Raw genomic sequence first — 144,179 nt, 5'->3', positions numbered from 1 at the left:
ATCTTGGATTGAGAAAAAGAAATTAGAAAACTAGGTACTTATTTTACCAGTTTTTTAAGATTACAAAAATGGAAGTAGGTACTTAGTTTAAAAGTCGACCCGAGCCTTAAAATTGGGCGTAGGTTAGGTACACTTTAGAAGTACCTACCTACGACTATGGATTGCGCATTTGACTTCCCTATTATAAAATTACTTATAAAGCTATGGACAACCAACTCTGGTTTGTTGCAAATAAACTCTTATTACCATTGCATCAAGTAACAAGTTTTCATTTTATCTTAATATAATACTCAGAGTTGTTGACCGTAGACAGTTTAGTAATTAATTAGGTATTAATTAACTATTTGCCCATGGTTACTAGTTCCTATCCTTAAAGATTTTTGGAATTGGTGTTATTCAGTGTTATTGTTGTTGGAACATGTTAGTTGGAATATAATAGATAAGTATATTATAGTTAGAACGCTAAAGTAATAAAAAGAAAAACCTAACCTAAAAACTCAAACAAAATAATCATTTATTTCTCCATTATCCCGGTTCCAAATTAAAAATGAATAATGTTAGTAGATGCCGGGATTTTTTTTTTTATGGAATAGGAGGACAAACGAGCGTACGGGTCACCTGGTGTTAAGTGATTACCGCCGCCCACATTCTCTTGCAACACCAGAGGAATCACAAGAGCGTTGCCGGCCTTTAAGGAAGGTGTACACGCTTTTTTTTAAGGTACCCATGTCGTATCGTCCCGGAAACACCGTACAAGGAAGCTCATTCCACAGCTTTGTAGTAAATAAATAATAATATATAATAAATTATAGATAATTAATTAGTACACGTCAGTTTTTGAGACGCTAACCATTCAATTTCAAATATTTTGTAGTATATGAAACTTCGCCATTGTTCTTTGTTTTTCCTTTGATGTGTCCATACATAATTTCTATGAGAGAATTTATTGACGCACGGTTTGACAGTTCTGCTTGAAACAATTTCATTACGACAGCAGGGTGCATATTTTACGAAGTAATTTTTGATGTTATGATATATTATTGACAAATTCATATACAAAAATATTTTATTTATTATAATATACAGAACAACGTCTGTCGGGTCAGCTAGTACTTAATACTTATATATAACTTTCATAGGGGAATGTATAGAAGCGAAAAAATTGCAAGTAGAAGTGTGCCAAATAAGAAAAGTAATACAACTACATGAGACTATGATCGTGCGATGGGGGGTGATGCTCGTCGGGCCCACTGGTGGGGGGAAAACTTCAGTTCTTCATGTAAGTCTGTTGATAGTTATGTAAGATGGTTTTAGTCACAATGTAGATTTTGGAAGTATAAGAAGCACCTACACATATTTGTTAGTCTTTTATAATTGAGTCGTCGTCACACATGGCGTCTTAATACGTTATCAATGTACGCAACAAGTGTATTGTTGTCACTGTCTTCATACCTGTGATTGAAAGAGACAACAATACTTGAATATGAATTATGCATTGAGATGAAATCTTGAATACGGACCTTATAGCATCAAAATACGGAGCTGATACTGGCAACCGATATTACCACCTGACATCACATTAAAATGCGAATCAATACGGCCGATTACTATAATCACATGCGATCCTAAATTGGCGTTTCCGATAAGGTATTTTGATTCACTTTCTTCTGTAGGCATAATCAATAACCTATTTCTAGAATTTTTTATTTTCATGAATGCGATACTTCTTTTTATTGTATTTCCTATCAAATTGGAAATTCATATTATAATATTGATAAGGAGAATCAGGATCCATTTAAGGACTATATATCCCCACCATCTGGATGTGTGGCGGTCCTCCACAGTGCGGTTTTCAAGGAGCTTTCTTCCTAGTACTACAAAGCTGTGGAATGAGCTCTTCTCTTCTTGTGCGGTGGTTCCGGGACGATACGACAGGGGTACCTTCAAAAAAAGCGCGTACACCTTCCTTAAAGGCCGACAACGCTCTTGTGATTCCTCTGGTGTTGCAAGAGAATGTGCTCGGCGGTGATCACTTAACACCAGGTGAACCGTAAGCTCGTTTGTCCTCCTATTCCATAAAAAAAATATAATATGTTGATTCTAAATGTGTCGAAGTTTAACTGTCATATAACATAATAGATACTGCCCATTACGTCGTCCGCATGGACGCTATAAAGGAGCAAAAGTATATTGTACTCCTGCATCTAAGCATGACAATATTATGTAGCCTACAAGTGGTCAGGATCTCTTGTTAAATTTGAAATAAATCTATTTGATAAAATTTGATAGTTCACCCTAACAAGTAAATGTTGTAGTGTGAAACACGAGAGCTATCTACTTTAAATACCAGACACGACATAAGTATTTTTTAGCGATCATTCTGTTACTACCAAATGTGCATTAAAAATAAATAATCATTTTTTTATATATTTATGGTTCAATATTTCGACGATAATGGCTTACTCTTAAAAGATAGATTTGTGCTATTGCGGGCTTTTTGGTAGGGCTTTTTAAGATAAACATTTCCGTTAAATATTAAATACGTGTTAATCCAGCGGTATTTGCGGCGGACGCCATAATGGCTCGGAGGTGACAGAATATTTTCCTACTTACTTGACACTTATGGTTATATTTTGGACAATTCACATAATATCTTTTTAAATTAAGGCCCATACATCCATTCATAAAAAAATTGCGTTACAATTTTAGTGTGGATAGTAAGGTTATTACAAATCGATGATTTAAAGGCAGTCCTAGCAGCTAGTAAGGGACCTTCATGTCAAACCATATGCTCACATTAAAGGCCGGTTTGATGTAATCTTATAAAGAAGGCAATCGTTTGTATTTGAATGGTCTGTTCAGGTTCTCGGCGATACATACAGCCGGCTGCACGAGAAAGGCGTCCCGGGACAACAGTACCAGATTGTACACAAATATATTATGAACCCGAAGAGTTTGACTATTGGGGAGCTCTACGGCGAGGTGAATCTGCAGACGCTGGAGTGGCACGACGGTATACTGCCGCTGTCGCTGCGGACTGCTGTTCAGGTGATCACCGACAGCACACACATACTACACCACAATATTACACCTTATTAAAAACCAGATATTTTTATCTTAATACATCTCTATGTTACTTCTCAAAGGTGTATTTAACGGATTTACTTACTTGCTTACCATTACTATTTTTGTTGTTATTTTATTGAAAGATATTGAAATGATTTGTAATGTTATATTAGTATTACGTGTAAACACAATTAATGATGCGCAAACAGTTAATTTCGTGCAGATATTCGCAGGCGTTTCCTAGTACAATATAATTCATATTATTTCATACAGGTAGTAGTAGCATTCATATTATTCTACCAAATTCATTCTATTTTCTTTGGCTAGGTCATCACTCTGTCATATAGTTCTCTATCTGATTGGTGGCACCAAATATTGGAACGAACTTCCTAACGTAATGATCCTTGTCTGGTCTATAGAATATAACTCACAACAAGGGCCAGACGTTCTGGTTTATAAAAGACATAAAAGGCATTTATTTTCTCAAAATTGATTCCTTTAGAATTCTTTTTGATGTCATATCTAATAATATACTAGACACTACTACCGCTTCAACAACAAATGGCGCTCTGAGAGAGAACAAGAGGCGCAAGAAACTCTCCCACTATTTTTTATGCGCTCTTTTTAATCAAATATACAATATTGTACTGCCAGTGCTATTGTTATAAAATGATCATAATCTAATCCCAGGCTGTCGGATAATATAGATATTCAGCTGTGGAGTAAAAGGACTTACGACAGAGCCATTTTTAAATAAAATATAGGTGGCGGTGATCTTAATGTCTGGTCACCTACAAGCTCATATTCTGTTGCATTTATTTCATATAATACAACTAATAAAATGCAATGTTAGTGCGAAGATGAAGACCATCAGTGGCTGATCTGTGACGGGCCGGTGGACGCTGTGTGGATTGAAAATATGAACACAGTTCTGGATGACAACAAGATGCTGTGCTTGTCCAACTCTGAGAGGATCAAGCTCACTCCCTACGTGCATATGCTGTTCGAGGTAACGCGTACTCAGGAATCAATAATGCATAGTATAGAGCGATTTCAATATCTGCCCACCGGCGGCATTGATGACGTCATATCACCGCTCGGGTACGATGTAGAAATATCAATAGAAACGTACATGTACTAAAATCATACATGTACTAGATTAAGGGTCTTTAACAATAGCAAAAGAAATACGAGCACAAACAAACATGTGGCCCTGCCCTATTTATGTATAGTATGGTCGAACACAGAACGGGCAAACGTGCTATCGTTCCTTGTAATATAATACCATCACACTTCTAGAAAGCAAAAGAGGACACAGTCTCCACTTATCGTAACGATTATGTTTCATTAGTTATCGTTTGGTTTATGATATTAATATAATAATATTGACACACTTTTTACACAAATTATTTTGCCCCAAATTAGGCTGTTCGACGGGTCGTAAGACGACGATGTATTTAATACACTAAAATTAATTAAACATACATAAATACATATAAACATCCATGACTCGGAAACAAACATCCATATTCATCATATAAATGCTTGCACCTACCGGGATTAGAACCCGGTTTATATAATAACAATTTCGATGTGAATGACAAATATGAATTAAACCTGTAGCTATATCATGCTATACTCTCCGGATTGCGGCAAATATAAATACGTATTCACATCAAAATTAGTTTTGGCGGAAATTGAAGGAGGTTAAAGACTTTATGTTTGTAACATGATATGAAACAGGATATTATATACCCTAGGACGTCTAATAAATGCTCGTTTGAAGCTCTAATGGTTTAACGTCATTTACATGCAGCCAAAGCTAATATATAATTGCATTTATACTTTAATAAAAGCGACGCAAGTTGCTCCTAACTAAAGATCTATAGCAAAATTGAATTATATCGTGTAGTATAAACTGGTACAAAAAGTAAGAGTTCTAAAAGTAAACGATAACAAAAATTGAATTCTCCTTAGCTTTTGTAATATTATATGCTTCTATACATCACCCGAAGAAACTATTTTTTATTAATAGAGAGCAATATACCATATTAATATTCGAATTGCTTCATTTTTATCGGAATAGGAGAACATACGTTAGAATCACAGAATGATTGTATGAATACTTCTGACTGTGCCGCAGGATCGTTGCCGGACTTCCTTGTCGTTATATGAGTATACTTCACAAAGTTTTGGTTTGAATCAACATGAATTTGAGAAAGTGGATGGGGCATCGTATTTTGAGGTGCACAGATAATGTTTATATATTTATTTGGCAAGACAAAAGGTTTAAGCAGAAATGTGAAAATATCAACAAGGAGCGCCAAGACACAATATAGCAAAAACATCAATTACTGGCATGTACAAGACTTAGAGACATAAAGATTATTTTGACAATAATAATTATAGTAATTTCTACAATTAATTAGCTCCCTTACGTAGGGAGTTAATGCAATTACGACGAAAGCAGGTTGACGTGGAATTAAATAAATTGAGTTGCTGATTATTTTGAGTATTTGTGTAATGTAACTGCGTAGTAATTTAATTAAAATAATAATTAAATTTGAGCTTGATATAGGCAAACAGGTCTTAGCACTATTATAGATATTATGTTCATCGATATTTTTTCACATTTTCGCTACTTCAATGTTATTCGAACAACGGAACAGAAAAAAACTAGTGGAAGTGGCATGTGGGCGTTACCCTGTCGCCACTATTGTGTACAAATGTACCTACTCGAGCCTCAAGTGAGACCAGTCGTTTGATGTCAAGTGAAGCATAATTATCTCTTAAAAAAATACAATTATTATTTATTAAAAATATGTACAACTGTATTTTTCAACTGTGAATTTCCTGTCATCGTCATTAATCATAATTTTTCCGATTTCAAATACAATTAATATTTTTTATGTGTTGTGCAAAATATACAGTTAAAAATGAACCATAATATTACGACATATGGTTCATTTACCTTTACGTTTAATTAATGTAACTTATGTTTGAATAATTAATGTAAACAATAAAAATATCTTGCTACTCAAAAAGTGCATGCATGTACATATCGATATAATTTTATCTTTTTACTTAAAATAAATTTTATCTTTTAACTAATTAATTTTTTAAAGTGAAACTTTTATTACATCGTCTCAAACTTATTCGTCTGTGTGTTGCAAGTTGCGTGATGGTCGGGCGTCGCCTATAGTTCGCAGCAGCTGAGCGGGTGTATAGTCTATTACTCATTTGTGCCAGCGCTCCACGCTACTTTGTTTGTTTTTTTCAGTGTTTAATGTAAATTTTATTATTAATAATATGTGTATATAACCTAAATAATTGTTAACTATTATGTATGTCGCACTCTTCCTGATTAAAAATATTGATTGAAAAGTTTTGGGAATCTAATCTAATCTGGTAAACTGTATATCTATATATACATGAAAAAGAATTGAAAGTATTCAATTATTCATCATTCTTAATCCTTGTCAATCAATATTTTTAACCAGGGCTAAGACACAGAGTTCAATTAAAAATATTAGTTGGAGACTTAGTCTACTTTTATTATTTCGCATTATCATTCCAATTTTCCAAGTATAAAATTAAGATTGATAAAGCGATTTTTATACCCTTAATGGAATATTATTCCAAAAATTTTTAGCTTAATGAAAAATTAATTTAAAAAAAAGCAAACGGGAAGTGAGTAAAATTTTACCTGCGAGATTTGATTACAGACAGACAACGGGACAGGTGAAACTAAATAATAATGCTTCTCAAAATAATAAAAATCAAAAAAAAGGATAAAAAAATAAAGAAATTAAAAAAAATCAAGACGTACCCTAGGCTCGAACCTGGGACCATCTGCACAAAAAGCATACGTGACAACCGCCGTTCCACGGCAACTGTAATGACCGTGGCGAAATATCTATATAGATCTAGTAAGTGTTAGGTTATTTTTGTTACGGAATTTCTGGATTCGGTCTCCACGCTCAAGGCCCGCGATAGAAGATATGCAATAGCTTAAAAAATATTTTTTAAGGGTGATTTTGGGTGTATTGCTTCCCAGGTTTATAATATTGGTATTGTAACTTTCCAAGACGTGCCTACTACGAATATAATTAGACTATTCGTGCACGCTGTCTTGATTTTATCTTGAATTGAGCTAGATATTGTCCATCCTTTTAAATAAAAGTGAACCTAATATAAAATATTGGCCTATTATTATTTTCGCTTATGACGTACTTTATCGGTAATATACTTTATCAACCCTGATTACATAATTTCTAGTTTTCACTAACTTATCGAAATTATATTTATTCATTTTCGTACAACACTAGGTATTTTGACAGAAGTCAAATCTATGGTTTTTATATGTTATTTTTAGCAGTTTTTCAGAAAAAGTTCTGAGGTTGTCATAATCAATTTAAGAATATGAGATTAGCGTATTGTATTAATTGATGTAAAAAAAATATTGTACTTATGTCTTTTCGTGATTCTGCATTTAGGCCTATCATAAAGCCGGAATTGAGTGAGTGTATTACATATTTAATAGATAAATGTGTGACTTTGGCGACAGCGGTTTCCATAGTAAAATGACATGATGCCACATCTTCTAGTTTTTTCTGTTCTGTGGTTCGAAACTTCATAATGTCGGTAGTCCTTGGTAGTTAAACTAAATTTTCATTGAAAATTCGACAAAGACAGACTTACAAACAAGCATCACCTTAAGGGGTTTATGGGGGTAAATGAAAAGTGCCTAGTGTGCCATTAATATGATTGGTGTTTTATAATGAGAGTAATATACTTCTATAAATAAAATATCGCTGCGTTGCCTGTTCGGCTTCGTTCCCACTATCACATGGATACTATACCTAAAACAGGACTCATCTGTGTCTGTGTCAAGGTGGCGGACTTGGCGCAAGCGTCTCCAGCCACTGTCTCCCGCTGCGGTATGGTGTACATCGACCCCAAAGAGCTCGGCTACCTGCCCTACGTCAGATCCTGGCTCATAGACGGTGTTGACAAAAATCTCTTCTCGCAGGAGAACTCCGAGTTTCTCTATGAACTCTTTAAGATGCTGGAAGTTGGTTTAAGTCATGTAAATACGAAATGCAGTGTTGGGATAGGGCAGGTTAGTGTTTTCATACTAAAATAATTATTATTTTGTGTGTTATTGTATATTTCGCGTGTAAGTCAAGTTCAAGTCAAGTCTTTCGTAGCCGACCTTAGCACCGCGGGCTTGCGTAATTGTTTTGCGCATTGCTGTCTACGCAGTTCTCTTACTTCCTGACAATAATAAAAAATATACACACATGCGGCTGCCCGCACTTTCACGTTTATTTTAATTTTCATGTCATCGAATAGAATTTAGGATTATTCATTTCAAGATGAAAAAAAAAGGAACTATAATAAATGCTTTGGAATACGAATTTATTGCTTATATAATGCTATTATAAGCTGTTATTTTTATAAAACTAACGATCAAAAACAACACAATTATTAAATTTATTCATATGTTTCTATAAACAAATCATTGAATTAAATCCATGATCACCAGGTGGATATCAGTAAAGTATCAGCAACGTGCTATCTTTTGGGCGCTTTGCTGGCAGAGCCCGGCGACCGATTCCCAGAGAAAGCAGCTGTTAAGCTTTATATTGCGCACTGCTTTATCTTCTGTTACGTGTGGGCCATCGGTGGAAACATTCTTGAAACCAACAGGAAAGGCTTCGAAGAGATTGTCAAGAGGCAGTTCGAGGTTTTCGAAGAAGCCGAATAGTTAGTACACATTCAATTTTTATAATGGTAATTACGAAGCGATAAAACAGACACTATCTTCAATTAATTGGTCAGATATTTTAGGTACATGTCAAGATGTCGATGACATGGTTTTCGAATACTACACAATTTTAAAAGACCTGATTAAACAACATATTCCTAAAAAATACAAACGAAATAATAATTACCCTCCTTGGTTTAATAATAAACTTATACAAGTATTGAATGAAAAAGAAAAATATCGAATACGTTATAAAAAATATAATAATGAAATGGACAAAATACAATACAATATTTTAAAAGAAAGAACACGTAAAATTATAGATAAATCTTATTCGGGCTATATTGAAAAAATACAAGAAAACATTAAAAGCAACCCTAAATCTTTCTGGACATATATCAAATCTAAACGTAACAACACTAGTACCATTCCATCCACGATGCAGTTACATCATAATTCAGCCAATGGAGGTTTCGAAATTAATAATCTATTTGCGGATTATTTCTCTTCGGTTTATAATAAGCCACTTCATACAAATAACACGGAGTCAGTAAATCATCAAAAACAAATCAAAACACGCAATTTTTTACGGTAAAGGACGTTGAACTGAAGTTAAATTCACTCAATAAAAATAAAGGTGCAGGATGCGATGAAATTCCTCCAATATTTTATAAGTACTGTGCTAAAGAATTGTCATATCCACTAAGTTACATCTATAACGCCTCAATAAGTAACGGGTTATTTCCGAGGGAATGGAAAAAAGGCATAATAGTGCCTATTTTTAAAAAAGGTAATAAATGTGATGTTGTTAATTATAGACCGATAACTATTTTATCAACTCCTGCAAAGATCTTTGAACCAATTTTATATCCTCACTTGTTTTGGCAAACTAAGCACCTTTTATCTGACAAACAACATGGCTTTATAAAAAAAAGATCTACGACGTCAAACTTGTTAAACTTCACTAATAGAATTATAAATGAAATGAGTAATAATCATGAAGTTGACGTCATTTATACCGACTTCAGTAAAGCATTCGATAAAGTGGACCATTTCCTACTAATAAAGAAACTTAGGGACATCTATGGCATATCGGATGAATTACTGACATGGTTAACATCTTATTTGGCTTCTCGACCACTTATGGTTAAGGTTAATGGTTATCATTCTCGGGATTTTTATCAGCTATCCGGGGTACCACAAGGCTCACACTTAGGCCCCTTATTATTTACCTTATACATAAATGATATCACTAAATTAATAAAATCAGAATATGAACTATACGCAGATGACCTAAAATTATACAGGACGGTAAAATGTTTTGAGGACCAAAAAATGCTTCAAGATGATATCGACTGTATCTACTTATGGTGTCAAAATAATAGTATGGAACTGAACGAAGGCAAATGCAACTTTTTAAAATTTTCCAGAAAACATATTAAACTTAAAACTAGTTACAAGGTAAATGACGTGTTCATTGCTGAAAAAAAATATTTTAAAGATTTAGGCATTATATTAGAAAGTGAACTAAGATTTAACAAACATATAGATCACATTGTTCGTAAGAGTTTTAAAATGCTAGGTTTTATTTTCCGTAATACGAAAGATTTTAGAAGTATTTTACCACTCAAGATACTTTTCAACTCTGTTGTCAGATCTAATCTAGAATATAACTCAGCTGTTTGGTGCCCATATCACAAAATATATATATCACGAATAGAATCTGTACAAAAAAAGTTTCTTTCAAAGTTAAGTTTTTTTGCAAATAAATATATCCGTAATGATAGCTATGAGAATAGATTAAATACATTTCAAATGAGGTCTCTGCGAATACGTAGAAATACTTCACAATTGCTGTGTTTACATAAACTTTTAAGCTATGATATGGACTGTCCTTCGCTTTTATCACAAATCGGTTTGCATGTGCCTGCCTTTAATTGTCGGCTTAGTACTTTTTCCCCATTGCACATTAAATTCCACCACAGTAATTATGGCTTAAACTCTCCTCTACAGCTAATGTTACAATTATATAATTGTATTTTTAATATAGATGAAAACACTGATATCTTCTTTTCAAACTTTCTTAATTTTAAAAAACAAATTTATATTGCTCTCCAAAATTTATAGATTTTAAATTTTAAAATATCACATGTATTTCTTATAGTAATGTTGCGCCTACCTATAATTTAAGTACATTTTAACTATTTTATTATATTTGTTTAATTCTTAGTGCATAAGTTAATAAATTGTATTTAGTTGGTAAGCCTTTATAAATAAATAAATAAATTCATTTACATTTCAATTAAGTTCCTGTATCCCCTAGGTGGGGTAGAGGGCATCCACAGTGCATCTCCATCGCGATCGTTCCTGAGCATCTCTCTTGTTTTCACTTCAGGCCTTTCTGATGTCTTCACTTCGTCGAAGGCAGTTCGCCGCTAGGTTTGCTTTGGAAGGCCACGTTTGCGTTTTTCTAAAAGGTTCCAGTCTAGGGCTTGCCTCAGTATATAGTTGGGATCCCCCCGGAGAGTGTGACCTATGCAGCTCCATTTGCGGCGTTTTATCTGTTCGTCGATTGAGACTTTACGACAGCATTGCCAAATATGATCGTTGGAAATTTTGTCGAGCAAGTGAATACCGAGGATATTGCGAAGGCATCGGTTAAGGTAAACCTGGACTTGATGAGAGATGGACTTGGTGACCTTTCACGTCTCACACACATACAGCAATACGGTCTTCAAGTTGCACCGGAATAGAAAGAAATGTAGTGCTACAATTTTAAGTTTAATTTGCCAAGATGATACATACTATATTCCGTTATTTTTACATTTACTGTATGGGTGTACCTTTGCCATTCCTTGTAGTAAAAATAATACCACTCACCAGAGATGAGTATGTATAAACTACATTTCCTGCCACGTTTAGTGGCAACACGAAAACCTTAATTTAAAATTAGCTAGTCGTAGACAAATTATTGTATGCGCCGTTGTATAACTAGATAAAAAAGCGCTCGGGGCGTCGTTCATTAAGATGTTCGCCTGCGGCTCAGATCGCAACCCACACCACTCGCGTTTTTTTACCCTTCTTTGGAAAATGTTGCAGAAAATACTATTTTACATCGCCATTTTGTAAATAATTGGATGTCCAACATTGACTGAGACTTTGTAAGAAGATCGGAGTGAACCTATACTATAATTGTAGAGTTGGCATTAAACAATTAATTATTAAAATATAATGTCATCAACAATTGCGACAGGAGAATCCAGATACAGAGGAATGCTCAGTTTAGAAATTACAACAAATTTAAAACTTTTAATGAACTGGAGAGTAATAGATAACTTGATTACAGTTTTCCGCAAGGATTCAATTTCTTCGACATGTATATGGACACAAAACATCGCAAGCTGAAAGTTTGGGCGGAAATTATCCCGGAATTTTTGTATGACTGCAACAAGCCATTCTTCGAGACTCTGGTGCCGACCATTGACACCGTGCGCTATGGCTATCTGTTCCAGAAGCTGCTGGGCGCTGGGAAACCTGTCATGTTCACCGGGAATACAGGTTACCAATGAGCGATTTTCATTTTGTTTTTATTTTATGTTCCTCGTAAATGCATTTACCTTTTCCTGTAATATTTGGCTTTTATTTCATGCCAATTAATTTAAAATAAAAAGTTACTATACTTGAAATAATACGCTGATAACGCTCGCTCCTTTACAATAATATTAATGAGCGCTTAAGTTTTGACATCGTTATGGCATGATAAGTTGGTCAGTTTTATTTATTTAGAGCAGTGATGAAAAGAACACCAGCTCAAACTATAATACAATACTGGAAGAATATTTAAATCATTTTCAACCTTTTATCATTTATACGTCTAGATAGACTATGTGGCTACAGCTGTGAAAACATTGAAAAAAAATAGACTTTAGAACTAACCTCTATTTTGAGCAATTTACGCACACTAAACTAATATTTCTGGCCTGTTTTCATTGGCTGTACTAGACTATCTAGATGTATGAATGAATTATCTAAGTTTTCAATATACTCGATTACAAGGAAATTTATGACCCATTTTATGACTCTTATAATTATGGTATGATAAAAAATTTACATCAATATCATATTTCAGTCGAGCAGACGCGATAATATGATATGAATATTTTCAGCCACGGTATGATATTTAATATATAATTTTTTATGTTCTTCATTCAACGGAACATTCTGGGGCTCTGGGTCGAGCCCGCATCCCTATTTGCTCGGTAGTTAGACAGTACGAACTGGACTCGTGTGTAATTAATTGTTACCAGTTGATGTCGTTTGAACAGGTGTGGGCAAGACCGTCATTGCAGCGGAGATTCTCAACAGAATGGCAGTGGACGGAATCTACATCCCAGTCATTCTCAACTTCTCGGCGCAGACGAGCAGCATGCGAACCCAGGTGAGATGTTCAACGAAACGTGTGTACTCCCTTTTCACGCCTTATATCGTGCATTGAAAAGGTGGCCGAAATACTCTGTCATACGCTTCTTCATAGTAAGTATCATTTTTCTGGCCATATATCATGCTGAAGTATGGTTTTGTCCTGACTTTTGTGTGTAATTAATGCTCAATATTCGTCCGTTATACAAAATTTGACTTCAGGCGTTCTTCTTCAAATAGCACACTTCACAGCCGTGAGGTACGACAGGCCAGATGTTGCATAGAAGTAACTTGTAGGGAATACTCTCTCATTTTATTGAAATAACATTTACCATTACTCATCTCGGTGGTGTTGACAGGAGGTCATAGAACTCCGGTTAGAGAAGCGTCCTCGGAGAGCCATCGGCGCGCCACTCGGCAAGAAAGTCATCATCTTCATAGATGATGTTAACATGCCCAGGCTGGACGTGTATGGAGCGCAACCAACTATAGAACTGCTGCGGTAATAATGAGCTACCACATGCACTAAAAGTGACTTATATAATAAGGACAATCCAAATAATGTTATTAAGTTAGCTAACCATGTTAAACGGATATTTCGTTGTATTCCTACGTTTACGGGTGTCACCTGGTCACCTGGTGTTAGGTGATTACCGCCGCCCACATTCTCTTGCAACACCAGAGGAATCACAGGAGCATTACCGACCTTTAAAGAAGGTATTCGCGCTTTTTTTTAAAGTACCCATCGTCCCGGAAACACCGCACAAGGAAGCTCATTCCAAAGCTTTGTAGTACTTGAAAGAAGGCTTGAAAACCGCACTGTGGAGGACCGCTTGCTTACTTACTGCACTAGTACCTCTAATTATGGCGCGTTTAGTACAGTAAAAGCTCTTTATTCGCGGGATATATGTTCCGTAAATATGCCGCGAATACAGAAACCGTGAATACGGAATGGTAATTTATATGGGATTATAAGGGATACGTTTTTAGGTGACAAAATAAAACACAAACTTAAAAAAAATCAATTTCATTGAAGTTTTTGACTATACTTATCAATCACTATTTTCAGGCTTAGGTTGCCTAAGGATTAAAGAATTTTTTAATTTTTTCTTGCATAACAGTTTTTAAAAGCTCCTTTAGTTCAAACTGATATTCAGCAGTGGCATTAGCAATTTGCCTCTTAAAAATAAGACTTCGTTCCATAGACGGGTCAATTTTCATAAAGAAATCACAAAGCTCATTTGCCATTCTTAAACCTTCACTAAGATTTGTCAAATTATATGTCACATTTCCAGTGCTTGTTGAAGCCTCTTCTTCAATGGTCTGTGAATTTAACATTTCCTCCAAGTCGATTTCAGTCAAATCGTCATCTTGCAATTCAAGCAACTCCTGAATGTCACTTGATTCTATTTGTTCGAACCCATTTCGTCCTATTCCATTCGCAATTATGCAACTATGTAGGAATTCTTTTTATTAATATGCATGTACTATGTACCGATTACATCTGCGAATAAAGGAATCTTTAGCCGCGAATATAGGAATTGGGTCACAATTTTTTAATCCGCGAATAGTGAAAACGCGAATGATGGAAGCGCGAATAAGGAGCTTTTACTGTATGCAATGTGAGCGTGATTTTTTACGATACCACACTCTCAATCTAGTATAGTATGGAGATGTCTCTATATTCTGCCAAGATATTTATTTAGCAAGGACACTGTTGCTATGTAGCAATAGGTAGATATTGTAACTAAGATGGCACAGTACTACAGAGTTTTGTATTCAAAATAGTTTTAACTTGTAAGAGGCTGCAACGACATGATCACGATGATTTGTGTCGTCGAAATACGTCTGGAAAGTACATTATATTATTCATATCTATATAAAGGTTATAGATATTGTTTCGTTTGCTACAGTCAATTCCTGGACTTTGGCGGCGTGTATGACCGTGATAAGCTGTATTGGAAAGAGATCCTGGATGTAGTGCTGTCGTGCGCATGCGCCCCTCCCGGCGGCGGACGGAACCCGCTCACTGCTCGCTTCACGCGCCACTTCGCCATGTTCTACATATCGGCGCCCAACTCTGAAGCTATGAAGACTATTTTTAAGGTTACTATTTACATTAATATTTTCAGCTTTTAGATCTGTCTCTTGAAAAAATCATCTTCGCACTTTGCATGTGTGTCGTAGAGCAACCAACCAAACAGAACAAGCTTTCTTGTGCGTTGAATCCAGGAGGATACGATATGGGTCCCTTCAAAAAACGTATACTCACCACAAAGGCTGGCAAACCTCATATAGTTCCTCTAGTGTGGAATTTGAGGTGGTGATCAGTTAATATCAGATGATCATACCCTCGTTTGTCTTGTTCTTACAGTAATGTTAGTTATTTTTGAAGTTATACTTCTTTAGGCACGTATGAAAAAATTATGAGAGTGAAATTTTTAGATGCGCGCGCATCACTGTAACACAAAAGTAACAGGTTGAAGTTGGTTAGCTTAGCTAACTTATAAATTATTGACATTTGACACATGACACATTACAGTGATTGTTTTTTGTTTTATTTATTTAGAGTATTGGTAACAAGACCAAACCAAACCAAAATACAATAAAAGAATATTTAAATCATATTTAAATAGGTTTGTTTATAACTGGAAAATTACATTGGCATAAAAGCAAAACAAAATGACGTTTGTACCTTTTTGATGTTATTGAACAATGATATTACAGTATTATGAAGTTAGACTTGTTTGACTATTACGTTGCGAGCGCAAAACGAAATAGTTGTCAGAAATTTTCTGACGTTTGCCACCTTAATATTTTTTTTTTGGTTTCTGCGTCCATTATTAGGACAGGCAAAGGGTTGAAGCGAATACAGCCGTATTCGTTAATACTCAATAATTTATTTCACGATTTTTACAATATTGTTATTTCTACAAACGTAGAATAGCGCGACGAATAAATAATTTTAAGGATTTGTTTTGTTACGCCAAAGAAGTATAACTTCTTGCGTGCATACATAAGTATAAACACACTTTTTTTAGACTATAACACTACAATTGACTATTTATGTTCTCTGCTAGGCAATTCTGAAAGGTCACATGGAGGACTTCGTGACTGAGGTGTCGGTTCTTGGCGAACCCATAGTGAACGCAGCTGTGGAAGTCTACCAGAAGATTTGCAACGAGCTGCTGCCGACGCCGGCCAAGTCGCACTACGTGTTCAACTTGAGGGATCTCTCCAAGTGCATGCAAGGCGTGCTTCAGGTGTCGGCGGCGTACATGAGATTGCCGCAAGCCATGTTGAGGTTTGATTTGCTTAGCTTTATATATGATTACGTTTTTTTATGGAATAGGAGGACAGACGAGTGTACGGTCACCTGGTGTTAAGTGATCACCGCCGCCCACATTCTCTTGCAACACCAGAGGAATCACAGGAGCTTTTGCTCACAGCTTCCGCTTAATATGATGTTGCGTTATGTGTGATAGTTAAATGATACGTAATGGCATTAACATATAATTGTATTAATAATAGGCACCAGTGGGAGTGGGAGGCTCCTCTGCACAGGATGCCGGCTAGATTATGGGTACAACAACGGCGCCTATTTCTGCCGTGAAGCAGTAATGTGTACTGTGTTTCACTCTGAAGGGCGCCGTAGCTAGTAAAATTACTGGGAAAATGAGACGTATCATCTTATGTCTCACGGTGACGAGCGCAGTTGTAGTGCCACTCAGAATGTTTGGGTTTTTCAATCATTCTGAGCGGCACTGCATTGTAATGGGCAGGGCGTATCAATTACCATCAGCTGAACGTCCTGCTCGTCTCGTCCCTTATTTACATAAAAACAAAATTTTCTTAATAATACAAAAACTTAAGCCATTAAATTTAAATAATTAAGATGATTATCAATAGTCCACTTGCATGATTGTTGTACGTTGGAACCCCTAAAACTAAAAACAAATATAAACCATAATATATAATATATAAAAATAAGAAAATGCCGTGGCTCAAAAACATCATTTTTATAATTTCAAATTCTATCTTCTTTATTATCTAGAAGAACCTTAGAAAAGATATCCGTATTCCATACTATGTATTTTAAGAATTACCTCAAATTCGTTTTCTTTCACCCCAGGATCGTTGGAAATTATATCCATCTTTAACATTTAATTTCGTTCACTTCGACCATAGAACCTTTGAAACGATATCCATATTCTTACAATAGTAATTATAATATTATTTAGGATTTGGTACGGTGGTTATCTTGGATTTCACAAATAAGAATAATATTCGCACACTTTTACACAAATTATCTTGCCCCAAACTAGGCATAGCCTATACTATTGGCACAAGACAACGATATATTTAATACAATATAATACATATAAACATCCATGACTCGGAAACAAACATCCATATTCATCATGTAAATGTTTGCACCTACCGGAATTCGAACCCGGGTCGTCTAGCTCAAATAATTCTATATGCGTTCCCTAACATTCTGAGAACCAAGAAATTATCTTTCTCTTTGTTATGTGAACACGACCTAAACCTCGTATCACGCACCCGCGGAAACGCTTAAAATATTTCGAGATTACATATGACATTTTCTATACCCCACACGTGTGTGCAAAATTTAATGCTGATCGGTGGAATTGCTATGGCGTGAAAGTGTTACAAAACAAACTCTCATTCGCGTTAATTATAATATTAGTAAGGATTCTAGAAGCCTAACCTTTACGCAATTTAACATCTCACACTCTCCCCACCGCCACACAGTCATTATTTTATTCAGTGTTATGTTCAGTCCATTCCAAGCCTCTAAATAATCGAATGTGCTTACCTTTATCTTAGGTGTTTCGAGAATGCTGAACTGTACTACATTTTAATGGGTTCATCACTTACAACTACTAGACTAACGTAAGACACGAGTTTCAATATAATTGCAAATACAAATTTATATATTTCTCATGTAATTCGACATTATAGCCGGAAATCTAAGAAAATTCTGCAATAATTTTGGGGTTTTCTCTAGCAGATAACTCATTAACATGTCGTCACGTAGTATGCCTTTATTTAAGATTTAGTTTAAAGCACCGTGCAAAAAATAAGATGGCTAAAAATTAAGTTTGTTTTATTGTTATTTAGGCGGTTGTAATATGAATTAAAAATTTTATTTAAAATTAGTTTTTATTTCTTATATCAATAAGACTGAATTCCTCGTAATCGAAATCTAAGCTGTTTGGCTTGTTGCGTATGGACATAAAATTCTGAATATAATAAAATTATAACAATATTAAAGACATAAACTTAAAAAAAAAACCAGCTTATGAATGAAAATTATCTATACTTCGTCGATTTCCTATATCTTTTTGGCAGTTCAAGTATAAAGTAAGTAATACTTAGGAAATAGACAGTATTTAGTTACAATATTAATAAGCATTTAAGATCAACAATTATCAATTGTCAATGTTTAAAACACATATTTTAATAATCAACTTCAACCTGTTACTTTTGTGTTACAGTGATGTGCGCGCATCATAAAATTTCACTCTCATCATTTTTTCATAACGCGCCTACGGAAGTATAACTTTAATAAAAGTTTACAGAAATTTTCTGACGTTTGTGACATTAATAATATTTTTTGATTTCTTCGTCCATTATTAGAATAGGCAAAGGGTTGAAGCGAATACAGCCGTATTTGTTAATATTCAATAATTTATTTAAAGATTTTTACAACATTGTTCTGTCTACAAACGTAGAATCACGACGAATAAATAATTTTAAGGATTTGTTTTGTTCGCCAAAGTTTTAACTTCTTGCGTGCATACATAAGTATACTTTTCTTATTTTTTTATTATTTCGGTTTTATTAAGTTCTTACGATTTTCGATCTTCCTTGTCATTGAACATTACGTTGAGTACGTTAGCTAACATTTTTGCTTTATTTTGCTTTCTTTGGCCTTTTTTTGGTCAAGCTTAGCAAATTTTTTTTATTTTATTTATTAAATAGCAAAATATTTTTTTTTCATTCAATGTACTTACAATTTTAGTGTAAGCATGTGATAAATATGTGTTCCGAATACATTATGCTTACAATTTATAAGAGTCATAATGGTTCCTGATCGTACGAACGGACTCGAATGTAATTAGACTGCATGTTTCGTTAATTCACATGCCTTATTATTAGTTAGTAGGGTTTATTTATAAAACGACCATATTATGAAAATGCCTTAATAGGCTTTAAATACTGATATTTTCAAATAGAACTACAAATTACAACTTACAAATTGCCTATTTTTGGTGCTGTTTTAAGCCGGGTCCGCACCGCCGTGTTTTCGTGTTAGTTAACACAAAAATATGTTTTATTAACCGTTTAGGATAGGATCCGATTAGGGGGTTTTAATTCATAAATATTAAACGTATGTGAATGCAGGTATGGTTGGACACGGAATTTATTCCTGTTTCTGTTTTTGACAACTAAATCTACTATTTCTAGAGCAGCAGCCATAGTTCATTTTTGAAATGAAACAAAAACCTAAATATAAACAGATGCAGCGGATGGACTGTTTTGCTAACATGTTTCGGTTTAGTGTTTTGTTACAAAATTGGCGCAGCGTATCCGGCTTTATTGCCTTGTTGAAAGCGCTACAAGTCGAGTATTTAGCTCTGGAATTAAGCCTCTCTTAGTTTGAGGTAGGCTTTGGGAGGCAATATGGCAACCACGACGTAAGTCTGTGCTAAAGCACAAGATGTATTATAAAAATACATTCACCAATAATATTATTGTCTGCAAGCAATCTGCATAGTATTCATCAAACAACTCTATTTTGCAGTTTATTCAGTTCTATTGTGAAGAGGGCCCTTGAAGTGATTCAGTTGGCTGCGTTAGCTTGCAATATTGAATTTGTTATGCTGCTTTCAAGTGAGGAAATATTATGTCTGTGAGCAGAAAGTTTAAAGCTTCAAAGAATCGCGATATGTATTTACATAATATTTAATATCATTGTATGCAAATATGTAGTTAAAACATATAAAGTTAAGTAAACTATGTATTTATTCATGACACATAACACATGACATATAATATACGTATTACATAGTAAAATTTATAAAATAAAAAAATATATGATGCGATGAAAAGGACATCTACTCAGCATTAAGATTGGCATAACTGCAATTCCAACGTTCTCAATTCTCAGTGGGCATCTATTAAGCCAACCTGTTGACGTTTAAGTGACCGTATTTAATTTTTTTTTTTTAGAATATATTTTGAGATTTTTTGCCTCTGAACCATTTTGTTTTTCAAGTAGAAAAACTTCTAGCCTTATATAATATACTAGTGGACCCAACAGACGTTGTCCTGTACACACGTCTTATTTGAAAAATCGGTCCAGCCGTTATGAGGAGTTCACTAACATACACATGAACAGGAGAATTATATTATATGGATGGAATTGAAAATCTACAGCAATCTCAAATTTACTGAAACAAACAAAAAAATCATCAAATTCTGTCAAGCCGTTTAGGAGGTAGTTTAATTGTGAATCTAAACCATTCTCGAATCCATTTGAAGACACACACCAATCTCAAATTCAATGGAACACACAAAAATATCATCAAAATCGGTCCAGCCGTTTAGGAGGTAGTACAATTGTGAATCTAAACCATCCTCGAATCCCCTTGAACTCACACATAAAATTTCATCAAAATCGGTCTAGCCGTCTAGGAGGAGTTCAGTGACATACACACTCTCTCACACAAGAAATATATATATATATATAAAGATTATTTTAGTTAAATATTATTATTTATAAGAACATTTACCAGTTGGAAGTTGATTCTTTCTGCTTCATGCAACAATACTCTTTGAATTTACAAAGTTTTGTCCATTCTATTTTCAAGAGGAACACCATATGTGGGTTATAGGAATAGTTAATTTTATAGACGTAAGGCTTAAGACACAAAGCCGTGTCTATCAAATCTTCTGAATACCTAGCTATCTACCTAACCTAAAAAGATTCCAAAAACGCGAATCCCAGAAAACGTGTTCCGTTACATCGCCCAAGACTATTTTCTTAAATACTTTCGTATTGGTTATTTTTTTTTTATTTAACATTTATTCTGTAACATTGTAAACTACACTATCTCTCTTATTATAATAATGCTAACTGTCTTATTATTAACGGTCCGCTTGATACAGCCCCCTGACAGACAGACGAACCGTCTTACAACGTAGTCTTAATAATAGGGAGTCCTCCGCGCCATACTAATAGTATGTCTTATAAGAATATCTTACGATAAAAATTTATACGCAGATTGCTAACAATATTTTTACGAAAATAAATTTTGAATTTCCTCTCAGGTTGTTCTATCACGAATGTCTTCGAGTCTTCCATGACCGTCTCATCAACATTCAAGACAAGAGCTACTTCTATCATCTGATGGCTTCAGTGTGTACCAAATACTTCCAGCAGCCTATCCTGGAAATTCCTGAAGACGCAATAATTGAACAACCACCATTTCTACTTCTTGGCGATTTTCTCAATTCAGCCTTGCCAAAGGAGAATCGTACCTACGAGGAGATTCCAAATCTTGAAAAACTTATGTCCGTTCTGAAGGTATGTCTAACAAATTAACTTTGTAATGTGACGCAAGTGACGCAAACAACGTAAACTTGAAAATACTTCCTCTAGTTGCTGGATCTACAAAGGAGGTCCGATTTATATTAACTCGGATGTTTGTTTTTTAAAAAAATACATTGACTTAATTCTGTATTACGAAAGTTCTTACAGTTATATATTTAACTTTGTATCTTGTGTAAATTATTTACCTACATAATCTTTTCGAATGAATCAAAATCATTTTTAATTAAAATTGGTGGCAGCAATTAACTTATTATAATAAACATACAATCACGGCAGATGTTTCGCATTTTCTTCAACCACAGTGCTAATATAAGCAACTTGGTCAATTGCCTAGACTTTTCCACTTATATCAAACCTTTTAAGATACTTTTATGTTTTTAAACAAAATTTATTAATTATTTACTAGCCGTGAGTTTGTTACATACTTGATGGTAATCCTCAGATTTGTGAAGTTAGCTAGTGTTGCTATTAACATTGTAGGAACGAGAACGTCTAACATTGAGTAGTGCAGGGTGCGTTCGGTGATAATCGCATTATGGTTAAAACCTACAGTGCGAGGTATAAAGCTTTTAACAGGAATTCAGTTCGCTAGGAGATTTTAATAACATACGAAAATAGATTATTGCGAATATGGGGAATATGAATAATGCTGTGAAGATGTACGATTTATAATTCAATATAATTCTTTTAAAGTGAAACCTTCTATAGGCATGCAGAGCAATAAGAAAGGATATTTATAAATCAATAGGCACTATAGGCATAAGCTAAATTTTTTCGATTTGCTGATAAAATGCTCTTCATAGTACCTTTATTAATTTACAGTTTAAGTGAATTGATGCATCTACTGTACTCAATTACTATTGTGGTTTTAATAATGAATCTAATTATTTTAACTTTTTGTTACTTTTCGATAGATATATTGTCTGCATTTTATTTTAGTGACAATAAGGGACGAGACGAACGGGACGTTCAACTGACGGTAATTGATACGCCCTGCCCATTACAATGCAGTGTTGCTCAGGATTCTTGGAAAACCCAATAATTCTGAACGGCACTACAGTTGCGCTCATCACCTTGAGACAGGATGTTAAGTCTCATTTGCCTAGTAAACATGGATACACTTTAAACGATGTTGGTTGTGTAGTAAAGGCGTGAAATGGTAATATAAGATAATATAGACATATAGTATTTATGAAATGATGCCCATTATCAAATCCAGTCTACAATGTGTCTCATTAATAAATATCAAAACAATGGTTTAAATAAAAGTCATGTCGCGTTTATATGTATTTTATTATATTATGAATTTACGAGGTAGATTTAATACTATGATGATGTAGTAGTTAGTGGGTACGGTTAGTAATGTTATAAAATTTGACATTTGTATGTTTGTAAGTCATAATGACCTAATTTAATAAATCCAATGTTTATTTTTTTTTTCTCCGTGATAAATGTTAGTATGCCCGCTTCATAAATTTTGAATGAAAGCTCTTTCATTCAAAAATGATGACGGTTTAGTTCTGAAATTATATTTATTTAAAATTATGCGTAAATTATTGTATAATAATTAGATTTTATGTGTGACAGGTATCGAAAAAAATTATTTGAATGCCTGGAATTGTTGCCCGGTGGTGGAAATATAGGCTTGTACTTTTGCTGCAACGAAAATATCATTAACTGCGTAGTAATGATATATCTGCCGTCTAGGTGTTATGATCACAATACTTCTAAGGGACCGCGATCTCTGGCAGTAAATTTTACCAGTAATTTATGCAGGATTATCATTAATTATATATTATATCGTTTGCTTATAACATAACAAGAAATAGTTTTATTTCGTATTATTTTACGCGCCTTGACAAACTTTCGAGTGATCTTAAAGCGCGCAACGTTTTTTTTTTAATGTAACATTATTTGGCTTGGCATACAAAACTTTTGCTTTCCTTCATTAAGAAACAAATAAAACAATAGCTCGCTATGCTATATAATGTACTAGACCGCTAGGGACTATTCAACCAAAAAAATTTCGGGAGGCTATGTATGTTGTGAACCCTCACGTGGCCTAATCAAAGCAGAGCCTTGGCCCAATAACTCACAGCACACCCGCGTGACATGCAAACAGTAGGTACAGTACTTCTGATTGATGATGTATGAAGTGTACCCGGCCGTCACTATGACGTTATTGAGATGGAAGTCATCTATGCGTCTAGCGACCGTTTTCAATAACGATTCTCTAGTTACCGTTTAATGACATTTAGTTAAACTAAGGATAGATAGGTTATTGAAAACGGCCGTGGGTAGACTACAGTAGCTGTGAAAACGTCAAAAAAAGGGTTTAGAACTAACCTATATTTTGAGTAATTCACGCAGCTAACACAAAGTCTCATACAAATCGCGAGTGTAAGACGTAGCTTGTCACGCACACTGAACTAACATTCCTGGCCTGTTTTTATCGGTTGTCTAACACCCAGAGATTCTATGTAGACGAAAATTATTGAAGTAGGCGTGACTTTGCGGAAATCCATAACTATCCAAATGTTTTGAGTTTTCTTAAGTGTTAATTCCGCCAATATTTCTCTTTAAACAATTAAACACGTAAACTGTGTCGTGCCAGAGTTTGATGAGTCAACGTGTCCTGAGGATGCCTCGTGTAGGTGCGAAACACGTGTCGAATTGTTTAAAGACAAATATTGGCAGAATTAACACTAAAGAAAACTCAAAACAATTGGATATCTATGTAGACGTATAAATTTTCTAAGTTAGTACCCCTGATGTTGTGTGGGTGTTCTACAGGAATATCTAGACGAGTACAACGCGACTGCGCGCGCCGAGATGAACCTGGTGCTGTTCCGGGATGCCGTGGAACACGTGACGCGTGTGGCCCGCGTGCTGCGTGCCGAGCGAGGCCACTCGCTGATGGTGGGCCCCGGGGGCTCCGGCCGCCGCTCTGTCGCCACCTTGGCTGCCCACGTCAACGAGTGCAAGTCAGTAGACTACCATGCCATTTTAACCGACCTCAAAAAAGGAGGAGGTTCTCAATTCGTCCGTTTTTTTATGCTTGTTACCTCAAAACTTTCGACTGGGTGAAGTGATTTTGATAATTCTTTTTTTTTATTTAAAAGCTGGTTATTCCCGTGTAGAAAACTATAAAAGTCGGTGTCAGCCAAGATAGGTTTTTAACAACATACATAGTTAGAGGTGAGATGTGCTTGAGGCGAGAGGCGAGAGCGGTGTCCGCTGCGACACCGATTCCAAAAATTACAATAATTGTAACTAGAATTAGACTGTCTAAAAATACGCAATTATTTGTATACTTTTTAGTGTATATGATATTATTGTTATGGAATTGTGTTTTTGAAGTCTGTTGTTTTTTTGATAAAGTTTTTTTTTATTATATAACCGCTCGGGAGCTCTAACCCCCTCCCGTGTCACGAACAACAGCCGAGCGCTGAAATTCGCCACCGCGTGGCGGACCGCTGCATGTTTATGACTCATACTCTAAGAATATACTGCTCAAGTGATGTTCTTATGAAGGTTATGGATGTATCTAGCCGTCTTACTTAGATTTTTTATGTTTTAGTGTTCTAGGTTTTGTATACTAAACGCTAAGCATAGCCTTATATATTTTGTTTCAAAACCCTATCGATATTTCACAATTTACTGGACAACTACATCAGGTTTATTTTTTTCACTTACCTACCGGGGAATAAATAAAAACATACCTAAAAAGCCCTACCGGTAATTATTAGCCAAATAGGGCTACATTGATTGGTTAATAAAAAAAATTAAGTGTTTTAGAAGTTAGGTACTGTAGTACACAGGCGAAATCTACTGTCGATTGCTCATGGGTACTTATGTACCCACTTGCACGTGAGTGAATAAGAGGGGGCATCTTGGCAAAAGGCTTATGGGATGGGGAGTGGTCAGGCAACCGTCCATGGACATCCGCAACAACAGGTGTCAAAAGATGCGTTGCAGGCCTTTAAGGTGGGAGTATGCTCTTTTCTGGGAGGTCCCTAAGTTGTATCGGTTCGGGAAAACAGCAGCCGGTAATTGATTCCACAAATGTTTTTAAATTACTCACTTTATGCCACACCTTCTAGGAAATTGTATTTTTATTGCTAAGACAATTGGGCCAAAACTTCGTCAACCGATTAGGTTGTAATTTAATATGCAGGTTTCTTTACGCTGACAATTTTTTTTATAAAAATAAGGGTCGCCCTGCCCATTACAATACAGTACCGCTCAGGATTCTTGAAATACCCAAAAATTCTGAGCGGCACTACAACTGCGCTCGTCACCTTGAGACATAGGATGTCCAGTCTCATTTGCCCAGTAATTTCACTAACTACGGCGCCCTTAGGACCGAAACACAGTAGTGCTTAAACATTACTGCTTCACGGCAGAAATAGGCGCCGTTGTGGTACCCATAATCTAGCCGGCATCCTGTGCAAAGAAGCCTCCCACTGCTGGAATATCATCATGTTATAATCATATTCCAATTCAACGTCCTGACTTGCTCACATTAAGCAACTCTTTATCGGTGAAATGATACTAAGTATTGTGTATGCATTTAATTATGGCTAGCTCCTAACGTAATAATTCTACGGTTTTCAGCACAGCCATTTTAAATTAGCCTCCATGATGCATGAATCAAATGAAAGGGTTTACTGAAAGCACCAGTTAGCAATACCAGAAAAATATTTCTCATTTATGGACTATTTAAAAGTATGCCTTACTTCATGATATGAATTTGAAATTTCGAAGTTTCGAACATGATGGACCCCACAAGATGGACCGACGATCTGGTCAAGATTTCCCGAATACGTGGATGAGAGCAGCGCATAACCAATCGCCGTGGAAATCTTTGGGGGAAGCCTTTATCTAGCAGTGGACGTCTTCCGGCTGATGATGATGAACATTTGTTTAGCCTTCGTTATACTTCTGCAGGTGTATGGGCATGGAGTTGAAGCGTAACTACGATACGCCAGAGTTTCACGACGACCTCCGCAAGATGTATATGAAGGCGGGCGCAAACTCCGAAGACACTGTGTTCCTATTCACAGACACCCAGATTACCAAGGAGGAGTTCCTGGAAGATATCAACAATATGCTCAACTCAGGTGCGGCTGAGTTACTAGTCCAATTATCCATTTAGAACCAATTGGACACTTCGTGAATTGAACTTCGTTCTAGAATGTAAACTTAAGTTTTTTTCAAAGTTATAATTGCATTGATTCTTAACTTTGTTCAGTTAAAATACGTATTTAATGTAATAATACCAAAAAAAAGCAGTTTAATGGTTTACTTTTACTTATAAACCACTAATTATAAACAATTAAAAAACAAGTACCTACGAGAGGATAACGTGTAATATTCCAAATTAAATTTAAACGACCAGTATTGCATACCAATCAGGCTTAGTATGTTCAATAGCATGATCTCGTTTAGTGTATTAAAATCAAACCTCAATTAATCTCCAGCTACAAAGGGATTAATTTCATCACAGTGGAAATGTATGGCGGAGTGCAATTCACGAACGTAAACAATTAAGTATGAAATCGATAGGACAGGTCAGACGGGGAATTCACAGCTCACGTGGACGAGCGAATGTAAATAATTCAAAACTGAACGCTGAATAGCATGAAAAAGTTCAAAGTGAAAAATCTTTCAAATATTTTATTATTTCTTTCCCTGTGTATATTTAGCCAGTGGTATCAACTTTATATCATAACTAGCTGACCCGACAGTTGTTCTGATATAATAAATAAAATAATAGTTTTGATGAATTTGTCAATAATATATCATAACATCTAGAATTACTTCGTAAAACTTGTGGGTCCACCGGCACGTGTTTTGTCAGCTCGAATGACAATATTATGGCTGTTTGATGTGCTCGAACTTGTAGCATTCTAAGCCTATGTACTTCATTGTTACTCACTAAAGAACGCAATGCTGACATAGCAATACGACTATTTTCTTGATCTGTCTCTTTCTGGTCATCATTGCGGTTAGCAAGTGAGGTAGCTCTTCGCACATTTGGCTGACTGTGACGACCAAAGTCGTCTTCTCCTTGGCATGGTTAATTATAATTAATAAGTGGTGGCTGGATGATCTTGTTACCGGCAGGTCAGCTTGATGTGTTTTTTATTATTATTATTTCCTTCAAAGTTAAAGTTATTATATATTTTATTTTAAGAAATGCTCACATAATGCCTCTATTTATTTACGGTATGTGTGGATTGATGCATCTACTATACTCAATAACTCTTGTGTTTATAAGTATTAATTTTCTTTTTTTTGACTTACGTTTGTAAGCCTTTCAGTTTTTGACATTTGAGTATTTTTGTTGCGTCACTTTGCATATATTGTAATTGAAATGATTTGTAAAACAATTAAAATGTAAATCTTGACTTAAAAGAGTGGTAATGAGTTTCTTGCTGCTTCTTCTCATTAGCTCAATACTTTACGAAGAAGCGGTTAATTCAATAAGAAACAATATTTTTATTTATTTTTTGACATTCATAAGTGTCATTTCCGTCACCTACATGAATAAAGTGTTTTTGAATTTGAATTTGAAAATTTGAATTTAATCAAAGTGAGAAAATTTCTCACGCACTTAGCAGTAAAGTAGCACTATCACAAAAGATCAACAAAATAAATAGTAGTTAAAAAAAACTAAAAAACACCCTTTTTAGTTTTCTTTATTAATAATAGCATTTTTTGTAGTTTTTCTAACTCATTATTTGCATTGCTGAATTAAAAATTATCTTTGGTATTCGAAAATTGCCTAATATTAGATAAGTCGGTTAAAGATGATGGTTGAAATTTAAACATCAATTCCTGTCTCATAGACGATAGATGAAAATTATATAAATTGACAAAGATCTTATATTGCAAGTTGAAAAATGGAATAATTTTATCAAGTTAATGTATTGTCATCGGTCATCGATAAATCTACAAATTTTGAACGAAATCTGGCTGTTTGAAGTGGGTTTAAATTCCTCCCAAATGAGTCGGTTACAAACAAACATACATATACAGGTGAAGCTAATAAAAAGCACGTAATAAAAAAAGCACATCACAGAAATTTAATTTGTGACAAAACTTAAGATTTATTAATCTACATAAAATAATCTGATAGATAGTAATACTGTAGTTAATCTATCAACTATAGTTAGCTAAAATTAAGTTTATTTTTAACCTCCTGAGAAAGTTAGAAAGATATAAAATTCTAATTAGTTATCCATTTTAAACTATTCTTTCAATTTGATTTTTGAACGACACACATCAAAGGAAAAACAAAATAATTGTTTTTATTTCATTCCGAACTTTTTCATATTTATTCACCTTTTAAACCTTTTAAAATTAGCCAAATCGGTCGTGCCGTTCTCGAGTTTTAGCGAGACTAACGAACAGCAATTCATTTTTATATAATTATATAGATAGATGTAGATTAGTAAATATCCGGACGACCGAACCTTGCTCGGATTTGTGTTTGGAATGTACAAAACTTGAACAAAAAAAAACTAATAGGACATCTGAATTCAAACCGGGTTCTTCTGCTTTCCGGATCACCCAATGTCCTATCAGAGCTATTAGTATTGTATATAGTGGCGAAATTTTCCTTTGTATTCTAATCTTACTGTAGCTGTTTCTCGTTAAAACACGGATAAAACTACATTTTTTTAAATTGAAACCTAGCTAGATCGATTTTTTATGTAATCGAAATTTAATGTAAATCGTTGCAGCCGTTTTCGAGATACAGATTATATATATACAAGAATTGCTCGTTTAAAGATATCAGATTTATCACTAATATATTGCTTTTTGAACTGAAAACTTGGTTAGGCACGCTCATCACATTATTTTGTAATAGTATTGAATGACACTGTTCTGTTACGCTCGGCTATATAACGCTAGTTCGGGTGAACTAGGCTCGAGTCGACTTAAGGAAATTCGATCAGTCGAAGAACAATTTTCTTAAGTAATAAATACAAAGCAATAGTTAGTAAGTCTAGTATCACAATAATTGAATAGGGAACGCTAACAAAACAGAATTACTATTGATAGATATACCATTATATTTTCTGTCGCAGAAGTTCGGAATGGCCGCGTGCTTTTAAAATTAAAGTTTCTGTTTTACAGCGAGAAATGAAAATTCCCGGTAGGACTCTATCGCGTGTTTTATTTCGTTTTATTTAACAATTTTAGGAAAGCTGGGTTAAATTATTAAGTTACATACATAATTAAAGAAGGACAATTAAAAGTTTGCACAGATATGTAATTAAACCCAGAAGTGAGGGTTTCACTTTAAAAACGTAACAAATTATTTAGATTTGCAAGCGCGACATCTCAATTCAATTTCTTAATATGCAAATATTGGGGTTGAGCAGGTTATCAACTGTAAAGTAGATCCTTTAGATGAAGCCACAGCCTGAGAGTTGAACAAAGCATACAATATTTTATAAACATAACGTCACTCGAACGGTTGGCACAGTTGGAAGTGCGTTCGCACGGAACGCGAAAGGATGCAGATGCGAATCCCGCATCGTTCATAAAATTTTGTTTTCGGTTTTATTTGTGTAATGAATCCAAGAAGTAAGGATTATCACTTTAAAAACATAACAAATTGTTTATATTATGTATATTCAATTTTATTAAATTTATGAAAAATTTATGTATAATGTATGAGTTCACAAAAATCGTCACCTTTTCTCGATCTAGTATTTGTCAGAGCTATAACATGAGTAACTAGTACTAGTATGTGTTACTTAATCTAATATTCTTCACAAGATTATTAATACTTTAAAAGTAAATGTTTTTTACTATGATGTTTAAATCTTATCTTTATATAAATTTGAAACTAAGGGAGGGAAACTAAGGCAGGATTGCGATCACTCGTTGCATTATTGTTTGAATGAAAAGTCTAATTTAGGAAGCAGTGCATAGAAATACGAATACACGACGATAATATCTGTCAGTTGTGGAAGTGGAGCCTTACGATGCTTTGAGGCCGGCGCATTGCTCGGATACATCTTCGCGGAGTATTGTAGCAGTTCTGAAAAATAACTTTATTTCGCAGGTGAAGTGCCCAATCTGTTCGAAGGAGACACATACGAACAGGTGCAGACTGCGTGCCGGCCTGATGCGGCGAAGGCTGGCATTAACCCCGCTGACCGCGATGCTGTCTACTACTTTTTTATAAACCGAGTGCGCGCCAAACTACATCTATGTATTTGCATGAGTCCGGTGGGCGAAGCGTTTAGGTTTGTGTGAACTAGTAAGATCTTATATGTACGGAAAATCGTAGCTGAGTCTTAATATATTCTATGTAAGAGCAATACGGATTTGTGTTTTTGCTCTTAATAGTGATTTTCATTATTATAATACTAGAAATAAGGGATTGCTTGTAACTAATTCTATTAGGCTTCTATAGATACATAATAGCTTTAAGGGTAAATGTATACAGTTTAAAAAGTCCCAGCCACTGTACAGGCATTCTCTATAAATACATTTAAATGTTTTACTAAAAAATGGCTCTGTCGTAAATCCTCCTACTCCACAGCTGAATATCTAAGTGATCGGATAGCCTGGGACTAGATTATGATCATTTTATAGCAATAGCAATGACAGTTCAATATTGTATATTTTTATTAAAAAGAGCGCAAAAAAAATGCTGGGAGAGTTTCTTGTGCCGCTTTTTCTCTCTCAGAGCGCCATTTGTTTCCGAAGCGGTAGTAGTACCTAGTATATTAGAAATGACATCAAAAAGAAATCTTAAGGAATCGATTTTGAGAAAATAAATTCCTTTTATGCCTTTATTGATTATAGCTTAGGGAAATATCTGAAGGTGCGAGTAGAAGACCGACCTTCACTTAATGTCTCGTCTAATACACCCAGTATTATTTTTATTTATTTTATTTAATTAGAGCATCGGTAACAAGGCCAAACCAAACCAAAATACAATAAACGAATATTTAAATCATATTTAAATAGGTTTATAACTGCAAAATTACATTGACATAAAAGCAAAACATGTACATTATGTATACCTTTTTGATGTTATTGAAGATAAATTTCTATGACTATTACGTATCGCGCGCACAACGACATCTAAAAATAAAAGTTTTCAGAAATTTTCTGAAGTTTGCGACATTAATTATTTTTTTTGGTTTCTTCGACCATTATTAGGACAGACAAAGGGTTCAAGCCAATACAGCCGTATTCGTTTATATTCAATAATTTATTTTACGATTTTTACAATATTGTTCTTTCTACAAACGTGGAAAAACACGACGAATAAATAATTTTAAGGTTTTGTGAAGTTTATTATTATTATAGTCAGTGGAGTTCAGTGGAAACTGCCCATTTTCTGCTGCTGGTTTAATGAAATGAAACCGATTAGGTAGACTGAATCGGACCAAGATAAATATAACAATAAACAACACTAAAATTTATTCACTACATTTTCAGGGGACCACGAATCCGATATACATCAAACCTGCCACACATACTCTACCATTGTTTTTACTCATTATCTGAGCTGTTTATAATACCTACATGATCGCGGAATTAGCGTCCAAGTCGACACTTACCTTAACTTCCCTCAAAATAATCAATTGGTACATTCAACTTCCCTCAAAATAATCAATTGGTACATTCAATCTTATTTAATCTATCCTGTCTGCATGATCAAACCATACTTATCATTACTTATGAATGCTACATATCAAAAATTGTAGCTACCCCTCATATTGCCTACCACGTCTCTTTAATATCATTGTTTCTTAATTTGTTACTCAAGATAACTCGACATTTATTATGATAATTTTTATTTCACTGTATTCATATTACATACACATACACACCACTCTACAAATAAATAGCCAAGTATAACTTCTTGGATATTTCATATTTCGCAAAGCAAACACAATATTTTTCAACTTAGCTATTAAAGACTAATAAATCGCAAAATACTTTTGAATTAAAGTTATTAAATCAGATTAATCAACTATTAGATTTAAAGCATCTTATTATAGGACAGAGAAATAAAACAATTTACGTTTATTAATTAGGCGTTTATTTTTCAAATGAACATAACAGATATTTAAATTGCGCTGCTGCGGGTACACTCAATACACAACTGGGAATGATGGGGGCTGGTTGAAGAATTAACTGGATCTTCAAGCGAGGGGAGCACCTTCGTTGTTTTCATATGCCACCATAATGTACTGTTTTCCACAATGCGAGCAGGCGAATATGTAGTTTTCTAGTATTCTGACAAGAACGATAGCTGCAAGGACTTCTTTCGGCCCCGTCTGGATCATCTTGATATCGAGTACATGCCATCCTTTGAAGTATCCGGCGATTTCATTTGCAAAATTATTGAAGTCATTATCGGTGAACGTTCTTTCGCCCGTGTGGAATGTAAGATTTACATTCTCACACAATATTAGGTCGACGCTCGTAACCATTTTGAATTTCGCGGGCGGATAATCAGAGGCGTGATGTGGCTCCAACTACTGTCAACCAACAGGTGGCGATGTAATCACGTGTATGATGTTTGTTGGTCTACTTCGTGGAGACTACAAGGATTTCCCCCCTTAGTACTGCACACTGCGCAGAATCGAAACTTATATTCTTTGATACAGCTTTATCCAATCGTCTCCCAGGTGTATTCTGTTTGTTTCATGTCAATGTTATTAATGTTACATTGACATTGTCAACTTCATAATATTGGCACTATAGAGGTTTGATTCTCTTTGGCGATTCTTTAATTTATTGCCATTAATGTCTTGTCACAGTATTTTGCAATGAGTTTGTAATGACAATTGCTTAGCGATGTCATGTGCACGTCGCGGCTAATATTTTTATGGAAATGTACTGAAGTGCTATTTACACTAGTGCCGGGCATTTAAATAAAACACTTGAAGAATTAAAACGCGTGATAAATATGATAAATTAATTTTAAAATCAACTATGTTGTTTTTAAACAAAGCAGATAATCGTTTTTTTAATGCTACCATGAGAAAGATTACTATTTGGAACGCATTTTAAGGGTACCTAAGTAAACCTTGCTTACAGGAAGTTGGCAGAGACAAGCATAAGTCTATATAATCTATTAAGTGTTTATACTCTTAAAGTGTTATCAGTCATGCCAAACTTAATTACATCATTACGATATGTCACTGTGCGAAACAGTTTATTCGTAATTCGGTTGCTGTGTGAGTATATTACAGTGTATATAATCTAATATATAAAATTCTCGTGTCATGGTGTTAAACTTTGAACTCCTCCGAAACGGTTTGACCGATTCTCATGAAATTTTGAGTGCATATTGGGTAGGTCTGAGACTCGGACAATATCTATTTTACATCCCCCTAAATGTTAAGGGTGCTCCACACGATTTTTTTTTTAAATTTGATTATGAGTCAGCATTAAAAAATACATTCAACTTCAAATTTTCACCCATCTACGATCAACAGTTACTTTTGTATCGCGATTTTAATATCGGCAATACAACGTTTGCTGGGTCAGCTAATACTCCATATAATGTAATCATTAATATACACTGATTGTTTGTTAAAATCATACTATACCCAGGATTGCCATAAATACTGAAAAAAAGAAAAAAATTCCATTGCAAATAACATTTATTACTTTTACAGTGTATTCGTTTAATACATAAATATAAAAAAGCTGGTTCGAACTATTTTCCATTGGCTGCAATACAGTTACGAAACTTGCATTTCCAACCAAGACTATGTAGACTGAGCTTTATGACCCGACGCCCAGTCATGCTGTGAGGGGTTTCACTATCTTCTCAAAAATGGTATCTTGATACACTTGTGCTGATGTTTTGATACCTTTTTCACAAAAGTATGGCTCAGTCACTCCTTCATAGCCAAAACCTCACCAAACCATCACTGAAGTAGTGCCCACGTTGCACTCTGTCGACTAATTGGGAAGCTTCCTTAGAGCTTTGAGCATAAATTCGGTCATTTGTTAAAATGTTGCTCAATTGTAAATAATTTCAGAAAATACTATTTTGAAGTTGTATTTAAAAACTCTTTGTAATCATCAAACTATTTTTTACCGTTACGACCCAATTTTAAGCCTGCATATATTGATCACTATTGGCAAGAAACTCTAGCACTAGCACTATTTTAACAAAATATATTAACAATAGCATTTACAACAAATAATTCGTTCGTCTATGTATGTTTTATATTACACAAAGTTTAATTCCAAATTATTCAAATCAAACAACTAATAATAATCCGGAAGGGTAGGCAGAGATTACGGAAGGCCTGACAATGTCCTGACATACTTGCCTGGTTCCTTAACCACTTACTTACCTGGCGCCCTTTCAGTTTATCGTCGATCTGATCGTGAAATTCTCGTCAACATTTTCCAACACTTTCGTACAATATGCCTCAATTTATTCGTTTAGTCAATCTATTTTCATCATTCTTCACACGACCAAATCACTCCGATATTTATATTAGATCAGGGTTTACTTTATCTTATTTTACTCCACTTTTAGAAGGCTTTTCATATTCAATATTCAGATATCTATTTGTTAGGGAAAATCACGACAGTACATATCTTTCAAACCATTCATTAATTCGTGTATTATTTGTTTCAGGCGCCGATGTCGCATGTTTCCATCTCTAGTGAACTGCTGCACCATAGATTGGTTCACAAAGTGGCCACCAGAGGCACTGCTCTCAGTTGCAGAGCAGTGCCTGCAGCCTATGGGCGATGCCGCCATTATTGAGAAGATTTCCAAATTATGCGTTACTATGCACGAGGTAAGCAGTCTTTATTAATTTACGAGGAAAAGAGATCAGACGGGCTCGTCGTCCGCCTGGCGCATTACGACGTAGAACCGCAAATGATATTTGATTGAAAAAATAAGAATATGAGAGCTTTGTTGATTATGATATCATATTGAGCGTTATACAATACAATAAGAATGGGCTACTCTTAGATTAAGGACCAACTTCTCACAAACCTTACTTCTTAAAAAATTGTAGTATGTGTGTGGTATGAACCATCGTGATAGACTTGTTTGCGATTTTCAAACTATAAATTTCCACAAAAGACATTTTTCCAGTGGTAGGCTCTTTTGCACAGGATGCCGGCTAGATTATGGTACCACAACGGCGCCTATTTCTGTCGTGAAGCAGTTATGTGTAAATATTATTGTGTTTCGGTCTGAAGGGCGCCGTAGCTAGTGAAATTACTGGGCAAATGAGACTTAACATCTTATGTCTCATGGTGGCGAGCGCAATCGTAGTGCCGCTCAGAATTTTTGGGTTTTGCAAGAATCCTGGGCGGCACTACATTATTGTGGGCAAGGCATATCAATTACCATCAACTGAACGTCTTGAACGTCTCGTCCCGTATTATCAAAAAAAAAATTCAACTAGTGTTTCTAAGTCAGTCTTAAAGTCCTTTGGCAATAGTACTTATGCATTGAGAGTAAACCATCAAATCCTTCCATTTACAAATACACTAAAGATCTTCAATAATCTTCAATTGGTCAAACGTCAAACTGAATGGTGCTGAGATAATCCCTCTTCAAAAACATGTTACAGGACGTTGACAAAATGACGGACCGGCTTTATGACGAGATGCGTCGTTATTTCTACACGACGCCCAGCAGTTACCTGGACTTGCTCAAATTGTACCTAGTGCTGTTGGACAAGAAGCAACAGGAGATAATTCGAGGCCGGGATCGCATATCGTGCGGACTTCAAGTTGGTTATTTCATGATTAATGTTACAATAAACTTAATATAATTCGCGCCCCGTAAAAAGAGTAATTTGCCGAACAAATTGGCGTTATATTAAAGGTCGAGAAGGGGGAAGAAGCGTTGTATGTCAGTTGCACTGCGCTATTGGTAAAGATGTTGTGAAAATACAGTCGCGGATAAAAAGGTTGATATTATAGTTATGTATTATATGTTAGCACAACTTCTATTCAACTGTCGTGATTGTTAGTGGATTACTAGACATATATAATATTGACACACTTTTTTACACAAATTATCTTGCTCCAAGTTAAGCATATATAGCCTGTGTTATGGGTTACAAGACAATGATATATTTAATACAATATACTTACTTAAACATACATAAATTCATATAAACATACATATACACATACATAAATACATTTAAACATCCATGACTCGGAAACATACATCCATATTCATCATATAAATGCTTGCACCTACCGGGATTCGAACCCGGCACCTCTAGCTTAGTAGGTAGGATCGCTAACCACTCGGCTATACAGGTCGTCACATATGTACAACCCGGGGATCTCTTCAGTGCTACTTTACGAGGCGTAAAGGGATACTAGGTATAAAGTGAGGTATACGATGGAGAGATTACTACGATTACACAAATTATCGGCCGTTTTCAAAACGTATCTCTAGTTAAGGATAGATTGCTATCACCGTTTAATGACAAAATTTTATCTATCCATAGCTTGCGTTTCACAATCATGGATAAGTGCTATCTATCTGTTAAGAACAACAGATATCTTCTTGAAACGTTTAGTTCTTCGCTGCACAAATGTTTAATGCGAAAACATTTTTTTTTATTTCAATAATAATACTTGTATATTTTTTCCTGATTTTTATGATAATGTTCCTTTTTCATTTCTGAACTCATCTCCTATGTGTGATTCTGTAAAAGAAGTAATTAATGTATGAAAATATATTACAAAAATTATAAATTTCCTAGTGTAAATAGTTAGAAGTATAAATAAGTAATAGAGACCTAGATTTTGAGTATGGATGCGGATGATATGATATACTTAGTGCCACTATTAATATATGAATATCTTGTTGAGTGTAATTTGGTAGCTCAACAAAATTATAGAACAATGTTGCTGTAGCTCTAGACATATCAGAGACAATACAACAAGCGGATGCTATAGACACTCCGATAAAATCTTCAAGAGGCTCTAGCATAGTACCCAATGCATAGAAACCTCGAGCCAAAAGTATTCTGATGAAGGGTTGTGACGCCATGATTTCTGAAAAAATAAGAACTTTAATAAATGCTGATATTATTGTCGCAGTAGGTACAAGCCTGTATGTTATAGTTCGGTTCTAGAATAAGAACTATACCTTACCTCTGGATGTTACAAAAATATGGCTGTAACAAATAAATTCACAATTATCAAAATCATCAAAAACAATCAGATTCATATAATTCACTCATGGTTTATATTCCGATGTTGACAGATAAACAAATGACGTTAGGGTTGGCTACGTCTATCGGACAGTAACTTCAAACTTGAAAATGCTAGTAATCAGTAGTGTCTCGAGCTTTTTGAAAAGTGAGTAAGCGTAAAAGGATAGATTTGTTAGTAAAACTAAGAATAGGTTATTGAAAACGGCCTTACGACTTTTACTACGGTAGATAGATAAATTTTTTGAATATTTTGAAAATCACAAAATTTTGTTAGTCTTGTAGTAAGTGATCAACGCCTCGTGTGGTGCACCTAAATAGCTATAGAGAGCTTTCCCGATTTTAAGCAAAGTAGAAGTATGCACTTTTAGTAAAATGACATCCCATTTTAATATTGCAGACCTCAATTGATACAAATATGTTTTTGCAGAAACTGTACGAGACGTACGACGTTGTCGGCGTGATGGAGCAACAAGTCCGTGAAATGGAACCTATACTGGCCAAGAAGGCTGAGGAGGTAATGTTATGGTTTGTTTTCTGGGTAGTGCAGTGACCAGATATGAGACCTAACTAGTTAATTTTTTGCCCCGAAAATCCCAGTCAGTATATTATTCAATCTAAATCATTATCGCCAATTCCGAGATGCAAAATATAAATAGAACAATATATTTTTATTGAAGATCAGGACAAACGAGTGTTCGGGTCACCCGATGCTAAGTGCCAACCACCCACATTCTCTTGCAACACCATAAGCATTGGCGGCCTTTTAGAAAAGTGTACGCACTTTTTTTGAAGGTTTATATGTCGTAGCGTCCAGGAAACACCGCACTAGGAAGTTTATTGCACAGCTTGGTAGTAAGTGGAAGAAAGTTCCTTAAAATCCGCTCCGTGGAAGAACGCCACACATCCAGATGGTGGGGATGATATCCTAATTTGTGGCGTGTCGGGCGAAGGTAGAAGACGAGAACTACCCAAAATTAACTGGAAGTTAACGATGCGGACTGTATTAAAAAGAATGTCCCTCTTTTAGTCTACGAGTTCGGATACCCCTTTGTACAACAAATTATGGTCTGTTTTAGAAGACGCACATAGAGTTGCTAAGAAATTTCTAGAAATAACAGTGAATAAATTCCCATGAAAACAGTGTGATTCCGTAGATTCGTTGTCAAATAGATTAATTATATGTATATGAATAGACCTGCATTAAAGCCCATTTCGTATACAATTCTTTTTTAATACAAACAAATAATATTATATATAATATAATAGCTACGATATTGTTTTATTTTTATATTTTGCAGCTGTTCGTATTAAATTTGTACATTTTTATTGTTAAAGTTTAGAATAATTAATTGATAATTAGTGTAAGATTAATAATGTATCTAATATTACTGACTTGAATAAATTATTATTATTATTATACCATTAATATATTCATTTTAAAATATAAACCATGTAAAGGATTAATAAATAATTGAATACATTTCTTTATTTAAAAGAATCTCCGAATAATCCGAAATTAGTCAGTACCAACATCGATGAATTGTGAGTGAAGCAGTTTTAAATAAGTAAAATAAAAATGTTTCTCGAAAGTTTAAATTATTTAAGTAAATATGATATCCAGGGTATGGCGCTCGTCGCTAAATTGAAGGTAGAGCAACAGGCTGCGGATGAAGTAAAGACAGCGGTCATGAAAGACGAAGCGGAAGCTAAGGTAATTATATTTTATCAGTAACCATAGAACAAAGTGTAGGCATCGTTATTAAGCTGAACTAAGAACTGAATTGTCCAATATTGTTATAGATAAAAGCCGAAGAGGTGAAGGCGATAGCTGACGAGGCAAAGGCAGATTTGGCTTTGGCCATGCCGGCAATGGAGGCCGCCCAGAATGCCTTGAAGGCGTTGAACAAAGCTGACATCAATGAGTTGAAAGCCTTCCAGAAACCGCCTACGCTAGTGCGATTTGTTATGGAGCCTGTCTGCATTTTACTTGGCGCTAAGTTAGTTATTTAGTTTTCTATATTTAACATGCCAATGATGTTTATGTTAATTCCTCTATTGCAACTTTAGAGCCATGACGCCGAAATGGCAAAAATTTCCTCCTTGTCCGTAGAAAAATTCTTTAATGGCTATGCTGTATGTCGGTGTATCTTTAAGCAATTGACAACCTAGAAACTCTACCACAGCTTTCCTATTCTTAATTTAGCTATCCAAAAGAACCGTATCATGTGTATGCCACGTATCGTTTAAGTGAGGCATAACTATAACTACATTGTTACAAAACAGACCCGATTGGGATTCGACGAAGAAACTCCTGGCTGATGTCAACTTTATTGGAAAATTAGAGGAATACGACAAGGATCATATCCCAGAGGCAACACTCAAGAAGATCAAAGTCTACCTAGTTCATAAAGACTTCAACCCTGATACAGTCGTCAAAGTATCTAAGGTACGTAAAAACTACACCGGTTTTAACAATTTCCTTTGGATTATATATTAACAAATCGCCCACAAAAGTAAAAACTCGGAATTGCAAATCGCATGATTCAGCTCAATTTGTGAATCTTATGTGCTCGAGGTAAAAAATAAACTTCACCTATGGTTATCCGTATGATAGGCGACCGTAATTGGCTTCCAGTTATTGATATGTACTCATGCTGTCAAGAACATATACAAATATATTTTTATGGCTGATAACGCATTAATCGGAACATTATGCTTTCCTTGTCACTATTAACTCCACGATTCATTTGCTTACGAGTATACTATATGAACAAAAATTGTCACTCTCTTTGATGGGAAAAGCAAAAAGAAAAGGTAGAATGACAAGTCACGATATTTACATACCCGTTCCTTGTATATTATGATCGTAACGCAAATTAAAGCGTAAGTTCTTAAATATTATTCTTGTGATACAGGTGTGTCGTTCAATGGTGCTATGGGTTCAAGCTATCGACATGTACGCTAAAGTATTCCGTGTCGTCGAACCAAAGATTATCAAGTGAGTTTGTATCTTAGTTTATTCGAAGAAGTTCTTAGAAATATAGTTATTAGGATTTTGCAATTAGAAGTTGAACGGCCCAGTTAAATGTAGTATATTAATACTACAATTATTATAGAGGTGAGGAGTGAGCATTATTCGCATTTTAGTGAGCAGAAGCAACAAGAAGATACATTATATTTCACTGTTCTCGCCATGCTTTCCGACTATGATTTATGTCATTTATATTCTTTGGGTTTATTAAAAAGATTCTATATCGTGCAGGCATAAAGAGGCTGCGGGAATATTAAAGAGTGTAATGGCAGTGCTACGAGCGAAGCAGAAAGAGGTGGAAGCAATTGAAGCCCAGCTTGCAAAAATGATGAATGAATTACAGGTGAACATAATGAGCTACATGTTGTTATTAAAAGAAAATGAAAGAACAAACAGGTAGCGGTAAAATAAAAGTATATCCATCATTCAATAGGTTTTATTCGTAATTTAAATTTTTGAGCTAGTAATTATAAATTTATTAACCGTTTTTAAAATACATTTCGTTTTGATCTTCTGATATAAAAGTAAGTGGTGTTGATATGTTAGTCCTAGAATCTTTTTTTACATAACGAATTTTGTTTGTAGGTTGTCGAAGAGGAACGTTTAAAACTCCAGGCAGATGTAGACTTGGCGGGCGCAAGGTTGTCACGAGCTGGTAAGCTCACGCAGGCGCTCGCTGATGAGCAGACGAGGTGGGAGGATAGCGTGAAGGTATGGAGCACTGAGACTCCTTTTTTATAATAATTAGGGACAAGACGAGCAAGGCGTTCAGCTGACGGTAATTGATACGCCCTGCCCATTAAAATGCAGTGCCGCACAGGATTCTTGAAAAGCCCTTGTTAAGTCTAATTTGCCCACTAATTTCAGTAGCTACGGCGCCCTTCAGACCGAAAAACAGTAATGCTTCGCTGCAGAAATAGACGACGTTGTGGTACCCATAATCTAGACGGCATCTTGTGCAAAGGAGACTCCAACTTCTTGGTTGATTCGATCACCAAGTTTTCATCACGTTGTAGGTCTACTACTACGTGAAGTATTAAAAGTGCCTCACGATATATTGTTAATTAGGATTACTTACGCTTAGATTACTTGCTAGGCCTATAAGAAAAAAATATAACTTAGATCTATTATATGTGACGAAACATAAAATCTGAAATTATAAAATGCACAGAATGCAATAAACACTCACACACACACAATGTTTTAGATTATTATTGTATTAGATTGACCGACAACTGTCACCCTCGATTAATATTATTTTTCGATAAAAAAAGAAATTTAATGTAATTAATTAATTTTGTTATAAATTTGCAATCAATAAAAGTATGTAAATTGGAACTTGGAAGCAGTTTAGAAATTTTTCTTAACTATCGATTATACTTCATTCAGAATAATACTATCGGCAGAAGTGGCAGATTCTGACATTTATGCTGGCACAGGAACCAATCGAGAATATTATTAAATTTAAAAATTATGGACACATTTGACTTTCAGGCAGCGACGCAACTGTTGCATTGCACGATTGGAGACATAATCATAGCGTCTGGTTGCATCGCGTACTTTGGAGCCTTCCCTTCGCACTACAGAAGAGAACTCGAGACTAAATGGGTTGAGCATTGCAACGCACTCGAAATACCCTCTTCCGATAATTTTGAGTATGAATATTTCTGCTAATATAGCTCTCAATAAATATACCATTCACCCCGCTTTTTAAGGATGTTCTAAAGCATTTAGTTTTGATTTCATAGCCTCAGATAGTTGATGCATGGCTTATTAGCTCTGTAATATGTACCAGGGATGTTACGGATATTCGCATCCGCATCAATTGATACGGATCTATTACGGATGCGGATCTGCAACAAGCAAACACCTTCAATGACAGTGGGCGGTGCTGGAGTGTAATACTGTCCTAGACTAAACTACCCGTCCGAGAAATGGGATGGGCATCTGTTCTTATGTATCGGCTTCAAAACCAAGGATTGACGGTTGAAGTTTCTTCTACCCTACTGGATGTATACAGCTAGTTCTATCCATAGATCATGTTATGCTTTAGTGAAAATGAAGTAGTATTCCTGAAACGTTTTTTAAGATGGAACTCTCACTTCTATTTTGGTGTTCGTGTTTGGTGGGTTCTTTCGTTTGTATATGTAGTTGGATGAGTTACTTTACTTTTTCGAAATATGTTCATATGAGGTTCTGCAATGTCAGCGGTAAAGAAATTTCTTATTATTTAATACATTTCAAAGTACTGCAGCTACTTATTAAATTAATTAGTTATGCAACAAAATGTATAGTTTATAAAAAAAGCTATGGAATGTGGATTGAAAAATAATTTTAATTTTTTATTATATTCTGGAATGAAGTGTTATCTGTACAAGCGAACTTCGGTAAAAAATAAATTTATATTGTATATTTTAAATGCTATATTTTTTAATAATACTTCGATTTGGTTCCAGTTTAATAAGTGTAATGGCGGACTCGTACACCGTTCGCACGTGGAACGCACAGGGTTTGCCCCGTGATGCCGTGTCTACGGAAAACGGCATCCTGGTAACAAGGGCTGGTAGATGGCCCTTGACCATAGACCCCCAGGAACAGGTGACTGAATTTGGAACTAATTAAGTGTCAAATTATTCAAGCTGTTATGGTTTTAGGCTCCGTATTTCTTCTCAAAGAAACCTTATAGATTATGTGGCTGGTCTGTCTGTCTGTCTACCTCTCAGTAAAGACTCTTCGTCTCAATAATGCAAGAATGCGTGGAGGTATCAAAGTCAACATATGTGCGGAAAAACTATAACTTGTGATAGAAACACAAACAACGTCCACTCCTTCAACCAATGACTGTAATATACACACACTAGCTCTACTTTTGCGAACATATGGTAGATTCAGTAAATTAAAGAAATATTTATTGTGACGACAAAAGCGCTTCGTCTGAGCATAATTTAATAAAGTTTATTTGGCTTTGAATCTGCAACTGAACTTTGAGTCCGTTTTTCTCAATTGCTCGAGCTAATGAAGTCGAAATCGCTTGAGATGACAGGATCTGGATAAACATCAGAGAGCTCCAGCTTCTTCCTGGCTGGGCTACCAACGTTCTCATGATTCCTGTCGCGTTGCAAGGGATCGTGGGCGGTCATAATCACCAAACATCAAACAAATTGATAATCTCAACATATTCTCTATATTTATAATACATTACTGTTGTAGCAATATATATATATATATATATATATATATAATAAATTACAGTTGGATAAACATCTGGTAATAATAACCTGCAAATGATAATAACCTGCTCAACCCCAATATTTGCATATTCGGAAATTGACTTGAGATAGGTTGGTTCAGTGGAAAAGCGCTCGGACATAACTTGAGAGGTCGCGTGGTTCCAGTCCCGCATCGTTCAAAAAATTTGATTACAAATTTAATTTGTAATGAATATTATTTATAAATTTCCAGGCGAATAGATGGATAAAGATGATGGAACGTAATAACGGACTCCAAATCACCAAGTTGAACGATCCAGCATACCTTCGTATCTTGGAGAACTGCATCCGACTAGGCTGGCCCATGATGATAGAGGATCTAGGGGAGGCTCTTGACGCAACCCTCTCACCTGTATTACTTAAACAGACTTTCTTGCAGGTAATTTAAAAATACATTTAACACACAAATTATATACATACACTAGCTTACCCAGATAACGTTGTATTGGCATATAAAGTAATTAATAAAATCAATAATTAAAATTTGAGGGGTTTAAAAAATAGATGCAACCGATTCTCAGACCTACCAAATATATTGTACAACAATTATTGTATTCGATTGCCAGCAACCCTATAGCGGATTTGCGGATAGAACAGAAATATATAAAAATCGCGATAAAAAATAGAAGGGTGAAAAGATTTGAATTTGTGTGTATTTTACAATGCTGAATCATAATAAAATAAAAATAAAAGAAATTGTCAAATAAATAAAAATAATATATTTAGGGGTTTACCCTCAACTTTCAGGGGTATGAAAAATAGATGTTGGCCGATTCTCAGAAAAAGAAATTTCATACAAATCCGTTTCGGAGGAGTTTTCTAACTCCGGGACACGAGAATTTTGTATATTAGATTGATTCACTTTATAGATCAAAAACAATGTGCTTAAAGAAATTTGTGTTATTGCCTCGCTGATCGCGGTTAAAAGATCAAGTGTTATGAGTACGTGCATGTATGGTGCATCAACATCTCTGTACTATTATATAAATCTGTAGGCTCTGTCTGTATACACATTTCTTTGTGTACTTTTTTAAACATATGTTTACGTTTTGCGACCGATACCAATGTTCAGATTATAGAAAATTTTGACTGCCTGCATGTCCGTAATGTTTACCGCCTTCATTCATACTAACACGCTTATGGAAAGTATAAACTTATATTAATAATTAAAAATATACGTGATTTTATTCATGACCACAGTTGACAAACAATTAAATTGTCATAAATATAAACAACTATCAACCATCTGTCATTTACCCGAGAAACATCGATTGTGTATATAGAACAATCTCCAGATACTTTTTGTGGTCTGTAAAATCACTACCAGAATATAGAACAAACCATTCAATCTCAAATATACGCAGTCAATTCTGTCCAATCTCTCTGCCCGCGCCTCACTCTCCGTTCAGTACTACCAACGTTCCATACATTACCGCTTTAGGGCTTATTTAATGCGGGGACCACATTGGTATTTTATCATTTATCACCGATGTTTTAAACACGTTATGAGGTTGTATTAGTTCGTTTCACGTGGTTCCGTTTCAGCTAAATTGGAAACAGAAGGTTTGAAGTAGATTGACGGCCGTTTTCAATAACCTTTCTATCCTTAGTTTAACGCTTACTTACATTTCATTAAACTATCGACATAAAGATTTGAATTATAACTATATTGGACATAACTATGGATAGATAAGATCTTATCATTAAACGGTGACAGCACGGTATCCGTAACTAGAGATACGTTATTGAAAACAGCCGTAATACAGATTTATTAAATTTCAATAACCAATTCTTATCGCTTTGAAAAAGAGAAGAATAATTTGTTAAAATCATGGTCATGTAGTGTGTGGTCAAAGTCTGAAGTCAGTGCAGATCTCCTTTAAACTTAATTTGTTTCAAGGCCGGCCGTCTGCTAATACACTTGGGCGACAGTGATATAGAATACGACACAAACTTCCGTTTGTACATGACAACAAAGCTCGCAAACCCGCACTACTTACCCGAGATATGCATCCAAGTAACTCTGGTCAACTTTACAGTCACCCTGTTCGGATTGGAAGAACAATTGCTAGCGTATGTGTTTTTAATGTTAAAAGTTACTGATAAGTATTCTTACATGTACGGGTCACGAGTTCTTGGATATAAGATTGACTGATTACTTACAATATTATTCTCACCTTTTTAATAAACATCACCCAAAAGTACCAACTCAAGTTTTCCCTGTAAAAATAGTATTGCCGAGTCGTATAGCCATCCACTTGGACCCACAGTGCTATGGATGCTGGTCAAGGCGCATGAATTTCCTTCTTTATTGACTTGTATCACCAAAACTTAACCTTATTTTTATATTATATGTGTTTACTAAAATAACGAATAACTAAGGGGAAGTTAATTAATATAACGCATTAAACTATCCTTGTTCTAAAAATAATCGCATTACAAGTACATTTCCCATAGGAGTTCATGTTTCATATGCCATTAAAGTCAATTTGTGTTTCAGTGACGTAGTCCGATTGGAGCGGCCTGATCTAGAGGTTCTTCGAACTGAGCTAATAGTTCGAATCAATGCTGATAAGGCAACGCTCTTGGAGATTGAAGACAAGATTTTGAGACTATTGTACGCGTCCTCGGGGAACATTCTAGATGACGAGGAATTAATTGAGACGCTCAATGAGAGTAAGGTATGAGTAATTTACGAATGTATTGGTCTTCACAGAATATTCCGCAGTTATTTCACCTATACTGTTTTTCTTTGGCCTCTTACAGGAAAGTACAAGGGGAGTATTCAATAATTCTTGCATAGTAACTGTTGCAAGTGAATAATCAGGTATATAATCTTGTAACATTACGGTTACTGTCCTTACCCATGTAGGTAGGTATTTTGTGTGACAGTATCTTCAGTACTAAAAAAAATAAACCAACAAAGAAATTGAAAATGCTAACTTGCGTTTTCCTTGAGGGTTCCAGTCTAGGGCTTGCCTCGGTATATGGTTGGGATCCCTCCGGAGTGTGTAGCTCCATTTGCGGCGTTTTATCTGTTGGTCGATTGGGACTTCATGACAACGTTGCCAAAGATGATCGTTAGAAGTTTCGTCGGGCTAGTGAAAATCGAGGTTAATTTGAAGGCATCGGTAAACGAAAACCTAAAGATGATGCTTGGTGACCTTCCACGTCTCACAACCATACTAACTACCTCTACCAACTTAATATTCTTGAAATTGAATAGGAAACATCAGAAATAATCAATGCACGCCTGGCAGAAACGGAAGCAACTGAAGTGAACATATCGGCCGCGCGGGAGAAGTACCGCACCGTCGCCACTAGAGGCGCTGTGCTCTACTTTGCAGTTGCCATGCTCGCCGACATCGACCCTATGTACCAATTCTCACTTAAGTATTTCACTCAGGTAATCCATCATCTTATCCCGTTTTGTTCTTTAGTGGTCAAGCACTATTATATTCTTTCTCAGGAATAATGTAAATAGCTCACCAGCTTCATCCGTCCGTTCATATATTATCCGTTGAGCGTCACTGGATGCCGGTATTGCGAAAGGCAGCGTATATATACCAATCATATCACTCCATAAGATAGGCAACCTGAATGTTTCCCAGTTGTTTGGATTAAGAGATCTTTAATCTATGTGTCTTTAAAAATGAGCAACAGTTATAAACCACCTTCTTAATAGCATCCATTCACTATTCACAAAATATGCAAGAGCCAATAGCTGTGGAAATCTCGTTTCGGTTATATTTGTGAATCTTACTACGTCGTAGTTCGAATAAAAATTGTATCCGGCGATTCTTTTATACAATCACAGATATTGTAGAATGGACGCTAGACAACGATATAAAACGACTAAAACGACTAACGACTAGAAAATAACGGACGAGATGAGCAATACGTTAAACTGATGGTGATTGATAGGCCCTGCCCATTACAATGCAGTGCCGCTCAGGATTCTTGAAAAACCCCAAAAAATCTGAGCGGCACTACAACTGCTCTCGTTACCTTGAGACATAAGATGTTAAGTGTCATTTGCACAGTAATTTCAATAGCTACGGCGCCCTTCAGACCGAAATACAGTAATGCTTACACATAACTGCTTCATGGCAGAAATAGGCGCTGTTGTGGTACCCATAATCTAGGCGGCTTCCTGTGCAAAGGAGCCTCCCACTGGTGGTGTGATGGGTGAGAGTGGTTATATACTATAATTTTATCTATCATCCGTCAATGACTGACATAATAAAGAGGTATGTAAATGGGGTTGATTCTAGATCTTCAGCTTAGTGATTGAGAAGAGCGAGAAGTCCGACGTACTCGAAACAAGACTCCAGATCCTTCACGCGGAGATCACGTTGTCGGTGTACCGTAACGTGTCGCGGGGACTATTCGAACGGCACAAGTTGGTGTTCAGCTTCCTATTGAACATGGCCATCTACCTCCACTGCGGTCATGTCACGCAGAATCAGTTCAACTTCATACTGCGCGGACCGGCAGGCACTAAAGTGGTGAGTGTCTATTGCCACGAGAATTGTCCACGTAAAGAACCATTGCGAAAAAAAAATGTTAATTTAATCATCATTGAACATTCGATTAAAAACTACTTTTAAATTAAGTTATATGGAATACTAGAACGCTTCATAATCATATTGATAAGGCAGAGCTATAACATTTTGTTATTTCGCTGTTAAGATATTGTAAAACTCGGCCCTAATAAGAACAAAGGAGACATTATTTGACGAGACTTCGTAGCTTTCACGACTATAATAATATTCCAAGGAATTTCGAGTATTTAATACTGATTGAACGATTTTTAATTTTAAATTATTAGAATATAATTTAATATATTTTAGTTTTGCGAATGTAGGCGACAGACGAAATTAGGCAGGCTAAGCTGAATTGGAATCTATGTCTCCATAGTAAGTTTTGGCATAATTTAAATGTACATAGCATACGATTTGCTATGCATATACCCCCAAGGCACGCGATGTTTTAATTATACATCAGCGAATACAAAAGTCTGTAAGCATTTGCAAAAATATTCAGATTTCTACAAAGTGGCTGTTTTTGTGTCAGAATACTGTTAAACGGAGTTGTTTTAAATATATTCATAGGTGCCACCGAAGAAACCGTTAGTAGAAGCAATGACAGATCAAATGTGGCTGGCAGTCCATCACTTGAATGAGACCGATGACACATTTAAAGGCCTCGTAGACGATTGTATGAAGAAGATCACCATCACAATAGGAACTTTCAATGTCGTAAGTATATTTAAAATGAGATTTAGACTTGTTACCTCACACCTCCCACCTCCACGGCTAATAACAAATTTAGAGTTTGACAGGGTCTATGACGATGCAATCTTCATAGAGTTCAAAAATTTCGACATAGTTATATTGTTACATTTTTACCGGTGGGAGGCTCCTTTGCACAGGATGCCGGCTAGATTATGGGAACCACAACGGCGCCCATTTCTGTCGACGGGACGAGACGAGCAGGACTCAGCTGATGGTATTTGATACGCCCTGCCCATTACAATTCAGTGCCGCTGAGGGTTCTTGAAAAACCCAAAAATTCTTAGCGGCACTACAATCTAGCCGGTATCCTGTGCAAAGGAGCCTCCCACTGGTATAATTGCTATTAGCCATTGATGACTTAATTTAATACAAAATTTTGTGTAGGACATTCACGTGAACAAGACGGATAAAGGCGTTGCTAATACTGTGTGGGATGAAAGGCTGAGCGCATTCGAGAAGCTGATGATCATCAAGTGCTTGAAGGAGGAAAAGCTGGTATTTGCAATAGCACAGTACGTGAGCATTAGCCTGGGGTCCGTCTTCATCGAGAGCCCGACAGTCCAGCTAAGTACTCTGTAATTATATTCTTATTTTTATATAAAACTGGGAAACCTTAAAACCATCGGTCAAGTTAATTTTCAAACAAGATGTATAGTCCTTTTACGGGTAAAAAAACAAACAGGGATCAAATAGAATCAGATTAGGTATGCATCTCGATTTAGAAGAACTTGAGATGCTTGTTGAACGTGCTTAACATTCGGAAGCGGTACTATTACTCTAACCCTTCACCACAAACTTGGAAATGGACACATTGCTTCTGAATGCCTATAATAATTTGATTTAATTTAGAAATTAATGTTATGACATATTATAACAATGCTATTTACGAAACATTCGCATGATCCACAAGATTATACAGAATTTTATTTCATTAACGTTTGAAAAAAAAAATCCACTTGGGAAAAGGTTGAGCTGTAATGAGAAGAAGTAGTAAGACTTTCATTGCCCCTGTTTTACACAATATTTACATGTGTTGACAGCTACGCCGATACTACATCTTCCATCCCATTGGTATTCGTTCTGAGCACTGGGTCGGATCCATTTGGCGCTTTTCAAAAGTTTGCCACCGAGATGGGAGTGCGCGACAAAGTCCATTCTATATCTCTGGGCCAGGGCCAAGGACCAGTTGCAGAGAAAATGATAAACGCGGCGAAGCCAAAAGGAGATTGGGTGTTTTTGCAGGTACGTTATACATATAAAAAGGGTTTTTAGATTTTTCAAGTTCAGATGTTTATCAAAGAAGGATTATAAATTTATTTATAATTATTAAAAAACCGGGTAGGGTAGTTGTATGGTATGTTTGTTGTTACTTTTACTTTTAAAACTAGAATAAGTTAAATTTAAATTATTTATTAGTCTAAGGCTACAATTTTGGTATTTATCATAAAAGAAAAACACATATATATATATACATATTCCTTTTACAGAACTGCCACTTGGCAGCGTCCTGGATGTTGAGCTTGGAAGTCATAGTAGCACAAATGAGCGGTGGCGAAGCGACGGGACTAAGTCCAGACTTTCGACTATTTTTGAGCTCCATGCCTACTCCGAAGTTTCCCGTGTCAGTCCTGCAAAATTCTGTGAAAGTAACAAACGAACCGCCAAAAGGATTGAAAGCAAATGTTAAGCGAGCTCTGATAGAAATGGATGAAGACTTTTTTGAAAATCATGGTAAATGAAGTTTTGCAAAAAAAAAAACTGAAGAATTGGGAAACAGCAGTATATTCTTTGTATATAAAAATTTCATGTCACGTTGCTTTTCTGCGATGAACTCCTAAACTACTGAACGGATATTAATAAAATTTTGCACACTATGTGCAATTTGATCCAACTTGAAAGATGGGATAGTTTTATTTTGATTAGTGACCATTTATATCTTTTTCAATTTCCAATTTTATTTCTGTATGAATTATTATATTTATATTTAAATTATATCATTAAAACTACAGGGCAAACGAAGTGGTTAGTTTAATTATTGAATTTCTACAAATTACATAATTAACAAAAACAATTGTTTGTAATGCAATTTTGTATATATGCATTTGTTTAGGTTGTAAGCGCATCGGTCGTCAGAAAGTTAAATTACATAAAATGAATTGAATTATTAAACATATTAGACATACATTAATATCTTCGTAGTGGATATATAGCATGATAATCACTGAACTCTACTGTATACCACTGGACTGGCGGCTGTCAAAGTGCTTTTGTGGCTGTTTGATATTCGCCATTTTGGCGCTGTTGGCCATGTAGCGGGAGTCTGGTACTAATATCAATAAATTGTGGGAAACTATTCACAAAAAAGGAATTGTGTACTTTATTACGTTGATTCTTGAAGTATAAATAACACGGAAAACGTTGTTGAAAAAATTGTACGCTCCTTCGCAGCCATTTGTATTATAAGTCAAAAATAATTCTCTGGACGCTCGCGAGTGACGCTTCAAATAGGCACAAGAAATTTGCTGTCAAAGATATGGAACAGCCTGTCCAGTGGTATATAATGATGTCAGTGATGTTAATTAATACAAAAATGTCGATGTTATGATGCTCTGAAGTTCCATGATGGTGATAACTATATATAAATAGTTTTTTTTTAAACTACGTTTTAGCTCATGTGACGCGATCAATAATCGTAAAGTTTTGCTCAAAATTTAGACCATTTTACAATTTTGATATTACCTAATCCCTAAAAACTATTATTTTCAGTTCTTGGACAAGATTGGCGGACAATGCTCTTCGGTATTTGTATGTTCCATGCCATTATCCAAGAGCGGAAGAAGTTTGGACCCCTCGGGTGGAATATCACATACGAGTTTAACAATAGCGATCGGGAATGTGCCATGTTGAACTTGCAGATGTTTTGTGAAGACGGACATATCCCTTGGGATGCTCTGGAGTATATTACCAGTAAGGATCTAATGAAGTAGATAAGTGAACTAGATAAATTTGTATGCTTGAGAGAGCGGGCTTTGTTGGGTATCAAATATGGATTAAAGCGTTTTATCAGAGATGAAACAAATACAACCCATATGTAAAATTATCCAAATGGTAAAGAATTACGTAAAGTAAATAATTAATATAAGCTCGAAACTGTAATTTGCTAGGTTAAGCAATTTTATCTATTAAAGTAGTGGCGCGGAGCGAAATCTTTTGCGGATAATAAATTATATACATTTTAAATATACATATAATTTTGTATAGATCATAACAATATCATATTATCTTTTATAGTAAAGGCACGCCTTGAACCTACGCTGTAATTGAACTAATATTTATGTAACGAATAAAGATATTTAAAATCCTTCGTTGGCAATAGTTGGTTTATATTTTCAGCTATGTATATCATATATCACCAATGTAGTATGATATACACGCCACTACACCAGGTAAGAGGCTGGACTGGCTTTCAAACCTACCTGTTCTTCAGGTATACATCACCAAAGTAATATTACATATTATTAATTATATAATCATTATATTACATTTTACATATTATTATATAATATTACATATAACAATGGTGATGTATACCTGAAGAACAGGTAGGCTTGAAAGCCAGTCCAGCCTCTTACCTGGTATAGTGGCGATGATAAGTTCAACATCAGCAAGTCCTTACCCAAAAAATTTTTCAAAGCAACTTTTCTGTAAACAGGTCAAATAACGTATGGCGGTCGCGTAACAGACATGTGGGATCAACGTTGTTTGACCACCATACTGACGTTATTCTTCTCAGCCCCAACCTTAGAAGAAGACTACACGTATTCATCTTCCGGCATCTATTATTGCCCTAGAAGTGACAAACTAGAACAATTTAGAGATTACATTGAAACTTTACCAGGCATTGAACAGCCAGATGTGTTTGGGATGCATGAGAACGCTAATATTGCTTTTGAGGTAAGTGTAGGACCTAAGCAGCTAAGAGATAAGTAACTAATTAATAAAGGTTTGCTTATTCTAAAATCGGTAACGTATGTGTATGGGCCTCAGCGGGCCACACTTTTCGATTTTTTAGTTATACTTTTTTCGACGGTTTTACGAGGAAGGCAACTTAATAATAACGTCGTAGAGAAACCTATACACACTTGACATGAAATTCAAAGACTATCTGTGCAATCGATCAAATAACACGAGTACTGAACCCAGGTCCATTTTTTATGTTTGTTTTCACGTTGTCCACGTTTTTTATGCGCATAGTAGACATCGAATTGCGGCAAAAACGCCGTAAATACCTATAGACTACAGGCCCATGTCCAAAAATGGATGGATCATTTGAACCACCAGGTGACGTATGTAGGACGATATAAGAGCATAAAATAATAAGATTCAGCACTATGCCGTCACTTGTAAGCTAACCTGGTGGTTCCTATGACCCATGAATTTTTTGGACATGGGCCTGTAGTGTACTAAAGGAATCGATTTTCCCTTCCCGGTGAGTCATTTGCCCGTTCGTCTTTTTAATATAAGAAATGATATTGGTACCTACTGTATCACTTTAATTTATGTTCGTAAAATGGGTCATCAAGGGATGGAATGGGAATGGATATTACTCTCTTAGGAAATAATAATATTGAGATTTATTAATAACAATCATACAATAAACCAGTGAACTTAATATTCCTGATCTAAGCGGACAAAAAAAGTAAACCACGAATAACCTCATGTATAGGGACCATGTAAATAATTTTCTATAAGCTCTAGCATGAGAATAACTATAAATCAGCAAAATCAGGGGTTCTTTTTCTATTTAAAAATGTTTTTGTCTAACATTTTATGTACATTCACATGCACATTCCGCAGAACAAAGAGTCTTCAACACTCATTCAAACGATTGTCGACGTGCAACCACGGTCCGGAGGGTCAGGTGGTGGCGACACTCCCGAGCAAATAGTCTGGAGAATCTGCGACCAAACGCGCACCACTGTGCCCAACAAGATAGACAAGAGTCTCATTAACCCCGACATGATGGAGTTAGACGACATGGGACAGTTACACTCGCTGACCACGGTGCTGCTGCATGAGACCGATCGTTTTAATAAGCTCTTAGCGCTGATACATGTTTCTCTCAACGAACTTCAGAAGGCCATCAAGGTAAGTTGTTTGTATTAAGTACCTATAAGTACCACTAATATGCCACTTTGATCTAAAATTGTTAGTCTCCAAGGAAAACAAGAGTTCGTCGAACACTTTTCTGTCCGAACTGTAGGTCAGGTCGCCCTGATAAAGAAGCATCCCAAGTCTCAGTCAATCTGTTTCCATGGTCGTCAAAAGTTGAATTTGTGGTAGAGTGACCAGATATCAGCCCTCATCTTTGCCAAAGTTCTATCATTACCTGTCAACATGAGTTATTTGAACATCTATCTTATCTTTATTTTTAGAAGGATAGCGACTATTGCTAACCCGTCCATTCGTATGTCTGCATAATAGTTAGACATCTGAAATTGTGACAGATCTTGTGAAATGTTGTTTCTTGTCTTTGTATGGACAATCAATAAATTCCGAATTGACTTATTCCAAACTAAGTTTTACATGTTTTTATTGCAACTCTGAGTGTAACACATCACTTCGTGTGCGGATCTGAGTCAAACTTTAACGGTTTATGTCGTTTGCTTTTATCATATTCTCATTTCCAGGGTGTTGTGGTCATGTCAGAAGCATACGAAGAGGTGTTCAACTCCTTTCTAAACAACAAAGTACCAGGAATGTGGCACAAACAGGGTTACAACTCGCTCAAGTCCCTAGGTAGTTGGATTCACGATCTAACATTGAGGGTCGACTTCATCGAGGTAACAAAATATATCTAAATATCAAATACTAAAACGATGTTCATCATTGCTTCTTTGATAAATCAAATTAATTTATGATCGCTTATTTTATTCCAACTGAAGGCCCTAATCTAAATCGTACAGTGATAATAAAATATTAAGCGCACTAAAATATTAAAGCCCAGTCTTATCCAACTCCCACTGAGCGTAATTATTGAAGTGAAATTATTGATACGTGGTTAGTTTTACACCTATCGCTACAATAGGCAACGAAGTTCTAATTCTACCATAATATAGTGTTTTTGAAAAAGAGAAGTTGGAGATCTAGTAAGCCCTTTCAACCAAAAATAGTCTTTCTTTGAAATGCTTGCATTTAACAAAACTAAATGAAAAGTAGATTATACTCCAACGATATTGTGGATTGACCTAGCACAAAAATTAAATAATGAACTAAAATTTTTAACCAAATATTGCAAATATGAAAAGTATCGAGTACTCTGTTTTTAGCACTTTAATTAATTAATTTATAACAATTGATTTGGCTACTGGCCTCGCGCTAACTTAATCCGGTACTGTCGCTATGTATTGTGGCACCTTAACATTTAGAGGTAGTTTAATTCCAGTCTTACATTCTCAATTCACAACTTTTATTTGTGTATTAATCCTAGAAGTGAGGGTTATCACTTTAAAAACATAACATATTATTTAGATTTACAAGAGCGACATCTCAAGTCAATTTCCCAATATGCAAATATTGGGGTTGAGCAGGTTATCAACTGTAAAGTAGATCCTGTAGATGAAGCTACAACCTGAGAGTTGAACAAAGCAAACAGAATTTTATAACGAGGCGGTACTCGAACGGTTAGCTCAGTTGATTAGAGTACCGGCACGGAACGCCGGAGGTCGTGGGTTCCAATCCCGCATCGTCCATAAAATTTTGTTTTTAAAATTTTATTTGTCACAACTATGTTCTAAATACATTCTATAATCAACATTAAAAATCGATTAATATTTTGTGCTGAAAGTGTAAAATATCATAATTATAAATATTATATTATATTATAATATTATTATATCATAATAATAAATTCCATTACTGATCATTGAAAATGAATCTTATCTTTTTATGATATTTTATTTATTCTATCTCGTAGAGTTTATTTGAATCTTGCCAAACAAAATCTTATAACAAAATCCTTGTGTGCATGTAGTTCTATACACGATAAGGGAATTTATATCACATGTCGTATATTATCAAAATGTTAATTCCAGAAATGGTTGGTCGAGGGAGCCCAGCCCAGCAGCTGGGTATCGGGGTTGTTCTTCCCACAGGGACTACTGACAGGATCTCTACAAGCGTTTGCTAGGAGATATAGGGTGCCAATTGATGCTCTTATGTTTGACTTTGATCCAGTGCCCTTTTTCTTGTCTCAAGAGGATGTTTATAAGCACAGCAAAAAGAAGGTCAAGGTGAGTGAGTGGCAGACAGTGCTTTATATATTTGAAAGGTTGTATGTTGCGGACCGTACCTACGTATTACGTTCGCACATACGGCCAGCAATCATACTCGTGTGGTTTTTCCGGTATTGCAATTTCTAGTTACCCGCACGCACATTTGTCCTATGCCATTAAATACCCTTACTAAAGTTGATCGCTTAGAATATCAACATGAAGCAACAAACCTTTATACTATTGATACTGCATGGGAATAAATCAGGGTTGCTACCTTTATTTTCTAAGATTTCTTGTAAACTTATGTACCTACTAAAATGAAATAACAACCTTATAAGTAAATTAGAGACGACCAACTCGTCAAGCTAATGGTAAGTGTCGCCCTTTACAATGTGTTGCGGCTCACGATTATTGGATAACTTTAGTCTGACATCATGAAAAAGCTCCAGTCTCCACATAGTTACGAATTCAAATAAATAACACTAAAATTATCGTCAGGATGAATCTGTAAATGTGTTTGGTCCAATCGAACGCCCTGAAGACGGAGTGAACATTCACGGCCTGTTCATAGACGCGGGAAGGTGGGACTCCCAAAAGAATCTTCTTGTTGACGCACTGCCAGGTATTCTATCAACTCTTGACATTTGACAGCTTTTTGACAAGCACCTAACTACTCTTAGGGCTATATCTCACCGATACACCACGGTGGTGCAACCAGTCGTCACTAGGTGGTGTCCATAAGCTACCAAATGAGACACCAGAGTCAGGACGCGTCCGAGCTGGTCGCTCCATCAAATTGGTTTCACAACGAAACGGACACCAGGTGAGTAATTCCCAATAGAGCTGTATATATTTTATTGGTAGCGGTGACTGGTTGTATCACCGTGGTGTTCCTGTAAATAAATATAGCCCTTAGAGAGGCTTCGTAACAGTAGTAATCTGGAATGTAAATTTTCTATAGTACTTACACACGACATGCGAAGCGCACGTCAAACACATGAGTAAAAATACCTTTATATTCACTCATGTGCTTCAAAGCACGTTTAATTACAAGAGTATTTACATCGTCAGCTGAAATAAAGAACCAGTACTACGGTTTGTTTTTCTAGTATATTATAATGATTATAATATTTATCGCCATACTTCAATTAGAAGTTTACATTAGTATGACAAAATGATGTTTGAACCCTCAAATTATCCATATCTTGCCATATTAAAATTCTCGCCGGTCTTCTATCTTTATTGTGAACTGATATTTAATCTATTACAATATTTACTATTTATATAATCTCTTATTATCTCTTATTTTATCTAGGTCCCACTTTTGACGTAAGATTCCCACTACTTATACATGACAGGTTAAAATCCCACTTACCTAACTGTAAAAAATCTGGCAATACTGACGTGTGCTTTTTCTCGTAAAAACGGGGAAACTATAAATCTAGTGTTTCAAATACTGTGGATATATAATGTTAAATCTATTTAAGGTCAAATGAACCCTGCGTTGCCTGTGATATGGTTCAAGCCCGTGCTGTCTCTTCCAAAACCTGACCCACGCTACGAAGCACCGCTGTACAAAACATCCGAACGAGCAGGCGTACTGTCTACGACTGGACATAGTACGAACTTTGTTCTGCCCGTGCTGTTGCCATCTAACAAACCTTCCAACTTCTGGATCATTCGAGGCACAGCACTATTGACACAAATCACGGACTAAGATTCGGGTAAATTTTACATTATGTTATAATAGATATATAGATAGATCTTAAAAGTGTTAACTATAGGTACATTATATTATTTATCTAGTTTAGTTTAGTCAAACTTTTTTAAATTCTTGATCATAATGTAAAGAGGCATTAAAGGCATTTATTTTCTCAAAATTGATTCCTTTAGAATGCTTTTTGATGACATTTCTAATATACTAGATACTACTACCGCTTCGGAAACAAATGGCGCTCTGAGAGAGAAAAAGCGGCGCAAGAAACTCTCCCAGCATTCTATATAAAGCCTACTAGAATTAGTTACAAGCAATCCCTTATTTATAGTGATATAATAATGAAAATCACTATTAAGAGCAAAAGGTGACGAATTTTGTGAAGTATTTTAAATATTCATAAATGTACTGACAATGTAGAAGTGATTGCCACACAGTCAAAACAATGGATGGATATAAGTTACCATGTCTACGTTCGAGGCAAAACTTATCTAGTTTATTATTATTGACCTATGTTAATATCTCATATAAGGGTAAATCGCTGGTGAGACTAAAGCTCTTTTAATTAGAGGCACACGAGAAATTCTATAAAGACCGTATTCCATAAAGCGTCTTAGTTCATATATCACGATTAAGTCTTTTAATGAAAATCGTAACTATATTATCTTATTATGATCGTGGTGTACATATTAATGTCCTACACGTTCGGCCTTTTGTTCCCATAAAACATCTGTGTTTCTGTTTGGATGGCGATGTAGTCAGTTAAATAATATGCAGCTGTAACATCAACGAGAATATATCGAATAGAAATGTGCACCTCACCAGTTATAGTTTCAATATCTGTCTATGTGTATTATTAGAACGTTCCTCTTTCTTATTAACATAAATGATTTACCTTACCTACAAAAAAACAAGGTAGTATCTTTTGCGGATGTTCTTCACTCATATTCAAAGTGAAAAGAAGCCTAGTTTTATATGACGAAGTAAGCAATGTTCTATCTGACATCGTGTATTGATTTAGCACCAATAACCTATTATTTTAGTTATTTTCATAGTTTTATAACTGTGATAATAATAATGTTAACACCATGGTCTAAGAGCCCGTGGACCCCAGACCTACGTCATTTTTTAAAAGCTGAAAGTTTGTCAGCGCATGCTGAAGAAAGGTAAGAACAATGGTCCATTATGGAGTTTGGGTTGCAGTGGCTTTGGAAAAATATAAACTTGTTATGCCTACTGTGCCGGGTTAGCAAGTCTTTTGTTGGGCAATGTACGACATGATGCCTGAAAATGTAAAAAATGTGTTATGAAATTCAAAATAATTGAAATAGAACTTATATAAAGTTTACTAGAACATATATGACTTTTTAATGATACCACAGATTGGGAATGGAGAGACCACCCTTAGGTTATTTTCTCATAAATTTTGTTGTGTTAAATTATATTCTGACGAAATTTTATTTAAAAAAAACAGCCCGCTGAATGTTTGCGCCCGTTCTTCTCAAATTGGTGGTAGTTTTTAGACGTTCAAAAGTCATTATTAAATCCCATTTTGAATAAAAATATTAAAATTTTAATCAAATCAAACGAGTAGTTTTAAAGTTACAATAATTTTTGTAATGAGTGAATGTAGTGCAGTGACGTTACACCGTTCACTTGTGCGCAGCAGCTAGTTGCGTAATCTAGCAACGTAATATTTCGGAATATGTACGATGTACTAAAAATATTATTAATGAATTATTTTGTCTTTAGTAGAGCATACTGTAAATGAAAAATCTAAATGATATTCCTCGTGCAAGGGTACCTTTGCTGCGAGCTACTCAGTTTTGTGATAATTCTGAGCTGCACTGCTATTGGCCATATCATTTTGAATTTGGCTAACGTCTTGCATCACTTGTCACTTTTTATCATTAAAACTGATACCTTATGTGCTGTGGTTTTTCCAGGTACTCATGAAAATGTGCATCGGCTGGGGCATCATTGGTCAGTGTTAGAGTAGCTATAAGTACCTAATTTATAATTCACCATATTGTTTTTGTTATCCTACTTGATAATGTGATGTAATATATTTTAATAAACTTTTTATTAATTTTATATGGCTTTTTTTAATGCTTGTAATGCTAAATAGCTAATATTCACACAATGTATCGTTGGTATAAGTACGAGGCATACCAAAGATGAACGATAAGCTATTTTCTTTGTATTAAAAATCTTGAAGTACAACGTGCAAGAGAACAACACTATGCAGATTCGCGAACTGTGTGATTTGGTTACAAAATAGGAAGATTTTTTAAACTCATAACAATATTAACTTTATATACTTATTAATCTATTGACGTTAGGAAAATTGTGTTTTTATATCATATTGATTGATAAGATGTTTATTAGATACTAGCTGACCCGAAAGACGTTGTTCTGTTCATAATAAAAAAAACTCTTGCGGATGGAATTTTGGAAAATCCGTTTTTAGCTGACCTCTACTCGGTGAAAAGAATATTCCCACCAAATTTCAAGTCTTTAGCTCTACTGGTTCCAGAGATATCGTGATGAGTGACTATATACGTGGAAATCTCTTATTGTATAATGTATATATAGATTGAACTTCGGAAATGTCTTGATTCATACCACAAACTTTCAAGAATTGGTCTTAAGATTTGAATGATCAGGGCGAATGCGAGACGGATCGGAAATTAAAGATTTGCGGGCTAACTCGTCATGCAAAATGTTCATTAAGTAGTTGCTGAAGATGTGAAAAATTGCTATTATCATTGCTGCATTGATCTCTTGACATCGATCAAGTTATTTGTCCATGTTGCCCATGAAGTATAATTGTAAAAATTTAAGCTGTGCATCTTCGAGAGGTTGCAGTGATCCAATACGATGGTGAATCTGTCCTTATATCTACAATATCAAAATCAAAACCCGTATTACTGATTTATAAACACTTTTTTTAGAATTAGCATACACAATACATAGGAATAAGTATAGTACGTATGTTATTCTTTTACTGTACTTACACGCAGTAAGTATGTAAATAAATAAATACCTTGAATGTCCGATTAAATCCTCGTTCTTAGATGTCTGCCCCAAATGAGGTCATTTGGAAACAAACATTGTATTTTTGAGTGTTTTCTAGAACATGGCAGCACAATTCTTGCGTTTCTCCGCAGAATACTCGCAAACAACGTACATCGGCCCAATGCGAAAGCTAGTATGCAAGGAGTACTACAGTATAAGTACTGCAATCGTATCGAAACGCTGCTCGATTCAAATCAGTACTTCATATACTTTTTCTTGTGCGTCGAAAATTATCTATAAGTTGTTGATCTCTGAGGTTTTACTGGACGATTTCGTATTGCCAGCCGATCCGTTTTACGAGCTGCTACGCATTGCTCTTGTGATTCATAGCACGAAGACGATCCATACTAACGCGGTTCTTTTCACCTGCAATTTCTTGTTCTTCTTCAGTCCTTTCATTCGCAATATTTCGAATCCTAGTTGCATTACGTCTTTGTCGGGAATAATTTGATCGTCGTGGTCGTGACATTTTAATGATAATATCGGCACAATAAGCTAATAGAAACTCGAAACAAACACACCAACCGGTCAACTTAAACAACATGACGTGCACTATCAGTTCTATTTTATAACTCATGTAGCGTGAAACTAACAAAAATCTTTATTGAATTCTTTCTATTCTCGAGATGTCATCAAAATGTCAATCCATACAAAATGTATCAGAAAATATTTTTTTTATGACAATATTTTTTCGTAATTTTTTTGATATTTTATGACTTATTATATCCAATGTCCGTCTCCTGGCTCTAAGCTACCTCCTCACCAATTTTTAGCCATATCGGTAAAGCCGTTCTTGAGTTATAAATAGTGTAACTAACACGACTTTCTTTTACCAGTAGGATCCGTTTCTACAAAGTAACCGGCTTGTGGGATAGTCGTTAATAATATTCCAACATACGGGTTAATGTTGTGAAGAGGGGGCCACATTGCAATAATCCGTATTAATTGACGAATCCTCAATGAGAGTTTGATAAACATTTAGTATTGTATCCAATAAATTCCGATACTACATTTGGGGGCTATATAGATTAATGATGAAGTCTGCAACAAGTCTAACTACTGACTTCTCTAACTACCAACAGCCTGCATTGGCATAATCGGCGTCGATATATCGAGCGACGTTCAGTTACGTGATCGTTTGGAAGAGAAGGCTCGACCGCAAAAAGTTAGGTATTTGTTATTGTTAATTTAATACCTAAGAGGACGTGTGCAAGTCTAGCTCGCGTCGAGGTTCTGTTCACAGTCGTAAAAGGCACAGAAGTGATTTGTTTTTCTCAGTGAATGATTCCTTTGGAATTCTTTTTGATGTAATTTCTAATGCTACTACGTACGTACGTATGTAGCTATTTAAGTGATTCCTACTTTTTGAAGGAAAATTGAAAATATGTTGAATATTTCAAGGTCTTACAACACATACATTACTATCCTCAACTAATGTTTGACAACGAACGAATATTCATTTAAAATTACGATTACACACCTATTCATTGTATAGAAATAACTAAGCTATTTTTATAATGTGACCTTATATAGGTAGGTATCTACCCTTTTAGGTAAATAAAAATGTTTTAAGCACAGTAATGAAGAAACAGTAATTGAACTTTATTTTGATACTTTGTATTTTTTCTTATCTAAAAGAACCAATGTACTTTCACTGCAAAAAAAACGTGCGACTCAAGCACACCTCTATAACTATGTATGCAGTTATAAACTTACCTAGGCTCACACCGACCACACGGGAAGCAACAGCTTTCAAATAAAAAAGAATTATCAGAATTGGTTGACCCAGTCAATAGTTCTGAGCTAACAAAAATAAAAAACCGTTGAATTGAGAACCTCCTCCGTTTTTGAAGGCAGCAACCCTAGTCACAACCAAATCTTTGGCATCTGTTGTCAAATGTCAATATCCGACATAATTATACAACAATATAAACATTCCTTTCGAACAAGTTTAAATGCATAAAAATATATTAGTTACGATTTATAAATAAAAATTGATTGATTAATAATGAGAATTATTAAATACAAATTATAATTAAATATGCGAAAGGATTTTTAGGAACATAACGTGAAATAGGTTCAAAGAGATCTGTCGGTACCTAAACATACTACGGACACCTTGAGGCAGTAGGACAGACAAAAATGTTGGGAAACGCCGGTAGCTAAAAATGTTTGGTGGCCTACCAATATTGGTTATATTTAATAATGAGGAATATACTGATTTACTCATTATCTACTGCTAACGCTCTGTTCCTATTATTCTTTATCTTATCTATAAAAAAAGAACAGTATAAACAAAATCCACGTTTTTTCGCTTTAACAGTGCTTTTAATCATACACGCAATGATCACCAGACTGTTGATTAAAATGAAATGGCTTCAAGTTATTGTTTTGCATTTCAAGACAGTCAAGGTGAGATATGTCTGTCTCTTTTCAGTGCGTTGCGTTTTGCGAAAGTTAGAAAAGTCAAGCATTATAAGTGTGTGGCTCAACTTATTATTACTTCTCTAGGCTTGTTAATTCCTCTGGTTCTCTACTCTGCGACTGTGTTGAATAGCTAATATAAGAGTTTAAAATTTAAATACTTTCTCTGTAGTCTGTAGTCTGTGGAGTGTGGACTGTGTTACTGATAAACATGGAGGCTAATGAATTTGTTCAATAAAATTTAAAAACAATAATCCAAATTCAGTATTCTAAAATTATTAATAGCATAACTTAAGTAGTATAATATACGTACAGTGTTGTGCAATTGTGCTTCGCGAGGACGCAAACAATGAAGTAGGTATTTACGCTTAAATAGTTGTTTGTTGAAACGTAATGTTTCAGTCGATATTTGAGTGCTGCAGATAAGTGTATGCAGAATTTCACATATCACTATGTTGTTATAAACATATAATTTTTATATAATTATTATAAATGAAACGGGGAAAATGTTAATCCTATACTTTGTTCCATACCTTGTTCTGAACAAAAAGAGTATCATTTTAGAGCTGGCTATCGAATAATATAACTTAGAAATAATGAATGAATAATGTTAAATAATGAATAAAACGCCCTGTTTAGTTAAACTATGTCTATATTTAATTAATTATTGAGACTCAGTGTGAGAAAGTCAATTATATTGGTAAGTGTTTTATACTATTTTAATTATGGTAGGTTCCCAATCAAAAAAACCAACTTATTATACCTTTGGCATTATTGAATAAATTTATTGAATTATATGCCTTATATATAATATACAGGAATATGCTTCATCATAGGGTAGTGAAAAACATTAAAGGGACATTATCTAATCATATTACAGTCTTAGATATAAACAATTTTATATTTTTGTTAGGTAATTAGTTTAATATGGAGAAAAACTACAAATTTTATAAATCTATTTATAAATAAAAGAAAAACAAGGTAAAAATAACATCAAAAAATATAAACTGTAAAATGAATGTATGTTTACTCTTTTTAGACCATGTATAGTAAAGGATTATCTGCAGCAATTAACTTATAAATGATTTCCTTACTGATGATCACCCTAATTCTAGGATTTAGGAGAATTTTACCAACAGTATAAATAGGTCATTATTTAATACTACTACCCTAACATGTTTTAATAATTCATAATTTATGTTTTTTACTGTAATGAAGTGTGTATTTGGTGTGTCATCACAAAATCTCTTTTTCCACATATCTTTTATATCCAGTGTTTCTTATTTTTTAGAATATCAAAGTTCTAAAAAATATTTCTCCATGGACAACTTAATTACTAAACACAACCATCAAAGCTGACAACATTGTATTGACTGTGACAGTGTTGATCATGCAGCATCCGTCAATTGCAAGCCTGTCCACCCTATTTTATAGAAAAACTTAAACATGAACAATTCAATATTCGTCTTGAGTTAACAAACACCAACAGATCCAATTCACATAATTATATTTTTGCACACAGCTATATATGAGCTCATAACTGTGCCCTGTGGATTCAAAGAGAGATAATATATTTATTCACTTAGGTCAACATACATGAATATCCAAAATTGTATGTTGGAAAAGTTGAGCTTTTATAAGAAGTAGTGGTAAGAAACTCATTGCATCTCTTTTCAATCTATATTTATAGTTTCAGCATTTTACATATATTTTATTTTGACTTACTTCATATAATTAATAAAAATATTAAATAAAGATATTATATGATATGGTATATCTATATATACCATATTCTTGTTTCACAGTGTTTGTTATTATTCTTCTCTGGAACGGCTTGATTAATATTTATGAGGTAGGTTTGTAGGTCTGAGAACAAACAGTGTCTGTTCACGAACATGGCACATGGATCAGCCATCACTTGGGAAAGGTAACAACCTGTCCCCCCAATAAATCCCATTTAAGCGAGCATGACAAGCCTTGTCCCGGGAACTCAAGTAAAAAAAAGTAATATATATGCATGTGATATTATATTTGATGACAAATCATGTCCAATTAAGTATCAAAAAAAATTTTTTTCTTAATTTAATACCACTAGGTATATGTATATATATATATATATATATTTTATGAAAATAAGGGATGAGATGAGCAGGACATTCAGCTGATGGTAATTGATATGCCTTGCCTATTACAATGCAGTGCCACTCAGGATTATTGAAAAACCCCAAAAAATCTCAGCGGCACTACAACTGCGCTCGTCACCTTCACAGGCCTTGGCTAGTAATTTCACTAACTACGGCGCCCTTCAGCTCGAAACTTACACATTGATGTTTCACGGCAAAAATAGGCATTGTTTATAGCTATAATAATTTATTTTTATAAGTAATAGACATATTATGTTATTCACACTTTTTTTACACATGTACTTAAGTTATGTAGAATATAAGCAGTTTTATTACATAATTTTCAAAAATTTATAATAAAACTTATAAAATTGGGAAGCTGAGCCTAAACTTATCCGTGAACTATGTAACCTGCAAATAAACACGAAATACTAAGAGCATTTAATAACTTATGTATACTGATTAAAACACAGAACCCCTTGTAATCTAACACCATGTTCAGTAGACTGTTTAGAAATTGTTAGCACGCGCGTATTCGTCAGCAACTTAAAGTGTCATTAGGCTCAAGCTGCTACATAATATTATGTTACAGCTGCAGCTATAAAGAGATTATATATGACTGAAGTCTTGAATTATGCATTGATCGCCTCTGCACTCCAACCGGATACGTCAGTGTATACGCGTATTTGCAAAGTTCGCAAATAATACTACTCCCAAGTGTGCATACTCGAGCCAGTCGCGAACAATGTGTGACGTTGATGTGCCACATGTTCTGTTAATCTTTGCTAATAATTAAAACTAAAATTTGTTGCTTAGTAAAACTGTGCAAAAATAACAGTACAAGAAATAAAGACACTGGGATCACATATCATCGGTAAGTATTTTATTTATTTTAAGGGAAAATAAAACAAACTGTATTCTACAAAATTTTAAAGATGCCATTGAGTGTCAAGAAGCCACATACACAATAGTTGCCGTAATAAAAAGGCGTAATTCTTAAGTAGTATGGTACCTAGTTAGAGTGCAGCAGAGACCAAACCTTAATCTAAGATGTTAAGTATTATTTAAGTTCCCGACCATTTCATTTCATTTCATTCCATTCACCAATTTAGGCAATTAAGCGTTTTTTTTTATTTGTTTATTTAATAGAATAATTTTGTATTTTATACAAACATTTATCACATTCTATCAAATTATATTTGATGGTATTACTGCTATGTGTCTGTCAGAGAGCTGTATCTCATAAAAGGCACTTATTTTCTCCCTCCTTTTTATTACTCTAGTCGACATAATCAGTGTCAGAAAGAGAGATCTCTCAGAATTTGTTTATGCACTCTTTAAAATTTACGCAATGAGAGTGTATCACTACTATCGGTACTAAAAGAATAAAAACTAAGCCTAATATACAATATCTTTTTTATCATATTGTAATAGCAGTCATTGGTTGTATGATGGTATGAAACTGTTCATATATAAATTAGTCTCACATTTACTTTAGTAGCGAATTTTGTAACATACTATACACTCTACAGCATGCTCTAGCCTCTTTTAGTTTAATTTTTAATTTAAATATGTTGAATTGGGATTATACCTTAGACCATTATTATTATCTTTAAAGTCTCCCTACTCCTCTATCATTAATTAATCTTCCTGTTTTATAAGTGACAAATTATTTTTATAATACTCTACAGTACATAATAACCTACTTTAATAATATTTTATATATTGGCTTGCGCTCAGTGATTTATTTTGTAGATAGACTAGTTGATATATTTCAGTGATTTGTTTATTAATAGCGAATTTGACTAAGTGACTAAGTAATAATATACCAATATTCAAAATTAATTAAAGACTTACTAGAATACCTTATCAGGGTGTATTTTTTATTCATTCATTTATTATAGTTTTTTGCCCTAGAAGTAAACTAAATAGGGTTGCGCCCGATGCCGTATAATAGGCACTATATCAATTCCAAAAAACATCATCACAGAAAAACACCATTATGACTAAGCCCAATCCAGGAATCGAACCCAAAATTTCAACCATAGTTATTACCGCTACGTCAGAGGTAGGCAAACATTCCTAATAACCCGGAATATGCCTCCTACAATACTATAAAAAATTCTCTATCACCAGATATATTTTTCCTTAATGGGCATAGAATCCATGACCCTTCAGCGGTTGCTTCGCATGAAAACACTCCTAGGAGCTTCTAACAAGCTCGACATATATAGTGACAAACTCCTTGACCCGTTTTATGTTCTTTGTACTCGTTATCTTTACTATCAGTCTTTATGACCTAAAGTTGACCGCGAACTATTTTCAGAACTCCCGTCTTTAAATAATTTTTATATTATTTAATCATTCCAGTGACCTAATTCCATCTAATGTCTCGCGTAAAAGAGTGAGGTGGCCTAGTTTTATGGAAGAGGGAAACAAACGATTTGCGCTGCGCTTTTAAATAAGATTTTTTACGAGATGAATTACAAATTTATAAAATACGCAATGCGAATTTGGCAAGCATGTTTTAAAGTTTTGGTGAAAACTGTACATTGAAGTACAGGAGTTATTTGATATGCTTTGTATTAGTTTTATATATATGTGTATAAGTGTCACGGAATATTGTAATGTTTTCATCACTTTCGAGACAGCAATTGCATCAAACATGTAGTACCTATCCATCGATATAGTATAGGACAGAGGTACCTATAACAAATATCAAGTATGTTAATAAAAAGTACATTAGTAAGGAAATTTTTCATTCTATTTTACCTCAAACAGTTTAAAAATTCTCGTAGGCATGTTATATACAGTGTATTTTCTAAGTCAGCGTCACATTAATACGTGTTTCTTTTAAATTTCTTAAACTACAATTTACTTCAAGTTCAGCAAATGTATGGGTTTCATTTGATGTTAAGTGATCATAGTTTGTTTAAATGAGATTAGTTTATTTACTTACGAATAAATACTGGGAGGCTCTAAAATAAGGCTGATAGTGAGCGGTACGCGGCCTTCTGGATTAAGCAAAGATCGTAAGTTAGTTCTATTTGAGCGTTTAAAATATTCATGTGAATTGATACATAATAATAATAATAATAACTTTTATTTCTCACCAACAACCAAAATTACAATATAGCGAAAACTTAAAAATACAGGGGATACATAAGTTTTGGTTGTGGATCGCTGGTGCCTGTGGTAGGTAAAAAAATATCTGTATTACTGGTCACCAGGATTCAACTTTTACACAGTGACTAAAAAGCTTGAAATTCCAAAGGATAGAGGTAAATGTGTGTGTGTGTGTGTGTGTGTATGTGTGAGTGTGTGTGTGTGTCATAATGCGTTATTCATGTGCACGGTAAATGTCATCTTCTATCACATATTTAACGGGGAGTGTTTGGATGGATTGTTCTGGTACCAGAACATAAATTCTACCACCAAACAACACAACACAATGTGATATTTTAGTCATTTCACGTCTAGTTCTAATTTTGCACAAACGTTCATAAGATATGTTTTGGCCTGGAAAGTTACATCGTGGAATCATCTAGCGGCAGCTGTATTACCGAACCGATACGACTTATGATTGATTTTAATATCCGATCTGTAGTTTAAGATTATTATGAAACCAAATTTTATATCATCACTCTATCATGAACCTGCATTTCTGTATGTCTATATATCCAAATCCATACATACTAAAAAACACTTATGAATCACATTCATAAAAATAGGTAGCTAAAAATATACCGTCATCCCATAGATGGATTAAAGAAAGAGTCGACCAAAACATTCCATAGATCGGTTATTGCATATTAAAATTTAGGAGCCTTCAAACTTAGAGTCTTCATTTTGACCTCTGATACTGCGAATGTCGATGTGATCGTCAATGATCCGAGTCGCTCTTCGTTGTATGCGCTCAAATTGAATAAGCTGTTACTGGGGAGCGCCCGCCCAGAGGTGAGAACAGTACTCCATGTGAGGCCGAATTTGCACCTTATATAGTTGCAGCCGCTGGCTTATACTGAAGTACTGTCTTGCCCTACCAAGCTTTTTAGAGACCAGTTTGGACTTCTCTTCCAAGTGACCACGGAACTGAACGTCGCTCGATATATTTACGCGAAGTATGTTGATACAGGTTGCGGCAGTTAGAGTAGTGCTCTCGAATCGGTATTCGACAAAGGGGGACTCTTAGCTTTCTTGGGTTCCTCTACCATTATATAAACTGACATTATTTTGTTTACCTAGTACCCGGCAGATAAGTATGATAATTGCTACCAGATCCATCCTATAATTTAAATGGCGCTTATCTGCAAGATAACACTACATTGTGAGACGCAAATTCTTTATTCGATAAATAAGTAAGAAGTAGCCTATTCGTAACTTTACTTGTCTATTGTGAAACAAGGCCTTAATATTAAACTAAATATTATAGTCAGTCAAACGGTCCTCAGAAGTGTAGTGATTGTCGTAGTTGTTTCACAAATGTTCTCTTTTTCAGCATTGGCACGGATGGCACGATTTAAAACCCTCTGAGGACACAGGCTTTAGCTCACTGGATGGCTATGTATTATTACGCGAGCAAATTAAATGAGGCGTCGTGTAGCGGGTGCAACGTTAAGGTAAATATAACATATGGTGCTTCTAAATGGACTATACCCACTTTAACAACAATACTACCGGCAACATTGTTATTTCATCGTAAGTTTTCTCTCTGCTTTCTCTCTGTTATTCACCTGTCTTAACACAGGACTAGCTCACAAATTTGAAGTTGAAATTTGAAAACAAACAGAGTTGAACAAAGCATACAAGATTTTGTGACGATACTCGAACGGTTAGCTTGGTTTTTTTTTTATAAATTTATTTAATCATAAATATATGCACAGTTGGTACTTAAATTTTACATCTCGCCAAACTGTTGCAACAGTTTGTTGGCGAGTTTACGCTCTTAGACAATATTATACTATTGTGCATCTATAATAAATTATACCTAATTTGTTCGTTATATTATACACTATTACTAATACACATATAACATTACACACATATCATTACTTAGTTATCAATTCATAATATTCCTAAAAACATATTAAAATCTTACCTGTATACATATAACTAAACTATACTACTTTAAATATTAAGGCTTATGTGGAGACGTTAAGAAAGTGCTCTTTAATTTTTTCTTAAGTACTACTCTACAGTCTTTTTTATCCTCTTTTAACCATTCTATACTATTAAAAATTTATATCACTTTCAATTCAATTCATATCACAACATATTCCCTTAATCTTTCCCCATAGTAGTTACATATTTTTGGTATTATATATATATTCCTGATATTCTTTCTCAAATTTTCCCTCAGATTAACAGGGTTTTTAAATCTATTTGAGTAATAATTTTCTTTTGTTATTAAATAGTTTACTTTGTTAGTTACTGGCAGTATTTTTAAGTCTTTAAATATATTGTCATAATTTTTTCCGTATTTTTCCTTTTCCTTGCTTCCAATTATTAGTTTTAATAGTCTAATTTGAATTTTTTCAATCTCGTTTAAGTAAGTCTTAAACGTTTTACCGTAAATATTTAGACCATAGCTTAAGACTGAATCAGCTAGTGCATAATATACTACCAGTTTTGTATGTTTGTTCAGCACGGGCTCGAGATGATAGAACTGCCCTAGAACCGATCGTAGTTTATTGCATACCGCTGTCACATGTGTTTTTAAATTGAAGTTACAATCGATATGCAATCCCAAATACTTATAATTTTCTACATATTGAATATAGCTACATGCGCACGCATATTTATCTCTGTGTAGGCAGTCGTAGCTATGCCCCACTATACCTATATCCTTGTATTGGACTGTCTTAGCGCGTCTGTTATATGGCGAGTAAATATGCATGCATTTTGTTTTGTCCATATTAATAATAATGCCGTTATCGTGTGCCCATTTAGTTAGGCTTTCAAAATCTATTTGGATCACGCGCCTCTTCCACGTCGTTAGACGCGTATAGCAAGCACATGTCATCTGCATACATAAATACTCGACATGTCTTAATCACATTAACTGCACTATTAACAAGCATTAAATATCCCACTGGTCCATATATCGAGCCAGTCGGTACTCCTAAGGTTACCTGACACTCGTCACCCACAGTCCCGTCAATACATGTGCGTATTGTTCGTTCTGACAGGTAATTACGGAACCAGTTATTAGTCGGGCCCTCAATGCCACACTCTTTCATTGCCATTAATAAGTTGGAAGAGCACTCGCACGGAACGCGAGATGCTCATGGGTTCGAGTCCCGCATCGTACATAAAATTTTGTTTTCAGTTTTATTTGTGTATTAATCCTAGAAGTGGGGGTTATCACTTAAAAAAAAATAACGAACAGGACTAACTATTACGAATACAGATTTGTCACACTAAGCAAATGTATTGATATAGACATTTGACTCTTAAACATTAAATACTGACTTTCAACTGACGCAATAGTTTTATAGCGTTAGTTTATAGTTAGGCTTGTTACAATTAATAGTAAAATGAAAAGTAGTGTCAATTCTTAGAAAATAATTAACCGTTTAGTTTATATTATTATTACGTGTGTGCAAATTTTGATTACACAACACACAATTGGACTGTTTATTATATTTGCAGTCATAATTTTTTGAGCATAACGCCTTAAATATAACCCAATGGATATTTTAGGATCGTAAAATTTGCAAGTTTAAAAAAAAGGTGTGGGTGAAATTTTATCAATGACTTTTATATATCATCCTCGAAACGTTATGTAGATTAGTACTAAGAAAAATAAGACAGCAATTATACAGCTCACACTTCGGTAAAAGTAACATTATTGTTGATAAATTCTATAATTTATTACTATTTCCAATAAAACATAATTTTTATTAATAATTATTATGTAAATAAAAGCATAAACTTCACATACTAATATTTTTTTGGTACTTCTCTCAGAAAATTTATTCTTATAGCTTGTACTTTTTTCTATAGGTTCATTTATTCAGATCAGTAGTGAATAACGTGGATTGTAAGCATATAAACTGTTTTCCACCCAAGAATTTTGAAAATATTGGCTTTGTTACATAGATGGCGGGCCGGCAGCCGTGAACTCATATCGCTCAAGGTCGCTGGCATTTAGTGTAGTTTCCTTAAGATGCTGAAACAATCTAATTTAAAGTGATTATTATTATAAATAAAATTACCATTCATGATAGCTATTTATTTCCTATATACTAAGTAGGTTTGACTATGTTGTGGTGTTCCAATGCATACCTACATTACTATGTGCCTCTGTAATATAGGTTTGACAACAAAATAATATTGATTTAACATTACGATTACATACCTACATGTTATATTATAGATAAAACTGAGCTATTTTTATAAGATGACCTTATACTAGGTAGGTACAGTTTTAGCTAAAGAAGTCAACCCTAATGTAGTCAAAAGAGGTAATAGTCATGCGATAGAAAGAGAGGCAACTTCTAGATGAATAAAAATGTAGGTCGGCAGCACTGCAATCTGACTTACACCTTATTGTATGATCGCAAGAGTCCCTATTTCTTGAATTGATATTGCCGAGTGAGGCTTGCGTACTTGTACTATTATATATTCTTTGGTATTACTCCACTTCATTCTGTGACGCAGGCAAAATAGTTTTTTCTGGATTTTATACAAAAAATTAACTACTTTTAGTTTTTATAATTCGAGGTATTTGCACAATCTATTCAGAGATGTGCAAAGATGTCTTTATTTATTAATCTACATTCTACAGAATAGATTTTCAATCGTTATCTCAAATAACGCCGTCACTTATAGCTTTACGTGAGAGAACGTGAAAAGTATAACGATACCAGCGGTGTTCGGGCGTGCGTTATAATATACATCTTATTATTATTATAATTCACGTGCAATATCAGAAGATTTATTAGTACTACTGGTCTCCTAGAGGTCGAGTTTCGACTATAATTGTATTAATTTTTTAAGTTTGAACTTTATAAATGTTTATTTCTCATATACCTCTATAATGCATTTGTGTGTGTATGTTGTGTGTCATTCAAGCAGTAGTGTGTGTAATATTTATTGTAATTAATTTAATGTATGTTTAAGACGAAGACGTAGAAGAAGATTACGTTACGTAATTTTAGATACACTATTTGTATTACGTAGAAAGTTTTTACGATTCAGTGGTTCGAAAGGTTTGATAATTCAAGGTGAGTGGGAGGGGGGGGGGGGAGGGGGGGGGGGAGGCTCCTTTGCACAGGATGCCGACTAGATTACGGGTACCACAACGGTGCCTATTTCTGCCGTGAAGCAGTAGTGTAAGCATTATTGAGTTTCGGTCTGAAGGACGCCGTAGCTGAAATTACTGGGCAAATGAGACCTAACATCATATGTCTCAAGGTGACGAGCGCAATTGTAGTGCCGCTCAGAATTTTTAGGTTTTTCAAGAGTCCTGAGCGACACTGCATTGAAATGGGCAGGGCGTATCAATTACCATCAGCTGATCGTTCTGCTCGTCTCGTCCCTTATTTTCATTTCAAAAAATCTTGTCATTGAATAGATTATACACGTTAATGTTACCTTGCTAAAATTTATTATAAATAGACATATTATTATGTATAGACATTTCGAGCAATAGTAAAGATTACCCTAATTTTTATTTTATTATAATAGTTGGGAACTGCGCATCGAACTTCGGTCATTGTGAAAACTTGATAAAGCGCGTTTTCTTTGAGATGGGTCCCAAAACTTTACAGCTGAATCTGAGATACTAAAAATACAAAATTGCTCGTGTAAATAAAAAAAAATACATTAAGTGCAGACCGTGTTACTCAGTGATAATATAACATACTGTCGCGTAGCAATGCTTCGACGTACATGACGGGAGTTGTCAAACTTCAAGGCATTGATAATTTCGACAGCTCCGTCAACAATACTCGTAGCTCAGCGGAAAAGTATTTACTCTGACGCTGGAAACCTGGGTTCGATACCTACCAGTGTAAGTAATTAAGTAAAATTAACGGAAATTTCTAGTGAGTTCAGGATCAAATCGAACAGAAAAAAAAGGATGGAAAATGTGTAAGCAGGTTAAAAATAGTTGAAAGAAATTTCTAGTTCAATTTAAATTTAATGATGGTAGAGAATAATTTTGAAAATAGAACAGACCCATATAAGCCTTACTAAGCGTGGTCTATGGCAATTCTAGTTCAGACTCGAAAGTGAAAAGGAAAAGAAGAGAGAAGAAGAAGTAGTGAAAAGTATTAAAAGTGGAAAGTGACTCAGTGAGAAGAAGATAGAAGAGAACCATTGTTCGGTGCGGTGTGATCTGCTGAAGGCACTGCCATCTGAGGAGGAACAGCGGCAGACCGGCGAAGTGCAAGTACGTGGAAGTGAACGCAAATAAAGTTCCTTTAAGCTGTGTATAACTTTCCACCTTTCCCTTACCCACTCTCATGATAATACTTCTCGTCGAATAAGCCTTAAATCAGTCACGTACTTCTTTTGAGTTTATTCATACACACATAAAAATGGATGAACAGGTCAGGTGTAGGTACCAATAATAAGCGAGCATGTATGAAAAAGGTTGACAGGCAGAGAATCCAGAGAAGAATCTTACATTCATCAGGTCATAGCAGACTTGATTATATTGTATTCATGATTTTTTCATCAGTAAACATATCACTTGGTGAAAGACACTGTACCTTACTAGATCAGCCTGTGTCTTGAACAAAAAACTGTGATTACTTAAGTACATACGACAGAAGCGAAAACGTCATCCAGGCAAGTTTAATAATACGAAATTCAAAATAATTTATCATATATATAAATATACTCTTATAATATTATTCTGTATATTAAATAGTTAATAGCCGACGGTGACAACACAATCTCATTAAATATCAACAGAATTAAGTGCTCAGCTCGCTTAACGAATTTGCACTTCAATGTATTGAGAAAATTTGATTAAATAACTACAATATTATTTTGACACTTGGCCGATTGTCAACCGGCACTGGGACGTCACCAAGAAAGAGATTATTTCTGGCCGAGATCAAGTTGACGTGGCGGCGATCGCTTGTCCACCGCAACGATCTCGCTCGGTTCTAGTTGTCGTCCATGGTAGTGCGTAGAAATAAAGCAATCCAGGCAATGGCTGCGTTCAACGTATCGGAGTTTTTAATTTAATTTTCCAATAACCTATCTATCCTTAGTTTAACTCACTAAAGGTAAACAAATCTATCCTTTTACGCTTACATACGCATATTGGACATAACTGTGGATAGATAAGATCTTGTCATTAAACGATGACAGCAATGTATCCATAACTAGAGATGCGTTATTGATAAAGGCCGTAAATCGGCACCGTGATCTCGTTCTCGGTGACGTCCCGGTGACGCTAACGGTGAAGAAACGTCCTAAGTGTACAGTATTACGTATAATGTATGGCAAACTTGATCAAAACTTAAGAGAAAGGAGAGCTTTCGCTGGTCTTCTTTATATTTTGATAAGGCCTCAATGTTTGTATTGGATTTTTGTGCAGGTGAGTCCACCAGCCGCTGACGCCGAGTGCCCGTCGCCCGAACCTGTTTCGCTGTCCGATTCTGCGCTGATCGGCACCGGGCTCACGTTCTATGGTGTAAGCATTCATGTATTACTGGCAAACAAGAATTTGCTAGTTACTCATTCTAGTGAGCTGTAAGACCCATATAATACACAATAGATTTAATAATATCTCAAATCTTATACCTTTAAACCAGCAATTCATCTATTCATATATATATAATCTGAATCTCGGAAACAGCTCCAACGATTTTCATAAAATTTAGTATACAGGGGATTTCACAACGCAGGGTTCACGATTCTTGATTGAACCCAAATCTCTGAGAGGGTTCTTAATTGCGCTCGTCACTTTGAGACATAAGATCTTATAGTTATAGTAGTGGCGTATAAAATACCAACATTTTATGTGACAGAAATTTATTTAATAATTTGAGACGCAATTTCTTGGAAACTCAAGAAGTACCTGACCTTCTAATTGACTAAGAAGGCTAACTGTATATTATGATTACTTTCGATCAAAAGATTTAATTGTTATACAAAAAATATCTCCTATATTAGAGCGATTCTATAAATATCGAACCAAGCATGCGCAAAAGAGGAAAAACAAATATTTTTCTTTCAGAATGACGATTATTATTCGATGGTAAGAGGCAGTACCTTCTTAGCAGAGAGTGGAGTGACGCATTTAATGATGAACGGTGGCTTGAACCTCGTCGCCGCGCAGAAAATAGACCCAACTCAGGTATTTAAATTTAACAGAAATTAAGAATACCGATAATATCAGGCATTCTCACACTTATTCAACGCCCTACGTACAATTACACGTTATCTTACATTGGATTAGGAATAAGTTTTTTTATCAACAATCGAAGGTGATAGTAATTAATGAGAACTCAAGTAATTCCCGAACATTATTTTTTTCGGGAAGCTCCGTAAAATCTTTTCATCCCAAATACCACAGTGTCTGAATTTTAAGGTTTGTAACCAGTGTGTGTTGTCAGTGATGACTTACGGTACGCTGACGTGGTTGCTAATTGTGGGCCCGATGAGAAAGCTCATGGTCGCTCAGAGTGCAATAAAGAGGGCTATGCTCCCTAGTTTCCCTGCGAGATTGAATCAGAAATGAGAAGATCCGTAAGAGTACCAAAGTCACTGAGATAGCCCAAATGATTGGGAAACTGAAGTGGAAGTGGGCAGGGTATTTCACTCGATGAACAGATGGCCGGAAAGACCTCGGATGGAGACCACGTACTGGAACACGCTGCGTTGGAAGGCCCCCCCACAAGCCAGCATCACACCATCCAGCGCCGGTCCGATCGTCGAGAAGATCTTTGGGGGTGGCCTTTGTCCTTGTCGTTTGTCCGGACAAAGGCCTCCTCATCATCAGCTGGAAGACGTCGATGTCGATGATGATGATGATTAAGTAATTAAACAACAATAATTTGATACGTATTTAAGTGCTCATGAAACAGTTTTTCAACGTTACTGATTCTAGAAGCATTGCTCGAACCTGACATCATTAATATTCAATCATGTAGCGTGCGTAAGCTACACTAAACGTAGTACTTTTTAAATTACTTCGTACGGTGATAATATACTATTTCAATTTTTAATTTTCCAGCTGCCAACGGTATTACAGGGCAAGAGTATTACACTGCCGTTTATGGGATCAGACAAACCGGAAGTAGAATACAAAGACGGACAGATCGTGTCGGCCACTATTGATGGATTGGTCGACCTTTTGAGACCGGGTACTATTATTATTTGTATTAACATGAAAAATATTTCAGCAGCCAATTATCCCTGCCAATAAGTAAAAAATGTGTGTTTTATTATGTTTATATTCATTCCGGAAACAATATAAATACAAACTTGTTAATAATTCCATATTACTTTACTTGCCTGGTGTTTCCCGAGATTGTACACTCGTTGGTTCGTCTCCGTGCGTTGCTTGCAGAACGTTACGATATACCTTCAAAAAAGCTTATACTTCGACAATTACTGAAAAAAGCGCCAATGTCGTCTACTTCGAACAGGTTTCCATTGCGAGTTTGGTGCTGATCAAATTGAGTCTGGGTGTCGTAGGAGGACAGCTTTATTCACCCACATTGCAACGTGAATTAATATATTTACAATTCAACATATTATTTAAAAGACGAAAATTATTAATTAAGTTCTTAAATCTTATATATAAAATTCTCGTGTCGTGGTGTTTGCTAGCAAACCTCTCCGAAACGGCTGATTTGTATGAAATTTTTATGTGCATTCCGTGCCGATTCTCAGACCTACCCGAGGTCTGTGAATCGGCTAACACATGTTCTATATACCCCAAAAAAATATTTTAAATAATTTGTATGACAATACAAAGTTGGCTGGATCAGCATAGCAGCAATGTCATTATATAATAATTCCAGGTGCAACAAAAAGCTTCACATTCACGTTCCTCCTGTGCTCGAGACTGTTCGTGAGACAACATGAGCTGCTCAACAAGCTCTGCAAGCGATATTTCAAGAACTATGAGAAAGTTGTGAGTACTTACTGTCTTCTTTGTATGTGGTATTTCGATCTGAGTAATATTTCAATGTGCTATTAATAGTTTAGTGTTTACGGATTTCTTATCTAAAATCAATTTAAAGCTTAAGTCTGAAACATATTTTTACCCGAATATTTTGCTTGCTCTCTTTTACTAGTATTTCTTAAACCAAACTAGCTACATTAGTTTACAAATAAACTAGCTACACTTAGGGTTATTTTAAGTACAGATGCGGCTGTTGAACTAGTTAATAATCACAGAATGCACTCGGTTGGCATCTCTCTGATATCTACGTTTTTGAAGTGATTTATTTTTATTTTATAACACAAGATCAATCACAAGATTTAAAAGCGATGAAACAAAAAAGCAACAGGAAAAAGAGACAGACACATAAATTCATAAGATTTAACGTAGGAGAAAATGAGATAAGAAGCATTTATACAGTGTTTTGATACCATGCGATCATAGTTGATGAAGAGACTGTCTTTTGTATGACGCAACTATACCTTAATATTTACTGACATCATGCGCACAACGTATTACTACATAGACACCAGGAGAACATAAATATAGTAGCGGTGATATTAAATTTCATCGCGGTTGGTGCAATTCGGAAGGGCTTGACCAAACATGAATACAATTCGAACCGATTTTAAGAAATCTCAAAAAAACTACGAAATTTGTTTTTCATATGTGGATTTTTTGGAATAACTTTTAAACGGCATCACCGATCGATTCTAAAAACTAATCAGCTCGTAACATCAATAAACCATATCAAACGCCACGAAGCCGGTTAAAATTAGTTGCTTCGTTCGTGAGTGATCTTTGACGAAAATTTATTATGTTTCTCCATTTTTAAATGTTCGGTCGGACCGGTGAAGTAGGTGACGAACAAAGCTTGCGAGTGCGTCACTACTCGCTCGTGAGGCCTTGCTGGATAGCGTCTCTGTAGAGGTCGCCGCGCGTACTTACGATTTTGATACCTACACGGGAAGTGAGACAGGCCTGACCATTGATACAAGATTTAAGTTCTTATCACAAAATATATTCGACACAATCCACACTTGTTTCAATTTCTTAAACTAAAAGTGTACCTACATGAACTACATAATATGGTCGCAATCGAGCCTGATTTATTTTTAAATTACCTGCGGTTCTTATAAGTCGACTCAACTATTGTTAACAATAGCGGTTCATTAGCTAACTACTTTGTTTACGCAATCAATCTTCAATATTCCCTATAATTTAACAACTGTCGCTCGTTAGAGTTTGTTTTCTTTTATATTTTTGTTTGTATTACTGATAAATAGTGGAATGGCTACAAAAAATTCCATCACAAATTAATTTTTCTTTATTCGCTACTTACTTGAAACATTTACGGCCATACAAATAAACTTGGTATAAAGTAATACCTAAGAATAAACCAAGAATATGGAAAATGTTGACTATATTGCTGACAACAAGTCAAAAAGCTTTGCAAATAAATGCGGAAACGATATACGTCCGAATAAAACAATCATAAGCAAAATGTCTATTTGTAAACTTTTTCGCATATTCTTGGTTCATTCTTAGGTATAACTTTATACCAAGTTGGTCTGTAAGGCCGTTATATTTTTTTTTTCAAATCGTGTTGTGCATTAATTTTTAAGATCTTCGTAGAAATTTACCCCTTGCGAGCTTCGTATGTTGTTATTTAGGTACATGAATGTGATAATCGATGGTGGTATTTTTTAATTCGGGCTATTGTAAATTGAGAACCGCATTTCTGTCTGATATTCCTTGGAAACTGCCCTTTTATATGCAAACGCATTCCATCTATACCACGCCATAAAAGTACAAAATATAGTCCTTGTATTCTCGAATCGCTTCACGTTTTCTTTCTATCTCATTTTATATGGCTAATGATTCTTTCAATTCTACTGATTTGGTGTCGCTCATAAGTGTTAACAATTGCTAGATATATTTTGATTCCTCTTTTGTAACTCGAGGATCATTGTTCAGGAAGTGTTGGTCTCTCAACCTCGCGGCGACCAGTCGAGTTTCTGTTATTCTGTCTCTGATTGTTGTGTTGTTTGCATTTAGTTGCTACTTGGATACTTAATGTTTTTTTTTTTTTTGAAATATTGTTGGTGTAAGATATTGAATTCATTTTTCCGTTTTCATTCACTTTTGAAGTTTTATTAAATATCATACAAATCATGAGGTTTTTCTTGTAAACCTATAAATAGAATTTTATTATTTTCATTTTTGTTATATAAAACTTTCCGTTCCTTTCCCAATGTCTATTTTATTTCTTATAATTTTCTTGTAGTTGTTTGATAAGGTTTCGTACACGTTGTCCAAGTCCATTGAAATTTTACATGAGTTTTTGCATTTTTTAGAGGACGCATTTTTTTTGGGACATGCGTAGGGGGCAATAGAAGCTTAACCCCAAATATTCCGTGCTTAAATTGTAATATTTCAATGGACACTTATTGTTTGAAAATAGAATTTCACGGAGCCCACGAATACACAATACCTTCCGTCCTAATAATAAAAATTTACTACATTAATTTACATGAGTTAATAAAAATTCTGCTCTCCTTAGTGTTTCCAAAATAATTCAAGTGTTGGGAAAATTTAAGTAATGGGATTTTGTGTTTTCTTGCTTTTAGAAATAGCGTGAATTCTAATTTGTATCTCACACTGCATTTTAGCATAAATATTATGCGCTATGTTGTGGCGATTTATTTATAGGTAACCTAAAATACAATATTGTGAATTCAGTACAACATGTGACTTATAGCGGTGTCAAATATTAAAACTTAGGTCATTTATACGCCTAGGTGGCTATAGACTATGGTAGCTGTGAAAACCTCGAAAAAATTGAGTTTAGAACTAACCTCTATTTTGAGCACATAACGTGTCATACAAATCGCGATTGTAGACGTAGCTTGTCACGCACACTAAACTAATATTCCTGGTCTGTTTTTATCGGTTGTCTAACAGCATGAGACTTTCTAGACGTATAAATTATCTAAGTATTAAAAATTTCGAACTCACGTTTATTTAGAGATTGCAAGTCTACTTTAATTTAAATTGAGACTAAATGATATTTAACAAAAAAAGCTCTCTCTCTCTCTCTATCTCTGACAAACAGTTTAAAATTGTGTTCTTTGTCCAGGGCAAGATTGAACTGATGGAGATGGCAGAGAAGGAAGTAGCAGACATGGTGGCGTTAGTTCGGGTGTTGGATCAGTGGACCACTATGTTCCCGTACGACTTTAGAGATGACCGTGTTATGGCCATCGTCAAGAACATCACGCAGAGGTATTTATTAGTATTACTGCGACCTATAGAAGTGATAACCAATAATGTTTGAAGTACAAAATCATAAAAGACACAGAAAGCACAAGCAAATTTAAGTCCAAAACTATATTATTATATTAATAATTTCAAATTAATTTATTATTGAAATATTACCACGTAAAATAGAATGTAGGCATATAAAATTGAGGAAGAAGAAATACTTGCTGAAGCCAAAGTATGAAAAGTTCATTCCACTTGTTCTAAGATTGCTCCACACTGCCTGCGAGTAGCGTCCTCAGACAATGAACACTCCACCTTACATCTTATCCGAAACGCGGTTCTAGTTTAGACATAAAACTGTTCGGGCAGCTCTGTTGTCAGTCTCCTTTGACCTTAATCCGCGAAGCGGTCAGGTTATTTCCACTAAAGCGGAGAGATGTGGAGCGGGGAGGAGATTTGAGTTCTGCATAGCGGAGATGTGAGCTTTGAAAGCTCGGAATCAGTAAACTGATATCTACGAATGGAAGACGTCATGTCGTTACAAAAGTTATTATTGCTTGAGGAAGAGGAAATAGAGGTTCAAGAAATACAGTTCTATAAGAATATTTTTAGAGCCTGCTCCTTTTTTTGAGTTAAAATACTTCGCTAAACTACTAATGTCGGTTAAAAATACGAAAGGACGCCTTTTACATTCTAGATCAGTCAATCTGATAATTGACGGTTTCGGATGTACGAGACGCGGGTAGAAGGTGCGGGGAAAATGTCTACAAAAATCTCACATCTCCGCTCTGTCGCGCCGCTTGTTCGCTTGCTGCACAAAATCAAAGAAAAATTAGACATCTCTTCTTTCCGCTTGATCCATTTCCACCGAAGCTAAGCGGAGAGGATATGTGAAAATAACGAACTCTGATTGGTTATCAAAATACATCTCTTCTCTACTCCGCTTTGCTGGATACCGGGCCTGAAAGTCTTAGCCGGATATAGTATAAATTGGTTTTCTCTTATAAATAGTAAATTATTATTGAGTCAAAAAAAATTCAGCAATATTAATAATATGTGTACAGATGTTCTGCGGAACACATGGCGTCGGTTCGCGCGGAGGTGTCGGCGATACTGGAGCGGTTACTTGACAAGCTGACAGCTCTGGAGCGCTACGAGGAGACTCTGGTGCATGTCCCGCAACACGCCTCGGTAGACGCGCTCCCGCAGGTACAAACAAGGCATACACCACAGACTGCTTTCAACTTTCTTCCCAAATCGATAGAAATTATGAACGTTCAAAACAGCAGTCATCAAATAACAAATAAACAGGAGATAATCAAAAATATTTTATTTCGTATGTAAATTTCGTTTGTTAGCTCAGTTGGCAGAGCAATCGCACGGAACGCGAAAGGTCGTGGGTTCGAGTCTCGCATCGTTCATAAAATATTGTTTTCAAATTTTATTTGTGTTTAGAGATCAATTCCTCCCACATTCGATTGATTTGCATTTTTTTCGATCGATATGATTCTGCAACACCTGGGGAATTAACGCTCCTGTGATACCTCTGATGTTGCCAGATACAATTTAGTTTCGAATGAATTTAATAAAATTTTAATATGTACATATAGATAATAATAGTATTTATTGAATGTTTAGGGTGACATCCTTACTCTTGGACTAACACCAGTGGAGCTCGCAAACCAGCTCACAATAGTGGAACTGCATCGACTGTCGTTCGTGGGACCCGAAGAGTTAGTGCAGACCTTTGCCCCGAACCAGCCATGCTCTTCCACTAAGGGACTCAACTTGCATCACCTCGACGTCAAGTGCACGAAGAATTTAGAGGCTTACGCTGATTGGTTCAATAGACTCAGTTACTTAGTTGCCACTGACATATTAAAGGTATTTTGGTTGATTGATTTTTTAAATATATGACAATGTCCTTAAGAATAATAACGTATCTGTTTCACCATTAATATTTCTCCAAAACTTGCATAATTCAGTACACAATAATCCTTTTATTGCACACTAACACAATAGAGAGCTCCTTACAGTGTAACAGCTCAAAACCGCAATGCTTTCGATGTCGGTGAGGCATCGCTTATGTCAGTTTATACAAATTATAAAATTAATTTAGAAGTACCAACCAGACGGCATTAAATAATTTTGAGTTATCAACTGTAACATCAATGAAATAAGCATCAACACTTATTTGTGTGAACTTTGAGGGGTTTTATTACGCCTTATATATATATTGTTTATCCAAAAGCGACAAACTTTTTAAGAAAGCACTGCGGGTGTCAATTCCTACGTGTTGCTCACATTCCTTAGACAAATACCACCAATATCTGCCCAAATCGTGTATCTGGGTAGAAATTAAGGCCAAAAAATATTTTGTTATATTTGAATATCTGGTTTTAGCCTTTCTTGAAAACGAGAATATTTCAAACTATATATTTAAAATGTTATCAACTTCATAGCTGCTCCTGTAATCCTCGATATATTGTAATACTCACCGCATATTATCAATCGTTATTATTATCTATGTCGGCGCAATATAAACAGTTATTAAAAAGATAAAAACTCAGACAGAAAAAATAAGAACTTGCTCGGTTTTCACCAAAATGATACCATCGAAGAATCTATTAAGAATCTATTAGTTAACACATTGACTCCTACATAATCGTGAAGCTAAAAATACAAGTTCCCCAAGTGAACTGGTAATTTATAAGTATTCATACTCATTCAGTGTCATGTGTTTAACTATGTTCCTTTAATTTCAATTACTTTTTAATATTCGTTGGCACAGAGCTGCAATAACACTTAACAGTCAATACTAATTATCTGTGGATGTTCGGATAAATCTCTCGTTCTGGCAGTTGTAGTACCAAAGTTCTGAACGCTGTATAATTCATAATGTTGCAACATTTTATAATTATGTTGCAAGTTATTTATACTTTTAATTATACAATTTTAAGATTTACATGAACGGCCTAAAAAGAACAGGAAAGAAAATCGGCAAGATTTTTTTATATAATTTTTGCCATCACTAAATAGGATTTGGGAGAGGCTATAAGAAGGAGTGGGACGAGCCAAATCTTGTATCGAATAATCTACGATTTTTTCTTAAGAAGGGGTTAAAGAACTTCCAAAATTATCTTACATGGTTATCCAAAGTTGCCTTAAAGAAATAAATTGTGATAAAATTTAATTTTATATTTCAGTCTGTTAAGAGCAAGTACAGGGCGCGGGTGATAGAGCAATGGGTGATGACCGGCCGCGAGTGCTTCAATCTCGGCAACTTCAACTCGTTGATGTCGATTATCAGCGCACTCAATATGTCGCCCATAACCAGGCTCAAGAAAACTGTGAGTTTTTTTTTAATTAAGGGGGCAAATAGGCAAGAGGCTATATATACCACAATGCCAGGAGTCAAGAGAAACATTGCCGGCCTTTAAGATGCGTGTATGATCTATTCTTAGGTCTAAGTTCCCTGAGTCATATCGGTTGGAAAAAAAAGTGCGTTTGTAGATTGCTGGTCGTCAGTCTTCTGTATAGCTCATAAAGCGAATGAAACGCAGCGGAAAAGCCGGTATTGCACGTTGGTTTTAAGTATGGGAGTGGAAGTTCACCGGGCGTGCGGGCCTAATTGTGTCTTTTAGAACGCGACACGGCACTAACACACACAAAAAGACTGCAATCGTTTCCATTAAGACTCGAACATATTATTATACAACTTCTTAAAACTTATAGTGTTAATTGTGTCCGCGATTTGGTTCGGAACCGAGCTACGCCGCGCCCTACGCTACGATGTTGTAGAAGAAATCAACTTGCCTAGTCCAGCGAAATGATTTATACGGAGTAGCTATCAGACCATTTATAATATACTTAATCACTGTATATGATAAGTGTGAATATTTCCCGTTTTTGAACTTTTAATGGTAGCACCTGGTTTTTTCCATAACTAGAGTATAAGTCAACAGATTCGACCGATTAATATGGCACTTGTACTTAGGGCATTATTAAGGCATCATAAATTGTACATTTTCTTTTTTATCTGGGCTGTGAGACGCAGAAAGACCTAAAAATATACAAAACACATTCCTTACAAACGTGCTTGATGTCACGTCCATCATCTGAGATATGTGTTTTATATAATACATGATGTTAACACGAGGAACAAACATAAACTTGTTATGCCTACTACTCGGTTGGGTCGAGTTAGTAACTCTTTTGTTGGGCGATGTATATGCTTCTACTATATGATCCCGGAAAATGTATAAAAGTTTCTTGCGCCCATTCTTCTCAGGTCTGTGGCAGTGTCTTTTGAATGGGTGGTAGTTTTTGACGTTCAATAAGTGATTTTGAATAAAAATATTTGAATTTGAATATATGAGACGAGTATCTAAGTTAAACAGTCAGATTGTACTCCTTATTGATATTGTGAAGTAAGAATAAATTATTTCAAGCAAAGTCAAGTGTATTACCTAGCCCTGGATCTCTTAACTCCCTACAGCCATTGGTAAATGTGCCACATGTGTACATAGGAGTGTTTGACCTGATTCGCCGCCAATAACTAAAATACCATATTGATTTGTTAATAGTGGGGTCGTACGTCGCCAGTGTGTGGTCAGCAGCTGAAACAATTGGAACTCTGCGTTGAACCCAGCGGTAACCACGCCAGGTGAGCTGAAAGACCATATGATTTAATGTGTATCAACTAATAATATATTATATTCAAACATTTTTTTTTTCAATTTGAGATATTTCATCTTTTATCGATAGTCATAATTACATTGTCATACGTATCGCGAGTGTAAGACGTAGCTTGTCACGCACACTCAACTAATATTCCTGGCCTGTTTTTATCGGTTGTCTAACAGCAAGGGACTCTTTCTAGACGAATAAATTAGCTAAGGAGCTCCTTGGCACTCCATAAAAAATAGTTGTTTACAAACTATGAAGTATAATGGTTCATTCATTATTTTAGATATAGTTGGTTTGTTGATCAAAACTTTATAAATTCTCTTATACTAATTTAAAGATTCATTTTTATACAAATGATTTGATGATACCTTGTGTAGAGGCGAAACACGTGTCGAATTGTTTAGAGACAGATATTGGCGGAATTAACACTAAAGAAAACTCGAATCAATATGCTTCTTATCGTTAGATTTAGAAGTGGACTGTATTTTGATCCATAGCACTTAGTACTATGAACTATTTTTGTGTGCAGATACCGAGCAGCGCTGGCGGCTGCTCCAACGGAGACAGCGGTGCCCTTGCTATCAGTCACGTGTCGCGACCTGCATTTCGCTAATCAAGGATCGCCAATCAAGTTGGTATTCCACTGTATATTATGTTGTAATACTAGTTGACCCGGCAAACGTTGCTTTGCCATATAAATTATATTTAGAGTTAGATCGTCTCTTGGACATTGCAACATTACTTAATTTTTCTAAAATAAGTTTTTTTTTTTCTAAAATAAACGTAGCCTAACTTACCTCATTACATCAGCTACTTGCCAATAAAAGTCCCGTCAAAATCGGTCGAGCCATTTCAGAGATTAGCCGGCACAAACAGACAGACAGACAAAAATTGTAAAAAAAAAAGTATTTTGGTGTAAATACCGCATATATATTCATTTACATGTAGTAAAAAACGGTTATTTCAATATTACAAATAGACACTCTAATTTTATTTGTATGTTTAGATAATATGATATGCTGTATGTAGTAGTGTAGCTTAGTGTCCAGTCGAGGTGACACTGTCACCGTCAGATATTAATGGCGTGGCAAGATATAGAAAGTATAAAATGGTTTGGATGAGCATATAATAAGAATAGTGTGCCCAGGGTACGGCCTTTTTATATTCATCTTATATTAATAATACACGGAAGTAATTTTGCTTCCTAATTTGTTGTTGCGCAAAGCTTAGAACTGCACTTAGTAAATTTGCTGTCACCTTTATACATATACCTAAATATACCATAAGAGGATCTCCGCAATTTATGATCATGATTACTAAGCATATTTACACATACAGTGAATTCAAGCTGTATAAGTTGATGCTACCACTAATCGATAATTTTGTGATCTTATAGAAGTTGGGGACCCTATTTCTAAGACTTTCCTGTCTATCCGTTGGTCTATCAGCTTAAGATTTTCTCTATGAAATAAATTATAAATCAGTAAAAAAGACATCTTTATACTTATAAATATATAACTTTTAAGCGCATTACGCACATGTTATCAGTAGAAATACGATAACGTATTACGCAACGCATCGCTGACACGGCGGCGCCATTTTGCTGTCGCTTGCTACCTTTGTTTGTCACGCGACGCTCGTGTGACATCCACTGTTAATCGGTTTGTGGGGGTTGTGTTTTTGTTGAGTATTTATATTGATCCGTATCGAAACGTAAGTTCTTCAGTTGAGTAATAATAGTCTTGACAATTAAAAAGTGTGGTTATGAAATGTTGATGATGTTACGCAGGATGGCAGGGAACCGCGTTAACTTTGCAAAGTGCTCGCTAGTTGCGCGGCACGTTAGCGGACAGCTAGCGGGGCGGCAGCTGTGCGCTGAGGGCGGGGCTAGCGGCGTGGCGCCCCCGCCTCCGGTCCCCGGACACATTCATCCGCCCGCCTGGCGGTTCCTCACTGAGAGACCCACGCTCACCGAACAAGGTACCTGTCTAAATTAAATTTGGTCTCTTCACCATTGTTACGTATCACTTCCGGGGGTCACAACAGCCAACCAATCACAGCACGCCAACTCATGCGACGAGGGTATAAAGAGCGGTTTCTGGCTCATTCAATTCAGTCTCGTGCCAGAGTTTGGCGAGTCTATATCTTCTGAGGATGCCTTGTGTAGAGGCGTAATATGTGTCGAATGTTTGAAGACAAATATTAGCGGAATCAACACTCATTAAAACTCACAACATTTAGATAAGGTACCTGTCAACTGTTAACACGAGCCTGCTACAACGTTCTCTCAATTTCATACTATGCTAATGTTACTAAAGTATTATTACCTGATAAAAATCGATGACTTCATTAAAACTAAAAAGAATTTGCCGCAAGAACAGTACCTACCTTTTGTAGTGATCATATTATATAATTCTGGAAACATGACAAAAGAAAGTTAGCATATTCTGGACGCGACCTCTCCGGTTCCGTGCGAGCGCTATTCCACTGAACAAACCGTTCAAGTGACGTATCGTTCATGAATCTTGGTGTGTATTGTTCAACTCTCAGGTTGTAGCTCCATCTACAGGATCATCTACGTTACAGTTAATAACCTGCTCAATCATATTATGAAATCGAATTGACATGACGCTCTTTCAAAATGTAAACAAGTTGTTGCGTTGAAATATTATAAAATAATAAATTATTTGTATTTTATATTTTTAATATTTAATAAGTATCAAATTAGTTTAATTTTTACGAAAATATTTTTATAATATGTTATACATTAAAATACAGTATTAATTTTAATTTCAGGGTTAGAGTTGACATCGTACGAGCGAGAACCCCCGGTCGATCAGTTGGAGAAGGATCGTCTGAAGCGGTTGCGCGGAGGCTCGTAAGATTACCCGATATTCTGCGTTTCGGCCAAATTCCACCAGCTTGTGTACAAGCCGAAACAAGTGTGAGACATTCTCATATCCATTTAAATACCCAATACCAGTGCCGAGTGATTTTTGTTTTTAATTAGTGTTTAAACAATATGGAACTCGATATGATTAAGAATAATATCTCGAGCTATCGAAAAGGCTATTATTTTTATAAGCACCTCTGTACATCACTGTAGCCATCACTATGGCCATTTACAACAGTTCAATCTGTAACGCTAATCACGATTACTTAAATTGTCGCCCCATAGTGCACTTTCAATTGTTTGACAAAACAATAGTGAAACAGTTTAACGGCACATCACTAGTAAATAAATTTCTATCTTAAATGATTTTTGAAACTGTTTCGAAACTTTTTCCACTCAATATGAATTAGTATTGAGTTACATTCTTGACTGCTTGCAGATGATAATTCTTCGGTATCATTTACCATTACAATTTGATTGTTTCCATATGTTCTGAATATATTCTTTTGTTTTTAAACCACAATATTCCAGTGATTTACAATTAATTGTCTTGACGGATCAAATGTACTTTTGCTCAAAACATGTATTTATTTTATTGTATTGTGCTTTTAAGATATTAAATATTATTATTATTATATTATTAAACATTAGCAAGCACACAGCAATTAATATTTTAGTAACAGCGTCAAAGCGTAAGACTTTTTCACAATATCTGCCTAAGGGCTCCGATTATAGTCGTGAGAAGTAAATGATTTATAATTAACATTAAAAAAAATCTGCAAGAAAAATTTGTAAGCTAATTTAACGTCAGGAATTTATTACCATGTGCACAATATTGGTTAAAAATGGTATGATTGTATTTAATCTTTTTTATATAAAAATAAAATATTAAAGATTTTGAAGTATCTTGCGATATCAAAAATTAGTTTTGATCAAATATATCTACATCTAAACAGTATTACATAATATATTCTTGTGACAAAAATATATAAAAATTGTGAATCTTATTTGAAATAAATTATTATCTAGGATATTCTAAGTATTTAAAAAATATATCATATTACAGTTACAACATAAGTAATAAATTAAAATATAATTATTATATCGTCAATAATTTTACCCATATGCATGTGGTCCTTAAACACTATAAATACATATTATCATAGTATACATGATTATATAGGGTTGTTTCACAATGTATAAAAAAGTAGCAGATTTTCATAGGCTAGGTAAAAGTTGTTACTGTGACAACTATGATATCTGCTACTAGATCCATCCTATAAAAATGGCGCTTACCTGCTAAATAACACTATTTATACATTGTGAAACGATGATGTATTTATTTGATAGATAGGTAGCAGGTAGCCTATTCGTAACTTTACTTGAAACTTTGTGAAACACCCCTAAGAGTACCATTTAACTAAGAGAAATTACTCGCATTTTATATGGTAATTCCAAGTTAATTACGAAGGCTGGCCCTTGTTAAATGTGATTCAAGAATGAAATCATTTATTTAATGTTAATTAAAATTTATCATGATTTGAAATTCATATTAAAAATTATAAATGTGTAATCTGTCGTAATTTTTCAATATTATTTATTAAGTATTGAGAGAGGTAAAATAGAAATAAAGACTAACGTAAATAACTTAATAATCAATGTGAAAATTTAATATATTTTTATAGTTGTGTTACAATCAATATCACGTTGGTTAAAAATTTAATATAATGTACCTGAACAATATCGTTATAACGTACCGAAGTTTAAAATTATTTAATTTATTATTCAAATTAATAGCTACAATAATAACATTGAGTTAATTTACAAGAGTTTGAAGTTAAAGCAGAACTGATTTTTGTCATTCTATTATATAGTATTACAAAACTTTTAAGAACTAGAAACAATATATTTCTTTTTTTGACACAGCTTAATTATTTCGTTAGTATCTACATTAATATGATTGCTTGAACTTGATAAGCAATAATATACTTATCATAGCATATTAGCAATAAGATATCTTATGTAGTTATCAGCATTTTACTTAATAAGCTTAAATTAACATTGCAGACAATTTGGTCATATGAACGGGAGTTTGGTGACAAATTCTATATATTTTGTAGAGAGAATCATTGTCAGTAATTATTTGAATTATCGCGTGGTCTAACGTATGATAGTTAAAATTTAGAGCATATTTTAGACATTTTAATAATAGGTTGGTTACAAGTTGACTTCATCGGCCTGTGACTATATTGTTCATTTGATATAAAAAATTCAATTTAATAGTTTGGGACGGGCGTAATAGACGCACGTCATAAGGTCTCTTCACAAACGGCACCAAAAATTAGTGGAAAATCTTTATAATACTTACGTCATCATTTAGAAGTGCTAACTAGTACGTAGAATTTTAATTAAATATTTATATTCCTTTACAACATTTCCGTGTGTGAATCGGCCTATACAGCTCCTTTATTGTAACCTATAATGACGCCATCGTAATGAGTTCCTTGTATCAGTATTGATTGTAATTGCCATTTTATGAGTCTCTATGGTCCACGATCTCATTTTTTGTATACTCAAGTGTTTTATGTGTGTTGCTGAGTTGTTTCTTAGATTAAAACAAAGAGATGGAATAATTTTTACCTAAATAAATCTAAAACGAACTGTTCAATACTCACCCTCTTATTCATAATGGTCCGCTAACTTTAAACAGCTGCTATAAGGAGTGTTTTTTCTCATTCTGACTTAGGTCAATAAAAGAAGACAGAGTGAGAATTAGCAATGCTTTAAGTTAGCAGACTATTATGAATAAGGGGGTTAATCGTTACAAAAATGACTTTATTATATGGAATTGAAGCCTGGGTCTATCAGTAGAAGTATGAAAGAATAATAATTTCTGTGGATTTGCGGTTTTTACTTTATGTAATTTACAACATACTCATGATATATTTATGAGGATAATTTGCGTTTGCCAGTTCTCAAATTGGCAGCTTTACTTTTACTTTACTTTATTAGCGGTAATGATAGAAATTGTGACTGACAATTCAAGTGTTTTGTATTCCATCCTGAACTAGTCAGGGAAGACCTAGGCTTACATTTGACGATAGTGTTAGCGGTGGGGAATATATGCATGTAGTTTTAATATTCTTATTCGATTATTTACATCACTGTATAATATATAGTAACATTCAGTGCCAAAATAGTGACTTAAAGTAGTTGAAAAAATGTTGTGACATCATAGCAATAAGGAATATAATATGTATAATAAGTTCATAACAAGTAACATACAATAGAGGTTTGATTGAAGATTGATACTACTCTTAGAGACTTACGGCGTTTCCCAATATTCAGTCTATCCCCGGTTGTGGCATACATGAGATGAAAATCGTAACTATCGTTGACTTTTCGGTCCCAATAAACTTATCGACGGTAACTATAACGTGCGTTACACGCTGTCTGTCAATGGGGCGACGTGTAGCTTACCAGCGATATATATATTTGTATGGAAATTGCAATTTACGTGTCCCAATATAAGGTGATAAGAATGACTTCAGATTATTGACAGCTAATTACTGATAGTAGAAGGTAGTAATTTATCTCTATCTGTAGTTAGTATATTGGAAACGGCCGTTAATCACATCTTAATAATATATCCAAACAATTGAAATCAAATCAAATCAAAATCACTTTATTCATGTAGGCCACTGAAATGACACTTATGAATGTCAAAAAAATATTTTTCTTATTGAATCTACCGCTACTTCGCGAAAGGGTTGAGCTAATGAGAAGAAGTAGCAACAAACTCACTGCCGTTGATGTAAACATAACAGATATATATTTTGTTCTTACATTATAGTGTGTATTAAAAATATATTTGAATCACATGCATATATCATATATTCTTAAATTTACTCTGATGAATTTTCAAGAAGAAGAAGTAACAGGTGTGGTATTATGTCCTGCCTGTCTACCTCTCATTGAGTGACGTACAGATATGTGTGTGTATACGCAAGCCTCGTTCCATCTTATTGTTTTAGTCTAAGTATTTCGTGTTTGGGCTTTTATGTGTAACGTGTGTTCTTTAACACAATTAGTGAGACCTTTGATATTTTATATATATTCGTAGTTATAGAACAGTGTGTGCAGCGTTCGAATCTTAAAAAGTTTTGAATTTTTAAAATAGAGTAGAAATATTTTTAATTACTATCTAAGACTATACTCGTGTTTTATTCGCGATTTTATTTAAATTCAAAAATAATGTTCTCTTCAAACACAAAGATGATATTATGTAGATCATAAGGGTCCCATTTTCGAATCTCTAATTAGTGATTACAAAGTGTAACTATAATATTTACCACATATATATAGTTCATTTTAAAATGTATTTACTTAAGCCTATTGGCGTTTGGTAGCATTATTAATTGCTCTTAGGAAGATCGTTATATTGTAAGAAATAATCATAGTACACAGCTCCTATTTTATTTATGATTAAGACTATATAATATGATATACAAGCTCTCTGAGATCAACCCTTTGTTAGATGTATATTTTTTTTTAAGAGGCTCAATACGTAAGGATAATAAATTATTGATTTCTGTATCATCTAACTTATTTGAACCCGCGATATAAATAAAATATATTGTAAAAGATTAACACGCGTGCAACCAATATAGGGAACCTCGGTCACGCTAGTGGAAATTCATTGTTTTAGTCTTTTAAAACGTATTTTATTTAAATTAACGGATGACAATTGTATAACAAAACATATTTTGTATGTTAATTTATTATTAGCTTAAGCAGTTCTCGCCCCACCAATATTCTAGTATTTAAATTGTTTTCGTGTTACAATAATTGTTTTTACTTACTCTAGTTTTAGTTGTAACTGTTAAGTGTGATGGTTTTTATTTCTATTCGCTTTGTAAATAGGTTCTCGTTAGTGATAAAAATGACAGACAAAAAATATTATATTATATTACTTACGTTTTAGTCCTCGTATTCCGAATGGCCCCGCCGTTTTATTAATTTTATTTTGAGTACAACTTTATCAATTACGTTTTGATATTCGGTGTTTTTTTTTTGGATAATTATTACACCCAGCGGCTGTGTAAGTTCTTAGTTATTTATTTATTATTATTTAAAGCACTGTCGAATAAATAAATAATGTTGTACTTAAAGTTGTAATAAGGTAATATTACAACGATGCTTGCCAAATGTGGCTGTGTTTTTTTCTTAGTACAGAATATCATAGTCTGTTTAATGCTGCCTTTATTAGTTGTTCCCGAATATTACCGATATTACTTTGTAACTTAAAACGCGATAGTGTTTATTTATAATTATTAATTTAGTCCTACATTCCGATATAGTTATAAACGGCCATGCGTGTGGTCGAACGTTTCATCCCGTGCGTCTTTGAATCCAATACAAAGTACGTGGTATCCGTATGTTAAATAATACATTCCAATTTAAGACTGATTTATAACGAGACCACCACAATTTTCATTTATCATTTAATATTAGAAATATGCAGTGTTTATATTTTGTATGAATGTGGCGCGATGACTTAATTTTGAACTAGCTAGTTGTCCGGGCATACAATACAGGTGCTAGTGATCCGTCACTCTCTTCTGGATGTCTTTACGAACTGTAAGTTGCTGATTGATTTACAGCCACTGACCTCTATTATATACCACTGGACTGGCGGCTTTCAAAGTGCTTTTGTGCCTGTTTGATATTCGCCATGTAGCGATAGTCTGCGATATTAAAACTAGTGATGACAACCTCAGCAAACATTGATAGATGGTGGGAGACCATTTACAAAAAACAAATAAACGATCGAAATTAATTCAAAATACAAAAATACTTCAGAGTATTGTACGTTCCTTTGCAGCCATTTGTATTATACGTCAAAATTAGTTCTCTGGACACTCGCGAGTGGCGCTTCAAATATGCACAAAAAATTTGCCGTCAAACATATAGAACAGCCTGTCCAGTGGTATTTATACAGGTCAGTGATGTACAGCCACTGTGTTACCATATTGATTACTATTTCGTCTTGATAGTATCAAAATATACAGCATGGAAACGAAAATTACTCTATTAATTGTAAAGTACACGACCTATTTATTTATTTTAGCATCACTGTTATAATGCACACTAAGTGGAAAATTTGTTACTTATACTTATTTTTTTATTAAGTTCGATTGTAGTTACAGATGACGAATACAGGTAGTACATTTTTTTTAATTACCTTACCTTATTTCTGTTATATGATATGAGACAATCATTAAAAACTAAACCCACTTTAAGATATTTTACTAAAAAGGTCAATAATTGTCTTTGTCTTTGCTCTGACATGTAGGATTAGACTTTTATTATGTTGCGTTTTATTCATTTATACTATAATATCAGTGCTATTCAACAAGTCAGGAGCATTTGAAAACATCTAAATTAAAATTAACTATCCATTCGTACCTCCAATTAATTTGAAACTATGTGAATTATATAACTCATTAGAATATGTATATTTCTATTGTTTAATATGTAACTCCAGTTCAACATGGAGCTCATCTCGTCATTCATTGTTTTGTAAAAGTGTTAGTTTTAAATTAAAGTGTATTTATATTTTGTATTTGCCACATGAGTGGTTTTGTGTGGCGGTGTTTTAACCACTCCAAGCTTAAATTGTTTGTCATTGGGCGCAGTGCTGACTATGTAATGCAAAGGTGAACTACCGTTAAGTGAGGCTTGGGCTCGTCCGATGACTGACATAAATGATATTAATATTAAATTTTTTGTATTTTTATCATACGAATATAATTTTCAGTCACCGCCAACAAAACTAGTAAAAATGTGAAATGTTGTAATTCGGCCTCGTCCACATATAATCAACGACGGCGAACGTAAGCCAGATCAACGTCTCCCTCTCTCTTACTCACCTCGCAAACAGATTCTCTTTCCCATTTATTCCATAACTGTCCTTCGCTGACGCTCATTACATGTGGACCCGGCCATATGTGAAATTTTTAATTGTTATCAATGATATACAGGGTGTATCTCCTACTAAACTACAACTACATCGGAAAAGTTGCAATTGGACTAAAAAGATTCATACAGATTTATTTTAGAATAAAAATGCTATTAGGTCCGTTTGTTAATTATAACTATCTAATTATCTTTATTAATAGTCCCTAAAATTATAAAAAGCTATTGTTCAGTTATATAGAGAGCTCTACGGCACGTAACGGCTCCGTAAAGCTCCATATTCGGAGGTTGTTTGGTTACACCCTGTATAACAACAGTATTTGAATATGGTTTATTAGCCGTATACCTGTCGTTACTAATACGTCTTATATATATTATAACGAAATGTAATTTCTCTTGTATAGACCACGTACCTACCTACTACATGCAGCCCGTGTTAAACTAAGTTAAATGTAGTTTCATACGTGTTTCTAAAGATTGATGAATTATCAAACTAATAAATGTTTTATCTATGTGATTCAATAAATTGTATTATAAAGTATATCTTTTATTTCCATCGTGTAATACTGGGATGGGCAATATATAGGTGATAAGGATGATTCCTCTGGTGTGACAACACAACACTGGTATGTAGGCGGGTCTAAATCATCATGTGACACGTACGTTCGTCTGTACTCCTCTTTCATAAGAAAATATAATAATTCCGTAAATCTGCAGTTAGTACATTTTTTATTGAACTTAAAATTAAGAAGTAATGACTGCACATAAATAGTTTAGGAGCTTATTATAAATGTGTACTTGTTTACCATTAAAAGTATTGTATATTTTATGGATTCTTTTGAAATTAGTAACAAGGTAATTTAGAAGCTAGTAACACCTTTGATATATGTACCTATATCAAGGTAATTTAGAAGCTAGTAACACCTTTGATATATGTACCTATATCAAGGTAATTTAGAAGCTAGTAACACCTTTGATATATGTACCTATATCAAGGTAATTTAGAAGCTAGTAACACCTTTGATATATGTACCTATATCAAGGTAATTTAGAAGCTAGTAACACCTTTGATATATGTACCTATATCCGAACCCAACCTACTATAATATGGAATGCCGTTCGCAATATTTTTTTGTTATTTTAATTTCACATTCAAAATTGATGGATCCTTTGTATACATATTTTCTTTTGTTAAAAATGTATTAATGTAATGCTCCATAAAGAAAAACTTTATATTGATAATATTTATTATAATTTCCTTTAAACACTTAAAATAAACTGGACTATTTACATCTTTTAATGTGTTGTAATATTGTTAAAATTAAACCTAAAAATACAACTACTTATTAAATATAAATATATACGCTATAATTATTATGATAACTATATAGTAAATATCGCTTAAATTTTTATGATCTATTATCAACATTTAATAGGTGTACCGTCGGGATTCGTTGGTATCTTTGGCTTACATACTTTTTTCTTTCCTTCAGCGCTACTGACCATTGTACAAGTAAAAGTAAAGTAGCCGCACGAGGAAGATTTAGTATAATACGTATGAGAGTATTGTTTCCTTATGTTGTTCTGATCGTCTAAAGATCGTGTTACTGATTTAGACACAGAAAGGTATCTGCCGTCGTCTTTGCCATGTAGCGACCGAAGGTCCGACGGACGCACGTACCTGTTGTAGCTCTGAGGTTTGTACTTCAGTTTGCCAGAGCCCGGAGTCAGCTTTACACTCTGCGCTTGTGAGGGGGACTCTTGTGTTCCTTCAACGTAAGTTTTGTCTTTCGACGCCACTGATCTCACACTTCCTGTGAAGCCAATCGGTATACTGTATCCCCCGGTTCCTGGAATTCTTTCGCCGGGCTGATAGACACGTGCCTCATCCGGGCGCTCGGAGTTCCTTTGCGTTATTTCAGCGTCTTGATCTTTCAGCGACCCGAGTAATATGTGTTGTGTGTTACCACCAGTGATCTGTCGCACTTTTACAGCTTTATCTGGAGTTTTTAGAGATTGATGAGTCTGTGTTTCTTTAGGGTATTCGTCGTAGTTAGGGTAATCTCCAGTGTTTGACTCGCCGCCGTCAGATCCGTCTGGCATAAATCCTTCATCATATTCAAATGGTTGGTTGTCATCTTTATCAGTGGAGTACTCGTAGTCGGCTCTATTATTATTGTTGTTTGTGAATGAACGCCGGGCTGCGGGTTCGGTCGGCGCTTGTGTTGTTTCGATTTTATGATGTTCAGAATGCGGGTGAGTACCGTCCAAACTTAATCTTTCATCTGTAGATTTTTCTGTTCTTGTTTGATCCTCAACTGCAGGCAGGTCAGGTAATGGAATTGGTTCAGACGAACTACTAATGTCAGTTGTTTGAGGGGCCTCTGTATTATCGACGTCTATATTTTTTTCTTTTTCATCGAAAACATCGATTTTATCAAAGGATAATCTATTAGCAAATACAGCGTCTTTATCAAGACTAGCGCCGGATTGTGCAGCACCATTATAACTGATCCCATACTTAAACGTTCCATGTAGTTGAGATTGAGACTGTCCGGTCCTTCCACTAGATTGAGCTGATGCCATTCCGCCTCCGACGAAGGGTGACTTTTGAAGATCGTGTGATTTGTCACCGTCTTTGAATGGAGTGAATCCAATTTGTGCTTGCGACGATGTGCTGCCTGGCCCTCGTGCTTGCGCATCTGCCGTGCCCCCTTTTACGCTGCCTTGAACCTGCGAGTTAGATGAATGCATCGCCCCACTGCTTTGAGATTGTGTTTGTACTGATCCGGTTTCAGATCCTAACTGCACATTAGCTTGAGATTTATTATTACGACCGCTACCAGTTGCTGAACTTGATGCCCCTTTCTTGCTTCCGCTCACTTCACTTTCAGCTTCTTTATTGTCTCCAGCTATTTGAGCTTGTGCTTGAAATGAGCCACTTCCTGTATATGTACCTTGTACATGTGTTTGGGCTCGCTCCTTCTCATTCCCTCCTTTTGATGATGCACTTGCAGTAGTTCCATTAGCTGCTTGAGACACAACTGCTTCTGCTTGAGATCCATCGCCATCAGCAATTGCTAGGTTAGGGTCGATATAGTTTTGTGGTTCTTCTGAAATTCAAACAAATTATTACATTTTATTTAATGTTATTTTTAGTTTTAGTTTTTAGGTCTATTGGTCGGCGAATTATATATTTATGAAATAATATCCCAATAAATCTAAAAATGAATGTGTTATGAACTTCAACAATGAAACAAAAGTGCGAACTATAAGCGTTATATTAACATATGGCTCTGGCTGCAAATAACTACAAATAAATTTAAAAAATACGCAAAATTTCATGATTCGCTCTTCTAGGGCCAGAGGTATTGATTTCTCTTCCAATGAAAAGATCTAATTAAAATAATAAAAAATGTCACTCACCGTTGTATCCATTTTGTGATACAGATCCTGGCCCAGTCTGAAAATTGTTTTTATTTTTAGACATACAATAATTTTAAATGAAATATAATAAAAAAATTTCTAATATTTACATACCCCCATGGAGCCTTGACTAATAGGTTTTTGTGGATTGAATTGCTCTTGAGCTTGTGTTCCAATTGGAGGGTTTAACCCTGTACCATATTCCCTATATGGAAATTGTCCATTTGGTCCCATATTTTTACTAACGTCTTGTCCACCATACGGACTATTTACTTGGGGATCAGCCGTTCCTAGCACCCCATTTACAGGATAGGAAGGGTTATTAATATTGGGACGTTTATTTAAACCCATAGCATCATAACCTGGAAGTTGCTGATTAAGGCCACGGTTATCATTGGGGGTACCTTGTCCTGCATTAAAGTTAGTTGGTACATTGGCATCCATATTAAAGCGAGTTGTATCAATTTTCCCATTCCCAGCCATGGATTGTTCTCCAGGTACACCACTTCTAGAACCTAAATAGGAACTTCCGGGGCTGTTAGCAGTATATGGTCCAGGCACGCTAATACCATTTGGGTTAGGAACATTTCCATAAGGGTTGTTAAAATTTCCTGTATGTACTGAACCAGGCCCATTTTGATTTACTGGACTACCAGGTCCATAATTTTGTCCTACTGGAACAGAAGCATACGGATTTCCTTGATTCCCTGAATCTCCAAGCCCTACGCTATACGGACCCCTATGCCCATTTACTGTTGGATATCTTGTACCATAGTTTATTTCTGAAGTTCCTGGTGCATATCTATTATTTACAGCTCCACTTGGACCTCCTTGATTCCCCGAATTGTATGGAATATCGCTTACAGTACCAGCAAGATTTCCATTACCATTATTTCTACCTGGTTGTCCACGCTGCACCAAAGTATCAATTTGACTTGGGCCGTAATTTCTTGTACCTCCTCCAATTGGATTAGCACGGTTGTTAACTCCATTATTAGGAATATTATATGAACTTTGTTCACCAGGACCTTGTTGAATCTGTGTATACGGATTTACATTAGTATTAGGATTATTTTGTTGTCCTGGTAAAGGAAAATCATTGTATAAAGTTCCTGGAATATGTTGCCCTCCGCCTACTGAGGGATATGGTGAACCTTGACTCTCTCCCAGGCGTGGTTCATGTGATCCTGTACCAGTTGCTAATAAATTGTTAGGAACGTTTTGTATATTTGTAGATGATGGTCCATTTCCTTGTCCATAGTAATTAGGATATATCGAACTTGGCATATTTTGACCGCTTGGAAGTACGCAACAAAAATAATTTGTCCCCCCTGGTCCATTATATGGACCAGATGCGGTTTGCCAATTAGGTTGACTTCCATGAACAGGTGATGGAAGGTTTTGGTTCATATTTGGATTAGTATGAACGCTAGTGGGGGATCCGTTGCTAGAATAAGGGGTGCGACCCGGTGATACATCAATTGACCCTCCCGATGTTTGACTATCCGGTCTATTATTCCCGCTGCTAGGAACAGTTAATTGACCCGGGGGCAGTGATCCATCTTGATTAGGTACTTTTCCATTAGACATATCAACTTCTCCTGGTCTAAATACATTATTTCTGTTATTTTGTATTGGATTGTAATAGCCGTCTGGTGTGATTTGACCTAAATTATGGCCATTAGATTTTAGAGGATTATACTCTCCATCACCATTGCTTTGTCTTGGTATATAATTACCATTAGTCAACCGAATATTTGGATCATATTCTCCCGTTGGCTTTGTTTGTTGTGGATTTTGGTATGAATACGGGTATTCATAGCCATGATGTGGCTGTGTTTGTCCGGGGATATCATAACCATTATTTGTAGGCCCGTAAACTGCATCACTCGCGGGAGATTTAGGAATATAGCCACTTTGTTCAGCTATTGGTTGACCATATCTGTTTCCGGGTTGACCAGATATATAACCTGGTGTGACATGGTTAGGTAAGGCCAATCCACCACCTCCAGTTCTATATCCTCCTGGACCAGTTGTAGGACCATTTTGATAGCCGTTATTAAATTGTGGAACGTATCCTGTGTCTTGTCCATTTTCGATATTTGAATTTGGCAGATTACTACCGCGACCTGGTGGATGAAAGCCATTTATGTCGTTTTTTATATTCTGGCCATTATTTGTATTTGTATCTGGTGTGTTAATAGATTTAGACCCTTTGTTACCTTGAATGTTTTCAGGTCCATATTGACCATTTGTGCCCATCCCAGTTGGTCCAAACCCGTTGGAGCTATAGTCACTTGTTGGTCCATATACTTTTCCAGGGCCGTCATATATAATGCCTGGGTTTTGCAAATTTCCCACAACTTGTCCGTCAGGACTTAAAGAGAGACCGTTTTGATTAGGTCCACGACGATTTTGGCTAGGAGAATTGCTCGTTTTGTGAGGATAACCATTGTTATATACTCCTGGTGTTTGATCACCGCCAACCCAATTCGGGTTTTGACCACCAGTTATTCCGGCTGGATTATATGGACCTCGTTTTAGAATTTCATCATCTTGTGCTGCTTTTCCATAACAGTCATCACAACTTGGATCAAAAATAGATTGACTTTGAGCTTGTCCCATACCACTGCTACCACCTGAAACCATTATTTTATTGATTAATTAGCGTAATACTGCTAAGTAGTATTTGCACTTTCATTCTGCTTTCCTCCTACGTAGAAACGGGTTAAATGTGAGTTAACATTAATTTTTTCGATTATCAAAAGTGTATATTATAACTTTAAAGAATAAATGTAGACTTCTTCAGTTTAATTAACTACACTATAAGCACTAATTATTATTTATACTTATATTGGAAGTTTTCCAATTACAGAGCCTAATGCGACTCAGTGACGCACAATGCCTTATTATTGTGCTGATGCTTAATTGGAACATGAATTAATTTTTAAATACACCAGCAGAGTTCGCTGTTCAGTGTTGAAAAAAATAATGTAGTTGATTGTTATTTTTTCAACAAGTGAGCAAAGTTATTTTTTGCTGCGAGTGCTGACTTTAAATTACGAATTAGCGAAGTAGTGTAGAATTCTAATATAGACTACTGAGGTAGTGAGTGATTTAAAGGCACGAGACAAAAAAAATTTGCTCTCGTGTGGAACATACAACTTTTCTTCTCGACTAGCGAGAAAAGTGTTATAGGTTATAGTAAGAGAAACAATTAAGATAATATTTAATTTTACTAGTATTTATTTTAAATATTAAGTCTTTAAGAAGGCAATAGTAAAATTTATAAATCTAAATTTTGATAAGTAACATAATATAATTTTTTGTGACAGTGAATTTGTGAAAATACGCTAGGCTAAAACGAGTTTCGGAACGCACCGGATCGCAAAAAGCGGTTTTGCTGCGAGTTTTCACGTAGCAATAGTGCCCTTTTCGTGCTGGAGAGGTGAAATCAATATTTCCAACGATATAAATAAAATTTCGATCAATGTCGCACTTATTTGGTATCGATTGCAAGTATCACGTGAAACCGGTACTTTTGATAATGCTCGATTGTGTGAAGCGTTGCTGTAGTTGAAACATATTTTAATGTTGAGCATAATGTGCTTTAGTGCTGTAATTGGAAAACTACCAGTGTTGTTGTTGCTGTTTCTGATCGAAGTAATTAGGAAGAGTAGATTTGCGACTTCCAGAGGGAGGTGACCAATTTAAACCCGACCACTTTGGATATGGTTATACTTCCACCATCGTACCCGGTTTTTTAAGGTGACGACGAAAGCTTATGACAAATCACTCGGACAGATATCAGGTGATCCCCCAGGATTCTTAATGCTATTATATCAACTTATACTTAATCATTACCGTCTACACTCGCTATGTTTTGTTAACAATTAACGACAGCATCGCCTGGACGTGTCATTTCTCCATTGATGAACTGTCTAGACATTTGTATGTTGATGCATGATCGTATAAGCGGCGCGGGCGGTGACTACTTATCGTCGGGTAACACATCCGCATGTTCTCTTACATAAAGTAAGGACATCATGCCCGATGATTTCATTTCTCACTTTACTGCTAGTCTTTTTGATGTTTTGTGAATAAATGATAAAAATAAATGTAAATGTAAATCAACTCACTGACGCTGGCTTTGGATGTATCTGCCGCTGACTGGGCTTCAGCTTTGCCTTCGTCCTTCCCTCCCCGATCTATAGATAAGTATTGTGACTGTGTTTGCCCTCGATACCGTCCACGGGGATGGTAGGGTGCCTGCCTCCGAGTTCGTGGTAGTCCACTCAGTGGCTCCAGTTCCTGCAAATTGTTCAGTTCACCAGCCTCTTCTATTCGCTTACAGTTCAGTGTCTTCCTTAATCCATGGTAGCTTATTGATTCAATCTGTAATAATATTTATTGTACGACTTAATTGCACCATTATCGAATACACGAGAATAATTAATTTTAAGGCTGCATTTAGTATTCGTACGCGCTGACCATGTTTATTATTGTCGAAGAGGAAGTGAATATTACGTAATAAGAGGCGGGAGTCGTTATGCAAAAATTTAAATTTAGTTTAGTCTGAAACGTGCAGTCATTTGACATAAGTTTGAAATAGTAGTAAATAAAGTATTGCGATTGGCGACGAAGTATAATCCGGCTAAGTTTGAAAGGGAACAGTATCTTAAAACATAGTGGATCTCCGTTATTTACTAGATTATATCCGTCAACTGTCAATCTATCAATGACTGTACGTTTCAAACAATCGAGTGAATCCCTTTCTCCCAGAGTTTCGAGCTAGTCAGCGGACCGACGAGCTCGACTCCACGATTCTCGTCAGCGCGATGTAGCTGTATGCGCGTAGCGATTCAACAGCGCTGGACTGTATGCCTTCATATTATGTTATCATTGTTATAGCTACGCTTGACCGACGGTCAGCGCTGACAGTCGTTAACCATGGTGTGTTTACTGCTCAGCTCACAGGAAACTTAAGCACGTGTATAATTAAAAAGAAAAATGAATCCATTTGTAACCTCTTTAATATGTGCGTTACGTTAACGATTACAGTATAAAAACGGAGAAGATATCATGTTCACCCAATTATTACAGTAGGCTCGGATTTGCAAGTGTAAATTAGCAGCAAGGGCGAAGGAAGTTTAAGAGTATATGGGATCCAGAATGCTGTGTGTCCTCTCATAGACAGTCCTCCGATAAAAAAATTTCTTAACATTACGATAGTTATATTAAAATAAATGCCAGCAAGCGGCCCCAGTGATCGCTATTGTCTTCATTGTAAGCCCAGTGCACAATTTATGAACACTTTACAAATTATCCGTAAATATATTGTTTAGTGCGCCACAACTAATATCTTAGATAGAATCTCTTGGACATATTCTTTTTGTAAAATTGGCAGCTTGGGAAAATGCTCTTTTTACTACTAAGCATATCAAAATATCACGATTTTGATGTCAATCGCTTTTTTTTTAATATTCCTGTTTATTGAAAATAATACTATACAATGTTAAAGTTTCAAGGCGTACATAACGTAACGTTTAAGGTTTTATAACGTGTTCTGAAAAAAGTAAAACGTATAAGCGTAGTGTATAGGTTATCTTAATAATCACTTACAAAACAATCATCTATATAAATTACCGTTTAGGGGTTAGAAAAACATTTTTGCTTTTTTATGTGGTCCTAAACATCAGGTGAACATCCTGCTCGACACGTTCTTATCAGAAAGAACGTAATATATATTTATGTTATCTATTCTTTTGCCGAAACGAAATATTACGTTCATTACAATACAGTAAAGACGTCATAGGCCTGAAGTCATTATAATTCGCCTTGACACGAAATAAAATCGGATCAAATAAAACTCATTGCGCAATGATTTAGGTCAAGGAGGAAGTTCGACCTTCACCAGACTTACCAGTTTTATCTCATATTGCTGTGCTTGTAAAAATATGTACTCTAATATTACAAACGGGCAGCTTTCTTTCAGGTGACATTCTGATCATTGGATCGGATCCTGTTCAAAATTTTATAGCTTGTAAGTTGTTTGGTGCCGAATTGACAATATTATTATATCGCATAATTTAGATAAATAACGTGAAAAATTAGAGAGATTTTTTTTGTTTAAAACTTGTATATAAATTGAAATTATGTATTGATATTTATTTAATTCTCGAACATTAACTGCAGTAAAGTAGACATATCACTTACAAGAAGCTTGGTAGCTGAAGTATGATAAATGTTGGGGCTAATAATAGGTTCCTTCATGTTCGGCTGCAGGCGCTAATACTTTTATGTACTTCCGTAGTATTTATTTGTAAATTATACATGTACATACTTATTGTAATAAATAAATAAATAATTTTTATAAAACTTACAAAATTGGTAGCGTGATGCAAGGCAAAAATATTTCGTTGATAGAAGTATTCACTATAGTCACAATTCGTCGAATAGTTATCCAATAAAATAAAATCGTCTATTAGGATGAAAATATATTTAAAATTTTAATGTAATTGTAACCGACATTGCCGTTGTACTCTACCTAACAAAAATATCATATTATTATAATACTTAAAACACACCACGTCAATCTGCCTTGTTAACTGAAACATGACGTCATGAATTTTTTCCGTCCAAAATACAGTAAGACAGACATAAAAAGAAAGACCAGCAAGAGATGCTGTGAGCGATCACATCTACAGTATTTTGTTAGTTTCTTAGTGAATCTATGTAGGATTTTTACTACGAATCTACACATATCCAGTGTTAATAGTGAGACTTAGTCCGGTCAAATAAAAACAGTTAAACTTAGTGTCATAAAAGCCGTACATAAAGCCGGGCCTAAGGGTTACGTTTTACCAGTGGGAGGCTCCATTGCACAGGATTCCGGCTAGATTATGGGTACCACAACGACGCCTATTCCTACCGTGAAGCTACTGCTTCACAACATTACTATGTGTAAATATTACTGTGTTTCAGTCTGAAGGGCGCCGTAGCTAGCATGTAGCTATTAAGCCTCATTTGCCGTAGCGAGGGCAAATGAGGCTTAAAATCTTATGTCTCAAGGTGACAAGCGCAATTGTAGTGCCGCTCAGAATTTTTATGTTTTTCAATAATCCTGACACTGCATTGTAGTGGACAGTCAATTACCATCAGCTGAACGCCTTGCTCGTCCAGTCCCTCATTTTCATAAAAAAAACATAATTGAAATATCATTCTTATATAAAAATAATTGTATCTTACCCGCTCTATTACAAATGCGAAACTAGACCTTGACAGACAGTCAGACCCTCAAATACTGGTGTGAAATACAACAGAGACGAGCTGTGTATTTAGTGGAATGAGTTTTCTGTATGAGTAGGTGCTGACCTATTTTGAGACACTTCTGAATCAGAGCATTTCACGTTCATTATGATACTTTATTATATTCACATTTTTTCAACATGGATATTATAATAAAAAGTGATAATATTTTATGGCTTTAATAAAAATATTTCAAGTGGTAACACCGAGATAAATGTTTATACCTATCTTATGAACCCTGTGCATTACAGTTTATGTATATTTTTACTATAAATATTAAACACCATTAATAACTTAATTTTTTTGTTGATGCAGTATGCAGTTTTCTGAAGTTATACTTCTATAGGCTAATTTCTTATAGTATTGAATTCTAAAATATCTACAGTGAAGCGGATATATGGATAATTCTGTAATATTAGTAATATATGCATACTTTAATATACAATGGATACTTATAAAAACGTATTTTTTATCTTGTTAATTATGAAACATAAATTATTATTGAATAACAGGCGATGTGATGTACACAGAGGTTTGTCTGGCAGGTTTGTAAGATTCGTTATCTAAAACTATTGTTCTAATAATAATTATAAATTATTTTGATATACTCGTAAGTAATAGATCGATAGAATAGATATTACTCACCCAGATAACTAATATTTATGCGTATCCAGGCCTGCATTGCATATCCATGCCATCGCTTATTATTTTATTTGTGAAGGGATGTATATTTAAGGAAATTAAATAATAACCAACTTTGAAATTATCGTAATAAGGTTCGTAATTGCTGGTGTATCGACGTGGACAGGCAACTCAACACGCAACTTGTTAAGGACTGGTAAACTTGTAGATCATTTATCACGGGGAGTGTTCCGAAGAGCTGTTCAACCTGATTCCTGCCGCCGAATTTCACCTTCGCACGACTCGCCACAAGTTACGATATCATCCCCACCATCTGGATGTGTGGCGGTCCTCCACAGTGCGGTTTTCAAGGAGCTTTCTTCCTCGTACCACGAAGCTGTGGAATGAGCTTCCTTGTGCGGTGTTTCCGGGACGATACGACATGGGTACCTTCAAGAAAAGCGCGTACACCTTCCTTAAAGGCCGGCAACGCTCTTGTGATTCCTCTGGTGTTGCAGGAGAGTGTGGGCGGCGGTGATCACTTAACACCAGGTGACCCGTACGCTCGTTTGTCCTCCTATTCCATAAAAAAAAAAGTCACAATATTTCTACAAAATGGTTATTTAAAAATATGTATTTTTTATTTTATTTATTGATGTTTAAGTACCACAACGACTCCTAATTCTACCGAGAAGCAGTAATGTGTAAATATTACTGCGTTTTAGTCTAAAGGGCGCCGTAGCTAGTGAAATTACTGGGCAAATGAGAATTAGCATCTTGTGTCTCAAGATGACGAGCGCAATTGTAGTGCCCCTCAAAATTTTAGGGTTTTTCAATAATCCTGAGTCCATTGTAATGGGCAGGGTGTATCAATTAACATCAGCTCAACGTCTTGTTCGTCTCGTCCCTTATTTTCAAAAAAAAAAATAATAAACTATATTGAAATTTGTAGATACATAAGTTGAATGTCAAGTTTATTATTGGATGTCGTTATTTAAACGTTATTTACAACATTAATATGTTGCGTAGGTGGTTGTTCATGTTAAAATTTAATAGGTTAGTGACTACTTTTAATATTTGTTTTTAAAAGTCACAGATGCTAACTCTAAAAGCTAAAAGGCACTCGCCTTAAAGATTTGATGTTAGCAAAGCTATGTTATTTTGTTCATAGATGCGATGTCAGTGCAACTCACGTTAAACCTGTGAGAGTGTGCTAGTTCTACTTATTCGAGGCCGCCGGTATTGCAGATGTCCACGTCAGTATGTTTTCTTTTTTCATTAGATTTAGCTATTTGCCCATTTGCCCTTTTCTAATATTAAAATATTGATCCATTTTACCCTTGCATATTAGTAACATTAAAGTAATAATAATAATAGAGACACACTTTTTACACAAATTATTTTACACCCAAATTAAGCATATATAGCCTGTGTTATGGGTTATAAGACAACGATATATTTAATACAATATACTTAGTTAAACATACATAAATTCATATAAACATACATAAACACATTTAAACATCCATGACTCGGAAACAAACATCCATATTCATCATATAAATGCTTGCACCTACCGGGATTCGAGTCCGGGACCTCTAGCTTAGTTGTTAGGATCGCTAACCTTTCGGCTATACAGATTTAATATATAATTAATACATGCTTAGAACACCTTAATAAAGTTTTAAGGTGTTCATCAGGAATTGTGTAACAATTCCAAGCGTAATTTAATGTTTCTTCAGACGAAATTTCTGTGATTGAGTGTTAGTTTCAGCCTGGGATTCATTTATAGGCTGTAGTTTATCTATATCAATGTATTTAAGCCTGGCTTACTCCAATGACTGTAATTATATATATATATCTATTTATTATCTATCTTAAACGCGTAGATCGCTACAGGAACAGTTCAATTAATTATTTATTTTATAAAATAAAACTACCTCAAAAAAACCGACTTCAAAAACATATAAAGTAACTTAATAAATATTTAATTTAATACACATCTTATACAAACTTAATACCTTTAATATTAATAAAAAAACTTGCAGGTAGCATTTATAGTTTTTAAGTCGGTGCCAAGCCCTAAACAAAGCAAAACTTAATATTATAAACAACTTACTTATATAAATATTGTCATAATACATTAAATAATAATTTTTTAAGTAGCTATAGGGTAGGCCTACGAACGGCCTAGGGTAGGCCTACGAACGGCCTAGGGTAGGCCTACGAACGGTCTAGGGTAGGCCTACGGCCACGCGGCCTAGGGTAGGCCGCGTGGCTTAAAAAATATAGATCCTAATAAACGGAAACAGAAAATGAATCGTCTCCGAAAAAATGCAGTTCGAAAGTCTATTTCTCGTTCTTGTGAGATAGTGACTTAGAATAACTCTATGAATGTAGAAGACCCACTTATCGGGACACGGCCTAATATATAATGATCCTAAATAAAAACTCCTAAAAAGTCTTACACAAAATAAAATTACAAAGCCCACGTAAACAATAACATTATCCACGTATACACGAATGTTCGTAAAAATACTCATAAAATTAAAACTACTGGGCAAAACTAAATGCAATTTTTTTAGGAGCAAATGTTTGTATTCCCCTTCCAACTAAAGAAGAATCACGTAAATCGGTTCGCAAATCTTAGCGTAATCAGTGTACATACATAAAAAAAAATACCATTCGAATTGAGAACCTTCTCCTTTTCGAAAGTTGGTTAATGAGGTAAGCTTCATCTAGTAGAATGCACATAGTTACTATTTATAAAATTGCGACTTAAGTTGCTCAAACGGGCAAAATTAAGTTCGCTTGAAACAGTTTCAACTGATACATTGAGATAAAACGCATTGGATTAGTTAAAACTAGTTTTAACTGGTATTACTTTTTGAGCAGCAGTAAAGTAGTATTAATTGGAAAACACGCCTTTTAAATAAAAACGGGAAGTGACAACATTTAATTAAAATGTTAACGAAATAGAGATCATTAAAATGGTTTACAAAATTTCTCTTTATTCCCTCATACGATTGTTGGCGAAATGTGGATGCAGCTTAATTGAATTGAATGTAGTTTAGACTTTGTTTGAAGTATGTTTGCAGTAACTTTTAATGTTTGCTTCACACTTTCATCATTTAACAAGTGAAACTTCAACTTCCATCGAATAGTCAAACATATTTAATAGGGTTCAGCTTAGGCTGGATGCACATTGGTCAATAACAAACTGACATGTGGCCAATTGACATAAACAATCGCACGTATCATATACAAACGGTGCCCCAGAGCAAGAACTATAAGCTGAGTCAATGGAGAAATGGAGAAAAATGTGTATTAAAACAGTAAATTTATCAAGAAAAAAAGTAAGCTAATTAAAGTAAAGCTAACTATTAGATGCTTGTGTACGTGGCACCTTGACACTGACTGGCATCTTTCAAATGTCGCTTCGTGTTATTTTATTTTGAAATTAATAACATACATAATACTTACTTATGATGTAATATGATCCCAGTGTCTTTCTTATTTCTTGTAATATTATTTTTACAATGTTTTACTACGCAACCCGCCATTTTAGTTTCAATTATTAACAGAACATGCGAGACGTCAACGTCACACATTTTTCGAGACTTTTGTTTGCCGCACTAGCGACGCCTGTGGTATCTAGTTGGAGCACAGCGGATACCAATCATTAATCTAACCTTGTTCTATTACCTTTATTAAAGACAAGTATTTGTGAATATTATCGTAATATAAAATCACAATCATAAGAAGAATCACAAGTAAAGATTTTTTGTAATTCAGACCATGAAGACTCGTGCACGGCCTCAAGAGTGACTACTGGAACCAACACATCCGAGTGATTTTCAATAAAATCATCTGCTCCTTCAACTCCGCTCGGAGCTAGCCTCTCTAAGCCGTTGTCGATTGTGCTCAGTAGCTCGACGTCTTGTGACAGTCCGCGAGGTTCGCATTTTGCGCGTTTGCACATTACGTGCATGCTTGTCTGTGTCATCACGTAAACTTGGCAAAGGCATAAAAGGCATAAACGGAATTTATTTTCTCAAAATTGATTCCTTTAGAATTCTTTTTGATATCATTTCTTGTACTACTAGATGCTACTACTACTTGGGCAATAGAGGTCGTGCGGCAAGCTCATGAAGGCCTGCACCGGTTCAATCGGTAGGCACTGGCGAATTTAAAATGGTGCAAATGATTTTCTAGATTCGGAATCGTCAGATGTCCATTAAGTTGAGGGGTTAAGGGGGTGAAAATAAACCCCTTAGTGAGATTTGGTAAGATTTAACTTGATGCCCTTCCCCCTAGAACCTTACGTTATTAATGGTCGCCCTTACAGTATAATGCAAGTGAGTTAATCTATATAAAAAACTATAATCCCGATATCAAACCGACACTTTGATTCTACTTACTTAGTTCATTTTAAATTTTTCATGTTTAATGCAATTTTTTTAAATCTGATTCATTTCAAGAAGTTGGTATGTAATTACTATTACATAATGTGTATAGGAACATGCAAATATAAACATACCAATGATTATAGATTTTTGATTATGTGACATTTCAATTGAAAGAAAATTTAGATTTTATTATTGATTGATTAGAATGGTACTTTATAATAAGGAACCGATCAGGTAATCATGGAATAAAATATTTTATTCCTTAATTTTTTTGTATTGCTATCATACATACCCAATCACATATTATATAGCCAAATGGCAAAAAACGGAACCCATATAGATTCGTCCGCCGCATTAAGATTATCACATAAAAATAGAAAAAAAAAATTTGGGGGTACTTAGAACTGAAACTCAATTTTTTTTAACAAACCCACACGTGTCTATGGGTAGGTCTTAAAAACTTGTTAAAATTGGTATTGAGGTTTCTAATATATTTTTTTGTAAAGTGAATAGTTTGCACGAGAGGCTCATCCAAAGTGGTAAAATGTGTTCCCCCCCCTGTAACTTCAAAAATAAGGGAATGATAAAACTAAAAAAAAAATATATGAATTGCATAACCATGCAAGTTTCCACCGAAAACATTTTGAAAGGTTTGAACCAGATCTAGTAATTAGTTTTTAATACGTCATAAATAGTTACAACGAACAACGAAAAGAATTTTCATTCAATGTTACTTGCTGGTACGGAACCCTTTGGCTGCTCTTTTTTCTCTTAGAATACAGCCCTAAACTAACTATCTATCATTATTTATACACATCTAACATTTTTTGGATATTAAAATATGTATTTTAATATGGATTTCCTTGTTTCATGGATTACGTCTCGGAGCAACAGATAATTTAAAAATTATAACGAGTTTATTGTTTTTGCAATATTAAAGTAATCACTTAAATTAGATTAGTGTATTCGGTATTTTGTAGAATGCCCAGACAGAGTATAAAATTAAATATATTTCGTAATATATAAAATAACGAATACACTAATCTAATTTAACTGATTACTTTAATATTGCCGCGTTGGCGTTCGTTGACGCGATAGTCCAGGTACCTATTTTTAATTTGCCTAGGCATTGCCAGAATATCTGAGTTATAAACATTGCCATTAACATATACATATAATTTTAAGGTGTATGTTGAAATATTTGAATATAAATCTATTGAATTACATAGTGTGTACTTATTTATTTATCTATTGAAATAATTGTATATTTTCATGTTATTTTCATTCCAAGTGTATTTTAGCAACGTTATCTTTTAATTTCAACCTATTTTATTTTCACAAAAATTTAAACACGTGGCGCAACATTTCAAAAGTACTACGGCAGTAAGTTTTATTTGTAAGGTTTGCTTTGTTGAAGCCTTTGTGAAGAATGGCAAGAGTTGAACGAGAAATGACATTGTTTAAATGTAGCTTTTGTGGGACATTTTTATTTATATTTAAGTTACCTTTAATGTAAGTATATACTTATTTCTTCAATTTGAGGAATTATGTGAATATTTTTGGCCCTGCTTGTTCAAATCAAATCAAAATCACTTTATTTATCTAGGAAAAGGGAAATGACACTTACGAATGTCAAAGGTGTTTCTAGTTATCATTTACAAAATTTCGGAAAAGGTTGAGCTTTTATTCAAATACCAATATCAGGTTTGCATAATACACACATACAAACAGCAATATTTATCTCCCAGAGTACTTATACATCCCGAGATGCACAAAATAATGTCTATGGGATCCACACCCAAAACCCAACCTGTTAGAATATTGCAATATATCTTACTATTCCATAAATCGTTGTATCAAATACCGAGTATTGGGTCAGCGCGTGTCACTCACAGTAGCACAGTAAGTACTTCGCTACGGAACCCAATGACACACTTTGGTGAGCGACACAAGCGAGATAACCCTTCACTCCTCTTATCATTAAACATTATTTTAATAAGCCAAATTTAGTATGCACAAACTAAATTTGTCATGCTTAGATACTATACAAAAGTAAGTCAGTTCAAGCTTCTTCTACTATTTAAGTATAAAACATTGATAATTATTATATTTGCTACAAAACTGATATAAAAAATGTGTCATTATGTTGAGTTGGTCATTCTAGGGGGAAATTTCTATGATCAGGTTGGGGATATACTAAAAATATGTAATAAAAATATTGTGTGCTTCAGACGGCACGGCGGAAGTGAATACTTCATTGGCAATCGCAATCAATATACACATACCCCCTTATTCATAATGGTCCGCTAACTTAAAACAGCCGCTAAGGAGTGTTTTTTCTCATTCTGACTTAGGTCAATGGAAGAAGACAGAGTGAGAATTAGCAATGCTTTAAGTTAGCAGACTATTATGAATAAGGGTGATAGTGTATAATCTAGTTTAGTGCGTGCATATCATAACTGAAAAGGAATTTATTGGTGCCGCTCGCGCACCTCTTTGTCGCCTGTATTAAAACAAGATGCATACTAGTGATATTGGCGTTATGTTTTATTGTCAAGTACTATCTGTCTTAATATTTACATTATTCAAGCGATCCTTTTTGCGCTATTTCGGTAATTTCTGACATGGAAGATGTTGTAGCGATGATGTTCAGTGAGTATATGATATCTATCGTATTATATCATTTGGTTATACTATTCACAGTGGGTGGCTCCTTTACACAGAATGCCGGCTACATTATGGTACCACAACGGCGCCTATTTCTACCGTGAAGCAGTAATATGTAACCATTATTGTGTTTCGGTCTAAAGGGCGCCGTACCTAGTGAAATTACTGGGAAAACGAGACTTAAGTTCGTTTACATATTACTACTTCACGGTAGAATCAGGAGCCGTTGTGGTACCCATAATCTAGCCGGTATCCTGTGCAAAAGAGCCTCCCACCTTTAATGTAACTTCCCCTTATGTATACGTGAATAGTTAAAGACATTTGAATTACGTTTTGTGTAGAACATTAAGCATTTAAATATAATTACAATTTATATTATAATTGATTATTAACGTTCTTAGTTAGGACAAACTTGGATACACTATCACAAGATTAAACCGTCAAAGAACATAGTTTAATTGCTAAGGGTAAGTATACTATGATCGAAAAATCTCACGAACGAGAATCCTCAAACAATAAATGAATTATTATCGAATTCGACCTGAACATAATGTGTCCACCATTTTCCACACAACCAATCACTTAAGAAACATATTGATGTTACATCGCTTAGCTTAAATATATCGCAAAGCAATAAAATATTTGAAATAGTCTGCGAACTTCTCACTCTGTTATACCTAACATTTAACTTTGAGTAGTATAGTAATAATCAAATAATATAGTCCGGAGTTTTGGCTGCTCGAACGGTTCAGGATTTCGTCAAAAATGACAACTCCATGTTACAAGAAAATGAAGGCACACCAATGTCATTCAATCAATCATTTTCATATTAACCTAATGGTTTCGTTTTAACTGTCAAAACTGTTATATTTTGACATATTGTGAGGAATATGGCGAGGAACTAAATTTATTAAATAATAATAATAATAATATTGACACACTTTTTACACAAATTATTTTGCCCCAAGTTAAGCATATATAGCCTGTGCTATGGGTTATAAGACAATGATATATTTAATACAATATACTTACTTAAACATACATAAATTCATATAAACATACATAAATTACATTTAAACTTCCATGACTCGGAAACAAACATCCATATTCATCATATAAATGCTTGCACCTACCGGGATTCGAACCCGGGACCTCTAGCTTTGTAGGTAGGATCGCTAACCACTCGGCTATACAGGGTATAAATGAACCGTGCTAGACGAAATCGCGGAGCAATAATTTGTTTTTTATTATTTCATTTTAAAATACGTAACAAACACACATTAACAAATAAAATAACCTCAAAAAAATCCTCAGTATGACTCACCGATATAATCTTTCGATGTAATTTTCGAGGGTTAATAGTTGTAAATCCGCAGTAAAGATAACTTTTAGCTGTGCGACCAAATGAAACGTCAACAGAGTTTTCATCTTGAGTGTAGCGCCACATCGTGCATTTGTGGGAATGTGGAATCTTGCAAACTAAGTACGTCTGGAACACATTATGTAAGTGAGAACAATATAAGAACGGGTAGAATTTACGTTATAAAAATACTTCTTATATATTTGAATTAAAGTGTGTTAGTGTCACATTGAAATTCTGTTACCCAGAATAATATTTAACATTTGCTTTAGATAACATTACTTGCTATTTAAGATGAAGGTGGAATAGATGCATCTTCTTGTACAAACAGGTAAGTTATTTCAGATCAAATCAAATAACTTTATTTATCTAGGTCAAGGAAATGACACTTACGAATGTCAAAAGTATTTTTTTTACCATGTACCAGAACGTCAGACAAAGTTGAGCTTTAGTGTGAACAAGTGCTAAGAAATGAAAAAGACTCCCTTTTAAATCAATATTTGCAACATTTTGTGTTACGTGTCACCTGATATTAAGTGATCACCGCCGCCCACATACTCTTGCAACACCAGAGGAATCACAAGACCGTTGCAGGGCATTTAGAAAGGTGTACGCGCTTTTTGAAGGTCGGAAACCAAAGCCCGGAAACATCGCGCAAAGAAGCTCATTCCATAGTTTTGTTGTACGAGGATGAAAGTTCCTTGACAACCACACTGTGGAGGAATGCTGCACAGCCAGGTGGTGGGCATGATATTACTAATTTGTCGTGCGAAGGTGCCTACAGATCAACCGATTTCCCTTCAGAGACACACAATGAAGAGATGTCTCTACGCAACGCCAAGTGATCTAGCCGTTCACAGAGCACTGGGACACCTAAGATTCGAGCAAATCTGCATTGCACTCGGTCAAAGAACTCGAGATGATACTGGGGTGCACCAGACCAGAGATGACAGCAATACTACATATGTGGCCGGACCTGCGCTTTGTAGAGTGCTAGAATGTGGGCTGGCTTGAAGTATTACCGTGCTCTATTTATGAAGCCCAGCTTTTTCGAAGCCAATTTGGCTTTTCAAAAAAATATTATTTGTTTTACAAATTATTTTAATTACAATTATTATGTAAAAACGAAAGAGTTATTGACAACAGCAGATGCATCAATCCATATACACTCTAACGGCCGTTTTCAATAACGTATCTCTAGTTACGGATAGACTGCTAGTTGATAGTTATGTCCAATATAGTTATATCCAATGCTTTATGTAGATAGGTTATTGAAATGTAAGTAAGCGTGAAAGGATAGATTTGTCTACCTCTAGTAAGTTAAACTAAGGATGGATTTAACTAAGATTATTGTAAACGGCCATTAATAAATAAACAAGATAGTTACTTTGATTATAAAACAGCATTGTAATTTCGTTATAGCCTAAAGGATCATCAAGTAAAATACAACGGGTAAGGAACCTCTTTCGGTACAAAAATTTAGGGATGTATAAGCAACTAATTGTTGATGGATAATTCAAATTCATATACATTTTTTTATATTGACCGAGAAGGTTTTCTACATTCTTAAGAATATTCTAATTTGTTTCTTAAGAAAGGTCTATCGTCCCATATCAATTGTTAACGTAACAATAAGTTCGTGTATGAAGATTAACATTCAATAAGTTTACTGAAGGATACAGTTGCATCTGAGGAAATGCGTAGTATAGGTAAGGGAGACTATATTCAATACCCTATTACTAGATCACACCAGAACCTGGATCACATTAGTATTGTAGAAACCGCACACAAAATCCTAGACTCTTATTTAGAAAAAGGCATCAGTTTGTTGAAATTGGAGCTCATTAAAGCAATCTCAAGCTGCTGAGATGAAGGATACCCCAGGATTCCGTCCGTTGCTACATATTTACCAGTGGGAGGCTCCTTTGCACAGGATGCCGGCTAGATTATGGGTACCACAACGGCGCCTATTTCTGCCGTGAAGCACACTGTTTCGGTCTGAAGGGCGCCGTAGCTAGTAAAATTACTGGGCAAATGAGACTTAATAACTTATGTCTCAAGGTGACGAGCGCAGTTGTAGTGCCACTCAGAATTTTTCGGTCTTTAAAGAATTATGAGTGGCACTGCATTTTAATGGGCAGGGCGTATCAATTACCTCTCGTCTCGTCTCTTTTAATCATAAATAATATATATAACAAGTAGGTTTGCAGGGTCATCTTACACTTTACGCAGACGATACATGTCTACTCAGCTTCGGAAAAAACTTTAATAAACTAATAGGAAACGCAGTAGATGACTTAATTAAAGTGAAAAGTAGTCCCAATATAACCTTTTAACTATCAATACCTCCAAAACATCATTTATGATATTTAGTGCTAAAAATAAAAAACTACCACACCTTTATAAACTTACAATAAACGAAGAAGTATTATTATTACAAAGGACTCATGAAGACCAATACCTTAGATTTTTACTATTCATAGTAACAACTAACAAGGGATTCACAATAAATATAAAAAAATCCTCTCTAGTAGGCTTTCTACACAAATTAATTGGTGAATTCCTAAAAAGCTCGACTATTGATAGTTACAGAATGCCCTAGTAAAGCCCACACTTATTTAACCTCATTGAATTACAGGATAATGCAGTTAAGACCAATCGAAACCCTACAAAACCAAATTACATTTTTTTACAATATATGACTACCAAACTAACACCTTTAGAAACTATTGCACATTACTCAACCTTACACATTTAACGAATGTGTAGTTATATATTTTAAGATGACTCATAGACTCATTCAAACCAAAAAATTTATAATATCATCTGACTCTAGTCACCTTGTATTACTATGGTAAAAACAGTGACAGCCATAGTAAAATGGTGGAGCACAGCTTTACAATAATATATATATATATATATATATATAATATGTCTTGTAATTTGTACCACCGCCTTAAAACCAGAATGCAGGAATGAGAAAGATCGATTCACTGACTTATTTTTCTCATGACGACTGTCTTAATGAGAAATAAAAATTTAAAACCGAAGCCGAATATAAAATAAGCTTTTAGTCTCAGATACATACTTATAAAACGTTTATTTTAATTAAAATTATTGAATAACACGACTACTGTTAAAAAGTTTAAAATTCATGGTCCGATCTACTGTAAAGGTAATAAATCATAATTATCTCAACATAAAAGGCCAAAAAATCCTACACATAATAGTGATTTTTACACTTGAGTATTATTACAGCTATATTAGCATTTAATATATATATAATATTCATTAAAATAAAAAATACTAATAATGATTACGACGCAGTGTAAGTGTATTCGCAATGATTTCGGAGATTTTTAGTTTCATATGAAAAAGCGCATTCGACCACTGTTGCTTATTTTATTGTATGCTTTATTATGGCTTTCTAATTATCACAAGATACTATATGTATAATATGTAAAAATTATAATACCTGAGCTTTTGCGGCCACCACAAGGTATGCAAGTGTTGGAAAAACCCACATCGGGACAGAAATGCGAGCGAGCCACATGCCTGCGTCTACTCAACTTACGTCTCAGCGGCCAGATTTCGACGCCTATAACCAGTGACCCTCGATCTAAGATGAACTTACGCAGATATTGAGTTCAGCCACCTAATTTTGTCGATAGCACATTTATTGCACGCACAAGGAAGTAAAACGATTAGCGAAACGTTATCCATGTTTTATTTATTGCGTATAAATCAAATCAAAATCAATATCTATACCTTTATTTAGATAAAAAAAATTCACTTAAGAATGTTAAAGTTACTTATTTCACTATAATATACAACGACCTCGGAAAAGAAGAGCTTTAATGAGAAGTGACAAGAAACGCATGGCCGCTCTTTTATTACAAAATACAAAATAGCTTTATTGTCAAAAAAAAATATATTTTTAATACAATCTGTGAAAAGAATAACTTTGAAAATAATTTTATATTTAGAATCACATGAATAAGACAATATATTTTTATTAAATGACTAGCTGACCCGACAGACGTTGTTCTGTATGGAATAAATAAAATAATGTTTTTATATGAATTTGTCAATAACATTAAAAATTACTTCGTAAATTATGCACCCTGCTGACGTAATGAAATTGTTTCACAGCAGAACTGTCAAACCGTGCGTCAATAAATTCTCTCATAGAAATTATGTATGGACACATCAAAGGAAAAACAAATTTGTTGTTTTTATTTAATTTAGCAGCATTTTCCTATTTATCTTTTAAACCTTCCCTGGACTTCCACAAATAATTCAAGACCTAAATTGGCCAAATCGGTCCAGCCGTTCTCGAGTTTTAGCGAGACTAACGAACAGCAATTCATTTTTATATATATAGACTAGTGGACCCAACAGACGTTGTCCTGCACACACGTTTTAAATTTGAAAAATCGGTCCAGCCGTTGGGAGGAGTTCACTAACATACACATGGGCAGGAGAATTATATTATATGGGCGGAATTGAGAATCTAAACCAATCTCACAGTCCATTGTAGCAATAATAATGCTGTTTTATTGCTAGTTATAATAGTCTTTTAATGACGTAGGTACTTTGATCTTATCCTTTTTTGGACTTAACGATCATTGCCTGCACAGTAATACATTATACGCTCCATCAAGTGGATTCAGAATGAAATTATAATATGAGCAGTATTAATACGCTTAGAAAACTATCTGCTGCTTGAAATGTACATGCGTCAATATGTACCGAAGAAATTTTCAAAGCATTTCAACAACAAACGCGTGTAACGCTACAAACCAAAATTTCATCCTTACGACTTCGTTCTTGTCGTTTATCTAAAGTTCGAGGAACTAAACTAACAAAACACCAATTATTTATTAACAAGGAATTCTGCACACCAGCGGCATATCAGGTGACAGTGATCATTTTCCATGAGGTGAGTGACAACACATACATACACACTTACATACATTACACAATACATCACCACACTCGCCGGCAAGTGTGTTCTTCACATTTTTTCATCTTTCTTTTTCTTTTTCATTCTATCTGTCCCACAAGCACACAGCCGGTCCGAGGTTCGAGTCTCCTTGGGAGACGCCCCGTGACTGTTGTGGCGTAGTCTTTGCGGCCTCCACGGCCCACGTCCAATGGCGCTGTAAAAGCCTTCAGGGTTAACAGCATAAAGGAGGTTTTTAGTTGGTAGGAGTGGTACGGACCCTAGGACATTTGGGCCCCGTGTCGGGGTCTTCAATACCTAAATGTATTTTGCTCCTCTCGAAAAAAATAGATAAGTGACACTCATTCATTGTTCATAAAGAGAATGTTGTTCCCAATATTTGCATTATAATAAATGTTTTAATACATACATCGTAGTATCCATCCATACACAATAAATATTTCCTTAAACATAAAATAAAAGAACCTATTTTGTACTTTTAAAATTTTTAATTATGAAAAAACACAACATAATATTTAACTGTTATTAAAGCTCTGTTTCAACTATCAATCGTTACTCCTAATATAGGAACAATTAATAAACTAGAAAAAAAGTAATATCAAAACTACAAAAAATCAAAAAAAATTTCAACATGATTGCTTCGTTTGTTTTTTTTATTAATAACTAACAATCAGTATAAAGCCGATAAAATGGTTCACAATATATAAGCGACGCGGCAACTTACAATTAAATATCAATGTAAAAATCTCACTTTTTCTATGTATTGAGTATGATATATTAATTAATTACTTTACTTAATGTTTAGTATGAATCACTTGATGGACCTGCATCATTATGATATTTTAAAAATTCATTCGGACACCTCACTAACTCACTGAAACATCTAAAAAAGTTACCTAAAAAACCTTAGTAAAACTAGAAAGTAATGATTTTTCTAATTAGTGTAAATAACAATGGAAGTAATGAAAAGCTTTTCATAAATCATATTGGAAAAGAAAACAATTGGCTATAAATATAAAATGATCACCTATGATGCGGCGAAATTTATATTATTTTAATATATATCTGTTTATTTCTCCTCACAAAAGATCTTAAACTGATACAGTAGACACATAATTTAGTGGTTTTTTAACAGCTGGTGTTTGTGAGGAGCTGGTGCTTGTGAGTAACTGGTGTCTAAAGTAGGATAGGTATTACCAGCGCCGGATTAAGCAAACGCGGGGCCCGTAGCAAATTCTTTCAGAGAGCCCTTGGTCTATATTGGAAATAGTCTGTTACCGAGTGTCAGACGTGGATTGTTTTCAAAGCAAATTTCAAGTTAATTCAATAAACCACATCTTAATAAGTTTCATTCAAAAATTACGCTTAAGCTCAGATGAGTTAGAGAGAGACGGTTTAAATATGCGGGGCCCCCATTCGCGCGGGGCCCGTAGCAATTGCTACTTTTACTACGTGGTAACTCCGGCACTGTGTATTACAGATCATAAGGATCGCGCCCCTTAATTTCTGGATCAGAATTTGTAAAACATTAAACATATGACAAAGCCAGTAACAGTACAGGCAAACTTTTGAGCAATCCGTTCAATTTATAATCTAGTTAATTCCGAGCTAACATTAGAGTCTTTCTTCTCATAAGCGTGAGTTGGATATAGGATTCGATGAGCACAATAGCTAGAGCGAGCTTCTCCCGGGCTCTTCGATACTCTAGCGTGTCTATAGAAGTCTGTTTTCTCTGCACAATCGCATGCCAGGTGATTGTCAAAACTATTACTCTCGATTTGATACTTGGGGACGGGTATCAAATTCTCCGTAGACTTGTAAGATTGACACGGGGGACTTGGGACGTATCTTGAATAATGGCGGGGAGGCTCTATTTGTGTTTGTGCCTGCGCATGGTTCTCCTGATTATAATGTTGGAATTCGTGATGGTTATGTGGACTTCTGTTATTGGTGCGTCCTTGGCTCTTTGATCTATGGGACTGCTTTATGTGAGTGTCCAGGTATCCATAACCAAATCCATAGCCCCCTATCGCTTTCGTTGCTAAATTATCCCAAGACTTGGGCTTTACATACTGATGGGCACTCTGGTATTGGATTTTAGGAGATGATTTAGATTCTGACTTATCGTTTTCCCAAAACAATGTGTCGCTACTCAGCGATGTACTGTAGCTAGATACTGAATTCTCGCACATTGCGGTCACATTACTGGCAGCAAATGATTGCAAGCTGCATTGGCTAGTTTGCGTGGACTCTGACATCAAACATTTGTATCTTCCTGAGCAGTGGGCAGATGAATAAACTTCGTTTGAATTAACATACGGACATGATTTCTGAGTCGATTTGTTCACCTGATTGTTTTTCTTTAGTTTATTTTCTTTAGAACATTGCTCCTTGCTTCGATGTTTCTTCTTCGCATTGGGTACGCAGTGTGGATCACAACATGGACTTGCCAAATCGTAAGCATCAAGGCTATTAGCGTCCTGATTGTTGGATGATGGAATACATGCAGCACAATTATGGGTGTGATTTTGATGGGTTTTTAAATGTTTTCCTGCAGCTGCTTTATAATTTTCGGGAGCTTTCTTGACGTAATGGTGGCAGCTCCGTCTGTTTACTGGTGAATCAACTGTTATCTTGAACCCACCAGTTTGTTTACTTTGTTTAATAGTCCACGTCTGATTGTGATTGAAGGAATCTAAATATTGGTAACTAAATACACTGGTTTGAGGTTGGGCAGCGACGTTTTCACTGGATAAAGTGGGGCGGCAGTATGAATTGGTTCTGTTTTCATTCTCTTCTGAATCTGAAATAATATCTGAAGGTGATGACTTCTTCTTCTGCGAGGGAAGGCTGTGAGTTTTCCAGGTGGAATCGAAAACTTGACGCTCCCTTCTTTCAAGTTCGTACAGCTCCTTCATTTTATCTTTCAGACGCTGGTGTATATTGATGTAATTAAGGTGTAAATCAACTTTCCTAACACAGTTCTCGGAGATCACGACAATACGCATCCGCGCCTCTGACGCGTTGATGGCACCCACTATTGTGTCGTGGTCAGCATTTTCCATATCAGTGCCGTTGATGGAGATGATTACATCACCTTCCTTCATACCGGCCGCCGCTGCGGAGCCTCCTTCCTCAACGTGGTCTACGTACGTTATCATCTCCAGCTCTTGTTCCTGAAACAAAATATTTCTTTACTTTTGTACAAATTTTAGATAAGTAGGAAAATCTCCTACTACATAAAATATATATCATTCTATGACCATAAGTATAAAAATTATATACTTGTCGATTCCATCAGAGAGCACTAGAACAGATCTATTTGTGCTCGGTTATCTGTTTGATATAATTTGCTATTTTATAATATAATTATAATTAAGGAAATGATGGTTTTCAACGTTCAATGAGTGATAAATAAATTCTATTCAGAATAAGAATAATTGAATTAGCATCTGATAACTACTACGAAATGCTCGCGTACTAATATCATCATGCCCGCTAGGTACAGCTAGCAGACAACATTGACACATACACACAAACCTCTTGAACTGAAAATCAACTAATATATTATATAATATATAGTTAACAACCCCTTATTATCTCCTTTAGACTTACTGCTATGTACTGTAGGCTATTATCAATATACACAAGGCCGTTACTGGTTAGTAAACTCTGAGCTCCAGGGTTCGAATCCCGATAGATACAAACAATTGTATGATTTCCGAGTTGTGCAAATATAGAGTCAGAGCATATAGCGTTGTTAACTCTATATCTCGTGTGAGGCTTGTGAGTGGGAAGTGTAAAATGGGTTCAAATATTATTATTATCGGAAGCGAAGTTTCAAATTCTTTAATAAGTTAAATTCATACTATAGCTTTGTGGCTTAACCACATAATGCAGTGTCATTAATTAGGAAACTTTGTGTAAATTATCAATTAGGAAGTTTTGGAAAATGAAAAAGTAAATAATGGGCGAAAATCACAAAAACAAAACTTTGGTATGAACATAGTATGTTTATAGTTTTGCGACACAGATTGAGTATAGTGTACCTAAATGAAACTTGTCGTCTTTAGTAATTTGCTTGGCGCTTGTGCTTGTTGGTGTGTCGGAGATGTGATTACCTCATATATCAACAAAGTGTAACACACATGAGTATCAAAATCAAATCAAATCAAATCAAAATCACTTTATTCATGTGTGCGAGGGAAACGACACTTATGAATGCCAAAAGGTCTCTTTTCTTTTTATATTTACCATTTCGGAAAGGGTTGAGCCTTAATGAGAGCAAATGGCAAGAAACTCATTGCCACTCTTTTAAATCAACATTAAGACCTGTATATTTTTACAAATCATTTCACTTAACATGTAAAGTGAACAAAAATATTCAAACGTCAAATCCTCAATGCCCTGCACGAGTTAGCCAAAAATAAGTCAATGTAAATTAATACGTAAAAACAAGTGTTATTGAATACAGTAAGTAATCATCAATCCACACACACTGTAATTATTCCATCGTAAACTTAAGCCTAGTTTGTCTTCCTGTTCTACAAAATATTTAAATATAATAAAATCTATATTTGCCTTCTTATAGTGTATTCCATAGCTTTGTAAAGTGAAGCCATAACTGCCGTTCTTTTTCTCAACAATTATCGTACGCCTTCTGCAATCTTCCTCTGACTTAGAACCGGCACGATCTGACTTCGATGAATCCCGAATCTATGGAACATATCAACAATTACAAAACGTTCACATTAATTACAGACTAAAAGATTACCTATTACAAAAATTAAAGCAGCTAAGAGAATATGAACCTGCTAAGTCATATTTATAAGCTATATTTATTCGTTTTTATGTCTTTTAAAATATTTTCACTGTTGTTCATTTAATATATAGCATAAGTTGCGAGTTGTGACGTATTATTAAGTGTAATTAGCATTAGTTGTTAAACTTTGTGGTTTTTTTAGATGCTAAGTTGACCTAGTTTTATATCGGAATATGTAATAAAATAAATAAATAAATAATGATAATAATAACATGAAAGTATGATGACAGAGCGTAGAATATTTTATTTATATCATATTTTTCGAGAAATTTGTCAATTGAATGGGATTTTATTCAAAATTTCATGTATCAGTTTTGTTTTCTCATCCCCGATCGTTTTCTGTAATAAATCTTATAATACTAATTATGAATGATCGACTTTTGGAAAATAACCTTAACAAACATTCTGATAAACACATGAAGAATAGATAAATAACGCTTAAATAAACGTTTTATGTTTTAAAACAAACGGTTAGTTTGATATTACGACTAGAAACTTCAAATTTATTAATTTAATTAATTAGTAAGTATAATTATTATTGAAAGTACATTTAAAGTTATAAGATGCAAATCTGATTTTCTCCGTACAAACCCATGGTAATAAAATACAAACCAATTAACAATAAAAACAATATAATTTAAGTACAAAAAAGTTCATCTCTAGATTTCATTTTAAAAAATTTGCTGTAATTAGTAGACAACAATTTCTTTTACTACTATCGTCATATTTCTGAATTTGAAGAAAGTTGAAAATGATTAATAAATAATAACTTTTCAATTAAACTAATATTGAAAGTTTTAATTTATTAAATAAAATTTTAACTTTTTGCTTAAGAATTTACTTAAAGTACGAAACACTTGACGTAACTTGAAACTTCACTCAACAAAACTTCTACAATTGTTACGTACCACATATTATTTTTAGTTTTATTACACTAAATACTAAGCGATACCAAAATAATTTTCTAAATTAAATAATATACGAGTATGTATAAGTAATCGCAAACTTCGAAACCTCAGCCAGTTTTAGGGTTCATTGAACTATCAAAGTTGAATCTTTATGTAAAATCGATCTGAAAGTCTCTAAACTCACCGAATTATCAAGAGAGTCTTCCTTGTGTTCGTTGTTAAACTGCATTTTTCCGTTTCTCATAGAATTTGTACATTTTTCGTTCAGTTTCGGAGAGCTCGTACTGTCCTCCATGGTGATCCATGTGATTCTAATAAGATCACCTTCGGCGTCCCTATTGTGAGTCGGCGCTAATATACACCTTAGTACATTACAATACAGATTTCCAAACACACAGAATGACTATTTGGACGGCTTACAATTGATGCGCATGCGTGAATATTGCGGCACCCCGACACACTCGTGGACCCCCGCTCACAATTTGAAGTTAGGTTTAATTAAACAAGCCTTTGTCACCGTCGTCCAGAGTTTTGCGCAGGCGTAAAACTCGTCATGACTAAAACAGTGGAGCAGTGTTTTATTTTGGTATATTAATCTAATCTCTGTAAACTTTTACTTTTTACGGCCGTTTTCAATGACAAGATCTTATCTATCCATGGTTATGTCCAATATAGTTATATTATTAGTTATAGTCCAATGCTATCTGTCGATAGATTATTGAAATGTAAGTAAGCGTAAAAGGATATATTATTTGTCTACCTCTAGTAAGTTAAACTAAAGATAGGTTATTGAAAACGGCCGTTAATGAAACTACACTGTGCCATGTCGGTGATTCTGGCAATCTGCGTTTGATTTAATATCTGCCTAGCTTTAGACTATAAGGACTAATTAATTTATAATTATTATTAAGTTAATTTAATATTTGGAACGCGTTTATTATGTAAGGAATTTCGATCTTTTCTCGTTATTTCACATATTTTCTTCGAGGTAAATATTAAATCACAACAATGGAGCGTAAAATAATAATTGCAGAGACTTGCACAACGTGGCTAAGGAGCCGTAAGAGGACATTTTCTAGACTTCAAATGCTAGGTATCAATGGTTTGTTAGTATGGCACCTACGTGTTAGGTAGTTAAACCTACACATCTTCTGTCGAAGACCATTGAAGATCGGGGCGGTCGCGTGCTATTAGAGTTTGATTTGTTCCTTTTGAGGTACGAAAAAGTATGGTTTCAGGTATAAAAGTCGGCAGTTAGTAGTGTCTATATTGTACTTTCCTTTATCATGATGTGTTTAGGTGTATATCTGGATCTTTCGTTAAATAAATGTATATTTCAAACTGATCTGATATCTCAATAAATTAACCCGAAATCTTAAGGCCTCTTTTTTCACAACTTGAAAAGATAGTATATTGATAACTAATAAAGACAAACTAGGGGCGTTCCGTTAGTCCTTCAAATAAACGAATTTCGGCGGGTTAGCAAACCGAAGCCTGTAAAGTGGGAATTATTTTGTCTTCATGTAAAATACTAATTATTAAATTGAAGTCAGGGATAAGAAAATTCTAATCTAGAAATCCGCAAAACAGCGGCATATCATACTACGGTGATTATTTCCATGAGGTGAGTTACATGGATGCCATAAAACAATTATTGTTCCCAATATTTTCATTAAATTAATGTTTTCATACAGCCGTAGATAGTATCCATCCATACTCAATAGTTAATTAATTAAATATAAAATAGAAAAAAAAAAAACAAACTATATACTTATAAATTTTTTAATCATGAAAAAACACAACATAATACGTATGTTGTTAAAGCTATATCAAACTTATATATAATATCAATCTTTACTCTAAAGATAAGAACAATTAATAAACTAGAAAAAAGGTATTATCATAAACTTCAAAAGTCTGCAACATTTTAATAATTGCTTCATTTGTGTTATTAAAAAGTAACTTCTATTTAGAATAAAACCGATAAGATGGTTCACAATGTATTACTTGATGGGCCCGCATCATTAACACAACATTCAAATATGAATGATAAAGTAAAAACTTGAAAAAGAATACAAATGAAAATAAACACAAACTAAAAACTTAGATATGATAACGCCGTTAACAATCTATGCAAACTTTTGAATAACGAGCTAACATTCTTTCTTATCATAACCGTGAACAGGATATAGGATTCGGGGAGCACAATAGCTAGTGTGAGCTGCTCCCGAGCTTGCTCTATCTGTTGTGTGTGCCGATGCTCTCGCCTGGCTATAGAAGTCGGGTTTCTCTGCATAGTCGTACACCAGGCGATTGTCTAAACCACTCGCGATTTGAGACTTGGAGACGGGTAACAAATTCTCTGTTGGATAACCTTGATACTGAGGACTTGGGACATATCTCGAAAAATGGCTGGCAGGCCCTATTTGTTTCGCACGATTATCCTGGCTATAATGTTGGTAATCCTGATGGTTGTATATATTATGGCTATTAGTGTTACCTTGGCTCTCCAGTCTGATCTGAGACTGCTTAATTTGAGTGTCCAGGTATCCATAATCAAATCTATATCCATCGTTACTTGTTGTTGCTAAATTATCCCAAGACTTGGGCATCACTTGGTGATGAGGACTTTGGTAGTTTACTTTAGATGAGTTATATTCAGACCTATCGCTCTCCCGAAACAATAAGTCGTCACTCACAGATGTATTGTAGCTCTGTACTGGATTCTTGCACATTGCACTCACATTACTGGCTGCAATTGATTGCATGCTGCGTTGGCTATTTTTATTAGATTCTGACATCAAAACTTTGTATCTTTCAGAACAGGGGCTAGATAAATTAGCATTAATCAAATTCATGTACGGATATATTGTGTCTGTTCTCTGAGTCAATATATTTACCTGATTATTTTTCATTGGTTTATTTTCTTGAGAAAATTCGCCTTGTTTGAAGCCAGCTTGTTCAACGACGCTTTCACTTGGCAGAGAAGGTCGCCAACACACGCTGTTTCTGTTTTGGTTCTCATCAGAATCTGAAATGATATCTGAAGGTGAAAAGTTCTTGTCCTGCGACGGAAGGCGGTGACTTTTCCTGATGGTATCGATAATTTGACGCTCCCTTCTTTCAAGTTCGTAAAGCTCTTTCATTTTATCGGTCAGGCGCTGGTGTATGTTTATATAATTATGGTGTAAGTAATCTTTCCTAACGCAGTTATCGGACATCACGACAATACGCATACGTGCCTCTGACGCGTTGATGGCACTCATAATTGTATCGTAGTCAGAGTGTCCCATGCCAGCGTCGTTGACAGAGACAATTATATCACCTTCCTTCATGTCAGCCGCTGCCGCGGAGCTGCCTTCGTCAACGTGGTTCACATACGCTATCATGGTCTCTTTATTCATGTCATCTTCCTGTCCGGAAACAAAAAAATATTTATTTTATAACCTAAAACAGTGTTGTATCTTATCAATATTTTTATCAAATAATATAAAATAATGATTGCTAATTTAATGAATGTTTGCGTAAGCGGTGCCTTGCTGAATAGGATCGTAGGCACAGATAGCAGCATGGGATAGCATACAACAACACATACTCAACTCAATAACGTTGGGTTTTCTGCTTAATCTTTTATTACTTAAGAGTTAATTACTTAAATATGTACAGTATGATGTACATATCTCTTATAACCTGGTATAGGGTACACTCATCATATCCAGTACAAATTATATACGACTTGACTCATCACATCATGACAAACATATATCCAATATTGTGTTAAAAGTAATTATTTATTGTTGAATTCTAGGGAGCTTCTTTTTAAGGCATTGTACAAAGCTGCAGTCAGCTGCTGTGAAAACGTACACCATTTCGATAAAATGAAATTAATAATACAGAGGGCATTAAATATATAATTAATCAGAATGTCGGAATGTACATTTAGAATCATAATAGGGATTCATCTTAACCCGTTATAGCGTTCGTATTACCCGGAGAAGATAAAATCTTTTAACTTGAACTAAAACCATATAAACAACTCATAAACTCATTCTCAACTCGTATGGCAACCAATGACAGCATTGTACACTCTATGCCTCTTGTAAGGCTCGTAGTTTATGTGAAATTGCATGAAGTATTCTTATTGTGAAGTCAAATCTATATATATAAAAATGAATTGCTGTTCGTTAGTCTCGCTAAACCTCGAGAACGGCTGGACCGATTTGGCTAATTTTGGTCTTGGATTATTTATCGAAGTCCAGAGAAGGTTTAAAAGGTTTATAAATAGGAAAATGCTGCTAAATTAAATAAAAACAACAAACTTGTTTTTCCTTTGAGGTGTCCATACATAATTTCTATGAGAGAATTTACGGACGCACGGTTTGACAGTTCTGCTGTGAAACAATTTCATTACGACAGCAGAGTGCATATTTTACGAAGTAATTTTTGATGTTATGATATATTATTGACAAATTCATATAAAAACATTATTTTATTTATTATATACAGAACAACATCTGTCGGGTCAGCTAGAACTTTATATATAAAGATTAAATTCATACTAAAACTTTGTGTGTTTAAACACATAATGCATACTGCATTAATTAGAAAGTTAAGTGCAACATGAGTTTTCCAAATTGAAAAGAATTGCATACCTTTATAAGACGCTTAAGCTTCCTTGAAAATGTTTGTGTTTTCTACGGTCGTTAACGAGGGAGTGGCGGGCGGCGGTAATCACAAATCAACAAAGTGTAACACATACTTTGTATTAGAGATTCCCCGAATGTTCGGCTGAAAATTCGTATTCGGTACACTCGGAATATTTTTTCATGCTCGCATTCGGCCGAATATTGGGTTGATTTGCGGAATAATTGCTGAATATTTAAATTATTTTTATTATTTAAAAAAAAGAACATTTTATTGAACAGTAAGGTTAACTAATTACGAAACATGTGTGGTTAATTCCAAAAGTAGTACATAGTTTTTTTTGTAAATGAAAGAAACACTACTTTTTGTACCAATTATTTATTGGCAAAGAAAAAAGATAACTTTAACAATCAATTTAAATAGCGATTTTAATGATATTTTCTATTTGTAATTAATTAATTTTATTAGATTATTTTATTATTCTTTATATAAATAGCGTTATTAATTATTAAGTCATACTATTATTAATATATAATTATTTTTTAATAATTAAATTATAAATAAAATGAATACATATGTAAATAATTTGAAATGTATTAAGTAAAAGTTAATTGAATAAATAAATGAAATCAATTTAAATTAAATTTTAATCGAAATAGACAAATAAACTTCACCTTTTTTACATATAATAAACTAAACTAAATTTAATTTCTATGAAATTAACAATTTTAAGAACACTATCTATAAGTATCCCGTTTGCTCATTAACGTGTGATATTTGTTAGCCTGCTTCTTATTTACGTTTCTGCTTTAAGTGATTTGTAAATGGCGATGAAAGCACTACGCCACGTTCCAAAAATTGAACAATATGATTTACACTTTACTTACGTCGCACAGCAGTGTACCGAGGTGTAATTTGTGAATGTGAATATTCAGTTCGATTCATTTTGGACCCAATATTTGACCGAACATTCGTATTCGGTTGAATCTACATTGGGCGCATCTCTTCTTTGTATATACCTGTACTTTACGTATAATTTCTTACCTTGATGTTTTAAGCTTGATATTACATGAGTAGCTTCAATTGAGGATCGGCAACACGCCTGTGATGCAACCGCGCCGCTGATCACCTAGCATCTGTTTATACTGAACTAATTCTTCCATTTTGTATAAAACAATGAAAACTTAATATTTTATGTGTACCTTCTTGAAGTGTATTCCACAGGCTTGTAACGTGAAGCCATAGCTGCCGTTCTTTTTCTCAATAATTAGCGTTCGCCTTCTGTAGTTTTCCTCTGGCTTATAACCGGCTCGATCTGACCTCATTGACTCCCAAATCTATTAAACACATCAATTTAATAAGCATCATATGAAAATATTCTCACAGAGTGCGGAATTTTGATTTACATCATAATAGAAGGATTGTATTCAAAAATTTCAAGGATTTTTTTACCGCCGCTCCAAAATTACCTTTCAGGAATCATATGATGAAAAACACTTGAAGAATAGATATTCTGCATTAAAGTCGTCAAAGAAGTCTACTAGAATATGCATCCAATATCTGGTCTCCACACTATACAACTCACATACAAAAAATTTAAACCGTTCAAAAAAAATAAAAATCTGAAATATTTATGTTTCAAAGCATATCATCCCTACACGTCATACGATGAAGCATGTAGATTTTTTAATATAGATCCACTGGAAATACGCCGAAACCAACAAGATGTAATGTTTCTACATTCTTTATTGTCAGGCAATACAAACTGTTCAGAATTATTGAGTGCCCTATCGCTTAATGTACCACAATATAGAACATGTCATACGAAACTCCTGGTTGCACCATGTACGAACGAAAACGAACGATTTTATAATCGTTCGTGCGTGGTGCAACTCGATTATTTGCAGGATTCAAAATAATTACAATAATGACAATGATATTCGAGATATCTTTATGTTAGAAAGGGATAAATTGAAGCGTGAAATTATAAAATTACACCAGTCTAAAGCACTGCCTTACTCATTTGCTTAAAATATATTCATAATTATCTACAAACCACACACAAACATGCACAGAGAAAATAACAAACACAAGAGGCAGCTGTTCTTCTGTAATACAGCTTGTTGTAAAACTATTGTAAAATAATACTGTAAATATAAGTAATCTAGGCCTTATTGGCGTTAGCTGTAACGCTGTTGATTACCAATAAATAAATAAAAAGTAACACCTGAATGTATATATGTTTTAAAAACAAACGTTTAGTTTGTTATTTCGACTAGACGCCAAATTTATTCATATGTATATTTGATGAAGGTAAATCTAAAAAATATGGGATGCAAATCCGTCCTTTATTCCGTACAACCTTGTGGGGCATAATAATGTAGTTTTCATACTGAAAAAACGATTTAGTTTGAAATAAAACTGAAGCATTTGTTTATTTCTTGATTTCATTTCATGTTTTTTTTTTGAAATATGAAAATTAAAATAAAAAAAACTTAAACCACCTTCATATTTTGAAGGTTTTATCTGAAGTAGTAAAATCTTAATACAAGGCAGTTGAAAATTATTACTATTTACTGAAATAAAACGACTTTGAGAGTTTGAGTTTAACTTTAAATATCGTATGACAAAAATTAAAAGTTCACCCAAAGAAACTTTTACGATTGTACATACCACATGTTACTACACAGTTTTGTAACACGCCATTGTAAACGATATTTCGTACAATTCGACAATTATTTTAAAAATTTGTATGCACCCCAAACAAAAAACCCACAACCCTGCGAGGTCTCAACCACTTTCAATTTTTTTTTTAAATACCAAAGTTGAATCAACAGGCAAAGTTTATCTGATAATTTGTTAACTCACCGAATTTCGAAGGGAGTATTCCTTATGTTCGTTGCTGTGCTGCATTTTCCCGTATCCTGTAGGATTCAGGCATTTATCCATTAAATGCCGAGATTCCGTACTGTTGTCCGTGGTCATCTATCTGATTCTGATTAGTGTTCACCTGTGGCATCCATCGGCGAGACGGCACAAGGTCGGCGTCAATGTTCACCTTAGCACATTACGATACAGATTTGCAAACACAGAATGACTATATAAGTGACACACGTAGACTCCCGTTGACAACTTGAATTTGATTTACTCACAGAAACATTATTGATTTCAAGTATTGAATCACCGGTTACCGAGCCATAAAAAAAATCATTAGGTGTTGACATTTGTCTACATTTGTCGGATTATTAAGAGGTCTCGTAGATAAATAACTAAAATAAATTTAGTGTTTACTTGCTGAGATATTAGGTAATTTGTCAAAGGTACTTTAACCTTAAGAGGGCATCATTATTACAATTAAAAATATATTTCCAAATAAAAACTAGGTACACATTTTAAATATGCAAAGTTTTTTTTTAGTATTTATTTTATGTACATTTCGCAAACACATGTAGCAAGCATAATAAAGTATTTATTCGTGGTATTTATATGTAGCTAGTATTTGGATATCACAATTATTGGCAAATTCATTAATGTTATTACGGATATACATTAAATTATGTGACATAGATAATAGATTATATTGTGAAATAAATATTTTTAAATTCAGTTTTCTAAATTCATTTTAATTTGTCGCTCAATCATTCTCTCCTGTAAGTTAAAAGTTGCAGGAATAAATGTCTTCTGTAGTACAAAAATGGCATTTATATCGGCTTCATTGCCTCATAATAATATTCCATAGGACATAATATTATTGAATACCAGTGTCTATGTCAATTATTGTTTAACCGCAAAGGTTCGCAAAGATACAGAACTGAATATTAGCTTAACCCTTCAATTTGGCGCCGATTGTAAATCGAAATATGGCGTACAATTTTGTTTTATACTTTTCGTTGTCTTGATATTTGGTAAAAAAAAATATTATATATTTACATACCAAAGCTGGTATGTATTATATCTTAGATAAAATAATGACGGTATCAAATCTTAAAATGATTTACTTACCTTGTCTTATGCTGGTATATGTGTTATAAAATACTAATACGTAATATAATAATCGAGGATTTTGAAAAAAAGGTGCTAATAAATAATATTCTCATTTTTGTATGATTTTTTTTATTTAAATGAAAACAAACAGCGTTTAATGTACATGAGCAGAATGCATAATGATGAATGACATAGTATATATAGTATTGTTTTAAACATATTTTATTTTGTTGTCCACAAATTAATCACTTAAATAAAATAGTATGGTTGGTAGCTAATAAACAGCTGTAAATATGTTTTCCAATCGATATTAATTATTTGCACATGGCGCACGAACCAAATAAATTATTATGTTTCCCACTGATTTACACTTACACAACGGGTACCATTGGGTACATGCAGGTAACACTGTATTATCATAAATTATTAACTGGCTAGCAGTTGTATGCTGTAACCACTATTTTCTTTTACTATTTTCATGAGCTGCCATGGCGAAAATTTATTATAACTGAGATTTTATCCGTTTGGTATGCAAAGCATAGCTTACTATCAATTAAAATGCCTAAAGTCTTTAATCGGTAATATTTTTTTACCAGCGGGATACTACAGCGGCTACTTTGCACAGGATGCCGGCTAGATTATGGGTACCACAACGGTGCCTATTTCTGCAGTGAAGCAGTAATCTGTAAACGTTATTGTTTCGGTCTGAAAGGCGCCGTAGCTAGTGGAATTACTGGACGAACGAGACTTAAAATCTTATGTCTTAAGGTGACGTGCGCAATTGTAATGCCGATCAGAATATTTGGACTTTTCAAGAATCCTGAGCGGCACTGCATTGTAATGGGCAGGGTGTATCAATTATCATCAGCTTAACGTCATGATCGTCTTGTCTTAAGTTAGTCAGTCCTGAGTTTTTATTTAATTTAATTGCGTGGGTTGAGATTTTATATCTTTACTAACTGAGCCAGCAAACGTCGTATTGGCATATAACATATTTAAAAAAATCATTATTATTAAAATTTTGATGCAACCGATTCTCAGACCTACCAAATATATCGTACTACAATTATTGTATTCGATTGCCATCTTGCAACCCTATATCGGTTTGGTGGATGGAACAGAATGGAAAGAAGTCGATATACACAATCGAATACCAGCTAGGGGTCCTAAATTAATCCGTGGGCACCTTATCGAGATTAAGGTTTTTTTTAAATTGTGCAACGCATACAGATGTAGATTGGAATAAGCTTTTATTTTCAGGTGAAGCCAGAATCTCTTTATTTGGTGAGGGCCGACATTATAAAGGGCTAACGGCCGTTCCCAATATAATATCCACAGAGAGAGCTACATTCGGTAATAGCTGTCAATAATTTGAAGCTGTCCCAATATACCCGATAAGTCATTCTTATCGCCTTATATTGGGACGCGCGAATTGCAAGTTTCATACAAACTTTATATCGCTAAGGTAAGCTATACGTCGTCCTATTGACAGACAGCGTGTTAAATTTAAAGAGTTAGAGGTACATACAGCGTCCCCAACGTATGGCATAATTTCTTCAAAACATACGTCTGCATAAAGCTATTCTGGTCTTCTTACGGCCGTTCCCAATATTCAGACTATCTCTTACTTGAGATAAAAATCGTAACTATCGTTGACTTTTCTGTCCCAATAAACTTATCGACGGTAACTCACCTTATCCGTACACGCTGCCTGTCAATGGGACGACGTATAGCTTACCAGCGATAGAAGTTTGTATGGAAATTTCAATTCATGCGTCCCAATATAAGGCGATAAGAATGACTTATCGGGTATATTGGGACACCATCAGATTATTGACAGCTAATAACTGACAGTAGAAGGTGGTAATTTATCTCTATTTGAAGTAGTAGTATATTGGGAACGGCCGAAAAAAAGCTCTAATAAACTTTAATTATAATTATTAAATTTTATCATCTGTCTGAAACCAAATAGGATACAAACGCCTACAGCCTACAGTCTACACTATACAGTTTTGTCTAGAAGTCTGGTGTAAATTCAATGGATGCTATGGTAACGTTGCTGGTTAGTTTGTTGGGTTCACTGGCTGACGGACTAAAGTATTGATTTTTGCGTAACTAACAACGGATACGTTCGGTATAGGAACTGGTATGTGAGATAAATTGTTATTGAGAGTAAGTAAAGGTGGTAACGCTATAGACTGTACGCCAGCTGCTGATGGTATCACCACTGCACCCTTGGTGATATTAGCGGGAACTGGAACAATACCTCGAACTTTTCTGATAGACGCTGAAATTAAAAATACAATGAGATTATCAGAGAAGAACAAAATAAATATGCAAATACAATTTGAAAACAAAATTTAATGAACGATGTGGGACTCGAACCCGCGTACTTTCGCGTTCCGTGGGAGCGTTCTTTCCAACTGAGCCCACCGTTCGAGTGAAGCATCATCATAAAATCTTGTATGCTATGTTGTGTTCAACTCTCAGGTTATGGCTTTATCTACAGGATCTACTTTACAGTTGATAACTTGGTCATCCCCAATTTGAAATTGACTTGAGATATCGCTCTTGCTAAATCTAAACAATTTGTTGTCACTCGAACGGTTGGATCACTGGAACGGTACGATCGCATGGAACGCGAGATGTCTGGGGTTCGAGTCCCGCATCGTTCATAAAATTTTGTTTTCAATTTTTATTTATGTAAAGAATCCCAGAAGTGAGAGTTATTACTTTAAAAACATAACACATTGTTCAAAATAAAATATATATTAATGCGTTAATTTTACAGTAAAATCATATATTATGACTGAGTAGCAGGGGCTTTATTTTATTGCAAAAAAACGTGAGCCATCATGGGACGCCTGGCAGATGTAAAACATTGAAATTAACATGTACCTCCAGGTAATTTGCATAAAAGGATAGATTACGATAGGATTCTCGATAGACTGAGTTTCTGATCAACTAGTCGGTGTCAGATATATTGCCACCGACCTAACGACAAGTTGTTGTTAGCGACAATTTGTTGAAAATTTGAGGAGAAAGTTGGCAACCTTGAACAACATTCCTTGAAAAACTTATCCTCAACTTGACATGAATAAGTTTCAGATAGTTTTCTTTTTATTTACACAAAATAATATGAAAGCTAAAGTAAATAATCGAAATGTGTGCGTCCCAGCACATAGTAGAAATGAAACATCAACGGATAAAGTTTAAAAAAAAATCAATCGAAAAATATTTAAAAAACAGTATTTCCAAAAAAAACATTACATGGAATGCTGAGTAAAAAATATGTAAAAAAACATTCAAAGAAATGTTTAAAAAATATTTCCAAGAAATTATTTAAAAAATATATTTTAAAATAGACTACGTAAACTATATTCCATCTTATAGCGTGGCGATGCGTCGCCACTGCCTTTATCGCCACGCCAACTATCTGATTTAAAATCGCCTATAGATGTTTCACATCAAAAATAATTAGAGATCCTGTTACAAATAATAGGGAGATGCTATTAAAAACAAGACGTTGCATTCTGACTTTAGATATTATCAAAACTAACGAAGTCAGGTGCGTAACTAATATAATTACGATTATTATACATAATATTAAGAACATGTTGCTTTCTGCTAATCGGTTACAAGGAAAGACAAGAAAAATACAAAACATCGAATTTATGTGAACGAAATTTACCAGATTTTGGTGGTAGCATATTATTCAATGTCCATGGAAAGGTATTGTTCGTCACTGGTGAAGTTCCTACGACATTCTCAGCTGTGACGTTGGTGAGGATCGGCGTTGGGATCGAATGCAAGTTAATATTGGATCCGTTGTGGTGATACCACGTTATGGCTTCTTGTTGACCGCTAAAAGAAAGAGATAAAAATCATAAGTATGTTATATATTCATTATGCCACTTGGCTTAAAACCCGTTTCATAAAATTGTTATCTGTCCCAATGTACGATTGCTACGGCTAATATTCGGAATGACTAGACCGATGTTAACCGATACTGTAAGAAATAACATTCTAATTTAGAAAATAAAAAAGTGTGCACGACATTTTAAAGACATTTTGTGAATAATATCCAACTCCTAAGGGGTCATGACAAACAATCATGATCAAACGAAATTGAAGCTGACTTATATTAAAAGAGAGTGATATTCAATGAAGGATATCTTATATATAAAATTCTCGTGTCACAATGTTCGTTCCCGTACTCCTCCGAAACGGCTTGACCGATTCTCATGAAATATTGTGAGCATATTGAGTAGGTCTGAGAATCGGCCAACATCAATTTTTCATACCCCTAAATGTTAAGGGTGGTCCACACGAATTAATTTTTTTATTTTTTTTGACATTTTTATTTAATTTGTTTGATTATGAGTCAGCATTAAAAAATACATACAACTTCAAATTTTCACCCATCTACGATCAACAGTTACTTTTGTATCGCGATTTTAATATCGGCAATACAACGTTTGCTGGGTCAGCTAGTATTATATATATTACGAAAATATGACATATTTTTTACAATATTATCTTATAAGCACTTATAAGTTTTGTGTTACCAGAACTTTTGAGTTTCATCATAATTGGATGAAATATATTCCAGCGCATTAGATACTATCAAACTACATTATTTGAATAATAATAAAATTAAATAAAAATAGTTTTCAAATATATAGAGTTCGTTCTATTCATAATATTGTTTTAAAATTCTCATTATTATTTGTATTCATTCGTATTAAAATAATACTATCTACTGTTGAAAGATTTTTTTTTAATTTTTATACTCAGTAAACATGCTCTTAAGCTAAATTTTTTCAAATTTTTTTTCAACTTACGTGGAATCCGCTGTATCGTTGGTTCTGTTCGTTAATATTCCAACTTGATATATTGTTGCTCGAACGACGTACCTTCAACAAGACGCAATACACTAAGCGATACTTTCAAAATTCACTGAACAACGGGGACGTGGCCATACTTCATGGATTTAATACATCTAGTACATGCCGGTGAACTTAAATCTTTTTCTGCACTTTTGTAAACAAAAATGATGTTATTTGGAGCAATATAAGCCGAGCGTTTAGATTTAAACTGGAAATTCCGAGGTCGATTTATGATTTGAAAAATAAAAAGTAGGTACAACAAAAATCCGACGTACCTATACACTAACGGCCGTTCCCAATATACTATCTACAGATAGAGATAAATTGCTACCTTCTACTGTCAGTAATTAGATGTCAATAATCTGATGCTATCCCAATATACCCGACAAGTCATTCTTATCGCCTTATATTGGGACGCGTGATTTGCAATTTCCATACTAACTTCTATCGGTGGTAAGCTACACATCGTCCCATTGACAGACAGCGTGTACAAATAAGGTGAGTTACCGTCGATAAGTTTATTTGGACAGAAAATACAACGAAAGTTACGATTTTTATATCAAGTAAGATATAGACTGAATATTGGGAACGGCCGTTAATATAACAGACATTAGCGAGCGCACTTGCCTGACAAATTTTATTAAGTTGCTTTTACAAGTTCATTAATATGCGGTAGTTTAGAAGATCGGGTTCAGCTTTAAATACACTTCTGTCAGTGTGGGCTCCCTTGTCCTCCTATTTTATTTAAAAATCTGAGTTTTTGAGTAAACACTCACATATCTTTGGGTGGCGTAGAGTTGTGGATGTTTGTGGCGTTTTCATCTCCTACCGAAAGATTGCTGCAGCAAACAAATAAAAAACTGTATATCTGTGAAGAGAAATATATTATTAGTATCCAACTTTAAGGAACCGTAAAATGGAACGTAACTGGCTTGCTGCGCTGACCTCATAGGATCCGCACTGGAAAGTTCTAAAGTGGAAATATTACCCAGCCATCAGATTCTTTAAGCGGCAAATTATTTCTAACGGCCGTTCCCAATATTAAGTCTATCTCTTACTTGAGATAAAAATCGTTACTATCGTTGACTTTTCTGTCCCAATAAACTTATTGACGATAACTCGCCTTATCCGTGCACGCTGTCTGTCAATGGGACGACGTATAAACTTACCAGCGATATAAAGTTTGTATGGAAATTGCAATTCATGCGTCCTAATATAAGGCGATAATAATGACTTATCGGGTATATTGGGACAGCTTCAGATTATTGACAGCTAATTACTGACAGTAGAAGGTAGTAAATTATCTCTATCTGTAGATAGTATATTGGGAATGGCCGTAACACTGAAGTCTCTGAATAATTGAGAAATATAATATAGCGGTATGTATTTTCATGTCGGATGATCAATATACTGTAGACTGTAGAGAATATTGTACTGGAAAAATACACTACTCAATACATTGATTGAAATTGGTATCTCTAAATAATATAAGATATACAAGGCAATAATTATCATTTCAACTGGAAGACGTACACTCCTGGACAAAAAAAGATCGCCACGACGTTCAGTCCTGCGCTGCCCTCATCCATAGCGATAATAATTGGACGTAATTCCAGAAAAACGTTTCAAACCACAATCATGTCGAAATTCAATTAAGAAAACACTATTGATTTTTTTTTATGTCGTTTTGGTCTGGTAAACGATCTTTTCTATCAGGTAGCTAATGTAATAACACCATGTGATTAAGGCTATTTTATACGCTATATTATTTATACGTTATAATATTAATATTAACCTGTGTCTATGTATGTAATACAATTATTGAACACCCCTTCAAGACGTCGAATTTACTTGAAAATTTATCCAGGATTGATAGGTATTAAATATTTTCATTACTGCGGCCATAGGACATAACTAAAATTACCGGGATACTTATATTTTGTTTGATTAAATATTGATACATTTACGACGATTATAAATCAAGTGTATTAATTGATTGATTTTAATAACTTTAATTTAAAAAGTCCAATGAACTTTTTAACGTCCACAGAATAATTATTGTCGACAAATTCTCAGTTTATAAATTACTTAAGAATTAAAATACTTTTTAAAGCGTACATTTTTAATTCAATTTATATGCGAGAACTTCAATATTTTTTATAATAATGTACTTACAAGTATTTCTTTAGACATATTAGTATGCGGTACGAACGTAAGCAGCTGCACTGCCGGCTCTGCATGAAATTATTACTTTTATACTAACAACACGCTCAGGTACAATTCTATTAGAGTTTACATGAAACTTTACTAATTATTATTTTACATACAGATACTAAAACGAAGAATTACTTTATTTTTTTCCATGTTTTAAACATTAACCATTGATTAGTGATGTAGGTATATTGTTAGGTATCTTATATATAAAATTCTCGTGTCACAATGTTCGCTCCCGTACTCCTCCGACACGGCTTGACCGATTCTCATGAAATTTTGTGAGCATATTGAGTAGGTCTGAGAATCGGCCAACATCTACTTTTCATCCCCCTAAATGTTAAGGGTGGTCCACACGATTTTTTTTTTAATTTTTTTGACATTTTTTTTTTTAATTTATTTGATTATGAGTTAGCATTAAAAAATACATACAACTTCAAATTTTCACCCATCTACGGTCAACAGTTACTTAATAACAGTTTAATATCGGCAATACAACGTTTGCTGGGTCAGCTAGTAATATTATAATTTCACTTATGATATTATAATTAAACGGTAGATTGTCAATCGACTTCATTTCTTACAATTTAACGGTCTTGTTTAATGACATTGTAAAGGTCACGGGTACACTATAGTGATATTGTAAAACAATGATATTTGACAATTTTAGTGGTCGTTA

At 34.7% G+C, this 144,179-nt stretch overlaps 6 protein-coding genes across 7 annotated transcripts; 2 read left to right on the top strand and 4 right to left on the bottom strand.

Annotated features, from left to right (window-relative positions):
* Positions 1-26,856: 26,856 nt before the first annotated feature.
* On the top strand, positions 26,857-47,444 carry LOC126978267 (dynein axonemal heavy chain 6-like). The gene is made up of 18 exons (XM_050827005.1): positions 26,857-27,022; positions 30,985-31,168; positions 35,551-35,716; positions 36,506-36,667; positions 38,544-38,630; positions 39,738-39,827; positions 39,917-40,113; positions 40,400-40,562; positions 41,032-41,114; positions 41,379-41,490; positions 41,733-41,858; positions 42,642-42,802; positions 43,604-43,745; positions 44,610-44,795; positions 46,317-46,489; positions 46,917-47,097; positions 47,183-47,288; positions 47,376-47,444. Exons 1-17 carry the CDS (start codon positions 26,860-26,862, stop codon positions 47,237-47,239), a joined length of 2,433 nt encoding a protein of 810 aa, XP_050682962.1. The 5' UTR covers positions 26,857-26,859; the 3' UTR covers positions 47,240-47,288; positions 47,376-47,444.
* Positions 47,445-64,386: 16,942 nt separating this feature from the next.
* LOC126978808 (ras-GEF domain-containing family member 1B-like) lies at positions 64,387-97,823 on the top strand. Its single transcript, XM_050827889.1, has 14 exons — positions 64,387-64,557; positions 70,825-70,945; positions 76,885-76,980; positions 77,527-77,646; positions 78,526-78,655; positions 79,319-79,431; positions 82,601-82,746; positions 83,790-83,934; positions 84,364-84,609; positions 85,932-86,075; positions 87,312-87,391; positions 87,944-88,045; positions 89,204-89,394; positions 90,211-97,823. Exons 2-14 carry the CDS (start codon positions 70,883-70,885, stop codon positions 90,294-90,296), a joined length of 1,662 nt encoding a protein of 553 aa, XP_050683846.1. The 5' UTR covers positions 64,387-64,557; positions 70,825-70,882; the 3' UTR covers positions 90,297-97,823.
* Positions 97,824-98,503: 680 nt separating this feature from the next.
* LOC126978801 (collagen alpha-1(III) chain-like) lies at positions 98,504-120,655 on the bottom strand. Of its 2 annotated transcripts, none has more exons than XM_050827877.1 (6): positions 120,552-120,655; positions 117,041-117,205; positions 104,851-105,106; positions 100,826-103,350; positions 100,712-100,748; positions 98,504-100,398 (listed from the first exon to the last, which is right to left on the bottom strand). In XM_050827877.1, the coding sequence occupies exons 1-6, from the start codon at positions 120,627-120,629 to the stop codon at positions 98,708-98,710; spliced, it is 4,752 nt and encodes a 1,583-aa protein (XP_050683834.1). In that variant the 5' UTR covers positions 120,630-120,655; the 3' UTR covers positions 98,504-98,707. The 2 variants fall into 2 exon arrangements, with proteins under 2 accessions (XP_050683834.1, XP_050683835.1); XM_050827878.1 differs by having other exon boundaries at positions 98,504-100,395.
* A 2,100-nt stretch (positions 120,656-122,755) lies between these two features.
* Positions 122,756-128,120, bottom strand: LOC126978812 (uncharacterized). The gene is made up of 3 exons (XM_050827895.1): positions 127,957-128,120; positions 126,624-126,758; positions 122,756-125,218 (listed from the first exon to the last, which is right to left on the bottom strand). The coding sequence occupies exons 1-3, from the start codon at positions 128,065-128,067 to the stop codon at positions 123,629-123,631; spliced, it is 1,836 nt and encodes a 611-aa protein (XP_050683852.1). The 5' UTR covers positions 128,068-128,120; the 3' UTR covers positions 122,756-123,628.
* A 1,637-nt stretch (positions 128,121-129,757) lies between these two features.
* On the bottom strand, positions 129,758-135,578 carry LOC126978809 (uncharacterized). The gene is made up of 3 exons (XM_050827890.1): positions 135,285-135,578; positions 133,619-133,753; positions 129,758-131,185 (listed from the first exon to the last, which is right to left on the bottom strand). The coding sequence occupies exons 1-3, from the start codon at positions 135,399-135,401 to the stop codon at positions 129,926-129,928; spliced, it is 1,512 nt and encodes a 503-aa protein (XP_050683847.1). The 5' UTR covers positions 135,402-135,578; the 3' UTR covers positions 129,758-129,925.
* A 975-nt stretch (positions 135,579-136,553) lies between these two features.
* On the bottom strand, positions 136,554-143,504 carry LOC126978813 (uncharacterized). The gene is made up of 5 exons (XM_050827896.1): positions 143,465-143,504; positions 142,066-142,157; positions 141,245-141,316; positions 140,092-140,264; positions 136,554-138,687 (listed from the first exon to the last, which is right to left on the bottom strand). The coding sequence occupies exons 1-5, from the start codon at positions 143,480-143,482 to the stop codon at positions 138,464-138,466; spliced, it is 579 nt and encodes a 192-aa protein (XP_050683853.1). The 5' UTR covers positions 143,483-143,504; the 3' UTR covers positions 136,554-138,463.
* Between the last annotated feature and the right edge of the window lie 675 nt (positions 143,505-144,179).

Source organism: Leptidea sinapis, chromosome Z, assembly GCF_905404315.1.
Source record: "Leptidea sinapis chromosome Z, ilLepSina1.1, whole genome shotgun sequence".
In the NCBI taxonomy this organism is placed as follows: domain Eukaryota; kingdom Metazoa; phylum Arthropoda; class Insecta; order Lepidoptera; family Pieridae; genus Leptidea; species Leptidea sinapis.
Note: the sequence above shows the minus strand (reverse complement) of the source record. Positions and strands in the feature narration are given on the sequence as shown.

What these genes read in the sequence shown, in the direction of transcription:
- LOC126978813 (XM_050827896.1), bottom strand. An exon ending in TCTACGCCACCCAAAGATAT is followed by an intron (nt 141,317 to 142,065) that starts GTGAGTGTTTAC and finishes GTCTTGTTGAAG; the next exon opens with GTACGTCGTTCGAGCAACAA. An exon ending in TATGCTACCACCAAAATCTG is followed by an intron (nt 138,688 to 140,091) that starts GTAAATTTCGTT and finishes TTTTAATTTCAG; the next exon opens with CGTCTATCAGAAAAGTTCGA.
- LOC126978267 (XM_050827005.1), top strand. Translation starts at nt 26,860, where the DNA reads ATGGAGTTGAAGCGTAACTACGATACGCCAGAGTTTCACGACGACCTC. An exon ending in CAACAATATGCTCAACTCAG is followed by an intron (nt 27,023 to 30,984) that starts GTGCGGCTGAGT and finishes TTTATTTCGCAG; the next exon opens with GTGAAGTGCCCAATCTGTTC. An exon ending in GTCGAACCAAAGATTATCAA is followed by an intron (nt 41,115 to 41,378) that starts GTGAGTTTGTAT and finishes TATATCGTGCAG; the next exon opens with GCATAAAGAGGCTGCGGGAA.
- LOC126978801 (XM_050827877.1), bottom strand. Translation starts at nt 120,629, where the DNA reads ATGTGGCTCGCTCGCATTTCTGTCCCGATGTGGGTTTTTCCAACACTT. An exon ending in TACATCGAAAGATTATATCG is followed by an intron (nt 105,107 to 117,040) that starts GTGAGTCATACT and finishes ATATTATTACAG; the next exon opens with ATTGAATCAATAAGCTACCA. An exon ending in TTAGTCAAGGCTCCATGGGG is followed by an intron (nt 100,749 to 100,825) that starts GTATGTAAATAT and finishes AACAATTTTCAG; the next exon opens with ACTGGGCCAGGATCTGTATC.
- LOC126978812 (XM_050827895.1), bottom strand. Translation starts at nt 128,067, where the DNA reads ATGGAGGACAGTACGAGCTCTCCGAAACTGAACGAAAAATGTACAAAT. An exon ending in AAGACTCTCTTGATAATTCG is followed by an intron (nt 126,759 to 127,956) that starts GTGAGTTTAGAG and finishes TATGTTCCATAG; the next exon opens with ATTCGGGATTCATCGAAGTC. An exon ending in ATGGAATACACTATAAGAAG is followed by an intron (nt 125,219 to 126,623) that starts GCAAATATAGAT and finishes ATTTTGTTTCAG; the next exon opens with GAACAAGAGCTGGAGATGAT.
- LOC126978808 (XM_050827889.1), top strand. Translation starts at nt 70,883, where the DNA reads ATGGCTATGTATTATTACGCGAGCAAATTAAATGAGGCGTCGTGTAGC. An exon ending in AGAAAATAGACCCAACTCAG is followed by an intron (nt 77,647 to 78,525) that starts GTATTTAAATTT and finishes TTAATTTTCCAG; the next exon opens with CTGCCAACGGTATTACAGGG. An exon ending in GGTCGACCTTTTGAGACCGG is followed by an intron (nt 78,656 to 79,318) that starts GTACTATTATTA and finishes TAATAATTCCAG; the next exon opens with GTGCAACAAAAAGCTTCACA.
- LOC126978809 (XM_050827890.1), bottom strand. Translation starts at nt 135,401, where the DNA reads ATGACCACGGACAACAGTACGGAATCTCGGCATTTAATGGATAAATGC. An exon ending in AATACTCCCTTCGAAATTCG is followed by an intron (nt 133,754 to 135,284) that starts GTGAGTTAACAA and finishes TGTGTTTAATAG; the next exon opens with ATTTGGGAGTCAATGAGGTC. An exon ending in GTGGAATACACTTCAAGAAG is followed by an intron (nt 131,186 to 133,618) that starts GTACACATAAAA and finishes GTTTCCGGACAG; the next exon opens with GAAGATGACATGAATAAAGA.